Genomic DNA, 144,179 nt, shown 5'->3' with positions numbered 1-144,179 from the left:
CAAACAGGTTGGTTAAACGACATCACTTCAATATTTAATAAACACCGCTGGCCTTAAACATTTTGTTTAATGGCCTCATCAAAGAGACTCATTAGAAAAGATCTAAAACACTGCCTTAAGGGTCCGTACGATTTTTGCTCCCCTGCATAGGACAATTTTATTGCTCAGAGGTTGCTCTTTTGGAGCTCAGGAGACTTGTTCTTAGTTATATTCAACATAAGTATCAACTTCATCTCAGAAGTTTCTCCTACAATTCCTAAGTATAGATAGACACAAATGAGTACATTTTTGGCATCCAGAAAGAGCATAAAGCTCTAGGAGTAATGTGGATAGCATAGCTCAGATCATTTGGTCTTATAAAAAAATTGATGAGAAATGTTTGAGTTCATACTGAGATCTCTGACTTAGATTGCAGACTTTGGTATCTTGGCAAATCCAAGCACGATTCAAGATATTGAAGTGATCTCTTCCGAAACTGTAGAGGAGACACCTGAGACTTCTTTTTTCCAGGATAATCTGAGAAGCAGGAAATCTCTGGAGCAAATGAAAACAAATGAAGCCAAAGTCTTCATTTGATTGGCATTTAATTTCATTGTTGTCTGGAGAAACAATTGAGATAATTTGTAAAGAGATCTCATGTGGCTTTTTCTCTCATACGGGTTTGTGGAAAGCACGCATTGAGGCAAATGGACCAACACATAGAGGATCTCAAACACTCTTTAGTGAGGGCTTTAGCAGTCTGTGTGTGTTCAGATTCAATCATCCATTCATCACCCTCAGGGGCTGTTACCCACAATCTATCAGGCAGTGAATCTGGAGACAACACAGAGGAATTTTACCCCAGAATAAATAAGTCAACACAGACAACATACCTATCGGTGACACATTTTAATGAATGATAGTGAGAGAGAAAAGGCAAGAGGTACGTGATGAGGCGAGACATATTACCGCAGTACCTGAATGCAAACGCTTAGCTATGCAAGCTCGATTTCACATAATGTAGCGTACTCAGCGGCGTAGCGTCTTGGTATGCAGGTGCATATGGGCCCACACCCATGAGGCTGTTACGTAATTTTCGCATCATTGCCAGGACAGCGTACCGGAACAGGCTCAGTTGACAGAGCAGACTCATCATCTCCCCTGCATTGAGATAGACACACAAATAAAAATTCAGTGATTAAAAATATATATTTTCTGTAAATTTCATTGTGCAGTGGTTTATTTCCTTTGTGCTTTAAATTTTTGAGAGCCCTGAGCCACCGTAGATTTTAGGTCATTTGCAGCATCATGTTTTTGTAAGCAACATTTACGAGATTATGCAAATTATAATTTTTTTTATATATCATTGCAAGAGGATGGTAACTAGCTAGTTGAAAAGAACGCCATTAAAATGGATAATAAATGCAAGCGGGGCCTAAAAGAGGAAAGAGAGAGTGGAGAAGTTAGCCGCAACACAAAAACTACCCAAAATTGACAGTTTTTTGTGTCGTCCTCGCCCGAGTGACACTGATGTCGAAGGTGAGAGGAATGTTTTGCCAGCTAATATTAGCAGTTGCAGTGCTTCAGATGAGCTTGGCGGAATTCCAGGTGTCAGGGAACAATTAAGCAGCTGCTGAAGAGACCAGAGATTGATACTCAGTTCAAGATTCAAGATCAGTTTAAGATCTGGCCAGATTTTTGATAGTTGAGAACAACAGTATCGCGTCTATCTTCTGTACTGTTTTATTTCTTTTTCTTACCATCTCTGTCACTGTGGCTTCAGCGGAGCGCTCATTTTCAAAGTTGAAGCTAATAAAAAATGATTTGAGGAGCACCATGGGTCATGGCAGACTCTCGGCACTAGCCATTCTTTCCATTGAGAATATAAGAAGTCGAAAACTATACACATAGGACATTGTGGAAAAGTTTGATGAAAGGAAGGCCCAGAGAGTGCAGTTAAAATCAGTGAGTATGTGGTTTAATTTCACATTTATTATGTCTGTTTGCTATATGTTAAAAACCTACGCTGTGCCAATGTGGTTGTTTCTTTGTTAACGTGTGACAAGGTTCATTAACTCTCTCTGAAAGAGGAAGCAGGAACCGGGTGAACAATCTAACGTGAGTTTTATTTCTACACTTTTCAGCACAACATAAAATGAATGAACACACAGTCAACGTCGTGCATCTCTCTCTCCCCTCCGGCAGTCTGGACACCCTTTTTATCCCTCTCCAGCTCTCACTGAAACAGAACAGCTGTTAAAGATAATTTCCCATAGGTGTCAATCCTTACCATTCTTCCTCTCCCAGCCTCACTCTCCACAGACGTCGCTCAGCCATGCCCACATCATCACAACATGCTTCTAGTAGTTTAAAGAATTGACATTGCTAAGTGCATCATTTATGCTGGGGTGTGCCTAGTAGGCTGTTTAATAGGCTGCTGGTAGTTCGGGAACGGTTCTGGTTGTGGAAAGTCATTGGGTTGCAGTATAATGCCTCTCATGGTTACATATGTGTGTATATGTGTGTGTGTGTGTGTGTGTGTGTGTGTGTATATAGCGTTGTCTAGAGAGTCTACTATACTAATAGCCTACTACTGTTATTATTCTGCGAAATAATAGGCCTATTGCAAAACAGTGTATTTGGTATTGCTTTTTCCTACGATATACATATATGCCTAGGCTATACGTTGCGCTTGTTTGTGTGGTAAATTTTGTAAAATCTAGTACTAGACTTGTACTAGAAAATCACTTGCCATTATATCAAACACAGCTGAAAGCTATTTGGTTCATTAAATGAAGCTTAACATTGTCTGTTTTTGTTTTTGAGTTGCCACAGTATGCAATAGACTGGCATGTCTTAAGGTCAATATTAGGTCAAAAATGGCACAAAAAGAAACAGCTTTCTCTAGAAACTCATCAGTCAATTATTGTTTTGAGGAATGAAGGCTATACAATGCTTGAAATTGCCAAAAAAACTGAAGATTTCATACAAAAAGAAAAGGTTAGAGTGGGTAAAGAAACAGACATTGGACAACAGATAATTGGAAAAGAGAGTTATGGATCTTAAACCCATTGAGCTTTTGTGGGATCAGCTAGACTGTAAGGTGTGTGAGAAGTGCCCGACAAGACAGTCACATCTATGGCAAGTGCTACAGGAAGTGTGGGGTGAAATGTCACCTGAGTATCTGGACAAACTGACAGCTAGAATACCAAGAATCTGCAAAGCTGTCATTGCTGCACATGGAGGATTTTTTGGATGAGAACTCTTTGAAGTAGTTTAATTTTTTCAAATTGTAATAGTAATTTTTCACATTATTAATGTCCTGACTATACACTGTGTTCAGTTGAATGCCACTTTGGTGAATAAAAGTACCAATTTCTTTCCATAAGAGCAAAATATGTACATTATTCCAAACTTTTGGCCGCCAGTGTATGTATTACCATTGTTGTTGTATGTTGTTGAGGAAGGCTAGACCTTTTTACAAATATTTTCCAGTGTTACTGTATTATGTGAGCAAACCAAATAAACTCCAACCGTCTCACTGACCCACACTGTGGACCACACTCAAGAGCAGCTCCTGAAGAGCGCATGAAGATTAACCACTGAAGTGCTGTGATGCGTGCGCACTCTGTGGAGGTTCGTGCCAAACTCCCACAAAAATATAAATGAGGATTTTGATAGTGAATGCTAAGGCTGATCGATTAATCAAAATAAACTCGAAATCACGATATGACAGTGCAATTATTAAACGGCAAGGGCTTCAATCTAATTAAATCAATAAATAGTCTGCACGCACTGCTCGCTGCCCTTACCGTATGTGCACAACCTTGTTCTCCATAGTGTATTACACATACTTTAAGCACGAGCAAAGCTCATGTGCTGACAGCATTATATTTACAGTACTTTAGATTCACTAATTGCACATTTGTGTAATTCCAAATATGCGTTGCTGTTGAAGACTGACAAAGTAAATGGAGAACTCCACTAAGCTGTTCAGCACAGTGATTCAGTGTTCTACCACATATGCCATCCAGACCTGGGGCCTTATTAAGCGGTGTGGCCTTCAACTGTCTCAATATATTAAAAGGATTCAATTTAAAATTATTAGAAGAACTCAGAGTGTCTTTAAATCTACCATCTCATCAACTGTAGCAAATGTATCGAAACTGGCAAAAAATGAATTAAACTCATTAGATAAAATGAAATTAGTGTCATAGTTTTCCATTAGAGTATGCTGGTTCAAATACCAGTGTATTCACTGCAGCCATACTCTTAGTTCCCTTCCAGGCGGCTCTAAGATTACCTTGCATAAACACCCTCAATCTTATTTATATAATTACTTTTTATTGCCTTTTTAACTACCCTATTTATCTGTTTTTTCTCCTTATTAGTCCCAAGAGAAATACTCTCTCGACTCCAGGTGTGGTAGAGAGCATCTTTACTTGCTGAGCAACCCAGGCCCCCTAGTTTGGATCAAGTGTAAACACCCTTTGTTGAACAGTATTTATATGTTAATAATCCTATCACAGTTCAAATTGTAATTTTTATATTTTTCAAAATAATCACAATTACAATTTTTGCCCAAATCATTCAGCCCTAGTAAATGCAAAATGCTCCGGTTTCACTTTAATTTAACGTTGGTGTAATGGCAAATATTTTTGGTCCTTGTTGGTTCATACACGCAGGGGCGCATTAATGCACAGGCTTACATGGGCTGAAGCCGAGGGGCCCACAACTACCAGGGGGGCCCCATTTGCGGTGCCCACCACCCTATTGTCCCCCGCTGACATTCGTGGAAAAAGCACATCTTAATGCATTCAGCGGGAGACGCTGATATATACACAGAGACGTGTGCAACAGTGAAAGCAGTCCGTGTAGTGCATGTCCATAGAATAACTGCTATTTAAAATATTACTTTTCATGTCTCTCTACCGCTATGCAATATTTTAAATGTTTTTAAAGTCTTAAAGGAAATTATATAACCCTATTTTATTATATGATTACAAGTTAAATATTAATAAATCGCTTCTTAAGGTGTATGAAGCACAGAATTTGTATGACAATTAATTGTCACAATCGCTAAAGCCCTAAAACAGACAAAAATAATCATCATAATTGTGAAAGCCCTGAAACAATTAATCATCAGTTATTTGTCGGCAGTTATTTGTTTCACAATTAATCGTCAGCCATATTCGTGACAGCCCTACAAACACCCACAAAAAAAAAAATCATAAATGAGACCTCTTCAACTTGTCATTTGTTTTGTTTTCTGTTAATGAGACTAAATGGGAAGAAAATGGAGACTGGAGTCATGGTGAAATAATAGCAATCACAACCCATTTTATTTAATGTGTCAGTTTCAGAAAAGATCTCAACAATGTCTCAAATAGTGCTTCCATTTGCCACCATACAAAAATATGCAATCAAAAGTTCTTAATATAAAAACTCAAACATTTACAATTCTTCCAAGCTTTGCTATCCACAATAATGTAATAGTTCCTATTAGTTAGTTTATATATATGCCACACTCTCTGGATTGGGAAAGGCAACAGTATTTTGGCAATCACTTTGACAGAGGAACGTATTAGAAAACCAAATATTGGAACACACGGTGCAGCCTGTCATAATATTGTGACTCGCTGAGAGGAAATGTATGCCTCTGTGGGAGCCTGCCTAATTATGCTTTTCTAGTGCACTTCACCACAGTGTGTCACAAAATTCACATACACCACAAACACACACTTGCAGAGTGTTCACATCAGAGTGACAATGCACACCTGCCTTTTTACCTTTGGTCAAGTAAAAGAACTGCACCAGCAGCGCTGAACTACTCAGCCTAGGTTTAGTGCAGCAGTAAATTACAACTTCTACACTACTAAATATTTGAGGTGGGAGGCACCAGGATTTGAAATTAACACCTGCCAACCTGCAAAATCACTCTTACTAGCCACTTTGGCGGGTGACGTTTTCAGGGGTTTTCCTGCATTGAAATTTCTATGAAATTCGGGCGACTTGGAGCTGCGCTGCCAAAGAAAATTTTGTGGGATTCATGCCTTTCATAGCTTACATGCACAACTGTGCGGGGCAAATGAAGCGTGCCTTCGTGTGACTGCTATAGCGCACATCAGCATGCTCCAGAGATCAGATCGCCAGAGCTCTGGGACCGCACAGAGCGAAACTTGAGTGATTCATTTGGACTTTATCCGATATCACAGCGGCCAGCAGAGAGCACAAAACTCATGTGGCCCATTTGAATTCTACTGAGAACGTTCTAGTATAGCCTAAATCTCTATATAGAGAAAGTCAAACCTCTCAAACTGATAGCCAGCCCCTACATTATCAACAGATCTGACGAGGTAAAGAGGAGACAAGTACACCTCATCAGTTTTTAAAATACACATCATCATTCTTACTAAAAGTTTTTGTTTGTTTGTTTTTTTACTGCAGTAACACAGACTGGTAACTTGTACAGATTCATATTAAATCTATTAGGGTGAAACTATTAGACTTTATTTTTATTACAACTGTGAAAGTTGTAGTTAAAGGTTTTTAAATGTGTTTAGGCTATTATGTATTTTTTATTAAAAAAAACTATAGTTTATTTTTTAGAAAAGACTATAAACATTAACCTAACCACAGTAACGTGGAGCCATCCATGGTCTTACCTGTTGTAATTGCTTTATATAATTACAAATGCCACTGTTAAACAATATAGAACAATGGTAAATGTAATGAATTTTTATATGAATTATGGACAAATTATTATATGTTCAATCCCACTCCTGTTCTAACTGTCCATGTTTGCCTTCAGATATTCTAAAGGTGACTTAAATTCATTAGGCCTGTGACCTACTAAACTAATTTCATTCTTCTTCAAATAATATGTCCAAACAAATGCATGCAGTTACAGTCTCCAGTTAACTTCATCACTTTTTGTGGGGTGGGGGATTTTGGATAGTGAAAATGTTGAGTGGCTAGTGACTTTGAAAACTACTACCCACAGTGGCCGGTGAGCCAAAAAGTTAATTTCAAACCCTGTTAGGCACCTAACAATTTATTTTTCTTCTTTTTGTTTCACTATTCGATTTCAATTCGGAGAGTTACAACCTGGTTCCAAGATGATTCTTGATGCATGTCAATTTTTAAGCAACAGCGTAGATGCACAAACATTTCTTATAATGAAAAAAATACAGCAGAGTTAAACAACTGACTGAATACAGTTGTTTTTTTGTTTTTGTTTTTTGGCTGGGTAAATGTCACTGTTATTGTTTATCAGCTGTTGCTGGAAATGCTTTTATGAGTTTGACCATGTAGCAAATGTCCAAATTACTGTATCCCTGTAATTGATTTATAGGGGGCACTTACTAATAGAACAACAAAACAAACATTGTAACTGAGCAAAGAGAACAACTTCAGCTGCCCATAAAGAATATAATGGTGATTTTACATCACATTCCAGATGATTCTGAGCACAGTGTCCCTGTAACCAACACCTGTGAACTGTACTGACTGGAGCCTGTCACTGGTCCAGTGCCATTGACTTTCATGAAATCAAGTGGGTTGAATTTGATAAAAGCCAAGAAATAAAGCAAGCCAAAAAGAAGCCTAAGTAAAAGTTTTTACTTAGAAATAACATCCCATTACATAAGTATAATGGGTTGCAAATGCCGTTTCATAGTGACATGCTAAAATGGCAATAAGCATTTTAACACACATATCTCAGGATAATTTACTGAAAGGTGCATCTGAGCTTAAGCACTAACCAGTATGAATAGAGATAAAAAATGAACCTGTTTAATGATGCCATTTGAAGAAAGACATAGAAAACTGACAGACAGACAGAGAGTACAGTGAGAAGACACAATGACAGATCTGTAAAAAGAGTGCTAGAAAGAGAAGGAGAGACAAAATGGACAGAGATACAGAAGGACAGAATGATAGATTGTGTATACATACACTTTAAAAGTTCAATTTCAGTCAGATTAAAGCAATAATTCGCCATTTTAAAATGTCATGTCAACGCGTTGTTGTGCCTGTTGTATGCATCTAGCTGTTGACAAGCTAGTTAGCTGACATCACATCTTAGACGCTTTACTATGATGCAAAAGGTCAACCGGAAAAAGTCTACATAACATCCTTTCTTCACCTATTTGATTGCACATAGTGTCATGTATGCTTGGACAGAGAAACAAAGGCTGTAGCTCAATCATGCAAAAACCCACGCTATTTCGATTATAACTGCCTATGTAAACGTACTCACTGTGTGTTCGGGTTGTTCTGATCTCTGTTGTGTTGTTTAGCTTCATTTCATGAATTACATGTTATATTTTACATACATTTTTAGACTGTTTGCAGTCATGCATGAATTGACAGACAAACACACAGAGAGAGACAGACCATAAGTAGGCCATCCAGTCTATAGAGACCACTCACTGATGTGGAACAAAAAGAGGAAATACACACACACACAGCAGTAACCCCAGGCACTTGAGCTAGCAGTCAAAATGTTCAGTGGTTTTGCGTGCGTGCGTGTGTGTGTGTGTGTGTGTGTGTGTGTGTGTGTGTGTGTGTGTGTGTGTGTGTGTGTGTGTGTGTGTGTGTTTACAAGCATGGTTCTATGGCATTTGTCTCTGGGGCATCAGTTGTGTGAAACCTAGGTAAAAGACTAATTTCTGTACAGTGACCTGAACACAAGCTCTACATGTACTCTATACTCACCTCTGTTCAACTACAACTGCAGAAATAACCTAGATATGCACTTCATGAAGGATAGCAGTGCTTGCAAGGCAGCAATGGAATAGTGTTAAAGTTAAGGTATTAGGTACAGGTAGGATGATATATCGGTTTACATATTAATCAGTGCCATTTGTTGCTTTAGGAACTATCGGTTATCGGCAAAAAATATATGCTGATAAAAAAATTCAACTATATGGAAACCTTGTCAGCACATACATCATGTCTCCAACTTCATATTTTGTGAATAATAATAAAAAACCTTATTCCTTATTAAACCTCATCTGGTATATATATATATACAGTAAATATACAAAACCCTTAATTTGGTGAATATAGGCTATAAAAAGCTTAATTTGGTAAGAGCATTGTAACAGGGCCAAGTCTCCGTCATTTCAAAATAAGAGTCCCCGTTGAGTTTCAGGCTTGTTTAATGTTAAGTCCCATGTTATGTACCAAATCTTCATTTTTTTCTGGTTATTATTGGTATTTTGGTTGAACAATAAATTGCATTAGGGATTTTGTTAATTTGAACTCTTGTAGCCTCTATGTCTGTGCCCGCCATAGTAAGGAAAGAATAAGAACCTTTGTTAACATTCTATAAATCGATTTTAAAAAACTATCGACAATTAATCAGTTAGTTATCGGCCTTTCCCACTACCTTAGTTATCTGTATCGCAAAATCCACTATTGGTCAACCTTTAGTTTTAGGTTTTGTTTCTGTGAAAATAAAATGCTGCACGAGAGCAGCTTTGCTGTGGTAGCGCCTGTCTTGATTTCTGTCAACTCAGCATGAGAATCAACACATTAAGTCACATTGTCTTTGTAGTGTGAATGATATATGGTCCAATCACAATTAAATATGCAAATAGGTTTAAACAGATGCAAATAAATATAAATCAAACACTATTCAGAATTCAGCAGGTAAATGTCATCACTGACATTAGCATTTAGAATACTGAACATTCTATCAATGCAAATCAATGGGAGATATAAAAAAATCTATGATTTTTATGAAAAACAAAAACCGATAGCACACCTAACTACAAAACACTGTCAAACAGAGTCTTGTTTGTTGAGTGGAATTAAATGAAAAATGTTTAAACTTATTGCTAGAGGTGCAGAACAAATCATAAACAGGAATGTTTGAGGAATTTCAGTACTTGCTGCCTTACAAGACTTTCTAGAAACCTTCAAAAGTAATCTGAGGGTATGACATTTTTCGGTAAGGAAATAGCGCACAACAGTGCCCGCCCACTTTTCAGTCATCTACATTCCGGAAGTATTTTTCCCATTTATGTCTTCCACAGGGACTTCCTGTAAAATCCTTCATAAAAGAGCTCTAAGCCAAATCAACCAGCTCTGAGGTAAATCACACCGTTGCAAACTTTGAATTGAAGAAAAAAGTATTTGATAATCAATTTAAATATGACTGTTGTGCTCTATTAAGGTTTGTTCTTGAACCTTTCACACCTAATGTTCAAGAAGGTGAAAGAAGGTAAAAACAGAAAGTGGACAGAAGCTCGTAATAAACATGGATTGCCTCTTTTCTTAATGGTGCTCCACTGTTTCAGACAAAACACTTGAGACTGCATAAGTGAAACCTAAATAACACAAACCCACATCAACTGTCTCGCACAAGCACAGAGAGGAATCACTCGAACCTCCCTGAGACCCTGGGGATCCCACTCTACTCCACATCAGCATCAAGGTCAACAGTATGCTTCCTTAAGTCCAGACGGAGCAGGCGAAAATAACCCTATTACAGTAACACAGGAATCTGGCCACAAGCAATGTGATCTTCTCCAGAGCTGAAAGATTAGCACAAACCTTTTCCTTTCTCTGCAATGCATAGAAAACCTCCAGCTGTCAAACAACGCAGAGCACTAGGATGAGGGCTGAGTGGAATTTAATGCACAAGCCCAGCACGTCTACAGTTCATTTTGGGTTTGCCAGATGGAGTGAAAAATACAGAAAATGTGAGTGGTTCCTGAATGCACAAAAGTCACCTCCACAATGCTAGGATGTTATGAGTGCTTGCCAGGGCATTGCTACGCAGTTGCTTGGTTGTTTTAGATGGTTGCTAGGGAATTGCTAGGTGGTTGGTATGGGATTTTATCACCCGTTTTATCATCAGCCTAAAGGTGTGGTCACATTTACCTTTGCACGCCAATATTACACAGGCGAATAAGGTGTGGGCAGATGTTGTGTGAGTATGAAATCAGCAAAAAACTAATTGCCAAGTAGCCTCTTTTTAACACTGCACTTTATTCTTTGTGAAATTAACTTTCAAAAGAAACTTGCCGCTGAAAGGATCTCCTTATGTGAATATCCAGTGCAGCTGTGTACGAAGCACCATCCACACAGGTCACTGCCGCACCAAGCATCTGGTTAATGTGGCAAATTGGCCTGTAAAAGTCCACCAATCTTGAACAAAAAAACAGGAGAAGAAATTCTTTGCCACCAGAAATCCATTGCGCATAATTCACGATCACGCAGATTTCCATTGAGATTACTGTATTTCGCCCACGGAATTTCACCAAGTGAAAGTAAATGTGACCATGCCTTAATCACTTAGAATAGTAATAGCATGCCTCTCTTAAACAAGCCGCACAATTTGAGTTCTCTAGCACAAACAGTGCGAGATGAATTGCACAAGTTTAATGCTAAGATCGCCAAATTCTAATAACAACCAGAAAAGAAATGAAGAGCAGTAACTAATCAACAGTAGATCATCAGTGATCGCTAGTCATAAATGTCCTGTATTCCAGTATTGTTAAAACAGACATTTGTTTTTTCCTTTTCTTGAGGTACACCGTCTTTCAAAATCAAAATGAACTTAACAATCAATAATGGTTATTTCAATAAACATTCAGAAATATCCATGCTTCATATGTGTCTTTTCTATAATGTCATCTTATATTAATAGTCATGCATTAGTCCATAAGACATAGCTCCATTATATTCACCAGATTAAAGGTTTTTTATATATTTATATTTTTTTTTACAACAAAATACTGTATGCACTAACATGAGGATAACAATATGGATGAATATTTTAATGATGACTGATTTAGACACAGCAAAACTCTCTGACTGTCTTTTCCACCCTTTTCCGTTACTTTTGTTTTTAAAACAGATTCCAAGCCTTTGGAGGTCAACATGAAAAGAGTGTAGCAGCTGGCCTTGAGTTTCAAAAACATTCTCAAACTCAACGGCAGGTTGAGATATGCAAACGCAACGTGAGTAATTATTAATAACAAAGGAAACACCCTGTGGAAAAGAGATGCATTATGGGATGCAGGTGAAAGGGTTCCGTTCTTTTACATTTGCTTTCTCATGCACACCATGTGATGTGAAATTCACCATTTTCTTTAAAAAAAAAAAAAAAAAAAAAAAGCATTTCACCAAGTAATAAAGTTCATTAGCGTAACTATAGGCTGTTTACGGTTGCCAAGCAATGTAACAATTTCATGCATTAATGTAGAATTTGTGGTCACAACCAGAGACTATTTAGCAGAGACAGGCCACTTGTATTTAATTGAATGGGAGACATTTGAACACCCAATCAGCTCTAGCGCCCAACGGTCAGTGGTTGTAGAAAGGAAGTCCTGCCTTACAGGTAAAACATCTAATCACCTTTTAGATACAGACACTGCCTGTCAATTAATTCGCTAACCCGCATGCTCATTAGCTATACAAGCCGGGAAAATTGTGTGTTTTAGCGTAATATGAGGTAAAGAAGCACAATTTGTGATTCTAATATTATCACATTTTATTGCTGATTTGAAACATGTTCTTTGATCGTAATCTTGACCAACCGCTTTTCCCCATTCAAGTAGATAGGAGCTGCACTGGCATGACTGTAAATAGCCTCCCAAGAGCGTTCCAAAGACTGCCGACAGTGGACTGACTTGCTAGAAAGACTTGGTCACAACTGTGTGTCAGGCAATGTCCACACTAATTACTTTTTTTTGAAAAAGAATAGTTTGAAAACTAATTTTTCAGTGTCCTAACGTTATCGCTTTCCAAAGTATATGGTTAAAGAGAGCGTTTTCAAAAGTCTGTTTTTAGTGGAGAAAAATATCATTCTAGTGAGGATGAGAGGTGTGAATGTGGAAAAATTGTAAACCTATTTTTTTATTTTATTGCTGACATCAAGAGAAGTTCTGAGGATGCAGATTTTTATCATAAATATGAACATTGATTTATTCAAAAGACACAACTGTAATAAAACTACAACCACACACACACACATACAGTAGAATGCTTTGAAGTGGAGTACAATTGGATTTGTAAGTGACAATGCCAGGATAAAACCTTTAAAATTTAGGGGAAAAATATTAATCTGGCATCACATCTGTTTCTGTGACATCTGTTTAGTTTGGTACAACATTTTCCTGTCAATATGCAATGCTGTCCCCTAGAGCTGAATGTTAATTCTCAGGTGATTAGTAATTTAAAGCAACATTAATTCTTCTATTTAAAATTGTGCTATAACACCCTATAATGCTATTAATCCGCTATAAAATTGACAGAAATGTGTCAGTCAAATATACACATTCCAATTATTCACACATTTTGAAAAATGTATAACATTTATTAAAACATTTCTACAAATATCAGATTTAGAGTTATGATCATAAAATATATAACTGGCTATATGAAAATTGTCCTCGTGAAAACCTTAGCTCCCGAAATAATAGCACATAAAGATTATTTATATTAAAGTATTAGCTAGTATGAGTATTATCTTTTTAGAATTTAGGATGTTGTTAATCGTTTTAGGCACTGTAACTCAATACCGTGTTCAGACAGTTGCAAAGCAGCACGTATTTAGGACAACAGCATTTACCACACATTCTGGCTGGCACAGAACTTCAAGTTCACCTGTTTGTGCAAATGCAAGTAGATGTAGTCTTACGTTTTAGTTGTAGATATAGCTGACTGATCTCTCATAGCCTATGCAAGTGAGAGAGGTAATTAACCAGTTAAAACAGAGCAACAACATCGATAAAACAGCTCAACTCTCAAGTGAGAAAATCCCCAACACTATGCCTAGATTATTTTAATACATCCTTTGATTATTCATCTTGAAAACATTGTTAGTGCACTGTTAATGTCTTGCAGTATTATTTTTTCAGCTCACATTTTCGTAAAGAGTAAGTTTGAATTAAAATAATTTAATTACCAAAATAATCTCTCGATGTCTTCGTTATTGTTGATGAAATAAAAATACCCCTTAACATTTTTGTTATTACTTTCATTAACGAGATTAACACAGAATAGGACGGTTTTCAAATAGCAATAGTCATTAATTCTTTAATGCATTCAGGATTTTGTCCACACTTAATAGGGCGTGCTGCAGCACCCCCAGCACCCCTACTTCCCACGGCTATGGTGTCATTTTTATGTTAAAGGTGAGTCTCTTCTCAATAAACTCCCCTCAACAGGAAGCATTTAAAAACTATCAGCATGAAATCCTTCTGCAAACACTCTCAGCAGAACTCTTTCAGCAGTCCCCATGTGTACTAGCTGTGTCTAGAGTCTTGCTTTCCTGTCTGAGTCCTCTTTATTACCAAAGCCGTTTTAAGGTGCAATGAGGAGTCTTTGTCTCCTCCTGTTTTATTCACAGCAGGAGATCTCCTACAGGAGCAAATACGCTAAGCCTCGGATCTAGAGAGAGATCAAAACATGGCTGCGTCAATCTGACCTTCCTCTCGACTCAAATACCTTTTACTTGTGATGACTTCTTAAAGAGCAAGGTTTTGTTCTGTGACAAAAGGAGACGTCTCTCTGCAACAACACTCACTTTTAATAGTCAAGAAGAGTCGTTCCTTCAGTTCAAACTGTCCCTGGAGTCACCGCAAGAAACGTGCCAGATGCGCAAGCAGATATGGAGCAGATGTGAGCTGAATGCAGTCCACTTACAAAGGACTAAATAAGCAGGAAACTGAGTAATTGCGCCTCTTAGAAAAGCTAGTCTTCATCACTCTCTCTCTGAGGAATAGCAACTATTGTGCTCTCCTCACACAGCACTGTTTCAGAACCAGAGGAATTACAGAGAACAGTGATTCCAAAGCTCAAGATTTATTATATGTTGGTCTGAAGTGTTTTTTTGTCTAAGGAGTGACACCATTTATCGGAGTGTGATCTGTGCAATCCACCGTGGGGATGCTGTGGTGTAGAGGTTTAAACAGAGTACTCGTAATCGAAAGGTTGCTGGTTTGAGGGTCATTCAGTGTTAACGCATCCAAAAGAAAAGAAAAATTTCATTTTTTATTTAATTATTTTTTTCTGGTGAAAGAAATGCAGTATATCAATTATATTGAAAGCCACAATATTAATGCCATGGATCAATATTTACTGAGTAATCCATTAGGGGGGGTCAAAATGACAAGGTTTGCCTATGATTTGAAGCAAAACAAGATAAATGGGCACTAAGTCACAATTTACACACTACTAAATATTTGAGCATTGCACCATTAAACTTAGGTAGAATGTAACCCTATGTATAAATTAAATATTTATGGCAGACTCTGACCAAGAGTAACTGATGGAATAAAAAAGCAGACTCATTTAATGACATCAATGAACTTATGATTTGGGTGACAGACTTCAATCCTTTCGACATATATGATGATGTTGGCATTTACACTCATTTACAAGAGAGAGAAAAAAAACCTACTATAGCATGAAACCGATCTAATGGTGCAGTTTTCTCAGCTATTCATAAAATGCTAATTTCAATGTCATAGAACAGCGTAGTAGCATGCTAACAACAATTCCGAATATATAAGCAAATAAATAGCAATGCCCTGGCAGCCACCCACTACTCCCTAGCATCATTGCACTTTCATTTATTTACACATGCATTTTATAACACTTTTATCCTAAGTGACTTACAGTGCATTCAGTATATATGTTTGTGTTCCCTGGGAATCAAACCCATGATCTTGGCATGGTTAGCACAATGCTCTACCAGTTGAGCTACAGGAACCCTTATTGCAATGACTTTTGCATTTCAGAAAATGTAAACACCTGGTTAGTTACTTTCATTATGTGTAACACAATAATATACAATTTTTAAAGTGTCTGAAGTAACATTCACCGACAACTAATATTCGTTAATTTAATTAAAATCCATACTCTCTGTAAATTTCCATTTGTTATGGTTGTAAGGCCAAAACCAGAATTGGAAATGCATGTAAAACAGCAGAGACGAGCCAAAATATCGCTCACATCCCTTTATTTAATGCCTTAGTTTTGCTGACAATATTCAATAAACTGTAATAGTAACAAATGAGCCACCTGCAACTCTTTAGACTGGTCCAAACTTTCTCTACTACTGTAATGATTCTGCCTCAGCAGAGCCCAGCCTTAAATTCTGTTCAGGAGAGATTTATGAGGTGCAAGGGGTCTCCAAGCTCCTCATGACTCTAGCCTGAAGCAGAGATGCATACAGCTCTTCTGTCTTTACAATGATTAATGACCCACAATGGGAACCGCAGATCTAAACCAGGCCAAATCCAAACCGTACTGCAGCCGCATGGACCACACAAACCCGAGAACAGTGAACACATTTCATCTGAGGCTTGTACTGATGCTTACAAATGCTGCAGTTCTAATATGTTTCTACAGGTTAAACTCCAGAACATCTTACTTATTTAGGAACAAATTAATGAATTAAGGTAAATTAATGACTGAATTAGGGAGATTCGTCCACAGGTTAATGAATCTCTATCAGGGGCAGACTGGAAGAGAAATCAGCCTGGGATTTTACATGGAAACTGGCCCAAAAGTTGTTGAGTGGGTTAGGGGTGTCGCTGTCCTTTTATGCATATCGCGGCGCTGTTTTGTGGCGCTCTTCAGCCTGTCGTGGCCCGTTCGGCATAACGTGGCGTCCCGTTTTAGCTTATCGGGCCCATTCGGCCCTGTTTCACGGCCGGCCAACCGGAACCTGATCTCCATTTAATGTAGGGGTAATGGTTCCTGAAATAAAATATGCAGTTCTCCAGGACTGAACTGTAGTGCATCTTATATCTAATAATGCATCTAAAAAATTGTTATAAATATTAAATGTGTGAATTGTAAATTGCCCACATTCAAGAGTAATTACGATAATAATCTTTATTGGCAAATCAATATACTATTAGAAAACACAAACAGATTTAGAAATGAATTTAAATGGCAAAGATGTGCATACAAATTATGTGCTAAAGGGGACTCTTTGACAAAATATCGCCAAGCAGTTCTGTATCAGTCGATCGCAGTTACAATATCGGTTACAGTTTATCAGCTTCAAAATGCTAGGTGGCTACACAATAGTGACGCACCAAGTATTTACCAAACCAGAACCATGACAACAGAGAACAGAGAGAAATTTGAACCGTTACATCCCTAATTAAGAAATAAGACTGCTGTTCTGTGAAAGAAATATTACGCTAAACAGTGACACCACACACACAGAGAGCATACTAAAAAGTATAAGACTGATCTCAGTTCAGGACACTCTGGGCTGTCAGTAAAGGGTTAAACTTTCGACGTACAGAGTCATGTGACAAAACAACATGGCGCCAATAACAGCAAAGATTATGTTTGGGAGAAACGGCAACAAAACTACATCTGGTAAGAAACATAATCAATTTTGACATTGAAACCTGTTTGAGTCAAAAGATTACAGTCTCTAGTTTCATTCATTTTATCACGAAACACCACACTGCTAAACACATTGTACACTCGTGTGTAGTTTAGTGCTTTTTTTCTTTAGAAATCCTATATTTACTGTGCATTATCACATTAAGAATTAATGGGTTCATCCAAAAGCTGAAAAAATTTGCTTTTTATACGAGTTAGAATGAAAATCAGTTGGGAAACACATCAGTATTTAAGAACTTTTTTGCTAGAAATTCTTCTCCCTGCCCAGTAGGGGGCGATATGCATGAAGACTGTGAATAACCAAAAACAGAAGAAGAATGTGAAAGTTAAAGTGGACACTGACTGAGCAGGGAGGAGAATTTATGAATTTATTTTTTATGAAGATACTGATTTAAAGGTGCTATATGTAAGATTGACAACAAGCATTTGAAATGGGTTCTGTCCAAATTCAAAATACTGGAGAGTTGTCTGCCCCGCCCATGACTCGAAGCTCATGTGGGTTGCCACATTCATTTATTCAGTCACAAAATACAATAAACTCTTCTAAAATGGATGTAAGGTTTACGTTAGATTAGATAGATAAAAACTGTAGCAAGTAGCTAGGGATGGGCATGAGCAACGCTACTCGATTTGGACGTCAGTATTCATTAAACATATAGAGTAATCGCATTCGTAAATTGAGTCAATTTTGAGTCAAGCTTGTGGTTTCTGTCGTATTTTTCTGTCATGCTGGTTGTTGCCGTGGTAGTAAACAGCCGTGGCCCATCCGCTCCGCCGCATTAGTCGGGATCACTTCACCAGCTGTGTCTTGCTGCCTTGAAACCAGGCTGCACATGAAACACAGAGTATGAATGAGAGTACTCAAATGTTGAATTTACTCAAAATGTCCATCCCTACTAGTAGCCGAGATAAATCAGATAGCTCATTTTAGGTGACGCTGAATGCTTACCTAATAAAGGAGAAAATTAGCCAATTCAGCATCCATTTTAAAGGATTTGTGGGCTTTAAGCTATCTCCATCTTCCAAAGGCATCTCCAAAATGTATCCTTGTCTTTCTACACCTCTGACCATGGTGGTTTTTAGACGGATGGCGAGGCTTTTTAGGTCGGGTGTAATCTGTTATCTCTGATCCAGTTCGTTTGCTGGCTCCCATGGCTGCAGCACACAGTGTTATTTGCCTGCAAACTTGTTCAAATATGGCAACCCGGCGGTGTCAAAATACTATTGGTGAGTGGGAATTGGGCGGGATCACACAGGCCAAAACATAAACAGAAATTCCGGCCCGGAATGGATACTTCAAAATAGAATATACTAGCTGTGGCTTTGTTATTGGAGAAGCCAATATTTCAACTTAGCATGTTTTCCTCAATTCTCATTTCCCTAATTCTCATCTAATGACATATTATGGTCATTTTATGATTTAGTACAGTAAAATATTACATATAGCACCTTTAACCACTCTTAGTTTTATGGATTACTTTTATGCTGACTTATGTGATTTTTGGAGCTTCAAAATTTTGGCACCCATTCACATGCATTGTATGGACCTACAGAGTTGAGATATTCTTCTAAATATCTTAACTTCAGTTCAGCAGATGAAAGAAAGTCATAAACATTTAGGATGGTATGAGGGTGAGTAAATGATGAGAGAATTTTCATTTTTGGGTGATCTATCCCTTGAAGCAACAATGTCATTTTGTGGAGCTTCTACAACTCTTATGATTTACATACTTATATTTATATTAAGATACTTTGACACAAGTCCAACGCTCTCTCAGGTGTGCTTCTGTGCAATTTGATTGTGCTTGAACAAGCTTTTAAATGTGGTTGGTTATGTAATGAAAACATTACAATATATAGTCTTACAAGTCATGTGCTTTAGTGAAAGTGTTTTGATGTCACAAGACAGTAAAAGTATGTGTTTATGAACTAATAATTTGCTGTTTTACTCGTGATTTGTGTGAAAGGAAATAAAAGTCACTGTTGTTGTAGCGCCTTTAGTGTTTCTCCATTCCCCTGCACGGTCTTAAAAATTATAATAATAATACCCGACTTTGACTTGTATTACCATGTTTGTTCACTTATGTGCTACAGTATCATCATGGTATTCTTTGAAGTATCTTTAAGTACCAGTACAAGTACCATGGAATATGAATAAGGTAATTATTCAGTAGCATTACATTTATCAAAATACTATGGTATTACCATCTGAAACCAATGTACCATATTACCAACACAGTACTTTTTTCAGGGTAGCGAGTTGTGATAGTTCTGGGATCTTCTGTGTAAGCGGATAATTGGATACATCAGTCTTTTTTAGCTGTTAGATCTCAGAGGTTGTGCTTATGTGCCGTAAGCCACTTTAAAAACTCTTTCATAACTTTACCTGCTGAAAAACTTCAGCTGTGTCCCAAACGACACACTATACACTATGCACTTACAAAATGCACTATGCACTCAGTCATGTTGTGTATGAATTTTCAAAGTGTAGTATCATCCCAAATGGAACACTTAATGTTTTTTTACTACATAGAAGCATTTGCCTTTTAACAGCTGATGGAAGTGACGTTTCAATCCCAAGCGTTGTGTTGCCGCTAGCTTTAGCGCGCTATCCACACTCAATTAGTTCAACACTTATATCTCAATAATATACATATTTACAGAGCATGGTATGATAAAGCATTTAACTCACTTTTGTAAGATGCTGTCTTCACAGAAGTTTTGCTAGTTGTCATGTTCTCCATTATTTACAATTGTTTTGTCAGATCACCATCGCTGCAGGTAACTCCGCCCCTTCTGCTATGTACGGAAAGCCACGTGCGCTGAGTGCACAAAGTGTCCAACATTCTACACTCCGTTTTGACGGTTGAAAAACTGCATCATCCAGGTACTCGAAGTACACTTCTTTTTGTTGCATTTTCAGTGTAAACATACTACTCGCACTACTCACACTTCAAAATTACGTAAAATAGTGCAGAAGTGTGTGGTTTGGGACGCACCTACGTCCTCTCACCAGACTTACACCTCGTCCTAACCAGACGTGCTGCGATAAGATTCCAGCAACAAGCTATCTGCCTGTCCGCACCAGACGCAATGCAACACCGTGATATTCGTACACTAAAATGAGGATTATTGACAATAAAATGTAGAAATCAGAGCAATCACAGATGAAACAGTGTGTTAAACGCAACTTATTTTCTCACTGAAGCTCCGTAACGCTTTCTACGGCAAGCCCCGAGAGGATAAATACACAATCACACATATACACAGGGCAAAGTTACTTTATGAATCGCATCCTTCTTCAGTCTCTTACGATTATTTATGTTCACGTAGTACTCCTGCTGTTATTTCGCCGATATCCACGTAACTGGGAAGCGGAGAGAAAGTTGGAATGAGCTGGAATGTCTCCCCACTACAATTCTGAAACGGTGTGTGTGTGTGTGTGTGTGTGTGTGACAGAGCTCAGGCTAAAGAGAACGAGACCTCAAGCACAACATTCGGGGTGTGTGTGAGACATCCTCGGCCAAAATCAAGTTGTTCTGAACTGGCTTATGAGATGCCGGCTTTAATATACAGCAATAAGAATAATTTTAGACCTATTTGTTGACTGCGCTGCTTGTCGCGATGTCACAGAAACAGAAACCATTCCAAAAATGGTTAGGACAAAAACTCTGATTAACATGGAGAAGATACCTTATTCTCTAGGTACTCGTTTTTACTAGTCGACTAGTCGTCCAGAAAAGTAGTTGACAAGATATTCACAAGGCTGAAGTTACATGATCCACAACTAGTAAACAAGAAAGCATCAGCTAATGGTAGAATTAACCAATTACTGGGTAAACAAGGGATGCAGTTCCAATACAGTTATTCGATTTCTTCAAACAACATCTGTGTATACTAATCACTCAAATCACTGAAAATTAATAACACAACTTTACAAAAATGAATTCCATGTATTCCATGTTTTAGAGTAACTGTTTACATGCACACCAATGCTGATAACTCCCAAAATCAGCTTCTTTAAAAAAACCTGACAAAAGCAGAAGAACAGCATTTACATGAGATTTGATATAATAGAGTTATTCTCTGCTTTTGACATCAAACCTTGAACAGGCATGCACACAACACTTGAGTACATTGGATAAGCCAGTAAGAATGCCAGTTGGTGTTTACATGCAGCGCGAAAATGGGGCAATGGCCAAAAATCTAGGTGTGTCAACCGGTTTATGCTTAAGTCGTTTATGACCTTAACCTTAGAATGTGCATGTAAACGAGCTCATTGAAACAAAAAGCACGTTATTAACTCATTAACATTAACTCACACTACCTCCTGTTAGACTCACATTAAACTGGTAAAATTTCTTAATTTTATTAATGTTCTTAACTCACAATAAATTAATTCTGAATGATAAAAGCCCAGTTCAAACCCACTTCATAGTAATTCCACACAAGAGACATTATCTTTCATATACTGTATGAGTTACAGGCCAACTGTCCAATGAGTTTTTCTGCCTCCTTTTTACATGAAATAATCAGCCATGATTATCGGCTGTTTTTAAACAATTGGCCGATGTACAATATTGCAGATAATTGCTTTTATCGACCGATACCGATTATCAGATCATGGTTAATTGCTTTCAAAAACAGTGTTCTGTGTGATACACACATTGAGAGAGAGATAGAAGGCTGATCCACTAATCCATAGCTGTCAATATCTGTGTGCTAGGTGATAGTGGTCTGTACGAGCGCCGGTATACCAGGGCACAGTTGGAGAATGTGCTGCCTTTAATGCCAGTCAGAACACGCTGACATGTCACAGTGCCTCAAAAAGGGCAACAGCACTTAAAACCACATGCAGAGTACACTCACTCTAAAAGTGCTCAGCTTACTCAAGTCTCAACTTCAGACAAAAGAAAATGCCTACTTCCCTACTATTATAGTATGCCAAAAGTAGTACGTCAAATGAGCAGGATGTCTGAATCCTACTCAGGAACAGTAGGCGAAAAATATCCAAATGTCATCTGTATCTGCTGAGATTCTGAAGTGTGCATTAATTGTACTATCCAAAAATCCCACAGGAACTGAGGAAACATCATACTGAAAACACTGAAGACTGAAATGTATTCATACTACTCAGCTACATACCATACTTTATTAACCATCGAGAGGTACGTTCTACACCAAATGCAATACATACTGTGACAGTACGGGAATTCAGACACAGCCATGGTGCACCAGTCCACCTAAAAACAAAGCCTTGTTTACAAGATACCATCCAGCTACAATGAGCATGTGTCACTGAATTTGCCAAAGATTGCCAGGTTGTGGCATAACATTTTTGAAAGACACTCAAGAGGTAGTTTGAGGCACTTAGTAAAAGTATACTACACTACTCGACTACTAACATTAATATTTTTAATTATGGTAGTTTTAATGGGAGACGCAAATTAATCAAATTAATTGAGACGCAACTTCTCGGAGAGCATTTTTGCATTATTATAGCTTGCTGTGCTTAAAAGTTAATAATAGTCAGCACAGTAAAACCACAGTGAAATTGGTAGTTTTCAACTACCAATTTCCAACATCCTGTAATAAATGTTTATTTTTTTAAAAAGCAAAACCACATGAGATATTAAAGGTGCAGTATATAAGATTCAGAAACCCTTGTTATTAATGATACCTGTGGCCATTAAGTGAACTGCAGCCAGCTACCTGTTGCTCACACTCATGCACACACTCCATAGGGACGCAAGCATCAGCCAAAACAATGACGTAACGTAGAAAGAGACAATATGATTCACCGGCATCATGCTGACAGATGAGGTAGCATAATTAAAATTACACAGTTATGATTGTTTTACTACAAACTTTGAGACTGCATATTATATTTGACTCTCCAGTGCTGGAACTGGGCTAAAACAAAGTGTGGATATAGGTCTGACTATGCGAGACTGTAGATTGAAATAATCACTTTTCTTTGCATGATACATTGACTGCATTTATACGATAGCCTATGTCGGCATTAGCTAGCTAGCCAGCTTTATCAATAACTGTTAGCTAAATTTGGTGGATGTTGACAGTAGCTGTTTATAAAATAGACTGTACATTATAAATATGTTGACACAATTCAGTATTGATGTGATTCCATCACAACTGTCATTTTGATATATCGATGCACTTTTGTTGTATGATAATAGATTGTATATATTTTCTGTATAACAAAGTTACGTTACACTAATGAATGGGTCTTTTGCATTATCTTGAACATTGTCTAGCATTCATTGCATGTGTTATTGTAGTTTACCTTGCTGAATAATTACTGTGCAGGCAAGATCAAGTTACCTAAAATTACACAGATCAATCCTTATGGCACTGTATTTCACATGATTTGCAGTTATGTAAGCTTACCTGTCCAATAAGAAGAATGCCAATTCAGGGTCAGTTTTGATCCCCAAAACCGAACGAAGGTCCCACCAGGACATCCTGCCGATGTTCAGTCTAGTTTTTGCACGACCACGATCACGTTCCTGCTTAGCCAGATGGGATTCAGTAGATAAATGTTTTTTTTTTGGTTTTTTTTAGCTTATTCAGAGTTTGTTCAGGAGTCAGTGTTGTGCTGGGAGCCGGCCGTTTGCTGGATTCCATCTCTAAGATAACTTTACCTAGTGTTGCAGTTTGTTGTCGCTGTTGAATAGTGGAAGAGAAGCACTGAGGCAAGGCTCTCGGGAGCGTGCATAAGGTCACATCCTTTTGATTTTCCCAGCAAAAGCGACCCGCTCCCTTCGCATGAAAATCAGTCTACAGGCTTTAATAGGCAACCTAGGAAGTCCGCGAAGGGCTCATTTTTTGCGTTAAAAGCCGTTCACACATTGGCAAAAAAAAGGTGAATATTACATGAAAACTGTTACATATTGCACCTTTATGACTTGCTTTCAATAAATGTATTTTGTACGATTTGTTCTTACCGCACTGGCAAATACAGTAACACAAAATAGTGAGGTTTATGCTTAAAATGAGATCACATAGGAGGACCTCAGAAATCATTACTGTTTGTTTCTCCTATACACAGTATAAAGCACTGTATAATAATATGGGTAACATGAATAGATGCATAATGTAGGCTGGCACTGTTCTACCCATAAGGCAATGCTTTTCTGATGTGATTTGTTCATTAGAAAACAAAACAAAAAAAATCACTAAGGCAAAACACAGTTGTATTCTTCAGTGTAATTAAGCATGTGTAGCATGAGTGAATGTGTGTGTCATAGCTTACACATTTTTAAAAGCACTGAATCATGGGTGAACATTGTTCATGCTTCAGTGATCTTGATAAATATCACTGCTGTCACACTATGACAGAAAATTCAGTTTTATACTGCAGTAGTTACGCTCCAATGTAAAGCTCTGTGTGTGTGGGTGGGGGGCAGGTTTAAGTGGTTTACGAGGACTTTTTTTTAGGTTACAAACTGGTAATTACAAGGGTATTATGCTATAAATGTGGTTTATGAGAACATTTCTAGTGTCCCCATAATTTAAATCGCTTTTAATTTAAAGCGTTTTAATTTAAATGTTTTATTGAAAATGTAAAAATCCAGAAAGTTTTTTGTGAGGGTTAGGTTTAGGGGTAGGGGATAGAATCTATAGTTTGTACAGTATAAAAATCATTATGTCTATGGAGAGTCCTCATAATGATAGCTGCACCAACGTGTGTGTGTGTGTGTGTGTGTGTGTATAAACCAGGAATAGATCACACCTTCAACATGATTGTGTTTCTATTATAAGACGAGGCTTTTGCAATGACAGAATAACTGGAATGGTTACATAATCAGAATCTAATTAAAAAGTTACACTAAAAAGAATGTAATCAAAAAACTGTTTACAATCTTTGAAAATTGGGATTTGGGGGGGCTGGGTAGCTCAGCGAGTATTGACGCTGACTACCACCCCTGGAGATGCGGGTCCGAATCCAGGGTGTGCTGAGTGACTCCAGCCAGGTCTCTTAAGCAACCAAACTGGCCCGGTTGCTAGGGAGGGTAGAGTCACATTGGGTAATCTCCTCGTGGTTGTGATTAGTGGTTCTCACCACTCAATGGGGCACATGGTAAATTGTGCGTGGATCGCGGAGAGTAGCATGAGCCTCCACATGCTGGGAGTCTCCGCGGTGTCATGCACAACGAGCCACGTGATAAGATGTGTGGACTGACGGTCTCAGAAGCGGAGGCAACTGAGACTTGTTCTCTGCCTCCCGGATTGAGGTAAGTAACCGCGCCACTACGAGGACATAATGGGAATTGGGCATTCCAAATTGGGGAGAAAAGAATGAAAAAAAATGAAAATGGGGATTACTTGCAGATTACAGTCTTTAATGTATAACAAAAAAAATAACCCACTGGCAAAAGCATAATCATCAGAAGCAGCCTTTATTTTGTCACACATTATACATATACAGTGAAGTCTTTTTTATTGCATATCCCAGCTAAGCTGGGGTCAGACATGATATGGCACCCCTGGAGCAGATAGGGTCAAGGGTTCAAAGTGGCATCTTGGCAGTGCTGGGGCTTGAACCCCCAACCTTCAAGTCAGTAACTCAGATCCTTAAGTGCTGAGCCACCACTGCCCCAAATCATTAAAATTTGTTAGATTCATTCTTTCATATATTTGTTTTCTACAGTTTATATTGTATTTACATGTCATTTATGGGAAGGTAAGTCTGTAAATCAAATGGTAAATCAAAGATCACAATAATAGGAAAACACCATTCTGGTGTGGATAAGAGGCGTAAACGTAACAAAATAAATGCGAAATCAATGCATTGCCAAACAAAAATGTTTTAGTATGGACGTGTCCCAAGCCAACATTTACACACACAACAATCAAGACATTTCAATTTTGCTTTCTGTCAATCCAAAGAAATAAGTAGAATAATAGTAATTAGTGGAGTGTGCAATTTTACTCGTGGATATCTAAACTCAGCAAAAAAAGAAACATCCCTTTTTCAGGACACTGTATTTTAAAGATAATTTTGTAAAAATCAAAATAACTTTATTGGAGTGCTAAGCACTTTAAGTGCTAAGTAAGGTAAGACTTGATGCCACAAACCTGACAAACTTTGGTGCATCTTGTGATTAGTTCTTGCTCAAAAATGCTCATTGTACCAACCTAGTACCTTGAAAACACAACTTTGTTTCCAGGCGGACTGAAAAAATGCTGTGCACCCTGATGTTCAATCAAAATGATCACACAGAAAGTCTGCATGTTGTTCCCAAGAGTTCCAGTACCCTAGGATCGGCCACATTATGCCGACACACCAACAAGCGACATCTATCAGACATTTTTGCATCTTCTCCAGCAGTTTTACCTTCCCCTGTGGCTTGACAGTAAGTGCATCGAGTCTGCAGCATAGGAGACCCAGGTTCAGATCCCTCGTTGAAACCAGGAAGAAATCACATTCGTATCATAAGTAAAGAGCGCGATTCGGAGGTTGCATTTTTCCCTCTAACATTACATTTTTACTCCATGATGGTTAGGTTTAGGATTTGGATTGGGGCTAGAGTTTATAAAATATCTATTCTTCTTCACTGTATTACAGCACGTACAGCTGAAAACAACTCGCTTTTGGTGCCCCTCAGACATTTCTCCCGAAAAAGGGAGCACACATGTGCCCATACACCCAACAACACTTACTGCTTTGAACACTGGGGCAGTGTTTTGCATTTCAGTAAGCACAGACCAAAGAAAAGTCCACCTACTGTTTCTGATTTCACCGTGCACCATAAGATCAGTCTGGTTGCATAAAGCCAGCCAATTAGAGCTTGCCAGACTGTCATTTTTCTGTGCAATATGCCTCAAATGGTCCGTGAATGGACTGCGAGCAAGGTCGAGACACTCATCAAAACACAAACTGGACACAAAATATGATGGAGCACATTTTTGTGTGTGCTTTTCAAACATTTGTGTGTGCTTTTCTTTTTTCTTTTTTAAAGGTCACTAACATGTTTTGATTGCTAAAAGTGAAATAGAAGATAAAAACTGTTGATGCATCTTCCTGTTCTGCTTTGTACATGTGCATTCTCTCTAAGAGCAGCTCTAAGCTGTATTTCCTGTATAAGATCAGGACACAAGAGGTGTATAAGACACCTGTGATGCTCTGTGTTTTCATCCTGTCATTTGGAAAGCACTGATCCTCTAATCCCCTCACTTCTCACCGCCACCCCCTGCACAACTCTGGGAAACTTGAATGAAGTCTTCATTCCTCCTCCAGTCTGAGCCAAGAAGTAAAGACTAAAGACTTTATTTGCACCCAACTATAAACACACAGGCAGACATACATGCGTACACACACACAAGCACACAGGAGATCGAGAATCAGTGAACTGTGGTCTAGGCACGAGCAGCACAATTTGGAGAACAAGACAATGCCAAAATTCCCTACAGAATTGTCTTTAAACGTTTTTTTAAATGGTTGGTGCTTCTCAGGAAATGCAGTGAAACTTGACCAGTCAAAAGCATACAGTGAAAAAAAGCACCATAAAATACTAAAAAGTAGTCCAGATGACTCTTGCATCATATTTATACTTTTCTGAATGCATACAACCACTTATCGTAATTTAAGTCTTTATTCACAATCAAATCAGATCATTTATGCAGTTCATAATCACCTCTGAATTCAAATATAGTAGCTACTTCGATAACATTCGAAGAAATGAGAAAATTTGCCACTTGCTTTAATATTTTGTTCTCAATGTGATGACATTCAGACATCTTTAAGTGTGACTCAAGTGTCCAAATCCTTTTTAGGGGCCTCTGTACACAAGCCAAATATGGCATCACTTCTTATATGGTTTGAAGTTTACAGGCTCAGTTTGTGATGTGATATAAAGAAACCTGTTGTCTGTTGGTTTTACAGTAAAATAAAATGACCATTTTTCATCTAACAAGCTTCCTCAGTTCGATCTCACTCTTTCGCCTTAGAAGGACGATTGATCTACACAGTCAGTCCTGATGTCGTCTAGGGAGATACATTTCTTCTTCAAAAGAAAAACACCTTTGAGCATTTCAATCACTAATAAATGATGCCATTTACTCAAAGCTCATTTTAGTACAAATTCCATGACCCATATTAGCCTCAGGCAGGGGACATTTCCATCTGAAAGAGTTTGACATGGCTTTCATTCCATTTATCAGGGGCTTGTTAAGCGGTCTACAGAAATGCTGACTTGACTGTTTGATTCAGCATAAGCCCTGATGGACAGCAATTACCGTACAGAACCAAACCCACACTACAAACAGGATCTATACAGTGCTCTCGGTTGGGAATTTATTAGCTCACAGAAGCCGGCAGATGTCTGGAAATTTCTGAATCTAGGCTTATCTGAATTCTAAGCTTCCCCTTTGCAGTGGAGGTGGATCTTTGCTCTACATTGCAAAAATTAGGGATGCACCAATGTATCAGCCACCAATTTTTATTGGCCATTTATTGACCAAATTAAAACCATCCGCGAATTGATCATAAGCATGAAAACGCCGATGTGAAAAACAATTATTATTTATAATCTCGTTATTTCATTGTTCAGTTTATAGTCATTTTTTTCTGTGTAATATAAAGATACACTTTAAAAAATAATAATAATTTATTGTTGCTGCTCTCTTTAAAATTTGGCCTGTGTTAAAGAGATCCAACAAAATAGCTTTTGTACTTCTGTGTATTTTTTAAAACATTTTTCCTTAGAAAAAGTGATCTGATGACAAAATAAGGTGACTAAATGACAAAGTATTGATTTCAGGCTATAGTTTTTTTTTTTGTTTTTTGTTTTTTTGTTCGTATTTATATTTATTAAGATCGGTTTCAGCCAAATATTTTTATATTGGTGCATTCATAAAAATAATAAAAAAGCATTTTCTTAACCAGTAATTTTATCTTGTTTTCCAGTAAAAAATATTTAAACACCCTTTAGATATTTAAACAAGATACATTTACTTGAGAAGCAAACTAACACAAGATATAAAGTTTTCAGAGAATTTATCTTGAAAACAAATCTTTTGGCTCTGGTAGATTTTAACACTAACAAAATGGTGAAGATAATTTTCCTTCTGTCACTGAATTTATATCTTACTTCAATTCTCCAAGAGGGCCTCAAGAACCTGAACTAATCGCCCACCAGCTTCTTAAATCAGATGACAGATCATTTATTTGACGGCTTCACGGACTCAGCCTTCAAGAGAATCAATCAAATATAGTTTCACTGTCACAGGAAGCCGAGCTGCGGTAACTTTCATCCAACTGAGTTTAAAAAAAAAAAATCTATGCCTAATAAGTATAAAGTCCTGGTCACACTTTGTGCTCAGTTCACTCCCATTCAAATTGCGGGAAACCGGAAACGCAAGCTGCGGATTAAAGTTAAATTTTGGTGAATTCTGACCTGTGAGAAAAAGCGTGACCAATGTATTTACCTCTTGGCTCAATACAATGAATACATATTTCAAAGCTGCAGGTTTTTGTTACAGGAAAGTAATCAGACAGTATATTTTAACATTTTTAATATAATATTGTTTGTTATATGTGATGTATTATTTACTTAAAGCTTGCACTACAGAAGACTCTTTGGTTAAAAATTAAAAATTACTATTAATGAGTACATACAAAAATCAGTTTTCAAAACAATGTCCTTATCACTACGGTAAGTCAACAAAAGTGATTTGTATTTTGAACATTCAGTTCGGATTTGTCACGGTAAATACAGAAAAGTAGAACCGGCTGTCACATGTTCCGGCTGGGGAAACTACACTGTTCAGTTCAGTCAGTCATGGTCACACAGGTCAAGACAGCATCGCTGTAGTCGGTATGGATGTTTATCAGTAACAGTTTTTCCCAATTGTTTACACACTAAAATTGGAACTTGAAACGCAAATCACCAAAATCTGAAACTCATGTACCAAATCCCTAAATCAAGTCTGCAAAACTGCAAGCACAATTCCTGCTTTACACTCAGTTTTCAATTCTATATCACACTTTTTGAAAACACTACACACAGTTCTCTACATTAGGCACAACATTCAAAATTAAAATCTCTTTAGTCCCTTTGGAAAGCGACGCAAATCACAATGCCAAGCTCTATACACCAATTAGCAACACCCGCTCCTCACAGGTGTAAACACAAGTTGCTAATTTGTTCACTTAGAAATCAGAGCTTTAGCACTATAAAAGGCCACAGAGGAGCTCTCCTGTTTTAGAGGAAAATGAAAGTCAATGGTGAAGCAAGAGCTACTGTAGAGGTGCAGGAGTGAGAGTAAGAGGAGGAAGACGAGGACGAAGACAAAGAAGGACCGTTGTCTCAGATAAGATCAGGGCCACATTGGTTGACCATGTGCTCAACCATAGATTGAGTATTAGGTAGGCTGGGCAGAGAGTTCAGCCCAACCTGAGCCACTACACAGTTGCATCTATCATCTGTACATTCAGAAATGGGAACTGGTAAGTTACCTACCATCTACACTATTCTCTTTATGTATGTATACTGTAGTATACTGCAGTCTGACATATCAGTAGGCCCATTTTACTAAGTGATTGTTGGCCAATGTTACAGTAATGTCATTTCATAATGAAAGAAAAGAGAGGGTTAAAGAACAGTTCTATCAATATGTGCATGTAAGTACTATACTGTGAATTTACTATCATATCAGCACTGTATAGACACATTACAGTACTGTAATCCAGTGTATTGTGCCTCACCATATTGACTGCTCTAGGTCTATTTCACATATTGTCTTTTTGTCTGTTTCAAAGAGTCTTGGAGCTGGATGCTGCTGCAATTCAGCATGTTTATATTTACATTGATGAGGCTGGCTTCAACCTAGCCAAAAGAAGGGGATGGTGACAGAACATTATTGGCCACCGTGCCATTGTGAATGTCCCTGGACAGCGTGGAGTGAATATCACTATGTGCGCAGCCGTTAGCCAGCAAGGCGTCCACCATCACCATGCCAGCCTTAGTCCCTACAACACTGCCCCTTCTCATCACATTCCTGGACACACTGCATGGCATCCTCATTCCAGCAGAGCAGAGGGGTGGACCAGAGCAGCCCTGGTATATTGTCATCTGGGACAACGTGAGTTTCCACCAGGCTTTTCTGGTCCGCAACTGGTTCATCGACCACCCACAATTTATTGTTCTATACCTCCCACATATTCCCCATTCCTAAACCCAATTGAAGAGTTTGCCATCGGCGTGGCGATGGAAGGTGTATGACCACCATCCCCTCGCATGCATGCCTCTTCTCCAGGCAATGGAGGATGAATGTGGTGAAGTTGATGTGGGAGCTTTCGGCGGCTGGATCCGTCACTCCAGAAGATTCTTTCCCCACTGTTTAGCCAGGGAGAACATCACTTGTGATGTAGATGAGGTGCTGTGGCCATACCAAAATAGGGGGCAGGATGCAGCCTAATTTCTTTTTACTTACATTTTGCATGTGTTTTTGTCTTTTTGTGTTTAGAATTTTGGGACAATGGGCCAAAGATTCAGCAAACATGTATAAACAATTGGGAAAAGCTGTAAACAGGTTTGATAACAGACAATCTGCTAAAAGGGCAATAAGTGATAGCTTGTGCATTTCTGCGACTGGGGCAAAAGAAATGAGAAAACAGCAGCACGCACACACTCTTAGGGAACCTGGAAACTACAGCAGTTATAAATTAGTCGTGAATATTAGTAAACATGTTACAATAACTTCACCAGATAAAGTAGATACATTGCGATCAGTTAACAACACACAAGTATTGTTCGATTCATATGAGCATGACAAGCAATATAAGCTTCAACAACCCTACCAGACAACATATCCATGCATTACAGCAAGTAAAAAACTTCGCCAAACAGTTACAATTTTTAACAATTGCTTACACACGATTTCCGAAACTATGGCTCCTTTTCTCTAAACTCAACACACAAAACCCCAAAACACACACACATATGCAAAATGTCACACCTCTTACAAAGCAAACACTTAATTCAAAACTGTTTTAACTCTTCTCAAAATGGTGTTTTTGCATCAAAACTCTACACACAAACCATCAAATGATTAGCTCTTATACATGCCAACTAATGTAAAACACTACTATCTTGTGTCTTCACAAGATCATGTACTCACATGTACATGTATGTGCACAAATATATTCAGTATTAATGCATATTCAATGTATTAATGCATATTCACTATATATTTACACTATAAACAGAAATGCAATGGGGAGGTGAAATACTAATATTTCTCTCAAAACATTGTATTTTCATCCAGACTTCGGGATGCACAGATTTCACAAATTAGCTATAAGTGTTGTCACATGTGAGTACTGGGTGTAGGTAATCGGTAAATATGTGTGGCATTTTGAATGGCAGTGTTTTCCAAGTGAAACACAAGTGCTGTTAGTTTTGAATGACGTGTCTAATGTAGAGAACTGTGCTTAGTGTTTTACAAAAAGTGTGTTTTACAATTGCAAGCTGAGTGTAAAGCAGATAATGTGCTTGCAGTTTTGCAGACTTGGTCTGAAGATTGGGTACACGAGTTAATGGTTTCACTGAGTGTGCCTCAAGTACCACTTTTAGTGTGTTATCGATTGTTAAAAAATAAAAATTAAAAATTAAAAAAAAACGTTACTTTTAAAGATATGGATTTAGCATGGATGAGTCGTATGGATTACTTTTATGATGCCTTTGTGCTTTTTTTTTTTTTTAGCATAAAAATTTTGGCACCCATTCACTTGCATTGTATGGACCTACAGAGCTGAAATATTCTTCTAAAAGTCATAATTTGTGTTCTGCAGAGGGAAGTAAGTCATACACATCTGAGATGGCATTAGGGTGAGTAAATGATGAGAATTTTCATTTTTGGGTGAAGGGTGCTTAAGTCAAAGCTGACTGAACCAATCATGCTTAGCCACATTGAACTAAGAGCCAATGGGATGCAGCCTGTGGTTTTGCAAAATGTTTACACAACATTTTTGTATTCAATGAAAGTGAATCCAGGTGAGAAAAGTGAAAGTTCAGATCCATAAATTATGAAACCCCCTACATACTATTATTAAGCTCATTAAGTTTGGGTGTGCAAACTTTCATTTTGGCAGGCATTTGAGGGGCACCTCAGCAAAAGGGCAGAGGCTCACTCTGCACATGCATGTCTTTGTGTTCCACGGAGGTAGAAAGTAGAAAGTCACACAAGTTTGGAACAACATAAGATATAGAAATGAATGATATTTCCATTTTTGTCTGAACTATTCTTTTAACACTGAGAAAACATCTCTGGTAAAAGTGTCGAGACCCAGATTGCCATAGACACAGATGGAACAACCCCTCTATCTCAAGGTCCACAGTGCGGATATTTATCAGGAGAGACCTAAAGACCACAAACAGAAGCACAGGTACTGGATGAGGAACACCAGCTTGAAAAGGGATTCACTGTGCTGTGAGTAATCATAACCCAAAAGCACTGAAGATACTGTGAGGGAAATCCAAAGTTTGTGTGTGTCCAGCATCTGATTGCTATTCAGTGCAAGTTGTGTCTGAGACTATAAGAGCATCCCTAACAAAAAGTACTTTGGTGGTATCATGGTACAGTTATAGTAACAGATGGTTATCTACTATGAGACTTTCATGATAATGAATAATTTCGATATTTATATATGGCATTTACATGCTACTTCAAGGTACGTCAAAGAATACATATTATCATGGTACCATGTCCAAAAGTCACGATCAAGAGATACCGGACAGTTTAAATAATATTTAAATTAGGCAAATATTGCTTAAATATGAACTTCTGCCTCAGTCATTGTATCTCTCAGTGTGAAACTAGCAGCATACACTGCGGTTTATCCCCTTCATTAAAGACACATTTACACTGCTGTACTCTGGAGACAAATAAAAGAGAAAATACTGAAATATATAAATTAAATATTACATATATAAATAAATATATGTAATTAATATATGTAAAATAAATTAGTCATTCAATGCAAAAAGCTATAAATTCAGAAAAGATTCAGATATGTATTTTTTTTTATTATTATTATTTTATTATTATTGCATGTTTGGTCCTGTGTATTAACCTGTTAACTGTCACTATCCTTTTTGAGCATCGGCCAAAAAATGATATACTTAAATTTAAATGGTTGTAATTCATTGACCCTGCATGTCAGTGTATTTTTATTTCGCCTTGGAGACCTATATGTAAAGGACACACATTAGGTTATAATGAAATTAAATGGGAAATGTATATCTGAATTCCTTCTGAAAGATTATAGTGTGTGATTGCATTAAACATTTGATTCGAGAAGTGGCAGTAGTTTAATGATTATGAATTACTAATGATCACTAATGAAGCTGAAAATGACACAAGAGAGATCCAGGTCAAACTACTGCTTTTTCAGACCGAGCTTTACTCAAAACACTACAGGTTAATCAAGGAAAAATATCCCTGGAATGAGTGCACTGCAAACTGCACTGGATGACAAACACATGCTAAATAACAAGTCTCTGGATGAAGGGAGTGGCTCTTTTTCTCCATAGGTCAAATACATTAATCTCTGAAGATGCTCGAGATCAAAATGGAGAGAATGGAAATGAACACCTGATCTATAATAAAGTATAAAGATAAGTGATATGAACAGATGAGGTGTCACTGTCTAAAAAATCATTTGACACAATCACCGTAACACTGGCACAAGTAATAAACACTAATGGTTGTTGATGTTCAGCTTTAGCATAGGTCAATTACAAAAAAGTAGATAAAAAAAAAAAACATCCAACACTACACCACTGCCTACCCTTGGTTGCTATTGCTAGGATAAATTTGGCCAGCATGTTGTTGTTCAATAATGAAGCAGTTCAATTACAAAACAAAATAAATAAATACAAAATTATAAAAGAAAGCAATAAAGTCCCCGCTATCTTCCCCTGCTTGCTATGCAGTGTTTGATAAGCTAATTTTGGCCAGCTTGTTCATGACTACTCATTAAAACAGATTTAAAAAAAAAATAAAAACAACTCTCCCACTTCCCACCACAACTTGCTGAATGTTTCATAAGTTCATTTAGAAATAGCTAAATGATTAGTAGTTAAATACTAATAGTTAAATTAGTTCAATTTATATATGACGGTTCTTCAACACTACACCTTTAAGGAATGCCGCAGCTCCAATTTACTCCCAATTCCTTTACCTATGTAAATTTGACGTCTTACGTAATAAATTACATCACGTGATTTAGCTACTTTTAGCAACATTTCAGCAAGCTTCTGGTGACTTCCCATGAGAAATAGTTGGCAACACTGTCCTCACTATGGTAGACATTAGCATCTGGCCACCTACACGACAACACATCAACACCTACTGTACATTATTACTTCCGTAGCTCCGCCCAGTAGCGGTGAGCAGTGAGATGGTGAGGAGAGAGCAGGTCAGTCAAGAGCAGAGAGCCAATCATAACAGTGGGCATTTACTGTCAAATCTTAATGGAGAGGCAACACCAAAACAGATAATTTCTGACAAAGGGTCAGAATGAGGGTGGAACAGTCATATAAACTCAGCAAAAAAGAAACATTCCTTTTTCAGGACACTGTATTTTAAAAGATAATTTTGTAAAAATCCAAATAACTTTACAGATCTTTATTGTAAAGGGTTTAAATAATGTTTTCCATGCTTGTTCAATGAACCACAAACAATTAATGAACATGCGCCTGTGGAACAGTCGTTAAGAAACTAACAGCTAACAGAGGTAGGCAATTAAGGTCACAGTTATAAAAACTTAGGACACTAAAGGGACCTTTCTACTGACTCTGAAAAACACCAAAAGAAAGATGCCCAGGAAACCTGCTCATCTGCGTGAACGTGCCTTAGGCATGCTGCATGGAGGCATGAGGACTGCAGATGTGGCCAGGGCAATAAACTGCAATGTCCGTACTGCGAGACGCCCAAGACAGTGCTACAGGGAGACAGGAAGGACAGCTGATTGTCCTCGCAGACCACGTGTAACAACACCTGCACAGGATTGGTACATCCGAATATCACACCTTCCGGACAGGTACAGGATGGCAACAACAACAACTACCCGAGTTACACCAGGAATGCACAATCCCTCCATCAGTGCTCAGACTGTCTGCAATAGGCTGAGAGAGGCTGGACTGAGGGCTTGTAGGCCTGTTGTATGGCAGATCCTTACCAGACATCACCAGCATCAATGTCGCCTATGGGCACAAACCCACCTTCGCTGGACCAGACAGGACTGGCAAAAAGTGCTCTTCACTGACGAGTTGCGGGTTTGTCTCACCAGGGGTGATGGTCGGACTCACGTTTATCATTGAAGGAATGAGCGTTACACTGAGGTCTGTACTCTGGAGCAGGATCGATTTGGAAGTGAAGGGTCCGCCATGGTCTGGGGCGGTGTGTCACAGCATCATCGGATTGAGCTTGTTGTCATTGCAGGCAATCTCAACGCTGTGCATTACAGGGAAGACATCCTCCTCCCTCATGTGTTACCCTTCCTGCAGGCTCATCCTGATATGACCCTCCAGCATGACAATGCCACCAGCCATACTGCTCGTTCTGTGCATGATTTCCTGCAAGACAGGAATGTCAGTGTTCTGCCATGGCCAGCGAAGAGCCCGGATCTCAATCCCATTGAGCACGTCTGGGACCTGTTGGATCAGAGGGTGAGGGCTAGGGCCATTCCCCCCAGAAATGTCCAGGAAATTGCAAGTGCCTTGGTGGAAGAGTGGGGTAACATCTCACAGCAAGAACTGGCAAATCTGGTGCAGTCCATGAGGAGGAGATGCACTGCAGTACTTAATGCAGCTGGTGGCCACACCAGATACTGACTGTTACTTTTAATTTTGACCCAAAACCCCTCCACCCCTTGGTTTTTTTTTTTACTCCATTTCTGTTAGTCACACGTCTGTGAAACTTGTTCAGTTTATGTCTTTGAATCTTTTTATGTTCATACAAATATTTACACATGTTAAGTTTGCTGAAAATAAAAGCAGTTGAAAGTGACAGGACGTTTCTTTTATTGCTGTTTATGTTTTACAAATATATGACTTTTTTTATGCAAAAACTTTACTGATATTATAAGTGAACCTCAAGGAACATATTAAAGTAAATAAAAAAAAAAAAAGGCATGTCATGACTCCTTTTAATGGGTAAACCCACTGTTGTGGCACATTCTGTTCCAGTCTCTCATGTTTTAGGGTCTTCCTTAGAAGATTTGACTCTTCTTGAGCACCTCAACAGTAGCAGAAAAAGTTCACAGCCTCACTAACAAAAAAAAAAAAAACTCACTTTTCAAATCTTTGTTTTGTGTTATAGATGATGTATCTCCTTTAGTTGAGGGACTGTGATTGAACTATTTTAACTGCTCCAGGGTAACTTTTGAGTATAGACAACATAATGTTTCTGTTTTCTCAGAAAACATCGTCTCACTGGCATTTATAAAAATGGCTTTAGGTAACAAGTGTGGCTGTTTGGTTCTGATCTGCTTCTATGTGTGCTTTAGAAGTAAACATTTCTTGGAGAAACAAATGTAAGACCTAAAACAAAGCTTTAAATATATTAGAGAACCAGCTGGAAACACAAAAGGTTCAGATGTGTTCCAGCAGTAATTTTTATTGAAAATTATGTTTGGAATTTCAGCTTGGTTATCATGATTTTTCTCCCTTCGAAGTGCCCTCCAAAGGGATCACAGGGTTAGGCTGTGGGAGGCATTTAGAGGACCATTTAAATATGAGGACATACAAGACTACATGTATAACAGTAACTAATGTGACATTAAAATGTGTCAATGACTTCATGCTTCATTCTAGGAGTAGACTTCACATAAGATCATTAAAAACAGCTTTTACTCAATGATGAATTCTGCATTCATGGTGCCAATGCGCTAAAACATTATTGTTATTGTATTTTATGATAACACTGATACTACTGCAAATATGGGTGTATAGAAGAGTGTTTATGGTCAGAATACAGAAAACAATGATGAGAGGCATGTCTCATTTTGGGCAGATGTGTTAAAGGCTTTCAGCCACGGACAGCACGAGTGAAACAGCATATCAAACAGAGTGAATATACACTTTTATAGCGTATTTGAGTGGATTTGATTCCTTAAGTAGACTAATTAAACAAAATTTTGACATGACATGTTCTTGGAAAATGTCTCTACACGAACGATCGTACAGATGTATGTTGCACAAGCTTGCTAATAACTCTTTGCTCATGTTGTTGACTGATCATAACTGACTGAACGGGAATTAGCTGTTGGACTCAAAGTAGGTAGAGCTCCAGGTCATGCCTACCAATGATGTAGACCAATGGCAGTACGAAGGTATTTAGCACCCAGTACGAAGTTTTCCTGAAAGTTCCTGCTAGCGAGTTATGAGCCACCGAAACAAACTCAAAAACACTTTTGTTCGGGGCCTGGGTAGCTCAGCGAGTATTGACGCTGACTACCACCCCTGGAGTCGTGAGTTTGAATCCAGGGCATGCTGAGTGACTCCAGCCAGGTCTCCTAAGCAACCAAATTGGCCCGGTTGCTAGGGAGGGTAGAGTCACATGGGGTAACCTCCTCGCGGTTGGTATAATGTGTGGTTCTCGCACTCTCTGTGGGGCACATGGCGAGTTGTGTGTGGGTGCCGTGGAGAATAGCGTGGGCCTCCACACGTGCTACGTCTCCGCGGTAACACGCTCAAGCCACGTGATAAGATGCGCGGATTGATGGTCTCAGACACGGAGGCAACTGAGATTCGTCCTCCGCCACCATGAGGACTTAGAGCACATTGGGAATTGGGCATTCCTAAAAAACAAAAAACACTTTTGTTCAGATGACGTCACACTCGTTCTTTGATTTCGTATAAAGAATGTCGGGGCCTTTAATGTAGATGGCAGGTCTGTGCTGTGAAATAATGTATGAGTTTGGAATGGCATACCACCACATTACTCTGACTATTTCAGTCATAGACAGATATGGCAACCACAGGCTTTGTTCGCAATGGAAAACTACCATACTGCTTCTGTGCATTACGTACTGTATACTGCATACTATTTTCTTAAATTGTATGTATGTATTATGCAATAATAAAGGTTTCAAACAGTAGTGTGCAAGTGTTTTCACATGGCCTCTTCATGTTGCATGTTTAATTACATAAGTGGTGTCCAGTTACGTTATCAAACTGTTATTATGCATTTTTTATTCAATGTTATCTAAAAAGGCTTTTTTTTTCCCTCTCCCCTTTTTTCCCCAATTTGGAATGCCCAATTCCCAATGCGCTCCAGGTCCTCGTCGTGGCGTAGTAACTCGTCTCAATCCGGGTAGTGGAGGACGAATCTCAGTTGCCTCCGCATCTGAGACAGTCAATCCGCGCATCTTATCGCGTGGCTTGAGCGTGTTACCGCGGAGACGTAGCACGTGTGGAGGCCCACGCTATTCTCCACGGCATCCACACACAACTCGCCACGTACCCCACAGAGAGCGCGAGAACCACACATTATACCAACCACGAGGAGGTTACCCCATGTGACTCTACCCTCCCTAGCAACCGGGCCAATTTGGTTGCTTAGGAGACCTGGCTGGAGTCACTCAGCATGCCCTGGATTTGAACTCGCAACTCCAGGGGTGGTAGTCAGCATCAATACTCGCTGAGCTACCCAGGCCCCCCTAAAAAAGGCTTTTTAATTGTGGCAGTCCAATCAAATAGCGAGTCAAAATTGAAATGTTAAATTGCAGCTGATTTTAATTCCAGTTCATTCTTCACACTGGAAATGGGAGGTCAATTCAAGCACATTACATTGAGATTTACAGTGCATCCGGAAAGTATTCACAGCGCTTCACTTTTTCCACATTTTGTTATGTTATAGCCTTATTACAAAATGGATTAAATTCATTATTTTCCTCAAAATTCAACAAACAATACCTCATAATGACAATGTGAAAGAAGTTTGTTTGAAATCTTTGCAAATTTATTTAAAAAAATAACAATAAAAAAAATTAAAAAAAATCACATGTACATAAGTATTCACAGCCTTTGCTCAATACTTTGTTGAAGCACCTTTGGCACCAATTACAGCCTCAAGTCTTTTTGAGTATGATGCTACAAGCTTGGCACACCTATTTTTGGGCAGTTTCTCCCATTCTTCTTTGCAGGACCTCTCAAGCTGCATCAGGTTGGATGGGAGGCGTTGGTGCACAGCCATTTTCAGATCTCTCAAGAGATTTTCAATCAGGTTCAAGTCTGGGCTCTGGCTGGACCACTCAAGGACATTCACAGAGTTGTCCCGTAGCCACTCCTTTGTTATCTTGGCTGTGTGCTTAGGGTCGTTGTCCTGTTGGAAGATGAACCTTCGCCCCAGTCTGAGGTCCAGAGCGCTCTGGAGCAGGTTTTCATCAAGGATGTCTCTGTACATTGCTGTATTCATCTTTCCCTCGATCCTGACTAGTCTCCAGTTCCTGCCGCTGAAAAACATCCCCACAGCATGATGCTGCCACCATCATGCTTCACTGTAGGGATGGTATTGGCCAGGTGATGAGCGGTGCCTGGTTTCCTCCAGACATGACACTTGCCATTCAGGCCAAAGAGTTCAATCTTTGTTTCTCATGGTCTGAGTGTCCTTCAGGTGCCTTTTAGCAAACTCCAGGCGGGCTGTCATGTGCCTTTTACTGAGGAGTGGCTTCCATCTGGCTACTCTACCATACAGGCCTGATTGGTGGAGTGCTGCAGAGATGGTTGTTCTTCTGGAAGGTTCTTCTCTCTCCACAGAGAAATGCTGGAGCTCTGTCAGAGTGACCATCAGGTTCTTGGTCACCTCCCTGACTAAGGCCCTTCTCCCCCGATCGCTCAGTTTGGCCAGGCGGCCAGCTCTAGGAAGAGTCCTGGTGGTTCCAAACTTCTTCCATTTACAGATGGAGGCCACTGTGCTCATTGGGACCTTCAATGCTGCAGAAATTTTTCTGTACCCTTCCCCAGATCTGTGCCTCGATACAATCCTGTCTCGGAGGTCTACAGACAATTCCTTGGACTTCATGGCTTGGTTTGTGCTCTGACATGCACTGTTAACTGTGGGACCTTAAATAGACAGGTGTGCGCCTTTCCAAATCATGTCAGATCAACTGAATTTACCACAGGTGGACTCCAATCAAGTTGTAGAAACATCTCAAGGATGATCAGTGGAAACAGGATGCACCTGAGCTCAATTTTGAGTGTCATGGCAAAGGCTGTGAATACTTATGTACATGTGATTTTTTTAATTTTTAATTTTTAATAAATTTGCAAAGATTTCAAACAAACTTCTTTCACGTTGTCATTATGGGGTATTGTTTGTAGAATTGAGGAAAATAATGAATTTAATCCATTTTGGAATAAGGCTGTAACATAAAATGTGGAAAAAAGTGAAGCGCTGTGAATACTTTCCATATGCACTGTACATTATCGGATTCCACACAGACTGCACACGTTGCATAAGGAATAGATCATCTGGGTATTCCATGCATATTGCACATGCACACTGCAGGAATAGTAAGAGCAGCATGTCACAATGCTATTCCAAACGTCTTCTTTCTAAAAGGATGTTAAGCCAAATAAAGAGAGAGAATATTAATGAACAATTGACTCTCCAAAAAAAACAAGTTACTTTATCTCCCACATATACACAGCAAGCACATCAGATTTTTCACCATATTTACAAAGAATCTTTTCTCTTCCAGGTCTCAATTCAAGTGTGTGTGTTAAGGCTAGGGTTTATGGCTTTTGTATTTCAGGGCATTTAGAGAGTGTACATTGCTGCAGGCCAGACTATCCAGTTCTCTGGGGACGTGATGTCTTCTTGACTTTAAGGGCAACAGAGAACGAACAGTCAACTGACAACAGCAGTATCACCATTTGCCCTCTCTTTACTTCCATTACTCTCTATCCATACTACTGCTTTAATGACCACTTGTGTCAGGACTGCTATAACGTATCTAATGTCTGCCACATGACATTTTTACCCAAGAGTCCCCTTAAAGCTCCTTACAACAGCTTCAGGCCTCAATGGCACAAATGAAACCCATCCTGAGAGGTTTGACCTCTTATTGTTCCATACATTGGATTGTGTGCTCATGCTCAGCCATTTTAAATGAGATTCCAAATCTTGGAGTGTATGGCATGCAAGTGTATATCAATAACATTTATTTTCATATTAAACATTGCATCTCAGTCAATTATCACTAAATGTAGGGTTTTAAAGTATGGTTAATTGAATTATAAATGTTTTTATTTTGTTTTTTCTTGCTCTCCACTGTAGCTCTACAGGGGTTCTCAGCCTTTTGGAACTTGCCCCCCCACCCCGATTGATCGATCAATCTACTTAAAGTAGTTTGTAATAGCGTGTACTATGCTATTTTATATATAAGACAAGTCGATTGAAAGAGGGAAAAGGCAGAGAAGAGTTTCTTTAAGAACCTGGTCTTACTAGCATGACACTGTGAAATTAATCAGTGGGACACCAGAGCTTGCTTTTTTACAAAGAAGCACAATACGCGTATAAATGTTGGATAGCGCAAGCCTGAAGTCACCCTCCACCTGGAGGTGATTTCGGAACTTTGTTTTGAAGGCTGTACATTTTTCATCTCTGAAGATGATCTCATTTATGCAGAGGTTAACGTCATGGAGGCAATTGTGAATGACCTTTATTCATATTTTCTAAAGGAGATGAAGCATATTGATGTTACTTGTTCCAATTATTTTTACAGTTCACATTAGGCTCATGTGTATTTGCTCGGTATTTCAGTACCGAAGCCTATTTGAAGTCAATCAAAAATTCAACCTTGAAAAAAAAATGCGCACCCCACTTCTGACTTCTCAACGCCCCCCTGTTGAGAACCACAGCTCTACAGCATGCGTCTACATCCATTTATATATAGAACTGTTCGATGTGCCACATCAGATTTGATGTAATTTTAGGGTGAGCCATTCCATGAAAAACAAGAGGGGCTATGTTCTGAAATACTGATCAATTAAGAGAGCTATAATTATATGAAGAAATATAATGCACCAGGAATAAAAATAAAAATTGTCCAGCTAATATTAGTAAAATTTTCAGCAAATAAAGTTAACGCTGCTGGGGTTAATTTAATAACCAAGATATTTTTCCAGCTGTTGGACACAGAGAGCTGGAAGACGAAAACATGTAGGTGTTGTGATGTGTTTGTTCAGCTCACTTCAAAACAAACATATCAGATGTGATTGTATGATATAAAGTTCATTAGATTAAAGGTGCACTCAGTATTTTTATCCCTTTAAAAAAGTTTTACTCCTTAAGAAATTAATTGTAATTTCGAAACGCATGTATACAAATCATGACCACTCATATGAGATGAGGACTGTAGTCATATCAGTAACCTTATAAAAGCGGTTTTATTCTACATGGAGAGGGTCCCCTCATGGGGGCTGCCATTTTATAATTACATGACCAGTTGAATACTACTCGCTTAATCTCAGCTTAATCTTGTTATTGGACACTTTCACTCTTGTATTAATCATGACTGATTGCGAATTGTAAATTTTTACAATGGCATCTGTAACTGAAAACTACTGAATTTGAATGATGCTGCATCCACACCACTAGGTGTCACTGTAAGTCAAAGATGACAAGAACAAAAAGTTACAGAGTGCACCATCCTTTAAATGTCTCTCGCAGTATAACTGAAGCACAGCTGCCTTATAAATTGCATTCACACTCACTGTAGCTCTGAAATATTTATCCAGGACCAGTTTAGTGGTTTCAGTCTGTCTGTCTGTCTCAATTTATGCACATACAGGTGTGAGATGGGCATTCGTCTCTGTCCAGAGAGTGAGGCTGATCTATGCTTTTTACATCAACAGCTTGCATTCAATTCCTTCATCCAATCAGAACCTCTATGCTCAGAGTATCAAGAGGACAAAATTTCCTCTTTTAAAATGTCAGTTCCACTATCCTCAGATGCGTCTGGCCCCAGCGTGCCGATTTACTCTGTTTTGACCTTCAGGGGTGCTGCTGGTCTTCAAGATTTTAAAGATCTGTGTTAACATTTTCTTCAGCACTTCATCCCTCCTGGCATTGAAGTGGTTTACTGAACTCTCTCAAAGAGTTCACAGACACCCAATGGACAGCTGTTGCCATAATTAGTAGTGTTTGCTAAGTCAAGCCTCACTAGTATTGATCATGCTTTGGGTTAGTGGTTTGTTCACTTTGGCATGTAACTTGTCCTGCACTGTTTGTGCTACAGACATGAATGATACTTCAAATTGTGTGGCTTGTTTTGGAAAAGTGTGTAGTCACTTTTCTAAGATTTTCACATGGTGGACATTCAAATAGTTGGGGGGGTAAAAATCCCATAAATTTACACTGAAGGAGGGACCTGCGAAATATCTAGAAACCTTGACTTGGGCAACCACCAACTACCTCACTGAGCAACCATTCAAAACACCCTTGCAACCACCTAGCAACACACACACACACACAAAACAAAAAAAACACTCAAAAAACCTTCACAACTGCATAGCAACACCCTGGCAACCAGCCACAATTTCTTAGCATTGTGACAGCGGGATTTAAACTGGCATACACAATTCCCTAAAATAGAGTTTGTTTACAGATCTTATATGTTTAAGAATATCACATTCAAGAGGCAAGACACATTCAAATAAAGAAGTGTTTTACTGTAGTTTTAGGAAACCGTAAAACTGCCATTACAAGTATTGGCAGTTTGAACTATACAATATCACACCAGTATGACTCAAGAGATCAACATGGTCAAGGTGGACTGGAAAGAGTACAGAATATAAGGTGCTCAGCAGCACTCTCTTATCTCTCGAGTAACTGATGGACGCAAAGTCTGAAATTGTGGTCTGGGATTCCGGTTTTCTGTCTCAGAGGTTGAGAAACATGAAGGTGAGTGCTGATCTGATCTTAAATTCAGCAGGTTTACACTGCTATCTTCTGTCTGACTGACACACAAGAGAGAGGAGATAAAACACAAACTCAGTTCCACACTAACTCCAAAAGTCCTTATTGAAACACCTTTTATAGATCATGTTTTGTGTTTGTTTTATTTTGTGTCTTTTAACATTCAACGTTAAAATATTATCTTGGAAAAAATGTTATTTTTCCATTTTAATCTATACTTTTGTGCAGAAATTTCAAATTTCACAGTCCGATCAAATAATGAGTGGGGAAAAAAAGAGATGTTAAAATCACTGCTGATATTCCTGTGTTTCTTTGCCATATATTATTTAACTGTAGATACAGCACAGGTGCATAAAATGTATTTCAAGGAGAAAGGCGAATGGGGCCAATATTTGGAGGGTTTAAAGGCAGAACTGTGAAGCTTATAATTTTGTAAAAAGCACCTACATTAATTCTTCTGTTAAAACGTGTGTATTATTGGACCTGTATATTTGCTTAAATCATTTGTACTATCGTTTTAGCACTTTAGGGTTTACAGTGTTGTGTCGTCATGGCAACAAAGTTGTAAAATGTTATGTAACTTTACACAGAAAAGGTTAGCAAGCATTTTTTTCACACTAAAATCATGTTAACAAGCATATTGTTTCCGTCTTGTATACAATTGCGTTATAATTTAGAAACAGTGAGTATTTTAACATTTACAGATTGGCCCCATTCACTTCCATTGTACAGGGCTCCAGACTGTGATTAAAATATAACTGATTGCGACAATAATTTAAAATCTAGTTGCCATTGGCGACAGTCGGGTTTGTGTGCATTCATATGTGGTTTCGTCAGATAACATCTTTTGAGTTATTGAACACATTTTTAGAGCACGCACCACTAGTGTGTCTCATGCCGTTTTTTACCCATTCTGTTGTGATGAGCTCACTGCACCACACGCAACAACAAACCCAGCGTGAGAGAGTCATGAACAAATGACACGTTTGACCCAGGTCTTTTTCATAAATTACCCGAAAATAACTGAGGGTTTCAACTCAGGAGCTCAGGTATAATATATATCAAGTTTTTGACACTTGAGGGATTCATACATAACTATTACACAAGGTGCAAACATTCATTGATGCTCAAGAAGACAACACACTACTATATGCATACTATACTTTGGGAATATCTGTAACGTAAATTCTGAAGAGCCGTACTAAATAAAAATATTTTCTGTTATATTTGTAGAAATTATGAAAGGGCTGTGAACATTTGAGACAAAAGGGAATGCAAACTTAAATTCTCAACTATATATACTGTTATTAAACCTCAGATTAATAGGTTATCGTCTGTCTTTTTTTTTTTTTTCAGCTTTCTATCTAAATCAAGCAATTCTGTGATTTGGTGACTAAAAACAGCCATTTGACTCCTTAATGTTTCAGTTTAGGAGCCATTGTCTCCTAAATCATATTTTTAGTCCAGAGCCCTGATTGTAAATGCTACACTGTATCCAAGATTTTTGCCTTTTTGAAGTTGCTGTGAATTTCTGGCCTTGTGAATGCAGACATTGCTAATACCTTAAACCCTCTTTGCATCTGTGTCTGTGAGTAAAGCAGCGTGTGATTGTGTTTGTAACCTGTATCCAGAGTTCCGGATTAAACAACCCAGCTGAGACGGATAGAGATAACATGGTGAACTGTCTGCTCACAACTCGGATTCTACTTGCCAAATCAACGACAACTGCATAGCTGCATCCTCAACTTATAAAACCTCAGGATATCACCTAAGAGCTCCACAGTCACTGTTTCCCATGCACTGATAAAAATAAAATAAAAAAACAGCAATTTCCTACAAGTTACAAGTTAAACAGGATCAAATAAACTATATTTGTACATTTTTGTGGTGCTTGCACATGCAAAACTCACTGCCATGATGCTAAATCCAGGATATTGCTCTGCAGCTGCTAAAGTGGTTTTGAGTGATTTTAAGCCTGTTGAAAGGTGGTTCTTAGGTGGTTGCTTACTGGCCCAGCAGGTAAAAAGGGACCATCCTGAAGTCTATTTTATCATCCACCATGTAAAAATCATTTTTTGCTTAGAAAAGTAACAGCACACTTCATCTCAACAAGCCTCACAATTTGAGGTATCATTTATGCCTGTAGTACAAATAGTTTGGGACAAGTTACAAGCCGAAGTTTTATAAACTAAAGGGTTTATTTCAATCTCAAACTCCAAGTATCCAAGTAATAGTGAGCCTTAGCAAGCAATACTATTGAGCCTCAACACGGACCAACAGTCCTCAGTTTGGAGTCACATTTTATGTCTTTCTAATGAGGACAACAAGTAATTGATCGTAAGCAGCCAACAATATTAACAGTGCCTTAATGCCAAATTTTATTAGGAGACCAGAATAGTACAAAACTAGAGCAGAATTAATTATTAATTCAATGCTACATTAAATCTTTGAAGTCCAAATATATTACACTCCTGTTGAAATAAATAAATGTAGTTCGCAAGGTCTTTATTTACTGTTATTAATTTCCTTTTGTGATGACTTTATGCATCATCTTTCCTAATTTGGCATTTCTGCCTTTGAAATAAGATATAAGTGGCTCCCCAAAGAAAACTAGCACATAGAAAGATGCCATCAATGTTCACCATTCACTGCCACACCCAAACAACAGACTGTTCTAATGTCGCCATCTGCAGGCTACACCGAACACTGAATTGTGTTCTTGTCAAGGTTGTGCACCATTCCGCATTGAATTGAGGTCGAATATAAGTATATAGGAGTAAAATTAAATTTAGCTGAAATTCGAGGAAATTCATATATTGCTTGGCAAGGGTATTTTTAATGATAATCTGCTCATTTTCAATATGAATTCTATTCAATTGCACACTTTTTCCTGATACGTAGGCATTCTAGAAATACAGATATTATAAATATTATTTTTTCTATATTAGCTGCAAAGTTTCAGGGGAGATCGCAAAAAACGAGATGTTATGCATGTGTTCCAAGGAAGAATATAAACAGGTTTGGAATGACATGATGGTGGGTATTGGGTAACTGATTTCGGAATATTCATATTTGGGTGAACTATCCCTATTAAACAGATTTGGCTGGTGGAAGCTGAATTAAGTTGGTGTAGACACCACAGTGCAGCCATGATCAGGGACTGACAGTTTGCTGGAAAATATCATCCCACAGATGATGTCATTTCCAGGCCCTCCATTTAGCCATAAATGAGAACAGTTGGGCTGTTCTCATTTATCCAGCACACATCATTACACACACATGATTGAGTGTTTGTTGAACGGGTTCAACTTCTATGAGCAGGAGAATCCCGTCCAGACAGTTTTCCCGTTACGACTCTTGATGCCTTAAACAGACGATGAAAAATTATATGTGTGGCACAGTAGCATGAACAAACTTCCACAGAATGTCATTATATGTTCATCTTGAACAGACTCTGTCTGCATAGAGGAAAATCAGCAGCGTCATTGATCATTCATGAGCAAAAGGTTTTAGAAACTCAAACGTGAGACCATAATTCAACCGTCCAGATGTGTCAAACTTGTTTTCTCTCTTCCTTAGAAAAGGCGAGAGCATAGTGGAACAGATAGACCTATACATGCATGTACATTCTTATATTGTTTGGTAAAATTGTCCCAAGATTAAGCTAAATCTTTGTAAGATCATTCACATTTTCTTGTTTTGATGCAGGAATTTTGTCTGTGTATGTGTTTGCCGGGATTCAAGGAAATATGCTTTGCCAATATACTTGCGAGTGCTCTAAAATTCATTTAAGGGTGCCTAGCATCCTAAATGCCCCAGCACAATTAGCCATCATTAATTGAATCCCTAAGTGAAAGTGTCCAATAACAGGGCAATTACTGAGATCAAGCGAGTAGTATTCGGCTGCTAATGCGATCCTAACATGGCAGCCCCCATGAGGGGACCCTCTCCATGCGGAATAAAACATCTTTTATAGCTTCTGGGAACGTGACGTCAGCAACCCAATGAATAATGGGACTTTAGGACATGGAAGCTGTGGTGGATACTGTGTTGTATTGGAAATAGACGGTATAGTTTGTATTATACAGATATAAATACGTAACAATGGTGAATGCTTGTTGTGTAATTAACTGCAATAATCGCACTCACGACCGGCGTGGAAACCGTATTTCAAATGAAGTGCGATTGGTCTTCGCTTGGTCCATTATTGTTTTTTTCTGTTTATTATCGCTGCGTACTAATATCTGATAACTGATGAGCATGTGCTAAAACATGGCGGCAACTACCCAGAATGCAATGCGTAGGGGCGTAGTTTCCCCAAGCTCTATAAAGTTAATAATTTGACTGGAGTCATCATCTCATGTTACATATGTTTCAAAATTACAATTTATTTCCTTATAAGTAAAACTTTTTAAATAAGGAAATAAATTACTGAGTGCACCTTTAAATATGAAACTAAATTGTGAAATATATCCTCCATCAGAGAGTAATTTCATATTTTATATCTTAATATTAATCTCATAACATTATTTATGATATTGTAATTGCTCTGTTAATGCATGTATGCCTGCTTTGAGCAGCATTAAAAAAATAAATAAAAAAAAACAGTCTTGAGTCAATACTACTAAATGCCACTTCAGATGCAGCTTCTGCGCCACCTGTGTGTAAATAAAAACACACTGTGTGATAATGAGGAAGGATAACATCAAGATGTAGTTTAGCATGCAAGTGCGAGTGACTTCAAATAAATAATATACATACTAACTCCTGTCTCTCTCGCTGTTGCTGGCATGCCATCAGGCTTGTTTGTGATGACATTGCTAAACGCACCGTCTTGAAATTAGCCGAGGGAGATCGGGTGCTGTCGTGCTAGACAGCATTTCTCCGGCATGCACCTGACGGTGATCACCGATGATCAGTTCTGTGCAGAAGTTTCTCATCTCAAACGAGCCTAGTGATTGGTTCCTGACCTCTGATTGGAGTATGAGAGAAAAGAGGTGTATGGCTACTTCTGTAAAATAACGAGACAATACCACAATAATATGAGCATAATGAAAAGAGTGTTCTGTTACCTACGTTTATTTATTTTACAAAACGGCATGAAATGGTTTACTGCGCATTTTTCCCCCATGCATTCACACGTTTTTACCTAATGGGCAATAACTGAAAAATATATATATTTTTTTAATAAGTGTTTTAATCTATTATAATTTAAATAGATTTATAATAATATACTGCTCGCGCTGCATGCTCCTCGCGTCTCTTTCACGTTCAAACAAAAATAACAAACTAACGTTTTCTTGGGTGAGTTCAAGTATTCCGTCGCGATGGGTGAAAGCTGGGTGATACATCCATTTAGTTCCGCCAGGTAATAGACAATCAGTATAATCTCCGTTATGTAAACTAATAAGATGTCTTTGTTCTTGTAGTGACTGATAACAGAACAGTTATCTGTTAGAAGGTTTGAACAGATTAGTAGGGCAAGTTAACACTAAATTTCTTCACACGTCTCTAAAGTTCTCTCTCTCGCTCTCTGTGTCAGAAAAATAAGTTTAAAAAAAAAGGATTTTGGGATGGATATATATATATATATATATATATATATATATATATATACAGTGCCTTGCAAAAGTATTCAGACCCCTGACCAATTATCTCATATTACTGAATTACAAATGGTGCAATGAAATTTAATTCTGTTTGATATTTTATTTTAAAACACTGGAACTCAAAATCAATTATTGTTAGGTGATATTGGTTTTATGTTGGGAAATATAAAAAAAATAAAATAAATAAACTGAAATATCTTGCTTGCATAAGTATTCAACCCCTGTGCTGTGGAAACTGCCAGGTTACACCGATGAAAGAAAATGCCCTAACGAGGACACAATTACTTTACCATTGGCATCCACCTATGAATCATTAAAGTTACAATCACATTTTCTGGATAAAAAAAAAAACCCCATTGTTGAAGGATCACTGGTCAGGCTGTGAATCTGAAGGAAAATGAAGACCAAAGAGCATTCCACAGAAGTTAGAGATAAAGTAATAAAAATGCATAGATTAGGGAAAGGGTACACAATAATATCTAAAGGTTTGGATATCCCAGTGAGCACAGTTGGATCAATAATCAGGAAGTGGAAGCTGCACCACACCACCCAGGCACTGCCAAGAAAAGGCCGCCCCTCAAAACTCGGCGTTCTAACGAAAAGGATACTTGTCAGAGAAGCCACAGAGAGGCCACCAATCACTTTGAAGAGTTCAGTGGCTGGGAGTGGAGTAATAGTGCACCAGTCAAACATATCAAGAGCACTGCATAACGCTGGCCTGTATGAGAGGGTGGCAAGAAAGAAGCCGTTACTCAAAAAGTACCATCTGAAAGCACATCTGGAGTTTGCCAGAAAGCATGTGAAGGACCCAGCTGCGATGTGGGAGAAGGTTTTGTGGTCAGATGAGACCAAGATAGAGCTTTTTGGCCAAAACTCAAAGTGCTATGTGTGGCGCAAACCTAACACTTCCTATGCCTCAAGACACACCATCCCTACAGTGAAGTATGATGGTGGCAGCGTCATGCTGTGGGGATGCTTCTCATCAGCAGGGACTGGGCATCTTGTTAGAAATGAAGGAAGAATGTATGCACAAAAAATATGGAAATACTGCAAGAGAACCTGCTTCAGTCCACTAAAAAACTGAAGCTTGGGAGGAAATTCACCTTTCAGCATGACAATGATCCCAAGCACAAGGCCAAAGCAACAATGGAGTGGCTCAAGAACAAAAAGCTAAATGTCCTACAGTGGCCCAGTCAATGTCCTGATCTCAATCCTATTGAGAATCCGTGGCACTATTTGAAAATTGCAGTCCACAAGCGTAACCCAACCAACCTGAACAACCTGGAGCAAATTTGCCAAGAAGAATGGGCCAAAATCACTTTGTCACAGTGTACAAAGCTGGTACATATGTACCCCAAAAGACTTAAAGCAGTTATAGCAGCAAAAGCTGGCTCGACCAAATATGAAGGTGTGGGGGTTGAATACATATGCAAGCAAGATATTTCAGTTTTTTATTTTTCATAAAAATATTTCCCAACATAAAAACAATGTCACCTTACAATAATTGATTTTGAGTTTCAGTGTTTTAAAATAAAATCTCAATCAGAATGAAATTTCAGCGTACCATTTGTAATTCGGTAGGTAATATAGGAGAATTGGTCAGGGGTCTGAATACTTTTGCAAGGCACTGTATATATATATGTTTTATTTATTTTTCAGGATTTCTCCTCTGCTGTCTAAATTTGTGAGGCCTTGCCTTTGAATTTAGTTGTAGTAAAGGCCTAGTTATTGTGAATTGTATCTAAATAAATGAACATGATTAAACCACACTGGGCTCTTTCAGTATTTCAAATGCTAAATATTTTATTATGATAAAGTTTTATATATATATATATATGATAGATGTCAGGTAGATTTCAGTCTTTGAGATATCAAGAAAAATGTAAATGTTTCAATGGCCCGGTCTCCCTATAAGCGTATGTAACTTTAAAATAATTTAGCATTTTGTGTTTTACAAAGGGACTACAATATTTTTTGCCTTATATCCTTTGGCTTTCTGTGGTTGTACATGGGACAGATGGTACTTTTATATACTTTTAAATACAGTATTTTATGGTACAGAATGATTACCATATTAATGTATCATGATATTTAAATGGCTCTCAGAGGTGTTCTGACAAAAATGCTTTTGCTTTTGTTTCTCCTCCAGGCATTATTATCTTATGTTTATGGTGGTCTTGACATTCGTGAACCTCATAACAATTCCTCTAGATTTGGCATTTTCTGACGACATGCATGGTGTTGCCCATAAATGCTGGGTGGCATTTAATGTGTTTTCAGACATTATTTTTGCTTTTGATGTTGGCCTCAATTTTCGGATTGGTATTCTGGATGGTCAGGTATGAATGTGTCTTTGTTTTCTTGTAGTGTAATATTTAAATATCATATTTCACTGCAAGAAATGTCTGTTTTTAAAATGTTATCCTATTTGGTTCTTTCTTTATTCATTTATTTATTTATTGACATGAGCACTGGATTAGTTTCTATGGAAATACATGGCTTTTCCTTTTAAAAATACAGTGCATTCCTGATTCTTGTCTAGGTTCCCATCCTTGATCTAAAACATATCCGAAAGGATTACTTGAGCACTTGGTTCTTTCCAGATTTGGTTGCTGCATTCCCTATGGACATTATCATCATTATTTTGGTAATTTTGTTTAACCTGTTAAAGGGATAGTTCACACAAATGAAAATTCTCTAATAATTTACTCATCCCAGATGTGCATGACTTTCTTTCTTCTGCAGAACACGTGAACATTTTTAGAAAAATATCTCAGCTCTGTAGGTCCATACAATGCAAGTGAATGGTGTCCAAAACTTATTACATCTATATCTTCAGAAGCAATATTATAGGTGTAGGTGAGAAACAGATCAATATTTAAATCCTTTTTTACTATCAATCTCCCCTTTCACTTCCACATTCTTCTTCTTTTGTTTTAAACTTTTCGCATTATTCCTGCATTACGCCACCTAATGGGTTGGGAGGAGAATTTATAGTAAAAAAAACAAAAAAGTACCTAAATATTGATCTGTTTCTCACCTACACCTATAATATTGCTTCTGAAGATATAGATTTAACCACTGTAGTCATTTTGATTACTGTTATGCTGCCTTTATTTGCTTTTTGGATCTTCATAGTTCTGGTCACCATTCACTTGCACTGAATGCACCAACAGTCATACACATCTAGCATGGCATGAGGGTGAGTAAATGATGAGAGAATTTTCATTTTGGTGTGAACTATCCCTTAATATCACTTGCATCATTCATATTGCATTGCATATTACGTATACATTAATTAACCTTTTTAAAAAAGCATGTTTAATTTTCCTCAGGAGCAGCATTATCATGCGGATACAAGTTCACTGATGGCTTCGAAGATGTTGCGGGCGCTTATGTTTGTGAGGGTTCTGGGTATGATTCGTCTGCTCCGTGTGCCAAGACTCCTGAGATTCTGCTCTCAGTTGGAAAGTGTAAGTTAATTTTCAGGACAGCTGTTTTCCCAAATTTCTCATGTTTTTGCAGAATAACACTGCATAGAAAACCCATTAGACACAATACGACCAGTTATTTTGTCTAGTTTTGCCTCGCCATCGAAAATACATCCAATCAGCCAGAGCAATGCACTGGAAAACCACAACAGACAAGCAGAGGAATAAAAACAGTGAAGCGTCTCAATGCTCTTGGAATGTCACTTTTCCAGTCAGATTAGAGAAGTGGAAAAAAATTTTGTATATTTTCTGACATTGTACATATTATCCATCGTTATAGGTCTCGGCTTTACAACTTGGGAGATCATTCAGATATGTATTTGTTATTCTGATGATGTTTCTCATTTGGCACTGGAATGGATGTATCCAGTACTTCATATCTGCACTGGCAGAGTTTCCCCCAGACAGCTGGGTCATGAAAGAGAATCTCCTGGTATATCTCAACTCAATTTGCTATTTATTATGAAGGTATTTATAATTTAAAATAATTCACAAGAAATTGAGCTTGCATGCCCTGCTTTATTTGTCTTTTTCTAATACAGAATACTTCAGTTGGGGTAAAATACTCGTTTGGTTTGTGCAGAGCTCTCTCTCAAATGACCTTGATGTCGACTGACCCACCAACCCCTATCTGTACATCACACCACTTTCTTTCATTATTCATTCATTTTGAGAAATTATAATCAGTTTGGTTTAGTACATAAAAAATGACACCTCAAAAAAAAAAAAAAAAAAAAAAAAAAAAAAAAACATTGCATTACATTGATGTGAAATTATTTTCAGATTTTCTTTTCTTTTTCTTTTTTTTAGGTATGGAGGAATGGTGGACTATAATTATTACTAGGTTGATTGGATTTTTTATTTTGATTGCAATACTTGCCTTCATGAACGTAACAGTTGGTAACGCCTACAAGAAAAAGGTGCTCTTAAGTGACTCTTCAAATGTTTTCTGATTTTTGTTGAATAAATACATTAATTGAACAGTCTGTAAAATAATATTACGCCATGACCAATATATGACAGAAAAAACCGCTGAAATCCTCCAAAATCTTCAGTATGCTGCCCAGGGCCTTGCGGCGACGCATCACTCAGCATTACCAGTGGCAATTTGAAAACAATATCCTTGACACAGTCTCTAAACCACTGAAAAAGGTTTGTAACTAGTCAAAATGAACTTGAAAGACAGATGTCAACAGATGAACGAATATGCCAAGCTTTGAAGGTACTGGTTCTTTTCTTGGCTGTGTTTCCTATCTATAAGTAGCCAATGTATCATTTTTGTAATTCCGTTTAGTGAAGCTAGTATCACAGAAATTACAAACTTCAGCATCAAAAGATCTTATTTTTAGCTTAATAATATGTTTCCTTTTTTCAAAGGATATTATGGCAACCATTTGTTATAACTTGCTGACAAAAGGATTGATGCTCAAAAACCGTGATACAGATTTCATCGAAGCCATCTTGATGAAGTTGAAATGCGAGTTCTTCCAGCCAGGTGACATCATCATTCGTAAGAATGCTAAGGCTGACCGCATGTATTTCATAGAGTATGGACGGGTGCTGCTGAAGACCCAATGTCTCCAGAGGGAGCTGTGTGATGGAGACCACTTTGGAGGTGATGTATGGCACACTTTTTGTAGTATGATTCAGCTCCTTGTTATCAATCACTTAAACCACTACTCAACTGTCAATCATCTGTAATGCTAAAACAAGGGTTTTAAGTTTTAAAGGAATGGTTCACCCAAAAATGAAAATTCTCTCATCATTTACTCACCCTCATGTCATCCCAGATGTGCATCACTTTCTTTCTTCTGCAGAACACAAACAATGATTTTAAAAATATCTCAGCTCTGTAGGTCCATACAATGCAAGTGAATGGTGACCAGAACATTTAAGCTCCAAAAAGCACATAAAGGCAGCATAAAAGTAATCAATGCGACTCCAGTGGTTAAACCCGTATCTTCAAAAGCGATATAAAAGGTGTGGATGAGAAACAGATCAATATTAAACTCTTTTTTACCATAAATCTCCACTTTCACTTCCAAATTCTTCTTTTGTTTTTGGAGATTCGCATTCGCCGTGCATATTGCCACCCGCTGGTCAGAGCTGGTCAAAGGTGGAGATTTATAGCAAAAAGGGACTTAAATATTGTACTGTTTCTCACCCACACCTATTATATCACTTCTGAAGACATGGATTTAATCACTGGAGTATTATGGATTACTTTAATGCTGCTTTTCGGAGCTTCAAAGTTCTGGCCAACATTCACTTGCATTGAATGGACCAACAGAGCAGATATATTCTTCTAAATATCTTAATTTGTGTTCTGCAGAGGAAAGTCATACAAATCTGGGATGGCATCAGGGTGAGTAAATGATGATGAGTGCATTATATGCATATATGATATTATTGATACCAGGTGTAAGGGAAACCTATATCTTACATAAGTTAAAAACAAAACAAAACAAAAAAAAGTCAGCAGCCTCCTATCCATCATTTGAAAAAGTTTTCATTTATGTTTCAGCAGACACCGTTTTGCTTCTCGGAGGAGATCAGTTAGCAACGGTTCATGCTGTGACCGGCTGCAGGCTTTTCTCATTGTCTGTAGCCAAACTTAAGGAGGTTGAAGAGGAGTTCCCTGAAGTCTTCAATGATCTAAGAGCAGCAGCTCAACAGCGTAAGAACAATCTACAATATAATGGGCTGTTCACATAATGTTCTTGCTACAGGACAGCCAGCTGGAGCACAGTGGAAGGAAAAAGAACACATGGCCTAGAGACATGTTTTTCAAAGCTGAACTTATTTCAACTTGATGCAGCGTTTTAAAAATGTGCCGCTCACTGTGTAAGATGCATTGTAATGGTCAAAGACGTCTGTCTAATGGATGTTTACATAGACCACCAATTAAAAATAGCACAGTAGAACGCAAGAATGCATCCTGTTTGGATGGCCCCTAAGTCTTTTATTATAAGTATATTTGATGTTCTAGAATATTGATTTGACTCTCTGGTTAAGAGTTGTGTTTGTGTGCTTTACTAAAGGAGCTGACATGGAACTCCTGACTCCATCCACATCCAGCGCTGTGTGAGACAACAGTCCTGGACCTGGTTTTACTTAACATCAATTCAATTTGACATCTTTGTCTTATAGTTTTAAAATATAAGTTTTTTATTATTAGTTCTTGTACTAATTGTTCATTGTAATTTTTATATAATTGATTTTTTATATGAAAGGTTTTAATGTGATATAATTGAATTCATAATATAATCTATAATATAAACAATTTAAACTAAAATGAATGTAGAATAGATTTTCACAAATTAAACTTTTTTGTCATTGCTTAATTGAACATTTTAATGAATAAATTATTGACAAAACCAGTCAAGTCGTTTTTCAGTGACCCTCCTGATGAATGCAGTGTGATATGCATAGTATAATGAATGCAAGCATAGTTTAGATGTTTGTTGCCTTCTGGGAATCTAAGATCTGTTAAGTGTTACATTACTTGAATCATACATGGAAATTCAACACTGAATTCAGTTTGCTAGAGATCGAGTGAGCTGCATGTACACATACAGTCATTATGACACAATTAGAGAGCCCCGGAGAGATAAGGAATAGTTCACACCAGAATTAAAACATTTTCATGTTGTTCCAAACCTGTACGACTTTCTTCTATGCAACACAAAGGACATGTTTTGAATTATTTGAATTATCAAAGCGATTTACTGTAGAATCAACTCAGGATTAAAGAAAACAGTAACACTTTACAATATTGTTTGGAATAATGTTTGGAATAATGTACAGATTTTGCTCTTATGGAAAAAAATTGGTACTTTTATTCACCAAAGTGGCATTCAACTGATCACAATGTATAGTCAGGACATTAATAATGTGAAAAATTACTATTCCAATTTGAAAAAAAATGTTCAGAACTTCTTAAACGCCTTCAAAGAGTTCTCATCAAAAAATCCTCCACGTGCAGCAATGACAGCTTTGCAGATCCTTGGCATTCTAGCTGTCAGTTTGTCCAGATACTCAGGTGACATTTCACCCCACACTTCCTGTAACACTTGCCATAGATGTGGCTGTCTTGTCGGGCACTTCTCACGCACCTTGCAGTCTAGCTGATCCCACAAAAGCTCAATGGGGTTAAGATCCATAACACTCTTTTCCAATTATCTGTTGTCCAATGTCTGTGTTTCTTTGCCCACTCTAACCTTTTCTTTTTGTTTTTCTGTTTCAAAAGTGGCTTTTTCTTTGCAATTCTTCCCATAAGGCCTGCACCCCTGAGTCTTCTCTTTCCTGTTGTACATGAAACTGGTGTTGAGTGGGTAGAATTCAATAAAGCTGTCAGCTGAGGACATGTGAGGCGTCTATTTCTCAAACTAGAGACTCTGATGTATTTATCTTCTTGTTTAGTTGTACATCTGGCCTTCCACATCTCTTTCTGTCCTTGTTAGAGCCAGTTGTCCTTTGTCTTTGAAGACTGTAGTGTACACCTTTGTATGAAATCTTCAGTTTTTTGGCAATTTCAAGCATTGTATAGCCTTCATTCCTCAAAACAATGATTGACTGATGAGTTTATAGAGAAAGCTGTTTCTTTTTTTCCATTTTTGACCTAATATTGACCTTAAGACATGCCAGTCTATTGCATACTGTGGCAACTCAAAAACAAACACAATGTTAAGCTTCATTTAACAAAACAAATAGCTTTCAGCTGTGTTTGATATAATGGCAAGTGATTTTCTAGAACCAAATTAGCAATTTAGCATGATTACTCGAGGATAAGGTGTTGGAGTGATGGCTGCTGGAAATGGGGCCTGTCTAGATGTGATCAAAAATGACTTTTTTCAAATAGTGATGGTGCTGTTTTTTACATCAGTAATGTCCTGACTATACTTTGTGATCAGCTGAATGTCACTTTGGTGAATTAAAGCACCAATTTCCTTCCGAAATAGCTAAATCTGTACATTATTCCAAACTTTTTGCCGCCATTGTATGTAGTTAACTAATGTTAACAAATACAACCTTATTGTAAAGTGTTTCCAAGAAAATATGTTGAACTTGTTTACAAATCAAGAATGAAGCAGTCTCAATCAGAATCTTAAACAGTATCACCGACATAAAATACTATCAATTTTTCCTAAGTTTTTCGATTTCTTTTTCTGTAACGGTTATGATAATATTTGTGTATACATCTAGCAATCCTAACCCCAGCCCGTGTGTGGCCAAGTTGAAGTCTTCACTCTGTGCTTTCACTGCAGTAACTGTGCTCTGCAGCATCTCCCTGTTAAATAAAGAGAAGAGAAATTGTTCAGGAACTCCAACACAGTACATGAAAACCACAATGTTTAGAGTGCATTTATTCTTTTAAGGTAAAGAGGAAAGATTGCCCACGTGACTGGTCAAATATCAGCTTGAGTACAGACGTTATACTCAAATATTTGAATGCTGTGATTGTCCAATCAGAATCAAGTATTCCAGAGAGCCATTTAAAAATGTACCTAAATTCATAGAGTTTCTCAATTGAAGTGTCTGCATGCTGACGGTCCATTACTGTAATGTCATCAAAGGGAATTGTGGTTGCTGCCAGTTTCCCAATACTGCGACCAAGGTCTGCTGCCTCACCTTTCCAGAGATAAAAGATAACACGTTATTCCTAAAAAGAGCATAAAACAGTCAATTTCACCTTATATTCTAAGTTACAGTATATTAGCACACTTAAGCATGTCTTTTAGAGACTAACACTGTACTTTGGTGATGTGATGACACCCAGACTGTTGGGTAGTTGGATGGCAAAAGGATGCATCATGCATTGCATGCATTTGAACCACAAAATGGCAAATGGGACACCACCAATGCAGTCTCGCAGATTTAACGGATGCACAAGCAAAGGTCATGAGATCACAAGTCCACATCAAAGGCCATATGGGAACTTTCTAGTAAGTATCTGTCTAGATCTAGCTAAAATAACACTACACTGAGCTGAAATGTACTATGTACTACACCTTCTGTGACTCTGGAACACAAAGATGACACGGTTGTCGTCGGCCAGGGGTGTATGCCAGCTCTCTGGAGATCCTGTCTCACGGTTTCCTTTTTGTTCTTATCCTCCCTTAAATAGGCCACAAGAGAAGTGATGGACATATTCTCTGGAGGCCCCACCCTCCTCTTCACCTCTTCAATAGTAACAGGATATCTGCATTAAAAGATGTAAGATAGCACATTTATCAAACATAAGGATGTCAATTGTGAACAAAGGATTAAAATGAAAAGGAACATATTGATCAAAAAAAGAATATTAAACATATAAACTACACTTTTGTAACCTACTCACGTTTCAGTTACTATAATGAAACAGAATGGGATTACTCTGTAAAGCCAGAATGAATTGAGAGAAAACTTCCTGTCTCTTTTGGTTACAATAGAGGCTACGTTAGGCAACATTAAAAACAGATTCCGTTTTCTACTATGTTGGGTCGCCACTTGATGTCCAATAGAAAATCTGGGTCCAGAAGCAAAACCAGTCGAGAACCACTGCCTTCAAGGACAGGGAGGGAATTTACAAAAAGTTGTGCATTCCCTCGCAATACCTTTATCAATCCCCTATGAAAATTAACCATGTTTTTACAGCATTAAACAGTTGAACTATTGTATTTATGTAGAATGGTATTTACATAGAAACCACAAAATTCACCATGGTTTTACTACTAAAGTTTTACTATAATAACACCAAGTTTAATTTGTAGTACATGTACCAAGGTTTTTAAAACCATGGTTCTGACCACAAAAATGATTACATGATTACAGCAGGTTTACTATAGTGAAACCATGGTTTGCTTTCATAAGGGCATTTTAAGTTTTTAGTTTTCTATGGTTTTAAAAAAATTATTTGTACCACAAATTAACCTTAGAGTTACTACAGTAAAACTTTAGTAACCATGTTTTTTGACAAAATGATTATGATTATTTTTAACATAGTTTCGGTTTTACTATGGTTTTACTAAGATGGTAAAAATATGGTTACTGTAGTAAAACCATGATAAATTTTGTGGCTACTATGGTTTTACTACAAATACCATAGTTCAACTGTGGTTACTGAAATAAAAGGATGTATAAAGTCATTGAAAGGGAACGTAAAAATATTTCAGAAAATAAATTCCCTCCCTGTTCCAAATGACTTTCTTTTTTCTGTGGAGCACAAAAGCATATATTAAACAGAATATTAAACAAACTAAAATATTACTCCTTTTTCACTATTTAAATCTTGACATCAGCAGTCTCCTTGATGATCATGATTTCAAGCTCGTTTACACTTCCTAGTGCCATCTGGCGCTCTGTGCATGCGTCAAGCACTGGAAGTGCAATCGAGCTTGAAATCATAATCGTGTCTGGAAAGGGAGTTACATTTTGGTCTGTTCTCACCAAAAACCGATTAGATCGCTTCAGAAGACATGGATTAAACCACTGGAGTTGTATGGATTACTTTTATGCTGCCTTTATGTGCTTTCTGGAGCTTCAATGTTTTGGTCACCATTCACTTGGTATATAGTCCTAAAAATCTTTGTTTGTCTTCAGTAGAAAAAGTCACACATCTTGGATGGCATGATGAGTAAATGATGAGAGAATTTTCATTTTTGGGTGATCTATTGCTTTAAGGACCGATGGCCTCAGTCAACTTTCACTTTCATGGCATGTTTTTTTCCCGTGCCATGAAAGTAAATGGTGACTGAGACCGAACATTCTACCTAACATCCCCCTTTGTGGTCCACAGGAGAAATAAAGTCATATGGGTTTGAAACCACATGAAAGTGGGTAAGTAAGTACACATAATTTTCATTGTTGGGTGAATAATTCTTTTAACACATTTGACCATGTCTATATCCATCCTGCAGATATCCCCCCCAAAATCAGCGCAGGAAATGCGAAAAATATGCAGATTCTATGTCTAAGTAATGTACACATTTCTCATGGAGGAAGCACTGAAATCTGTTCCGATGCTTTCAATACCTTCGTTTCCGGAGTCCACATGACAAGGGTAGGATGCTCTCCACTTCTTTGAAGACAGCGCTTGTGTCTATAGCAGTATCTGTGTTGGTGTGGTCGTCAGGTACTGTAAGAGCATCTTTTGTCTCTGCGTTTTGTGCATCTATATCTGATTGTCTGTTGGTCGGTGAGTTAGTCTGTATAGCAATGCTTGCGTTCACATGTGACTCTTCGACTGCAACAGCATCTTCGGTGATGTGTTCGTCCATGTCCACAATGACCACTTTCTCAATGACCACATTCTCTTTAACAATGTCAACATTGTGACCCGAGTGCTCTGGCTGGAGCCGTACAACACAGCAATCAATGCTTTTATCACTCTTAAATTTAAATGATATGTACGCCCCACAATGATTTGCCTTGGTCTTAGTTGGGCAACCCGATGACTGACCCCTTGGGATCCTGGATCTTTCACACCTCCACTGGAAAAAGTTTTCTCCTCTTTTCTTCAATGTGACAAATCTTCCCAGAGGTTCAACCGAAGCCAAATACTGTTCCATGAACTCAGCTCTTGATGATTTCACAATATGGACACTTCTTTGAATTCTTATGTCATGATCTTTGCGCGCGGTCTTCTCAATGTGTTCCACCCAGAATTTATCCATTTTACGTAATTCTATCAAAAAGAGAAGTTCATTTAGGATGGATACCGTATTGACTTGAATTATAAATTTTCATTACAGAAGACGCTATAAAAGTCAAACATGGAAACTTACATTTCTTCAAAATGGCAAACTCTACCAGGCCGATATTAGGAGGACTTCAAAAGATACCTAAAATGAGAGGTATGTTTAGCAAATTTTGTGATTTTTGGAGTTCGACTGATGTGGTCACCATGAAATGCAATTGTATGGCAAAGATCTGTGCAAAGATTCTTCAAAATATCATCTTTTGTGTTCAACAGAAGAAAGTCATAGGGTTTTGGGATGACATAAGGGTGAGTAAATGATGGCACAATTTTTTTTTAATGTTTTTTTTTCTCCCCTTTTCTCCCCAATTTGGTATGCCCAATTCCCAATGTGCTCCAAGTCCTCGTGGTGGCGTAGTGACTCTCATCAATCCGGGTGGCGGAGGACGAATCTCAGTTGCCTCCGCATCTGAGACCGTCAATCGCATCTTATCACATGGCTTATTGAGCGCATTACCGCGGAGACCTAGCGCGCGTGGAGGCTTCACACTATTCTCCAAGGCATCCACGCACAACTCACCACGCACCCCACTGAGAGCAAACCACATTATAGTGACCACGAGGAGGTTACCCCATGAGACTCTACCCTCCCTAGCAACCGGGCCAATTTGGTTGCTTAGGAGACCTGGCTGGAGTAAAAAAACAAAAACACAGGTAACCTCAGGAGAAATACAGGCTGCGCTGGAAAAAGACGGTGTGGTTGTTTCAAGGAGCACAATACTTGTTGACCCCTCTCCAAACATAGCGTTTATGGTTGTAACCATAAAGCTCTATTTTCGTCTCGTCACTCCAAATGACAGTGTGCCAGAAGCTGTGAGGCGTGTCAAGGTGTTGTCGGGCATATTGTAACCGGGCTTTTTTGTGGCATTGGCTTCTTTCTGGCAACTCAACCATGCAGCTCATTTTTGTTCAAGTATCGTCGTATTGTGCTCTTTGAAACAAGCACACTGTCTTTTTCCAGATCAGCCTGTATTTCTCCTGAGGTTACCTGTGGGTTTTTCTTTGTATCCCGAACAATTCTTCTGGCAGTTGTGGCTGAAATCTTTCTTGGTCTACCTGACCTTGGCTTGGTATCAAGAGATCCCTGAATTTTCCACTTCTTAAGTGATTGAACAGTACTGACTGGCATTTTCAAGGCTTTGGATATCTTTTTATATCCTTTTCCATCTTTATAAAGTTCCATTACCTTGTTACGCAGGTCTTTTGACAGTTCTTTTCTGCTCCCCATGGCTCAGTATCTAGCCTGCTCAGTGCATCCACATGAGAGCTAACAAACTCATTGACTATTTATACACAGACACTAATTGCAATTTAAAAAGCCACAAGTGTGGGAAATTAACCTTTAATTGCCATTTAAACCTGTGTGTGTCACCTTGTGTGTCTGTAACAAGGCCAAACATTCAAGGGTATGTAAACTTTTGATCAGGGCAATTTGGGTGATTTCTGTTACCATTATGATTTTAAAAAGGACCCAAACAACTATGTGATAATAAATGGCTTCATATGATCACTATCCTTAAATAAAAGACAGTTTTTGTTTTTGCATGATCAGTCATATTTTCAAAATCAATCCCAAAATTTCACAATTTCTGTCAGGGTATGCAAACTTTTGAGCACAACTGTACATGCATAAATCTGTCATTGTTTATTCACCCTCATGTTGTTCTAGTCTTTCATCCATGAAACACCAATGGAGTGTTTAGGCATAATGTTAGGGACTGAAAGCCTCAGTCACTATTCACTTTCATTGTAAGGAAAAATAATGCAATGAAAGTGAACGGTGACTGAGGCTAACATTCTACCAAACATCTCCTTTTGTGTTCTATGGATGAAACAAAGTTTTACGGGTTTGGACTATAAGGGTGAGTAAATAATAACAGAACTATCCCTTTAAATGTCCCTCTTGAAAGCATTCAATTGAGCTAGCCAGTTGTTAGGAGGCGTTTTACGTGCAGCCTGTAAACCACACACTTTGATTGGGCAGATATGCTGAAATTAAGCGTCTTCTAATGATTATCTAAACTGGAAAGATATCTCAGCAGGTCAGAATTTTCTGTTACTTTTTTAAAACAGGCATTTGTGTTCAAGAAACGCTTTTGCACTTACCCCTCTGCTTTCAGTCGCTCACTCAATTTCCAACGGAAAGAAACCCTTGTGATTGGTTGTTTTCTGGACAGTACGCAGCTTCATTGGCTGAGCCGTCTGTCAGTCAATGTACGGGCTTCCTCTCGAAGGGAGGTTCTGGATTGAAGCCAAATCTCCCTTAACCCGAATCAGAGATTATTTAGCCCGAGACGGAAGTCCCACCTTACAGGCAAAAGAGCCAATCACCATTTTGATACAGACATCGTCTGTCAGTCAACTCAAGAACGCGCATGTGCTTTAGCTGAACCAGCCTGAAATTAGCGTATTTAAGCGCGATCTGAGCTAAAGAGGCACAGTTAATGATACAGTTGTTGTAAAATTTTACTGCGGATCGTAGTCTTGACCAACCGTTTTGGATATTTCTGTCTTTCACCAAACAAGTAGATGGGGGCTGTACGTTTATGCTGTTTGTTTCCATAGAAAATAGCTGCCTAGCTTGCCCGGGAGCGTTCCAAAAATGGCCGCTGAGTGGACTGACTTCCAATGAAAGTCACTTTGGCCGCATTCAAACCTCAGGACGTTTTATTATTATTATTATTATTATTATTATTATTATTATTATTATTATTATTTTAATTATTAGTATTAGTTTGTACAATAAATAGTATAATATTTTAAATCAATGAACTCCAAGTATTGATAGTTCACGTATAAATGGAATCTAGCACAATCATTTCTTTAAAATAAATAAATAAATGAAATAAGGCTTTTCCAGTCACCACAAACGACTGTGATTGGTCCATCCTGACCAGCGCTGCGAAAATAAATAGTAATATGTACCACATGACAACGCCGTGCTATTTCAGCAGCTGGGAATAATTACACACTTGAATAGTGTGATATTGTTATATCTATTGAATAATAATAAAAAAGAAAATAGTGAAAAAGTGAAATAGGAGACTTCATTAATGAATTCTCCTATGGCAACTGACCAATCAGAGACCAATGTTGGCTGCAAAGTTCCGCACATTTTGTAATCGTTTCATTTTCTGACGTCTTTATTTACAATTAATTAAAAAGTATTTTTAATTCACTTAATATTTAAATTTTAAAAAGTCAAAACAGAAAGTAAACAAAGTTTAACGCAAAAGGCAAGAGGAATGAAATCTTCCTGTGACGCAGGCAGCGACTGGCATGTTTCGCTTTTGTCGCCCTCTACAGGATGAGTGTTGTAACAGCTTCCTTAAACGATGAACAGGAATTCTTGTGGGGCAATGTGTTATGTAAGCATTGAGTAACCCTTGAGTAACTTCTGGATCTGGGCTGCAATTTCAAATTTCATCAGACATGCATGAAGATAATATTTCAACATAGGCACTGGCTCAAAAGGTAATACAGTTTAAAACAAGGCTGCATGACACCACTGGAATAAATAAAATATATTTATTTTTCTTCAAATAGAGTTTCAGTATTTGGCAAAAGAGACAGTGTTTGGCAGTGATACAGTGTTACAGGCACTCAAGTAAGTAAAGCACTTTGGAATCATTTCTGTAAACTAAACCAAAAAGGTCCACAGAATATTTCAAGGAAAAATGAAATGTACATTATTTTGTTTTGCTCTTATGAAATTGAGGGACTGTTAAGACATAAGATGAGTTGGAAAAAAACCCTATTGGCACGTTGCAACCCCTTTTTTGAGAAATAAAGTATGAACTTGGTGAACATTCGTACAATAATAATTTACAATATGGATTCAGGTATGTGGTTTTTCTTTCAAGATTTCAGCAAAACCATATTCCAAATCAAAATTCCATGATTAGTTGCTATAGTAGTAAAGGGAAGATAATCAAAAAAGAGGTACCACAACCATCAACCGGTGAATGTCTAAACACATATACAATATAATCAACTAATCAAAATACATATATGATAATATCTTAATAGTCATTTTATTTATCTGAGACATTACATGAATAAAGATAACATAGTAACGCATTTAAAAGTGTTTAATAGATTCATTAAAAGTGGCAGTGAAGTAGCTGCTATTCATCATCCGGCCACAAGAGGTGGACAATCCGCCCTAACTAAACGGCATTTTATAGCTGGCAGGGTTTACATGTTTATTCTTCAAGAATAGTTCACCCAAAAATAACAGAATTTTAATATTGGGTGAACTGTTCCTTTAACAAAAAAAAACAAAAACAAATATTTAATTGGTACAGGTGACATTAAAGGAATAGTTCACCCAAAAATGAAAGTTAATGACTCCAACTATCATTTACTCACCCTCAAGCCATCCCAGATGTGTATGACTTTCTTTCTTCTGCAGAACACATATGAAGAATATTTCAGCTCTGTGGGTCCATACAGTGCAAGTTAACAGGGTCCAAAACTTTGAAGCTCCAAAAACCACATAATCCATACAACTCCAGTGGTTTAATCCATGTCTTCAGAAGCAATATGATAGGTGTGGGTGAGAAGCAGATCAATATTTTTTTACTATAAATCTCCACTTTCTTATTCTCCTTTCATATTTTGACCTACTGAGCAGAGAGAAGTTATAGTAAAAAAGGATTTAAATATTGATCGGTTTTCTCACCCACATCTATCATATCACTTCTGAAGACATGGATTTAACCACTGGAGTCTTATGGATTACTTTTTTGCTGCCTTTAAATGATTTTTGGAGCTTCAAAGTTTTGGTCACCCCTCACTTGCATTGAATGGACCTACAGAGCTGAAATATTCTTCTAAAAATCTTTGTTTGTGCTCTGCAGAATAAAGTAGGTCATACACATCTTGGATGGCATGAGGGTGAGTAAATGATGAGAGAATTGTAATTTTTGGGTGAACTATTCCTTTAAGAGATGAGCACCTACTACCCTCTCACAAGTGATAAAAACCAAGCGTTTCATATTTCAGAAGTCATTTGATCTTGTTTTTTCATTCAAATCAACTCAAATCTCACTTTCCAACAAATGATATACAAACAGTGTCAGACCCAGAGAAATATACACTCATATATACTGCATGCATTTAGTCCAGGACTAGTATTAAACACTACATTGGTGTGTGCTTGGTGAAACACAGGGAGAGGGCCCTCGATACACATCTAGTCTGATCCGTTACGGGTTCTAGAATAAGGATTTGGTGTAAAAAGCACTCAAGGCCCTAAAATGTGGTGACAATCTTGGCGGCTTTTGTCCACTTGTTCTGAGAGAAAAACAATTGTGACTATCCTGCTTTAATGTGTCGTAGATTCTCTGATCTGAAACTTATTTATAGAAAATGATAAAGATCGGAGAGACTTCGCTGTTCTTATAGCCGAATCGCTGAGTCAAAACACGGAAGGTTGTTACTGTTAACAGGAAGTGACATCACTGACACGCTATTAGCAGGCACACTTGCTCTGGTCCTGGTCCCGAGACTCTGCGAGGTCGCAGGCGCTGTGGCCGTTGGTGCGAACGGTTCCGTCAGGGATCCAGGATTTGTCTACACATCTCTCCATGCGCTTCATGATGAGATCAAGCAGAACCTCGACGGCATGACTCACGTTCTCACCATTCGCAGCGCTCGTCTCAAAGTACGGGATACTGCAAGAGTCAAAAACAGGGTCAGGGGCCTGTTTGCTGAGGATTCATGTCACATGTTGTGACCAAAAAATGGGAAACAAATCACAACTATGTTCTTATTTAGTTTCTTCTAAATAGCCTTTGTTTGCTTGAATTTTTAGGCCACACCCACACTAATACATTCTTTGAAAACACATTGATTTCACTACATTTATGCCTCTCATCCACACTAGAATGCAGACAAAGTGATAAACAACATTTAGGGCTTTACTTTAAGAAAAATTCAGGGCTTTGGCCCCAGAAGCCCACCTCAAGTGCCACCCATGCCAAAAATGAGTCATTCGCAGTAATATATTTACATTTCTCTCGTGTATGTACAAAGACACGCCTGGGAGGGAGTTTGGATGCAAGTGTCAGTACACAGCATCTATGAAGTCTGCAATAATATTTAACAGGTAAGTCACTGCAAACCTTCACATTAAACTTACAGCACAGTGCTGCGTGAACAAGCCAAAAACTGACGAAAACATGATCGCTTCTTCTCCAGCATGTACTCAGTTTGAAAACACACTGGTTTGGGTTCCATAGAGCACTGAAAACATTTCAATGCCTCCAATTATCCCAGAGTAGTCTTCGTCAAGAGAGAGATCTAATCAAAATGTAAATTTAACAAGCAATTCGGCCCCCTTAGGACAAGAATGAAACCTCATATGCACCATGCTTGTTTTAGCCTGAGGCCTGAATGCTTAAATGGATATTTCCAAAAATGAAAATTCTCTCATCATTTACTCACCATCATGCCATCCCAGATGTGCATGACTTTTTTTCTTCTGCAAAACACAAACTAAGATTTTTAGAAAAAGATCTCAGTTCTATAGGTCCATACAATGCAAGATAATGGTGATCAGACCTTTGTAGCTCCAAAAATCACATAAAAAAAAAACATAAAAGTAATCCATATTGACTCCAGTGTTTAAATCCATATCTTCAGAAGCAATATATTAGGTGTGGGTGAGTAACAGAACAATATTTAAGTCCTTTTTTACTCTAAATCTCCACTTTAACTTTCACTTTCAGATGTGAAAGTGAAACTATATGGGCACCACATGTGACTTTCAGATGTAAAAGTGAAAGTAGAGATTTAGAGTAAAAAGGACTTAAATTTTGATGTGTTTCTCAACCACACCTATCATATCACTTCTGAAGATATGGATTTAACCACTGGAGTCTTATGGATTACTTCTATGTTTCTTTTATGTGATTTTTGGGGCTACAAAGGTCTGAACGCCATTCTCTTGCATTGTATGGACCTACAGATCTGAGATCTTTTTCTAAAAATCTTCATTTGTGTTTTGCAGAAGAAAAAAAGTCATGCACATCTGGGATGGCATGAGGGTGAGTAAATTATAAGAGAATTTTCATTTTTGGGTGAACTATCCCTTTAAATTAAATATCATGCACAACTGTACTGAAAATAATTGAGAGAAAATCAAATTTTCCTGACACCTGTAAAATGTGTTCATGAGACTAAAGTTTGGAAAATGCTACAACTGAAGCAATATAGATTGCTCATCTAAACTGAGCAAATATTAGCTTTTGGTGTACCACCATCGTAACATGCAACATTTAATGAGTGCTACCCTCATCTTAGACAAACAGAGTTCAGGCACGGCCCTTAAAACACATATGCCCAGAATCGCACACACCTTATGAACACGTATGAAGACCTGCATGCACACCAGAAAATAATCTCACATGGGACGTTACTGCACAGCTAGATATTTACCCAACACTGTCTGACAAACCAGTAAAACTTCCCTGATGCTGGATTTATCATAAATTATTCAAATATTTCACAGTATTACTAAGGACATGACATAGGTTTCAGGTAAAGGCACTGACTGGGAGCTAAAATTAATTATTTTCTGGTAAGAGATAATTTCATCACTTTCCCTGGTGCTCCGATACCTAAATGATCTCAAATGATAGTACATTCTACAAGTAAGTAATTGTAATCAATATATCAGCAGAGCAATATAATGTGGTATACACAATATCAGCATGTGCTGATATTCAGCATAACAGCATGATTGTGGATGTGATATTGCCTTTTTGCAACAACTGTTCAATGAACAAGCAATCAGTATCGAGTAATGTATGTTTTAGACACAATATGGCCTGTTATTTTGTCTATTTAATATCTTTGAATAAACAATTATTTACTTTAGAAGCAGATGAGGTCGTGACTGCACATTCAGACACACACTAACAAAAACACACACTTCAGGTGAGTCTCTTAAAGGAGTAGTTCACCCCCAAAATGAAAATTCTCTCATTATTTACCCACCCTCATGCCATCCCAGATGTGTATGACTTTAAAAAAACGAAGATGTTTAGCTCTGCAGGTCCTCACAATGGGTACCAACATTTTGAATATGCAATATGATAGGTGTGGGTGAGAAACAGATCAATATTTAAGTCCTTTTTAACTATAAATTCTCCTCCCTGCCCAGTAGGTGGCGATGAAGTGGAGATTGATATTAAAAAAGGACTCAGATATGGATCTGTTTCTCACCCACACCCATCACATCACTTCTGAAGACATGGATTTGATCACTGGAGTCTTTTGAATTACTTTTATGCAGCCTTTATATGCTTTTTGGAGTTTCAAAGTTCTGGGCACAATTCACTTGCATTGTATGGAGCTACAAAGCAGAGATATTCTTCTAAAAATCTTTATGTTCTGCAGAATAAAGAAAGTCACATCTGGGATGGCATGAGGTTGAGTAAATGATGAAAGAATTTTCATTTTTGGGTGATCTATTTCTTTAAAGCCTGCTGGAATAAATTAATGTCATTTCTTACCCGTATTTCTCTGCGAGCTCTCGTACATTCTCAGATTTCACAGCACGCTGGTCCTCCAGGTCCGATTTATTTCCGCATAAAACGATGTCAGGATTCTCGCAGTACGCATGCGTCTGCAGCTGACCTGCACAGAAATTACAAGAATGTAAATAATATTATTTATCTAGTTATTAGTAATCAAATTCAATTCTAATCTATGAAGGACTTACTCATCCAGTTCCGAACATTGAGAAAGCTCTGCTCGTTAGTGAGGTCAAAGAGCAGCAGGAAGCCCATGGCATCCCTGAAGAACGCTGTGGTCAAACTCCGAAATCTGCAGAAATGTGTTTAGAAGATTCTAAACAGTGAAAAACTAACCAAACAACAAACAAAACCCATTCGTTGACATAGCATTGATGGCCCAACTAAAGGACCAAAAACTGTGAACATGGCATGAAAAATCTGATTAAATCTTCTCTTTCACAGAAATGAGAAACTGAGTTTAGGGGCAGATCTATCTGTTTAACCAACCAATGGCAGATGGGGGGGGGGGGGGGGGTAGTTCAATATGTTGCAATTACACACTTAACCTTTACAGCTGATGTGTGTAATTTCCTATGTTAGAATTCTCAGTTGTATTTTAATATTAATTAATATGTTTTGTGATTTTGAGGATTTCAAATTTTGTAACTAGACTAATGAGCATGTCCAGAGATGAGAGTCAATGAAAGAGCTCTTTTCTTATTTGAACGAGTACAAGTTATTAAGTGAAATGTACTGAAGTGGGCATACTGATGGTCTGAATCTCACCTCTCCTGTCCAGCCGTGTCCCACAGCTGAATGTGAATTCTCTGCCCTCTGCCAGCTGTGCCATCAGGACCACTGGATTTGTACACCTGTAGAGAGATGAGTAGAGGCCCGGTGAGACATTTCAGAGACCATACTTGCTTCACAGGCTATGCTTGACAATGATGAAAAATATTCTTGCTGACTCAGAGGTGGACGTGTCTCTCTTTACAGTGTCATTACTTTTGATTCTGTGGCTCTAAATGATCAGCGTTTGTTTGGTTTTGTAAGCACACAAGTGTTTGTTCTTATCTCTGTACACAGCTGGGAGTTTCTGAATTCATCCTTCCTCTCAAACAACTTTAAAACACACACACTCTATCTTTTCCACTCACATTTCCGTAACAATACCTCAAGGTTAAGTTTCTTCAAAGCAAAGGTTTGAGTTTTTATGGTGCTGCCATTTACACACTGCACTAACAAAATCCATTTATTTGTTTACTACCCATTTATCCATCCATCCATGAGTCTATCCATCCATCCATTTACCCATTTATCCATCCATCCATCCATCAGCCAACCCATTTATCCATCCATCAATCCATCCATCCATCCATCCATCCATCCATCCATCTACAGTATCTATCATTCATCCATCATCTATACATCTATCTGTCGATCTATCTATTTATCTATCTGTCTGTCTATCAATCTATATTCATCCATCCATTCATTCATCATCCATCCATCTATCTATCTATCTATATTCATCCATCCATCCATCCATCCATCTTCATCCATCCATCCATCCATCCATCCATTTATCTATCCTGTACCAGTCCAGTACAAAAAAGTAATTGTCAGAGGGAGAAACTTTAAAGAAATGCACAATTGTGATGCCTGTCTGATTGCTGAAAAGTCGAATAGTGAGAATGTTTCTCTGTCGCACGGGGCTGTTCGGTCTGTGCGTGTATTACGGGGCTGGTGATGTTTTGTAATAATGCACTGAAATGTTATGTTCTTGTTTCCAGTATTGTTATTGATGATATTTGGATTTTGGCAATAATATTTGGATTTTAACTAATACCTACAGCAGTGGCGAATTCTCAGGGCCAGCAAAGCCTTCTCTGCTGGCCTAACATGCCAAATAAATAAATATTTTTCATCATTTCATTCTCAATCACCTTTTTGCCTATGTATTTTTAATCGCTTTCCACTCTCAATTAATCTACAAACGAATAGAGAAAAACTAAAAGTTTATCCAGTCAGAATTTATTCCTTGATGCTTACAAGCGAAGTGTGACAACTGTTTCACAAATTGCATGCCCCAAGCAGCACATGAGTCTGAGCTCCACCCCGTCAGGCCTTCAGAATTTTCTACAGAATCCCTCAACAGTGCAAATGAATGAGCAACTAAAGTCAGATTGTCAGATTCATCAGCCAATCAGATTGATTTATTTGTTCTTGGTGGGTGTGATCTTTAGGATATGTCCCAGTCGAGGCCTTCTAGCTGGCCTTGAGTGACACAATCACGCTTTAACTGCTGTAATTTGAAAGCGAAGAGCGCGAGATCTTGCTAACAGTTGGCTGTCATCACTGCCACTATCACCATTGAGAAAGAGATCCTTATGGATTTAAAAACATGAGATGTTCTGCATGACCGTGTGATTGCTTAATTTATTAATCATGAAAGGAGGACTGATTTTCACTTCAAGCAAATTGGTAAGAGCTTTTTGCATTGTTGTAGCAACATCAGGAGTTTTCTAAGTGTAAATTAGGCTGCTTGAGCATTCAGTGTCAGATCAAGTTTTGAAAAGTAGTGCTGCGTTCCATTCAACTTGGAAAGTCGGATTTTACAACTTCCTACTAGGAAAAGTGCAATGGAATGCATCCTGAAGTCAGAATTACAACTTGTAGGCTCGTGCAGAAATTCTCAACTCCGATTTTGCCGAGATGCAGGGGCATGATGTCACACAAACATGTCGACACTCAGGGAGATATACAAAGTAAGTGATAAACATTCACTTTATTAATATCGATAAATTAGTTCGTTTCCACATTACATGATATTAAAGCTTGTTTAACAAACGCTTGCAGAAACAGGTGTATAAAACATTATAATCTCTTTTGATAATCGTACACCTGAAGAACAAATGCTAGCGCTGCAGCATTGTTTATCAGTTGGGTTGCAAGGAGACATCTCTAATGAGAGTCAAACCCTGCTAAGCTAACAGAAGCGTTGCAGTTCCGAATATCGGGGAACGGAATGCATTCATGGTTGCAGATTTCAAGTAGAAATATCCCACATCCAACTTGAATGGAACGCAGCATAACCGTGTACCCTGACGAAACGAAATTTATTGCAAGCAACATTTAAATTGCAAATATTATTAGATAGATTTTTCCAGGTATTATAGACCTCCTTGGTAGATTCATAAGAAAAATTATGATTTTTGAATGTCTATTTGGGAGATGTTCATTTTTCAAAACAGTCATGCTACAGTTAAAATTAGGCTTGCTTGAGCATTAAGTGTCGTTTCAAGTTCTGGCTTTCATGTGTGTACGTGTTTTTAAAATGTCAGTTGGTATTACTAGTTAGCTGCAATATAATGTATGATGCCCAAAGGCATAGGGTGTCTTATTCATTGTGAAACTGTGTTTTCTTAATGGCATGAATCACACTGAAGGCCTACACTTTAAATGCACGGCCCGCCACTGACCTACAGTATAAGCTGTTTTACAAGGTGGGGGTTGAAAATGTTGAAAATACGATCCTTGTCTGTTCATGTGTGTTTGTGTGTGTTGCAAATGTACAGACAATGCAAATTAGATTAAATTTCTTGAAGTTTATCTATCTATTCATCCATCCATCTACCCATTTATCCATCCATCCATCCATCCATCTTAAGGTGTCTACCATGTATTACAAAGACTGCGGCAGTTTGTATGACATAGCGTGTTCCCATCAAATTAAGCAGCCTCGGGGGGATCGTATTCCATTCAGGAAACACATAATTACTCAGAGCATATGAGCATGTCTGTTTACATTTGCAGGGTTGCAGCTTTCTGCAAATGTTTTTTCTGCATGTAGTATTCATGACTGTGTTTAGACAAATATGTGTATATCCATGTGTCATCTTTATATATCCCTGCATCCGAGTCTGCGATTTACACATGATGAATGGCTGTACTTATCCTCTGGGTATGTTTCCATGCTTATGTAAAAAATGATCTGAACAGGATAAGGTGATTTTCACAGTCCAGTAGACTCAGCCTAAACAACCATTACAGGTACAGGTACAGCAGGAAACATTTTTTACCAATAAGACTGGGAGAAAGGTGCCTCTTTTGCATAGCAGTGAAAATACACCCCCATTCTTGGATAATCATTAATAAATAACAATATGTCAACAAACTGTAACCAGCATAGGTGGTTGCTACAGTGTTCTGGGTGCTTGCAAAATAGCCCACCCCCAAGTCTCTATGATACTGTTGTCTGCAGATACAACCCTAATTCCGAAAATGTTAGGACAGTATGAAAAATGATAATAAAAACAAAAAGGAGTGATTTGTAAATTATATTCACCCTTTGCTATATTGAAAACTCTACAACTAAACATTATATGATGTTTTAGCTTTTCACTGAATTTCATTGTTGTTGTTTTTTAATGTACAGTCATTTCAAATCAGATGATTGCAGCACACTCCAAAAATGCTGGGACAGTCAAGTGTTTACCACTGTGGAACGTCACCATTTCTTCTAATAACATTTATTAAGCATTTAGGCACTGAAGATAAAAGTTTGTTAAGTTTAAAAAATGGAAGTTTCCCCCATTCATCCATTACGCAGGTCTTCAGCTGCACAATTGTACGGGGTCTTCGTTGCCATATTTTACGCTACATAATGCACCACACATTCCCAATTGGAGATGGACAGGACTGCAGGCAGGCCAATCTGGCACCAGCACTCTCTGCTTATTCGGCCAGTATGTGGTTTGAAGTTGTCCTGCTGAAAATTCTGGGACGTCCCTGGAAAAGACGGTGCTAGATGGCAGTACAGTATATATGCTGCTCCAAAATTTGTACATATCTGTCTGTATTAATGGTGCCCTCACAGATGTGCGAGTTACCCATGCCGTGGGCACTGACACACCCCTGGCCCATACAGACCCTGGCTTTTGAACCTGACGCTGATAACAGCTTGGATGGTCCTTTTCCTCTTTGGCCCGGAGAACACAAATGCAGTGTTTTTCAAAAACTATTTGAAATGTGGACTCATCAGACCAAAAACATGGTTCCACTGTTCTACTTTCCATCTAAGATGAGACCGAGCCCAGAGAAGTCGGCAGCGCTTCTGGACAGTGTTGATGTATGGCTTCTGCTTTGCATATTAAAGTCGTAACTTGCATCTGTGGATGCAGCAGCAAATGGTGTTGACTAACAAAGGTTTACTAAAGTTATTCCAAGCCCATGTTCATGATATCCATTACAGATGAATGATGTTTTTTAAGACTGTGATGTCAGAGGGATCAGAGATCACGCAGCATTCAGAAGTGGTTTTCGTCTTGCCCTTTATGCATCGAGAGTTGACCAGATTCCTTGAATCTTTTAACTATATTATGCACTGTAGAGGGTGAAATGCCCCAAATCCTTCCAATTTGTCTTTGGGGAACACTGTTCTCAAAGTGCTGCATTATTTGCTGAAGCATCAGTTGGCAAATTGACAAATCTCGATTGATCCTTGCTCTTGAAGCTGTTTTTGGAAGCTCCTTATATACTATGACACAACTGCCCCACCTGTTTAATGTCTCCTGTTTCACATCGCCTTCTTTTAACTAGTCAAATTATTATTAGTCTTAAATTGCCCATCTCAACTTTTGTGGAATGTGTTGCAGTCACCTGATTTGAAATTACTGTACATAATAAGGTTAAACATCATATAATGTTTAGTTGTAGTGGTTTCAATATAGCAAAGGGTGAATATAATTTACAAATTATAGAGTTACTGTCCCAACTTTTTCAGAATTGGGGTTATATGTTCGGGACCCTGCTTTAATGCAAGTCTGTTGGATTTTTTTGCCTGTTATATCATCCGAGAGTCAAAAATCACAAGTCTTATAAGGTAGGAAGTGATAGCACACCCTTCCTCAACAAACCACATGATTTAAAAGTGTCATTCATGTCTGTAGTTCAAATGGGCAAGACGAGCTACAAGTCAAAGTGTAATATTTAGGGTTAGGGGTTCATTTAAATCACTTACCTGAAGTATGAACAACAGTAATAGCAATGCTCGCCTTAGCAAACATTGCATATAATACTCTCAAAACTAACACACAGGCCAAATGAATAAAAAATATCTAATTACCTACAAAAATGTCAAGATGAAAATCAAAGTAAAAATACTCACCACTCGTTTTTCCCGAAAGTCTATTCCCACTGTGGTGATGAATTTGGAGTTGAATTTGCCATCTGTGTACTGATACAGGAAGCTCGTCTTTCCCACCCCAGAGTCCCCCAGTGCGAGAAACTTAATGAGGTAATCATAGTCCCCATCGGACATACTGAGAGCTGAACGAGGACCTGAGATGGACGAACACACACGAACACTCCTAAAACATTACAGAACTTCTACAAACAAAACACTATACTGGGTCTAACAATTACTCAAAATGTTGAAGTCAACATGAAATACAACCAATTTTAATATGGCGTTTTTCAGAGTGAAACAATTATTCAAAGGGAAAACAAACAGATTTTATCCATCCGAAATTGATTGATTGGATGGTGAAAAGTGGTCTTTACACATACAGTGATGAATCATTGAAAATAAGACCAGGAATATGTATTGGAGTAAATAGGATACTTTTTTCACATTGTCTAAAGTCTTGATCTTGCGCAAAGGAAGGAGGCGGATGTTTTTGTTGATGCTAGAGTGCTGATTTGGTAACAGGAAACAAAGATATTGACTAAAGTGCTGCATTTCTATTCTAGTAAATGAGATTCGTAAACCTCTTTTTCATGAAATACTCTGATTATTAACTATAAATGTCATAAATGCTGAAACCCTGGAGGAGCAAATGACAAAACAGACTTAAAAAAACAAAAAAAACAAAAACACCTTCTCATACTTGAATGCATCCACACATTTCAAAGGGGCTTCTATTTCCACTTGCATTTGCCAACTCAAGTTTCTTCTCACTGTTAACCAAGTGGCTTATGACTACAATAGTATTTAACCAACCTCTTAACCTTCACACATATTACAGAACACACAAAAAGACAACTGCATTTGTTTTAAATACAGCAAATGTTAATTCATGCACACAATTCATTGTTTTGTCTGCTCCTATCTCCATTTGTGAGTTAAACTTTTGTATGTTAAAGGAGTCGTATTATACTTTTTTCATGAAATTTTTCCCAGAGGTTCACTTAAAGTTTATTTGCACCAAAAACAGTCATAATTTAGATTTTCATTACCACTTTTAACTAGAGGTAGACCAATAGTTGTTTTTGGGACTATCGGTAATGGACAAATATCTATGCCAATAGTTGTCGACAGATTTTAATTACTATTATTCCTCCGTGTTCCTCTGTGGCCGGCGTTAGAGGATTCTACAGTTAGAACAGCTTGGTTCAACAGTATAACAGTGGCCTCTGGAGTGAAATAAAAAAAAAAAAAAATACATGTGCATTTGCTAAATATTTATCTAAATATTTCATATTCTCCATATCTATATCCTCACTTTAATGCATATTTTGAGTTCTAAATTAAATTAAATTCTAAATTAAATATATATATATATATATATATATATATATAAAACCAACAATCATTCCATGGTCAAAATCATTGAGATCACATTTTTTCCCCATTCTGATGATTGATGTGAACATTAATTGAAGCTCCTGACCCGTATTTGCATGATTTTATGCACTGCACTAGATAATCGCATGGATGATTTTTGGTGCCAGATGGGCTGGTTTGAACTGATAAAGTCTACAGTAACTCAGATAACCGCTCTGTACAATTGTGGTGAGAAGAATATAATCTCAAAATGCTATTCTGAGATGTGGGTTGGTGCTGTTTTGGCGGCACGAGGGGGGCCTACACAATATTAGGCAGGTGGACAAATTGACAAATGGATTATGTAGATCATATCTTTGGACACACATTACAAGGCAAACCAAACGTTTACTCTCAACAAGCAATGAAAGGATGCTAAACTCGGCGCTGAACTGGTGAGTGAAATCTGAAATATTACCAGGCAGTCACTAATTACAGACATTTTAAGTCATGTATGCGAGTGATATACACTCATTGTAAATATATATTGTATAATCAAATGCAGATCGCGGTTAGGCGAAAATCTATATTTTTGTGTTAAATGCGTGAGATAGGACCAGCATGTCCCCGAGAGAAACAGGCTCAGTTTCAGTCTCTCTCGCGCCTCATAGAAGCATCTGTGACTGCACTAACAAACGCCGCTATCAGTTTGCACTAATTTAGATGACCTGCTTCGTCTTTATTGAATTGTTGGACATGAATACAGAAATAGTTCAATATAAATATCATTATACAGGGATCTAAAGGTTCGATACAATATTGTGAGGAAAAGTATCGCGATATATAGATATTTGATAGTATTGGCACAGCCCTACACGTCAGGATTCATAAACCAACCTGGCCAGAAAAGTGATGATTTCACAGCAGAGCTCGTCTGCCCATCTCTTAAAGCTGACCAAATTTAGCCTATGTCCACATTACCAATTAAGGTACAGTAATTATATGGATAAGCCTTTATTCACAAAAAGTTTAAATGCTCCATCGAGGTTTAAATACTTTAAAGAATGTAAAAATATTCAGAATATTCCTGCACGCGGAGAATTGCGTAGAAACTATTTCAAGCGTTGGGCATCTCCAAAACAAAAGCTCAGCTGAATCAGGTAAACTATGTGTTTGTGATGTTTGTGGTCAGGTAAACGTGCCCTGTTGTTTTATTAGAGAAACCCAAGAGAAAGGAGATAACAGTGTAATAAAGATGCTATCAATCTATTATTACAAAGGTGACAATGATTAGCTGTATCGGAGGAAGGGGGGTGGGGACCCCCCAAGAGCTCTGACACAATATTAACTGTACACTGTACTGTACTTCTCACCGTCATTTTCTCTCTCTCTCTCTTACAGAATGAGCACTGACACGTGAAATACATAATACCATATCATAAGTAGATGTGTGGTAGTTTGGAATCACAATGATGGGAAACAATTATCATGCACTCGAATACCAAATTCTCCTGCTTTTAATGGGAAAATTACAGAAGATGTGCGCTGATTGTCATTGATCTTAATTCTTTCCCCCAGCCACTTTTGTCAACTGTACCGTCCACGTAAAACAACAGCTGATCTCACACAACTCACGCAAAATATGTCTGTGCTTCAGGTCTATTTCTCTCGATGTGTGAAATGTTTCAATCTGTTTAAGTGTGAGACGCCAAACTACGGGACAAACGGCATCACATATGGATTCAATACTGAATGCAATTTTGTTCGCTTAAAAACAAGTAATATAAGCCTATATTCTATTATATTATTCTATTGTATTATATGGTACGGTTGGCAACCCTATTTCTAATGTCAGTAATCCAAGAATTTCAGAATGCACCATTTTTGCATCTTATGCCGGCGCCACACTAGCAGACTCCAAACAACTCGAATCTGGCCAAGGGTGTCACACATGCAGACTGAGATCTCGCACTCTTCAGTTCTCTGATTCACTGTCACATGGTGCTCGCCGAAATAACAACATGAGTGCTGCGTGAGGATAAACAATTGCAATAGAGTGATTTAGATATACTTGTAAAACTGTCAACGGGTACAAATATTTGAGTATTATTTATGTCATGGTTATGCATGGTACAGAATGCTCATTCCAGGATCATATATGCCTATACAAATCAAACCAAGGGAGAAAACACACCAGGTTCTGAAACAAATGCTCCAAACGAGACAGGTGTGAAAACGGTCTTATGATGTGAATCATCGAGTGACTTTAACTTGTGAAAGTGTGTGATTGTGAATTTATCCCCTCAAGGCTTGCCGAAGAACGTGTATGTCCATATGCATTTTTCTGTGAATAAGGAAATTATGTTCAATAAACACACTTTTTAGTGGCTCTGCTTTCTGATGTCATTTTAGTGTAGGAAAAAAGGCAGGAAAAATGCTCTGTGACAGAATCACTATGAATTACAATCAGTGTTTGTGATGAAAACATTCAGATCAGCTTGATGTCTTGTCAGCTCTTCAGTAAAAGAAGCTCATTGGTCATTTGACGAGAACACAAGAGACTGCCTCGATGACAGAACGATTTTTTCTACAGTTCTGATGTGCTTTTCTGTTGCTGGAACCATTATCTCAGCAGGGAGTCCCGATGGTCAAGTGATTAACGACCTCCAGCTGACAGACGCCAATACGCGCTTCATCTCCCTCCACCTGGCCGGCGATTATGTTAATGAAACTCACACCTGAAAATCCCTGGAAAAATCAACTAGTGTGGCGCCGACCAGAGGCGCAAAAACCATATATGCAAGGTATGCAATGCACAGGGGCACCATGTAAAGGTGGGCACCAGCGGCTCACTAAAGGTGGTGTAATCGGCCTCCTCAACCCCTCAAAGTTCCTCACGTTATGTTCACAGTTTTTACAGCACTGTGTTTCATAATGTGATCTGTCTCTTGTCTTGACACGTCCACAAGCAGAATGTGGTAGAGAAATCTGTCCAGTGATGCCTCAGTTTAAGCTCTGAAAGCATTTAGTGAGTTCTTCAGAGTTCTTCAAACACATTAAAGCCGATCATGTGATCGTAGCAAGAATATAAACTCAAACAAACAGCCACATTCTTTCACTCAGCAGTGCTAAAGACCATCCTGACCGTAATCTTCTTAACGTCTGGGTTCAACTCCCGGATAGAGCATGAGAAACTGCAGGGTTTCTTTCACTTTTATGGGGAGGTTCATCTTTTCAGCATTTGTGTTTTTTTCAAGTATTACAGTTGGGCTTTGTGAGGGGCAGAAGGCCCTGCAAGTTCAGTGGTAGAACAGAAAACCTGATGCTACTCACAATCAATCCGGCAGTAAAAAACAGACACAATAAAGGAATAGTTCACCCAAAGAATGAAATTCTCTCATCATTTTCTCACCCTCAGGCCATCTCAGATGTCTATGACTTTCTTCTGCTGAACACAAATGAAGATTTTTTAAAAGAATATCTCAGCTCTCTAGGCCCATTCAATGAAAGTGAATGGTGGCCAGAACTTTGAATCTCCAAAAAAGCACATAAGGGCTGCATAAAAGTAATCCATATGACTCCAGTGATTAAATCCATATCTTCAGAAGTGATATGAAGGGTGTGGGTGAGAAACAGGTCAATATTTAAGAACTTTTTTACAATCAATCTTCGCTTTCACAATCTTCTTGAGTTTTTGGCGATTCACATTCTTCATGCATATAGCCACCTACTGGTGGTCTGCTGGTCAAAGGTGGAGATTTATAGTAAAAAAGGACTTATTGAACCGTTTCTCACCCACACCAATCATATCGCTTCTGAAGACATGGATTTACCCACTAGAGTCTTATGGATTACTTTTATGCTTCCTTTATATGCTTTTTGGATCTTCAAAGTTTAGGTCACTATTCACTTGCATTGTATGGACCTACAGGGCTGAGATATTCTCCTAAAAATATTTTTTGTGTTCTGCAGAATAAAAAAGGCATACACATCTGGGATGGCATGAGGCTGAGTAAATGATGAGAGAATTTTCATTTTTGGGTGAACTATTCCGTTAAAGCTTGTGCTTATGTGCTTCTTAAATAAAGACAACCCAGGATTTAATGCTTTCTCCTGCAGATTTCAATCCAGTTCCAAGCAAAAGTTTCAGGTTCAAAACAGGTTAAAGTGATATTCTCTTATTATTTACTCACCCTCATATTGTTACAAACCCATGTGACATCATTTTTTTCCTCAGTCTCCTTTCACTGTCAATGTATGGAAAAAAAGATGCAATGTAAATGAATGGTGACTGAGGTGAATATTCTGCCTAATATATCCTTTTGTGTTACACAGAAAAAGAAAGTTAGGTTGGGAACACCACGAAAGTGAGTAAATAATTTTAACGATTTAATTTTTGGGTGAACTATCCCTTTAAGCTATATGGATGGACCGCACCTGTGGCATGCTGTTGTTTGCCACAGACAGTAATTTTGACTCATCCCTCAGTTTTTATAAAAACAAGAAAATAGCATTTCCTGTAATCTAATGCAGAAAGAAACCACAACCCTAAATGTAAGTGGAGTAAAAACAAAATTTTAGTGGTGCTTGTCAGTGATTCTGCAGACTGAGGTCATCTTAAGAGTAGGCTACAATGGATATTCAGAAGCAACATGTCAATTTCCTGTGCAATCATGTTGTTAAAAACTAGTTAGCTTGTAGACTAAAATCTGCAGAGATTTACATTTATGCAATTCTAACAGTAAACATTTTTTATGCACATTTTCTAGCATGAAATTATTATTTATTTTATAAATAATCTACAGTTAATTAGCTGTAGCATTCAGCTGACAACAGATGATATTATGTTAGCAATACACACAATCTCGCAGATAAAAGAGTTTCACTGAACGTTTCCTCCTCCATGATGAAGTGACTGATCTCATCTGTGATAAATAAACAGTGCAATGCATTCTGGGCAACCTCGATCCAGACGCAAGTTCATTAGAGTCAGTAGTTAGATTTACAGTACTTTCACCTCTGTGCAATGTTATTTAGTTCAGCCTGACATTGAAAAACTTGTGTAAAATATTAGCTGTCTATGGTGCAAAGCATTTCAAAGTGTTGAAAAGCATAAATGTACAGCTATGTTTTGCAAAAAGCACTTGAAAAAAGAACACTGTGAGATAACCATACATCAGCCGTACTCTCACTGTTCTCATACTAGAAGCATCACCCCAAGCCTGACAGCTATTTTTTTTTACACCAGTTTTTCAATGTCAGGCTCACCTAAACAACATTGCACAGAGGTGAAAGTATAACTGTAAATCTAACCACTGAGTCTTGTGTATTTGCGTCTTGATCGAGGTTGCCCAGAATGCCTTACACGGTTTATCACAGATGAGATCAGTCACTTCATCATGGAGGAATCGTTCACTGAAACTCTTTATCTGCGAGACTGTGTGTATTTCTAATATAATATCATCTGTTTTCAGATGAACGCTACAGCTAATCTAACACACAGTTTAAAAAAATGTGCATAAAAATGTTTACTGTTAGAATTGCATAAATGTTCATCTCAGCGGATTTTTGTCTAGAGCTGCTAATTAGTTTTTATCAACATGATCACACAGGAAATTGGTATGTTGCTTCTGAATATCCATTTTAGCCTACTCTTAAGACGACCCCAATCTGCAGAATCACTGACAAGCACCATCCCCCACACTTTTTTGTATTACTTCAAATGTCATCACCTTTTCCTGTGGTGCTACTGATAGAATGTAGCGCAAGTAACCTCCGAGACTCGGGTTCTGGTCCCATGGAAACCAGGAAGTAATCGTGTTCACATTAACGATGGTGAGCACGATTAACAAGTTGCATTTTTGCTCTAAAATTTCATTTTTACTCCGCATACGGTTAGGGTTGGGGTTTGTGTTGGGGGTACATTTAATACAATATGCATTCCTATTGTCTGTATTTTACAATTTACAACTAAAAATCAACAACTCTCTTTTAGCGCCACTCTGTGGACATTTCACCCAGAAGCTGGAGCTTACGTGTGCCCATGCATTTAACAACACTTCCAATTTAGGCCACTGTAGGTAGTGGTTAGAATTTTGGTAAGTACAGACTGATTTCAGCAGCAGAACTTTCAACCTTCTATTATTTTTAAGCTGTGGTCCCCCAGTATGGGTTTTTAATGGCCAATGGCGATACTAAAATCTAGAAAGCAGGGTGTCCGATATAGCGACGATTTACATATATTACCATTAAAATGTTTGGTAGTTCACTCATTCTTTGTTATTATTATTTTCCACATATTAGAATAACAGTAAACTCATCAATACAATGAAATAACAGAAAATGGAAGTATGGGATTTATACAGTGAATATATTATTTTAGATCTAGATTACAGCTCTGCACACTCTGGGCATTCCCTCAACCGACTTCATAAAATACATCCTGGAATCCTTTTTAAAACGTATTGAAGAGATTATGCAATTATTTCAGGAAATCAGGTTTTCACAACAAGAAGAAATGTGCAGTATTTGTATGTAGCCTATATTTTATATGTTTGATACATGCTTAAATTAAAGGGGTCATGACATGAAGAAACAAATTTAACTTGATATTTTGACATATAATACGTCACTGTACTATAAAACCATACTGTAAGTTTTAGAACTCAAAAGTTTCCTCTCCAGTCCAAAAAGAGAATTTATTGTTTTCACCCTGCAAAAATAACTTGTTTTGAAATCGGCTACATTGTGATGTCACAGTGCAGTGTCATTTGCATAGTCTCCGCCTCCACAACATACATAATCGTTGCGGTGAGTTGACAGAGAGAGAAAGAGGCTGGGATACTGCAACACTAAAAGTGGTGCTATTGTTATTGTAGTTTGCTTTTAATCAGCAATAAGAGTGACGTTAGGTCGCCACGGGGGCCTGGGTAGCTCAGCGAGTTGTGGCGGAATGATCCACCCCTCCCTCTCGTCATCGTCGCCCCGCCTCTTAAGGCCACCCTTCAGCCAGGCTCATGATGGGAGTTGGGCGGGAGAGCGAGAAGAGGTGCATAATTAATAAGCCTTGCTCTGACAGCGGTGGATGAAGCACACCTGATGTGTATAATGCTTCATCACCGCTGTCTTTAAAACACAGAGCGCACCTCTTCTCTGGGAGCCGGCTTCAAATCTCCATGTGTGCACATACTGGCATCCTCGCATGCCCAGGACCAGAGCTGGGAGAGTTCAGAGGGTGCCGGACCCGCTCCTCGGACCCCCGGACGGATTAAATGAGTCGCCGGGGAAGAACAGCACACGTTGCGGCCGACGGGCTAGAGGCCCTTTCACCTGCCGCGGGCCTGGGAAGTCAGGCCACCAAGGAAACCGCCGCCCCTTGCGCCGTGGATCCTGGAGGGGAGCGTGTGCGGCCAACGGACCCATCTCATGCCTGGGCCATTCCATAGACACTACCCCGCCCTTCACTGAGCCCCGTCTCCCCCCTTTATTACAAACACTATAACCCCTGGACACTTTATTTTCTCCTTTTATGGACATTTTACGTTTATTATGATTTCCAATAAATGCCTCTCTGAGGCTTGAAGTCACACCCACTGTGTTTGTCTCTTGCTCACCCCGCCACAGAGTATTGATGCTGACTACCACCCCTGGAGTCACGAGTTCGAATCCAGGATGTGCTGGGTGACTCCAGCCAGGTCTCCTAAGCAAACAAATTGGCCTGGTTGCTAGAAAGGGTGGAGTCACATGGGATAACCTCCTTGTGGTCGTAATTAGTGGTTCTCGCTCTCAATGGGGCGCATGGTAATTTGTGCGTGGATCGCGGAGAATAACATGAGCCTCCACATGCTGTGAGTCTCTGTGGTGTCGTGCACAGCGAGCCACGTGATAAGATGCGTGGATAAGAGATAAGAGACTTGTCCTCCGCCACCTGGAGGTGAGTAACCGCACCACCATGAGGACCTAGTAAGTAGAGGGAATTGGGAATGCCAAATTGGGTAGAAAAGGGGGATAAAAAATTAAATTAAATCAAAAACAAGTTAGGTCCCCTGATGTTGCAGGGCCGGCCCGAGGCATAGGCTTTCCTTTGGTGCAAAACATGCTTCATAATGACTGTGCACTCCTCTACCATAGTTGCCAATTCCACTTTTTATTAGCGACTTTGGGCTTGTTTTTTCAGAAAGTTGCTTGTAAATATGGGCAGTTTTTAGGGCTTATTTCCAGTATTCAGTCAGTGTTTTTGTTAATGCTCGCTTCGGTGACCCATCCACCTCTAGAATGGTGCCAAAAACCAAAAACATCCAGTGAGCGGCAGTTCTGTGGATGGAAATGCTTGTTAATGAGAGAGGTCAACAGAGAATGGCCAGACTGGTTTGAACTGACAAAGTCTACGGTAACTCAGATAACCGCTCTGTACAATTGTGCTGAGAGGAATAGCATCTCAGAATGCTATTCTGAGATGCCGCTGTTTTGGCGGCACGAGGGGGACCTACACAATATTATGCAGGTGGTTTTAATGTTGTGGCTGATCGGAGTAGGCATGAATACACAAACCCTTTAAGATCCGTTCTGGATACAGACATCTGAGTGTTCAGCTGTATCATCTGACACGTCTTTGATGATCATTTGACTGTTTCAAATAGACAACTTCATATGATGTTCTGAATCACAAGAACCTTTGAGCTTCTGAGGCCTATACGGATTTACACATCCAGTGAAATAAACAGTCAGTGAGCACCATGGCAGAAATGCGTTTTACCAATCACTGGCCTTGTGCAATACCATGCAACAGCTCGCCAAAACGCCTGAGCTTTGAGTTCTGCTTCCTTTCTAACTAAAACAGCACTGTATACCGTTGATAAGGGCCTGGATAAAGACCAGGGAGAAACATTTCCAGGGGAGCACCACCCTGGGAGGCCAGCCAACACTAACGGAGAGAGCTGCAGATATGCAGATCCAGAGAGCCACAAGAAACACATCAGCAAGCACTTTGACACCAGAGCTTTTCAACAACAGTCAAGCACTGACAAGTTGATTTTTCCTTTTTAATGAGCACTTCCCTTTTCTCAGACTGTATTGGTGAAAGACAAACCACCATATAGGCCAATGAAAGCTCCTAACCTTTGACCTGATGCAAAAACATAAATAAAAAGATATTTTCTTTGGCCAGTTAGATATTCCATTGAAATACAATCTCATAAATTTCACCCAATGGCTACTTTTGATGTGAATTTAAAAACATCTGAGTTTAAGGTTTTTTCTCCCATTTTGCAGTCCACCAGATGAAAATCATAAACCCAATCCCTTAGAACAGTTACAGCACACCTAGCCTCAACAAGCAGCATGATTTGAAGTATTATTCATGTTTGTAGAACAAACAAGTTACTTGCCAAGTTCAACGGTTAGGATTATGGGTATGTTTAAATCCATAATCCGAAATTGAATAAAAATAGTGATGCTTACCATAGCAAACACAACTAATGAGATGTCATCCCAGGGGCAGACTGGGAAGAGAAATCAGCCCTGGATTTGAAATAAAAACCGGCCCAAAAGTTGTTGAGCGGGTGGGGGTTCGGCCGGTCGGCCCCGTTTCACGGCCGGCCCACCGTGAAAAGTCCTGGTTCTCCCCACAGCCAGTCCGCCCCTATGTCATTCTGTCCACTGGAGCGGTTTGAAATTAAATCACATACTTAAAAAAATTTGTCTATTTTGCTAAAAACTTTAAAGAAATATTCAGTTCAATCGACAGCACTTGTGGCAATAAATTCAACACGTCCCGACTTTTCTTAAAAACTAAATCAATAAAAAAAAATCAAGGTTACAATGAGGTACTTACAATAGAAGTGAATGGGGCCCATTTTTGGAGGGTTTAAAGGCATACATTTTAAGCTTCTGATTTTATAAAAGCACTTACATTAATTCTCCTGTTAAAACTCATGTATTACTTGAGCTGTAAAGTTAGTTAAAACATCATTTTTGCAGGGAACTACTGTTCTAGGTGGATAAACTTCTAATTATTATCGCCGATGTTACGTCATCATGGAAACAAAGTAGTAAAAGTGTACATAACTTTACAGAGATAAGGTTGGCAAGTGATTTTTCACGTTTACAAGCATATTGTCTTGTGGCTGTACTTTTGAGACAGTGAGTATTTTAATGTTTACAGATTGGCCCACATTCAGTTCCATTGTAAGTGCCTCACTGTAACCCAGATTCTTTTTTTTTTTTTTGTAAGAAAATGTAGTTTTGTGGTCATCAACATTATGCCACAAATGCTGTTAATTGAGCTTAACTTGTATTGAACCCGAAATATTCCTTTAATGAACTTAATATAATGAACTAATATCCTTCTTGCTATTGGATGGAAAACAGTTTACTGTGTGTTGCTGTGATTTTGCCATGGCAAGTGTAAACACACACTTAGTCCCAATTACAATTTATAAAGTCTCTTTCGGGGTGTCAGATTAGTGAATAGTGTTTTGGAGAATATTGACCATAATATTTAACATCAGACTCATCTAATAATAATCAGCTGGTGCTCATGTGCTCCTGGAATCCTGTCATGTGACCCTCGAATATCAACCCTGCCAAGAGCTCTGATTAAAACACACACACACATACACAGTCTCATATGTTCCCTCAATCTGCATTCTTTAGAACAGGCAGGAAAAACATATAAACCAGTTTAAATTATTTGAGCTTTAGGGAAAGTTCTCAGGCTAGGCTCCTGAGATGGGTTCAAAGGATTTTTTTCCCTAAAGATGGATATTCATATAACTTTCTTTCTTCTGTGGAGCACAAAAAGATTTGTTTTGAAGAATGTTATCGCAGCTCTTTTCCATTAAATGAAAGTTAATGGGGACTGGGTCTGTCGAGCACCAAAAATGGCAAAAAGCGCTATAAAAGTATAATAAAATTAGTCAATACGACTTGTGCGCTATATCCCAAGTCCTCTGAGGTCATTCGACAGCTTTGTGCGATTCAAATAAAGCCTTTTTCCTCGCTATAGCTCTCAAAGAAAGGTGCCTGGTGTTGTTCCTAGCTGGCTACTTAGCCATACAGGCTCCATTTGGTAAGGATTAGGAAAGGGGGGAGGAGTTAGGGTATCTGCTGCCTGCCAGCAACAAACCCTGTACCTTTGTACAATGGGCTCAAATCTCATTAGCATTTGTGAAAATTCAAATACGGTGCCTAGGTCTGACACCAATGAGATTGAAACAGTTCTTGAGTCTTATGATCAATCATCATTGACATTTTGACATGCCACATTTGAACGTATGCGAACGTGAACAAGATTTGATAGCTTGCCATTTTTGGAGCTCGACAGCTCCAGTCCCCATTCCCTTACATTGTTGGAAAAGAGCAGCTTGGACAATCTTCAAAATAGCTAATTTTGTGTTCCGCAGAATAAAAAAAATTTTATAAAAAAATCATACAGGTTTGGAACAACATAAGGGTGAGTAAATAATGACTGAATGTATTATTTTTGGGAAGTTCCAAACTGTAGCTAGAATCTAGTTTAAGCTTTTGATCACATTTTACAGCACTGTGAGGGTCAAATTTAGAATGTCATGATAAATCCATTCGAAGAATACATCAATTCACAGCAACAAATTGATATACGTGCTATTTACTGTATTTCATCGCTTAATCAAGAAAGAAAGGACATTTGATGATTGAGAAAGGGGAAAAACCTCTTAGCAAGGAGTTCCTTGAAGGAAGTAACCTGATATGGGAGTGATGCAGCTTTTTTTCCCAGGTGAGACAACATTCCCAGATAAATTCTTCCTCTGAACAGACACCATGATCAAGAATCAACACGACACACATGAATAATTATTTAAGATAATAATGGAACCATATGCACATGATTTGGATAAAGATGAATAGACCTAATCCAGTGAACAGCCTGGTGTGTGTGTGTGTGTGTGTGTGTGTGTGTGTACAGGTTTTGCTATACTTGTGAGGACCAAGTATTGAGAATCAACCTGTTCTGTGAGGACTAAAAGGTCCTCACAAGGGAAATGGCATATTAAATGATGTTTTTTTGAAAATGTAAAAATGCAAAAAGGTTTCTGTGAGGGTTAGGTTTAGGGGTAGGAGATAGAATCTGTAGTTTGTACAGTATAAAAAAAAAATCATTATGTCTATGAAGGGTCCTCACAAGTATAGCAAAACCAACATTGTGTGTGTGTGAGAGAGTGAGTGTGAGAGAGAGAGAGAGAGAGAGAGAGAGAGAGAATAACACTTAAACTATCAAGAAACGCACTCTATCATAACATAATATTTTACAGTACACAACATATAGTTAGTGACATACAGTATGTGAGATCTTCTGTAATCTGTAAGGAACCATAATTACATATTTTATGTTTGTCGAGTGAAGAATACATAAATACATGAAATATATATATGAAAAAGACATAAAGTAACATTTAATTTAATAAACAGGTTATCAGAAGACATTATCAAACTGTAATCAGCATCCTCCGATGTGTTTAACACCATAAAAACTGTAAAACAATAAATGTACATACCAGTACAGTTTCCGGAGCGTTTCTTGATATCTTTAGATGTTTAAAGCTTTCTCCAAAATATTAAACCAAGCGACAACAGGTACACGAGTGTGTGATACTTTGTGGATACTTTGTTTCCTAAAGTTGCTCCAACACCCACATGAAGCCCCTGTGCGTGTAAAAGCTGCTGTGCAATGACGCAACATTTCCCTACTACGGTCAAGACCTAGCTCGAGAATATTAACTAGGACGTGCCGACGTTGTTTGAAGCCTTCGCGAGCGAACGCCAAAGTCTTTCTAGCAAGTCAGTCCACTGTCGGCAGTCTTTGGAACGTTCTCGTGAGGCTATTTCCAGTCATGCCAGTGCAGCTCCTATCTACTTGAATGGGGAAAGACCAAAATCTAAAAAACGGTTGGTCAAGATTACGATCAAAGAACATATTTCAAATCAGCAATAAAATCTGACAATACTGTAATCAAAAATGGTGATTCTTTACCTCAAATTATGCTTAAAAAAAAATAAAAAAATAAAAAATATTCCCGGCTTGTATAGCTAATGCGCATGCGCGTACTACAGTTGATTGACGGGTGATGTATATAAAAGGTGATTGGCTCTTTTAACTAAAGGCAGGACTTCCTTTCTACATCCGTTGACCGTTGGCGCTCAGAGCTGCTTGCGCGTTCCAATTTATCACATTCATTTTAATAGAAGTGGCCCATCTCTGCTAAACTTTCTCTGGTGAACGCTCAAGTTACGTAATTAATATTATTATAAGCCCAGCAAAGCGTCTCGCTTTCGTCCTATCAGTCACGAGTAACGGTCGAACGTCGTGTCACCGTCATTAATATTCATGAGGCTATCTTTCCTATGGTGGGATGAGCTGATTCGCGCCCCTCCCTCCGCATGTACACGGCACCTTCGCTCTGAGCTCAACATATTACGATTTAAATTGTGCTACGATTTAGTCTGTACATGAGCAAGACACTTTGCTCGACCAATTTAAGATTGTGTTCACAATATGTACAAATTAGACAAGCAAGAGCTTGCGAACTTTGCAATCTTTAAGTGTGCTTGTTGTGCCATCTGGTGGCTCAAACTGGCATTGCAAAGGTAAATTTTATGCTGTGCTGTCTATTGAAACGATTTAATATATAATGTATATTCTTTACAAATTACATTAGCAGCAACAGTTTAAGTGTAAAGTTTAAGTACATGAATTTCAGAAATTCTTTGGTATGTCCCTCTTGCTATTAAGACAGCAACTGATGTTATGAAAAGCCAAATGTGATTAAAATTAACATGAAAGGGTGCATGCTTTTCTTAAGTAGTTATTTTGAATAAGCATTATCTTATATTGTTACACAAAAAAGCGTCTTGCTGTCTCAAAATTATTTGCATTAGTTGATAAATTTTGCACTATAACTATTGCCCCTATATCTACACGATATCACTATAAACCCCCGGTGGCCTTTTAACCCAAGTGTGGGGTAAAAGGCCCTACAAGTGTAGGGTAAATATGCATTTTAATCTAAACAACCTTGTGTTATTTTTTCTTTTCACACAAATTATGATACATTTTGTGACCAGAAAAAAGCAAAGATTATATAAGGTGTGCCTTTATCCCCGTTGTGCCCTACTCAAGCTGGCATGGACTACACAAGTTTGTGCAAAACCTGATGATCCACGTCATCCTATTTTATTTTCTTGTTCATTTGAGTTCATGTGTGCTTCAATTTAAGAAAGGAAATTTAAATCATCTGTACAAATGAGCTATTGTGGTCAGTGTCGCATTTGCTTACATTTGATTTGTGACCTAGAAATAGCGCAGCATGTTTAATATTTCTTAATCTTTTGTCAGCTTTTCTATTTAAAATTGACCAAAATCCTAAAACTATATTTATTTCTAGGTTTAAATAAAATAACATTTGGACATCAGACAGCTGGACCCCACTTTCAATATGGCAAGTTGTCCTCCCTCACATACAAACACACAGCATAGTACAGGTTTCGCCAAAGTGAATAGAATAAAATCTTATTTACTTGTTCTCTCAATAAGGTCATTTATTCAGAAGCCTCGTATAATGTGTAACTAACATTTGGCCACATGTATATTCAAACTCTCTCACACACAATCTGCTCTCAGCTGTACAGTCAGTCTCTGGTTTGAGGTCAGTGTTTGGTTGCTGATGCATCTTCGGTTGCAGCATGATCTTGTTGGGTTATTTCCGCTCCTCTATGTTTCTCTGGGTCGGGCTTGAGGTCTTCATTTGGTGCAGATGGAGGTTTTCTGGGTGCCTCAAAAAAGGGTCTGTACACGCCTCCAACTACTCCAACCAGGGTTGCAAATGTGATTTGATGAAAAGGAATCCGTCTTCTAAACATGATTTTATCTTATAAAGGAAGCGTACCCATTTGAGAAACAAATTTATTATTAACTTAAACTCCTAAAAAAGGGACAGGGGGGAAGTTTCTGAAATATCACCCACATTCTGTAGTCAATTACAGCTGAAGTCAGAAGTTTCCATACACCTTAGCCAAATACATTTAAACTCAGTTTCACAATTCCTGACATTTAATCATAGAAAACATTATCACATAGAGCACTACTTTATTTTAAGAATGTGAAATGTCACAATAATAGTAGAGAGAATTATTTATTTCAGATTTTATTACTTTCATCGCATTCCCAGTGGGTCAGAAGTTTACATGCACTTTGTTAATATTTGGTAGCATTGCCTTTAAATTGTTTAACTTGGGTCAAACGTTTTGAGTAGCCTTCCACAAGCTTCTCACAATAAGTTGCTGGAATTTTGGCCCATTCCTCCACAGAACTGGTGTAACTGAGTCAGGTTTGTAGGCCTCCTTGCTCAGATTGAGGTCAGGGCTTTGTGATGGTCACTCCAATACCTTGACTCTGTTGTCCTTAAGCCATTTTGCCACAACTTTGGAGGTATGCTTGGGGTCATTGTCCATTTGGAAGACCCATTTGTGACCGAGCTTTAACTTCCTGGCTGATGTCTTGAGATGTTGCTTCAATATATCCACATTATTTTCCTTACTCATGATGCCATCTATTTTGTGAAGTGCACCAGTCCCTCCTGCAGCAAAGCACCCCCACAACATGATGCTGCCACCCCCATGCTTCACGGTTGGGATGGTGTTCTTCGGCTTCCAAGCCTCACCCTTTTTTCCTCCAAACATAACGATGGTCATTATGCCCAATTTTTTGTTTCATTAGGACATTTCACCAAAAAGTAAGATCTTTGTCCCCATGTACACTTGCAAACTGTAGTCTGGCTTTTTTATGGCAGTTTTGGAGCAGTGGCTTCTTCCTTGCTTACAGTCTTTCAGGTTATGTCGATATAGGACTTGTTTTACTGTGGATATAGATACTTGTCTACCTGTTTCCTCCAGCATCTTCACAAGGTCCTTTGCTGTTGTTTTGGGATTGATTTGCACTTTTCACACCAAACTACGAGACAGAATGCATCTTCTTCCTGAGCGGTATGATGGCTGCATGGTCCCATGGTGTTTATACTTGCGTACTATTGTTTGTACAGATGACCGTAGTACCTTCAGGCATTTGGAAATTGCTCCCAAGGATGAACCAGACTTGTGGAGGTCCACAATTAGAGGTCTTTGCTGATTTATTTTGGTTTTCCCCTGATGTCAAGAAAAGAAGCACTGAGTTTGAAGGTAGGCCTTAAAATACATCCACAGGTACACCTCCAATTGACTCCAGTTATCCAGAAGCTAATTATCTAATTGTCTAAAGGATTGACATCATTTTCTGGAATTTTCCAAGCTGCTTAAAGGCACAGTTAACTTAGTGTATGTAAAATTCTGACCCACTGGAACTGTGATATAGTCAATTAAATGTGAAACAATCTGTCTGTAAACAATTGTTGGAAAAATTACTCATGTAAAGTAGATGTCCTAAACGACTTGCCAAAACTATAGTTTGCTAATATGAAATCTGTGGAGTGGTTAAAAAATGAGTTTTAATGACTTCAATCTAAGTGTATGTAAACTTCTGACTTCAATTGTACATTGAGTCTAATGCATTGTGTATTTTATATCAGAGCTTACGTTATATACTTGCCGTGTATGTTAAGTTGTTTTTGATGTTCAAACAGGCTTCAATAAAGTAAATTATACATAATACTACATTCCAAATATAGAATGTCAGTGTATATTGTGGACGACAACACTGACTGATCTATAAAACTTATTTCAAGAACATATACAAACACAATAATTTAGAACTATGAACATTTTAATTCATTTATTTATATTTATAAATTTTGCAAACTTACCCTGATGGTTTCACTCTGTTTATAAAAATAAATGTGAGAAGCGTTTGTCTTAAGTTAAAAAGCATGAAAACAAGGACGATCGACTACGGCAATCCACGCAGCCCAAATCAGACGTTTACATTCTCGCGTTTCGAATTTTGTCAACATCAAACAGTATACAGTATTTACAAGATGCATCAGATTCAGTACCTATTTTTATAAATACCACAGAACCACTTAATATGAACTACAAAACGTCTGAATTGCATCCCAGCCGTTAGAAATATTTTATCCTGTTTTTGTTTTTTTATTATTATTATTAATTTCTCGTTATGATTAATACAGGGAAAATACAAATGTCACATATCTCGTGATAAAATATGAGATCAAGTTACGACCAAAGTGGTGTTAAAAGAAAAAATAAACGTTTAAATAAAAATAAATATAATAAAGAAATGTAATGTATATAAGAAAAATAAATAAATGTAAATGCTAATATGTCATTTAAAATATATAACAAATATAAATAATAAAATAAATATATATTTATTTATTTATTGTATTAAAAAAATATAAATCAATTCAAGGTTATTATAGTTTGGAGTTTTTAGTTTAGTTTTAATTTGTATTTAGTTTTAAGTTTCAAAGTATTATTTAGTTAAATTTCAGTTATTTTACCAACTGTGTTTTTTAGTTTTAGTTTTTCAATTAATTTTCGTTTTTATTTTAGTCTGTCAATATATTTTATTGTATTTTATTGTTATAAAATGAAAATTCTCTCATCATTTACTCACACTCATGCCATCCTATATGTTTATAAGTTTATTTTTTCTGCAGAACACAACTGAAGATTTTTAGAAGAATTTCTCAGCTCTTTTGGTCCATACAATGCAAGTGAATGGGTGCCAAAATGTTGAAGCTCCCAAAATCACTTAAGTCAGCATAAAAGTAATCTGTAAGTCTCCAGTGGTTAAATCCATGTCTTCAGAAGCGATATGATAGGTGTGTGTGAGAAACAGATCAATTTTAAGTCCAATTTTACTGTAAATTCTCCTCCCTGCTCAGTCAGCCTTTACTTTCACTTTCACTTTCTTCTTTTTGGTGATCTACATTCTTCATGCATATCGCCCCCTACTGGGCAGGAAGAAGAATTTCTATCAAAAATGGACTTAAATATTGATCTGTTTCTCACCCACACCTTTCATATTGCTTCAGAAAGTATGGATTTAACCACTGGAGTCGTATGGATTACTTTTATACTGCTTTTAATTGATTATTGGAATTTAATAAAATTTTTGGCACCCATTCACTTGCATTGTATGGACCTACAGAGCTAAAATATTCTTCTTAAAATCTTAATTTGTGTTCTGCAGAAGAAAGAAAGTAATACACATCTGGGATGGCATGAGGGTGAGAAAATAAGACAGAATTTTCTTTTTTGGGTGAACTATTCCTTTAACAGAAACAAAAACGATTTTGTAACAAGTCTAAGTATTAAAAACGAAAACTGCAAATATTTTATGATCATTTCTATTTCGTTTTAGCAAGTTTTGAAGCAAAGCATGATTGTTTCTGTTTAGTTTTGGGGGGTTTTAGTTTTAATTTCGTTTTTCTATTTTTTTTTTAATTTTATTTTATTTTATTTCGTTTCAGTTAACTATAATAAGTTGAATCAATTAAAGTTATATATATATATATATATAAAATACAAATAAAGAACAGAAATCCTTATTAAATATTCACGATTGTCTGTGACGTCACGACACAAACACGGAAGTAAATGTCTCCACGTTGAAGAACATGTATTTTGTATTAAGATGGAAAGCATCGAAACTGCTTTGAGCTTCGTGTGGAGATGGAAAAGATTCGTGCGCGCTTCAAACAGGACAGATCTTCCCCGTCTGACACTGTGAGACTGAGAAAGAGGAATTCTGTCCTGTACAGCACAGATGACAGCAGAGCTCAAAAACACGGTGAACAGAAGCTTATCATTTATCAGATACTGTTGACATATGAGAAGAAAAATGCGGTTTTTCTGAAGTTGCCATTGTATAACGATCACAAAAAGTAGATGAATGTTTTAGGACATGTACCATGGTAATACAATGGTATTCCTGGAGTAAAAAATAAAATAAAAATGGTGATCAAGGGCCAATTTTCATATAGGAAATAGGCTATACTATTACAGTAATTAGTACTTAAAGTAAATGTGGGTTGCATGACAATATTCTGACATATGAACATGCTAACACCAGAAATGCACTTTATTAAATCACTGAATTCTGATCACTGTCATTTCTGCAGAATTCCTTGGAGTCACAGTTTTCACTGTTGTATTCCGTCTGGTCAACTGTCTCCTGGTCCAGAGCAGCTTTGTCCCAGATGAATACTGGCAGTCGCTTGAGGTTTCTCATCGAATGGTCTTCAAATATCCTCACTTGTGCACTGACCCACAGTCTGCTGTTGTTTCTCACTCATTTTAGTTGGTTCAGTTATGTGTATCTAATATGTATATTTTAAAAGCACATTCACCTAATTCCTTAACATTTTTGTCCTACCTATGGCTATGAGACCTGGGAATGGAAGGAAGGCATCCGGGGATATACGTATCCTCTCGTGTTCGCTGTGATGTATAAAGTCTTGCATTTGATGAATTATGACACCGTTCAACTATTGGTAAGACATCGCTATATCAATGCAGTGGTTCTGAACTGGTTTTGCTACAGGACCCAGATTTTACATTGTGCATAGGACATCAAATGGTGACCCAACACAGTGCCAAAATTATTGTATAGTTGGATGCATTCTTTTCCCGCAGATTTTAGTACCTCGCATTTTCCAAGCTCTGCTAGCTGCGTATGCTGATGTGAAGCTGTACCGTCTCATCCTGCAGTGGGAAACTCCAGATGTGGCAAAATGGACAGTAAGATATTGATGTAGCATCCGTCTGTCGGCATGTGTCTGTTTGATACCCAGTTATTATTAAAATGAAATACCTTTGGGTAGTTCAAATGTCCTGCTGTGTGACATAATATACTCCATCTGTGACTGTTTTAAAAAGCATTTTGCTTGTTCTATTGTCCTTGTAATTTGTCAAACTGCATCAGACCATTTAAAAAGAACAAGGCAAAAAGGTGAAAAAAAAAAAAAGGGTGACCAGATATTGTTATAAATTTTAATCTGATATATATATATATACATATACACATATACATATACATACACACACTACCGGTCAAAAGTTCTGAAACACTTGACTGAAATGTTTCTCATGATTAAAAATCTTTTGATTTTTTGATTAAAAAAAAAGTTTTTGAAATTGATGACTTGGACCAAATAATAAAGAAAAGCAGCCAATAAGTGCCCAACATAGATGGGAACTCCTTCAATACTGTTTATAAAGCATCCCAGGGTGATACCTCAAGAAGTTGGTTGAGAAAATGTCAAGAGTACATGTCTGCAAATTCTCGGCAAAGGGTGACTACTTTGAAGATGCTAAAATATAACACAGTTTTGATTTATTTTGGATTTTGTTTAATCACAACATAATTCCCATAGTTCCATTTATGTTATTCCATAGTTTTGATGACTTTACTATTATTCTAAAATGTGAAAAAAAAAATAATAATAATTATAATAAAGTATGAGTAAGTGTTTCAAAACATTTGACCAGTAGTGTATATACATACATACATGCATATATATACACTGGCGGAAAAGTTTGGAATAATGTACAGATTTTGCTCTTATGGACAGAAATTGGTACTTTTATTCACCAAAGTGGCATTCAACTGACCACAATGTATAGTCAGGACATTAATAACGTGAAAAATTACTATTACAATTTGAAAAAAATGTTCAGAACTTCTTAAACTCCTTCAAAGAGTTCTCATCAAAAAATCCTCCATGTGCAGCAATGACAGCTTTGCAGATCCTTGGCATTCTAGCTGTCAGTTTGTTCAGATACTCAGGTGACATTTCACCCCACACTTCCTGTAGCACTTGCCATAGATGTGGCTGTCTTGTCGGGCACTTCTCACACACCTTACAGTCTAGCTGATCCCACAGAAGCTCAATGGGGTTAAGATCCATAACACTCTTTTCCAATTATCTGTTGTCCAATGTCCGTTTCTTTGCCCACTCTAACCTTTTCTTTTTGTTTTTCTGTTTCAAAAGTGGCTTTTTCTTTGCAATTCTTCCCATAAGACCTGCACCCCTGAGTCTTCTCTTTACTGTTGTACATGAAACTGGTGTTGAGCGGGTAGAATTCAATGAAGCTGTCAGCTGAGGACATGTGAGGCGTCTATTTCTCAATGTACTTATCCTCTTGTTTAGTTATATCTGGGCCTTCCACATCTCTTTCTGTCCTTGTTAGAGCCAGTTGTCCTTTGTCTTTGAAGACTGTAGTGTACACCTTTGAATGAAATCTTCAGTTTTTTGGCAATTTCAAGCATTGTGTAGCCTTCATTCCTCAAAACAATTATTGACTGATGAGTTTCTAGAGAAAGCTGTTTCTTTTTTGCCATTTTTGACCTAATATTGACCTTAAGACATGCCAGTCTATTGCATACTGTGGCAACTCAAAAACAAACACAAAGAAAATGTTAAGCTTAATTTAACAATCCAAATAACTTTCAACTGTTTGATATAATGGCAAGTGATTTTCTAGGACCAAATTAGCAATTTAGCATGATTACTCACGGATAAGGTGTTGGAGTGATGGCTGCTGAAAATGGGGCCTGTCTAGATTTTTTCAAATAGTGATGGTGCTGTTTTTTTAACATCAGTAATGTCCTGACTATACTTTATGATCAGTTGAATGCCACTTTGGTGAATTAAAGTACCAATTTCCTTCAGAAACAGCAAAATCTGTACATTATTCCAAACGTTTGGCCGCCAGTGTATATATATATATATATATAAATTGTGGTTTCATTTAATTCTGCTGCGATTTGTTAGCATTTCTGTCAGCTGTGCTCCTGGTTCAACTGGTACTGCTGTAGCCGGACTCTGACCAACACCATGGAAACGGTTTTGACCACCCTGGCGCTTTGCTTTTACCCTTTACCGGGCTCCAAAATGCACAACAGGTCCATAATTTTGTGCCATGACAACACATCGAGTGCTGTAACCTTTAATATCCTCTTGACGGATGATTGTTTTTTGTATTCTCTGTGTTTCAGCTGGTTATATTTGTCTCTGGTGTCTTTGGCTGTCATTGTCCGTCCCACAGCTCTGATCGTTTGGCTTCCTCTGCTGTTCTGTCACTTCTGCCTGGAAGAGAACAAACTGAAACTCATCATACAGCAAGGAATTCCTATTGCGTAAATGCTGTTATTTTCTTGTTGTTACTTTCCCACTGTGTTTAACCTTTTATCATGTTTGTTAACTTTCAGTATTATTTGAACAGGGCTCTTACACTGGGAGTCTCGATATTGATCGACTCTGTATTCTATGGAAAGGTATTTCTACCTCTGACACAACACCCATTTACTGATTGTGAAAAGAATAATATGAATGTGCATTACTCAAGTAAATAATAAGTAATTTATTGTTTTTATTTCTAAAAAATGCCCATTTTGCCTGTCAAGAACATGTCCAAGATTACCCCCCCCACCCACCCAAAAAAATAAATCATAATAAATATAATATAAAATATATGTTAAAGTTATTATTTCATGAATTAAGCAAAATTTTTCCAGGCAGTTCTTATTACTGTAATGCAGAAAAAAATATTTATATATTAATTGACTTAAAAGCATTTATTGGCATGTGGCATGGTAGTATTTGTTATTTTTGTAATATTTGTTACAAAATATGTTTAAGCAATTTTTTGTTTTACTGTAATACAGCAAATACATTTTGTATTACAATAATAAGAATCTAATGAAATAATGTTATTTAAATAGCTCTTAAAACATTTGTACATCATGGTAGTAATTGTTATTTTTGTTATTTGTTATTAAATATAATGGGGTTTTTTATTATTTAAAAAATCATTGCATTAGAGCAATATTTTTTACTGCTATATAGTAAAGAAATATTGTATTTCAGTAATGAGAATCTAATGAGAATCACAATATAAAAGAATACAAACATAAAAGAAAAACTTCCGGATCCAATATTTAATGCAAATTAAAGAGGAAACTGTGCTTAATAGTCATGAAAAACATTTGTGTGTGTCTTTCTCCAGTGGATTCTGGTCCAGTGGAACTTCCTGAAGTTTAATGTGCTGCACAGTGTGGCAGATTTCTATGGAACTCACCCATGGCACTGGTACTTTACTCAGGGTTTGGTGGTTGTGATTGGACCTCACCTCCCTCTCTTCTTGTACGGATGCAAACTGGCCACCAAAAAACACAGAATCCTGCTTATAACCATTTTATGGACTACAGCTATTTACAGGTGAAAATCAAACAAACCTGGAAATGTTCTGTGGATGTGAAATACCACTTTGGCGCATAAGTCGTAACTTTTGCACGGGCGAGCATCACTCACATTTTCTTCAGAAAGCTAGTTTAAAATAAATATTTAACTAATATCAGCCTTTGTTTAAGAATAGCTCATGGAATGTCTTTTACAGTTTACTCCCACACAAGGAGTTCCGGTTTATTTATCCAGTGTTGCCATTCTGTATGATATTTTGCGGTGAGTACTTTGCCCTCTGAATACTTTAGCTTTATGTGTCGATTTGAAACTGCACTGTTCTGAAAGTCCCTACATTCTTTTATTGACAGGTTTGTCTTTAGCGAAGCTGCAAACTTGGAGGAAACCTGTTGCTTGTGCCCTGCTGCTGTTGAATATAATTCCAGCATTATATACAGGTTTAATTCACCAGTGTGGAGCTCTGGACGTCATGAGTCACCTGCATCAACTGTGTGACATCAGTGAGTCTCAGAATGCACCGGAGCCTGACGTTCTGTTCCTCATGCCCTGCCACTCCACACCGCTGTACAGGTAACATTCATCATTTAACAAGCATTCATGATATTCAAAATGTAAGGCGAATAGCTTAGGAAAGTGAACCAAATGAAAACGTATCCGGGTCACATTTAACCCCAAATTAAAAAGGATATTATATTTAGCAATATTTTTTTTTAAGTCTATTTTTAAGACCATTTGGATTTTTTTGCATTGTGACATTATTTTCATTACATTTTTATTAGTGTAATGCATCAACATTTTTCGTTTTTGTTTTTTGTTTGTAATTCTCATTATTTTCAATGGTGATTCTCATTTGATTCTTACTACAGTATAACTATGTTGTATTACAATAAGAAAATTACTGTAGTACAAAGATTTAAGCACTGTAGAATTTAAATAAAATGGCATGTTTTCGCATTACAGTAATGAAAATTGATTAATGAAATGAGATTTTTTGTAAAAACAATTATGGTAATAGAGTGGAGAGGGTGCTTAGTTTTCATGAAGACAATGTCAAGGCTCATTTATACAGGTGCATCTCAATAAATTAGAATGTCGTGGAAAAGTTCATTTATTTCAGTAACTCAGCTCAAATTGTGAAATTCGTGTATTAAATCAATTCAGTGCACACAGACTGAAGTAGTTTAAGTCTTTGGTTCTTTTAATTGTGATGATTTTGGCTCACATTTAACAAAAACCCACCAATTCACTATCTCAAAAAATTAGAATATTTTGACATGCCAATCAGCTAACTCATCTCAAAACACCTGCAAAGGTTTCCTGAGCCTTCAAAATGGTCTCTCAGTTTGGTTCACTAGGCTACACAATCATGGGGAAGACTGCTGATCTGACAGTTGTCCAGAAGACAATCATTGACACCCTTCACAAGGAGGGTAAGCCACAAACATTCATTGCCAAAGAAGCTGGCTGTTCACAGAGTGCTGTATCCAAGCATGTTAACAGAAAGTTGAGTGGAAGGAAAAAGTGTGGAAGAAAAAGGTGCACAACCAACCGAGAGAACCGCAGCCTTATGATTGTCAAGCAAAATCGATTCAAGAATTTGGGTGAACTTCACAAGAAATGGACTGAGGCTGGGGTCAAGGCATCAAGAGCCACCACACACAGACATGTCAAGGAATTTGGCTACAGTATTCCTCTTGTTAAGCCACTCCTGAACCACAGACAACGTCAGAGGCGTCTTACCTGGGCTAAGGAGAAGAAGAACTGGACTGTTGCCCAGTGTTCCAAAGTCCTCTTTTCAGATGAGAGCAAGTTTTGTATTTCATTTGGAAACCAAGGTCCTAGAGTCTGGAGGAAGGGTGGAGAAGCTCATAGTCCAAGTTGCTTGAAGTCCAGTGTTAAGTTTCCACAGTCTGTGATGATTTGGGGTGCAATGTCATCTGCTGGTGTTGGTCCATTGTGTTTTTTGAAAAGCAAAGTCACTGCACCTGTTTACCAAGAAATTTTGGAGCACTTCATGCTTCCTTCTGCTGACCAGCTTTTTAAAGATGCTGATTTCATTTTCCAGCAGGATTTGGCACCTGCCCACACTGCCAAAAGCACCAAAAGTTGGTTAAATGACCATGGTGTTGGTGTGCTTGACTGGCCAGCAAACTCACCAGACCTGAACCCCATAGAGAATCTATGGGGTATTGTCAAGAGGAAAATGAGAAACAAGAGACCAAAAAATGCAGATGAGCTGAAGGCCACTGTCAAAGAAACCTGGGCTTCCATACCACCACAGCAGTGCCACAAACTGATCACCTCCATGCCACGCTGAATTGAGGCAGTAATTAAAGCAAAAGGAGCCCCTACCAAGTATTGAGTACATATACAGTAAATGAACATACTTTCTAGAAGGCCAACAATTCACTAAAATTGTTTTTTTTATTGGTCTTATGATGTATTCTAATTTTTTGAGATAGTGAATTGGTGGGTTTTTGTTAAATGTGAGCCAAAATCATCACAATTAAAAGAACCAAAGACTTAAACTACTTCAGTCTGTGTGCATTGAATTTATTTAATACACGAGTTTCACAATTTGAGTTGAATTACTGAAATAAATGAACTTTTCCACGACATTCTAATTTATTGAGATGCACCTGTACATATTGGGCGAACAGGTTCCTTTTAGTTCTCCTAACAATTATGACTAAATGCATTGACGCATATTTCTCCTGTTTGCGCACATCCCTGAAATTCTTGACCTAGAAGAACTCGGCTTGTCAGAGAGCGTTGATGATTGGTTGAAACGTGTGAACATTTAAATGATTGGTTAAACCCATCAAACATTTATTCATTTTAAAATTACGTTGCATGTAGTTCGTTCAGGAGAAAAAAGGTTTGGCTTCTTCCATTGCATAAATTAGGCTGTATAATGCAAAAACAATAAAATGGTCCTAAAATGTAAGTTTATACTTTCTTTTGATTTTGGATTGAAAGAATAAGATTGATGATCTCTCATCAAGCAAAGCCAAAAGTAAAACACATTTTTAAGATGGAAAATGAAAAATTGTTGGATATACTGCATGTTAAGACATTTCTTTCCCATCATCAAGGAATCTCTTTGTTTTTGCAGTCACCTGCACTGTCCCATCAAACTGCGTTTCCTGGAGTGCCCACCAGATCTAACAGGAAATGAGCAGTACGTGGATGAAGCTGACAAGTTCTTCTCAGATCCTCTTCACTGGCTCAGAACATCCTTCCCCACTCAGTCCACACTACCATCACATGTGCTGCTGTTCGACTCCCTAGAGAAGGTAAAAGATGCAAACATTTATCTCCAGCAAAACAATGAGTTAAATTGCATTCCTTATAATAAGTATGTTTTAGGCATATTTGTAAAAACAATATACAGTAATTTTAGCGAAGTAATAACTAAAATGGTGTAAAAAAAAAAAAAAAAAAAGTATTTCAATATGCTGAAACATTTTTACATTCACTGAAGAAAATGTGAGTCATGCTTGCCTGTGCAAAACTTGCTGCCATGATGCCAGGGAGTTGTGAGTGTTTGCCGGGGCATTGGTATGGGGTTGCTAAGGTGTTCTGGTTTTGTTCATATCCCAAACCTTATGAACAATAATAACAGTGATGCTTGCCTTTGCAAATATACCACTTAAAATGTGACAACAGATGATGTTGCATTAGCAAGCACCACTAATTATGTATATCACATTCAATACTAAAAGCAATATATTTAAAAGTTAAATAGTATATACTGTATATATTGATTGCACTATTAAGAATGATGTGCTTTTTCTGAAGAATAACGTAGCATGTTTCTTTATCTTTTAGGATATTGCTGAATTCCTGGTGGAAAACAGATTTGTCAAACAATCCGAAATATTCCACACTCACTTTCCAGAAGGTCGTTTGGGAAAGAACATATTAATATACATCAGAGGATCTGGGCTGAGCACTAATTAGTTTTTTCCCCCATTATTTTTTGATTATGTACAACTGATCGCCAGCTCACATAAAGACTTTTATTTGTTTAAATTCATTGTTTCCTTTATTTCAGGTCAAATTCTTCTCCAGTGTAGGATCCAATATTTCAGCTCAATTTATCAAAAGATAAATGTTATGAAGCAATGAAATACTTTTATTCTAGTGCAAGAATTTAAGTGCATTCATGTTAAATTACATTCAAGCAGATAAAAATGGTTTTGTAGTTGTCTACAAACAAGCTCTTACAGGAATGTTACTTTGGCTAGGAGCACACAGGAAAGAGATAAAAATGTAAAAAAATTATTGCACTAACAATTGCCAGCTGAACCCAAAAGAATAAATATTCCCCACTGATCTGCATTTGCAAATCAAACAGAGGTGACATAAAGCAGCCAATTTATGACCACTCAAACCAAACCACTCCAAAAGTAACCTTACAACCAAAAGCAATGTTTTCATTATCATCCTAAATCTACTGAACTTCTAACACACTTCTGACAAGGTCAGCAATTTATTTTCAATGGTTAATTGGTCCTAACAGAACTGCAACGTATTATCATTTAATCTTTTATGACCTTGTTGACTGATATTTGTTGTTTTTTGGAGAATACACTTTTCAGTATGCTTAGGGAAGAAAATAAGTCTTCCTCAAAAAATTATCTGTAATTTAATATAAACTGCTATAAAAAAAATTGCAGTTTTGAGGCTAAGATTTTGCTTTCACCATTGTGCAGAAAGAGAGCAAATAGATGAGGAATAATTCAACCAGCATTAGAACATTTACACTGTGCAAATTTAACTGAAATGGTGAACTCAAAGCTTTCTTCAACCATCTTTAAAAATTAGAAGCAACTTTAAGAACAAATGAAATGTTTCTTCTAATATTTTGTATCAAAGGGCATTGGGCCCAGCTCTATTTTGACATCAGCAAACTGTCGGTTGGGATCGCGTCCTGATTGGCTCCATTTTTTTACTTTCTCAGGCCAAGAGCATGGCTGCTGGTGTTTCCTCTGTTGCCGCTGACAATAACGCCATGGCTTGCACTTTGACATGGGCCCTTCAAAGGGTCGACTGCAAATTTACAAACAGGAAATTTTTTAGCCATAAAGCCTCATGCGTGGTTCTCTTATGCATGTAAACATGCACTCTACTGATTCTCAGACCTACAGACAGGGAAGTAACAGACACGAATGTGGTTACAAACATGCAACTTCAAGTCAACATGAAAACAAAATTGACCGTATTTACTTGCTATATTTATTTATTCCATAGAAATAAAAATGTTTGTCTTCATAAAAGGGAATAAATTGCTCAGCCTCTAAAAAAATGGTCCTTTTTGGTGACATGAATCCATATTTTTCAAGCCCTCTCCTCCAACCAATTGGCTCCGTTTTTTTCACTATCCAATCCATTCATTATGAATAAAATCAGCTTAGGCCCTACATTGTTTTCCCATAGAATGTCCTGTTTCGCTTGTAAATATGTGACATTACAGAAGTATAACGGGTTTGTGATTACCATTTCATGTTGAGTTTTATTACAATTTTGCCAGCTGGATTTCCAGATTTTACCACCAAATATGTCATGAAAACACCACCAAATGGCTTACCTTGTCCCAAAGTGTTTTAAGTACGTATCTCCAAATATGTGCCTGTAGATGTAGTCGTCCAGATCTTCGAATATGTCATCATCGAGACTGTGATACTCGTCCATTTCCTCAAGATAATCCTCAACTCCACTAACAAAGTCTGTAAACAGCATCTTGTCATGGATGAAGATGCCGTTTTGGAAGAAATTATTGATGAAGCTCTCTAGCTCCCTCCAGTGGCGGAAATGGCCAACTTCTTTCTGCAGATAGCTTCGCAAGAGTTCGTTAAACTCATCTGCGCGGATGGGGTCCATCGCCTTATTGAACAGACTCATAGACTCCTGATAAGCACAATCAAAAACATCAGAACACCCTTTGGGTGGCATTTTCTGACTTTGCTCTTTCTGAGTGCCGGTTTTGCGTGTGTTAGGATCATCGTGAATAGAAGAGTCGAAGGCTGATTTGTGAGGGTGTCGATGTAAAGTTTTTTTAGGCTGCCAGTGGATATCTTCTGCACGTTTGTTGCCCTGTTCCTTAAAACCATCTTTCTGAAACGTCTGACGTTCAGGTTTTGCATCCTTCCTCTTTTGGAACCTATTGTCGTCGGCCCTATTGAAAACATTGGAGGCGGAGTCTTTAAAGTGCCTGAACGTAGATTTAACAGAGTCCGAAAACTTCCTGAGATTTTCCTTAACCGCTTCTTTGGCCTTCTTGATCTGCTCCTTGTGATGGTGCACAAACTCTTTAGTGGAATTCTTGACAGCATCAAAGGTTTCCTTCACCTTTCCCATCATCCCATCCTTCGGAACCTTGGTCTTTACCTCCTGGTCGCCTTTTTCTCTCCCCTTTTTTGACTCTACGTAAAGTCTCTCCCAAAGATCTGAGCGTTGCTGCTCAAATCTAAGCTTGTTCTCTAGCTCCAGTAGTCGAGCCTGGAGTTCTTTGCCCTCGGGATCCGTCATGCCTTTCACATCTTCCTCTTTCTTACTCATTTTCTCAAGTTCCTCTTTCAGCTTATCCGTAACCTTCTGTTCTTTATCGAGCTCTTTCCGAAGGACCTGAGCCTCGGCCATGAGTGCCGCCCTCTGGCTGATGAAGCTACGGACTTTCTGCTTCTCCTCTTGCAAGTGGCCCTTCAAACATTGGTTTTCGGACAAGATCGAGTCTGTTCCAGCTCCTCTCTCCACTAACTCTCGGATCTGTCCACGTAAGGACCTCAATTCCTCCTGCAAGGCCGAGAGGGACTCCTCCTGTAGCTCAAGAGTGATTTTAAGATGCTGGTTTTCCGTGGTCAAGTCCTTCTGCTGAGACTCCATCTCGTTCTTAGCTTGCGACAGTTGGTCAAACAAATCTTGTTTTTGTGCCTGTGTTTTCAAACAGAAAATCAAACTTTTACCACTGCCCACCTCACAAATAAGTAGGAGACACATTTTGAACTACTCCTTGAACTACTAATGGTGACAATACAGAAATAATTGGTGAATTTTGTTGCAGCAATCCTACAATATCAGTACTCACTGGATGTTGCACCAATTAGTTGATTAGAGTTACCTGTAGCTCTTCCTGTTTAAATCGGAGATGCTGGTTTTCTTTAGTTATTTTATCCATGATGCTTGTGAGGGACAGGACCATGTCCTCTTTTTCCTCTAGATCATCCCTCAAACTCTCAACCACTTCCTAAAGGTATGGAGATAGGGGCGTAAGAATGGATGCCTATGAAAAGCTACAAAGAAAACTAACCAGCTTCATAATGCTTTTCTAAAGCAACACAGACCCCATTTACACCTGGTTTTAAGATGTGTTTCCAATCACAAGTGTTCAGCATTAAATACATATGTAAACGGGGTGCAAAAAGTTTTGTTATCAGATCACAAAAACCACATACAGAGGTAGACAAAATCTGACCACATTGCATTTGAGGTGTAAATGTTAATCTGCCCTGAATGCATCCCGGACAACAGTGAAGCACCACCTCCCACCTGTCAATCAATCGCTGCACTAAAACAAGAGTTTACCTCCACAATTGGGTACATTGCAAAAAAGTTCAAAGATGAAGGAATTGTGAATGAGCACAGGCAGACCAAGAAAGACAACAAGCAGATTGGACAGGATAATTGTGAGTAAAAAAAAAAAAAAAAAGAAAACAGGAAAGAAACAGCTGCAAGGATTGACTCACAAATCATGAGAATTACCAGATACAACCAAGTTCGCAGACCATTCGAAACAGGATCAATGAGTACATGGGGAGAGTAATGCTGTGAAAACCATTCATTAGCTTAAAGAATAAAAAATCCAGGATAAAACTGGCAAAAGGACATGCACAGAAAGACAGCAGCTTTTGGAGAACTGTCTTATTATCAGATGAGTCCAAATTGAACCTGCATGGATTTGATGGCATAGTATTTGTGTGGAAAAAGGCAGGGGAAGTATTCCAGCCACACTGCACTAAGGATACTGTAAAGCACAGAGGTAGACATGTCAGTGTCTGGGGCTGTTTCTCTTACTATGGTGTCAGTGAGTTTGTGCTCATTGATAGAATGATGAACTCTGAAGTGTACAGAGAAATTCTGGATGCAAACTTGCAGAAATTTTTAAGACACAGAAGTGGCTCTTTCAACAGGATAACGATCCAAAGTATTTGTGACGAGGAGGAGGGCGTGGCCGGTTCGAGAGACGGCCGTGGACAGCTGGCACTGAATCAGCGGGAGAGTGAGATAAGGGGCAGCCGGAGATGCCGGTTCAAGAGAGAGAGAGACACATGCAGCCGCGTTGCATATGTGTCTGTTTGTCTTATGTTTTATTTTGTATAAAACTCCTCCTTGCCCATCCTTTAAGGAGGAGGGATGCACTGTCGCGGAGTCCTCGCCGCTGCCATCCACCAGGAGAGAGAGCCGGAGGAACCATGGCCGTCTGCCAAGAGGGGGAGGAGTGGTTCCGTCCGCCAGGGGTCGGAGGGCTCGCTGCCGTCCGCTGGGGGAGGCGCGAGCTGGCATCCGCCAGAGGGCGGAGGAGCAGTTGAGGACCGGGCGACAACCCGTCCGGGAGCCAGCGTGCAATTTCTTTTCTCTCTCCTCTCTCTCTCTCTTTGTGTCTCCGCTCACCATTCCCGCTCCCCACGCCTCCCCTCGTCTCTCCCCCCAGGTTCATAGGAGGCGTGGTGGGCCAACGGCTGACAGAACAGCTGGAAGGGCAGCGTCTCCCCCCCAGAGATTTACAATTTAAAACATAAGCTTCATTTTTGTTAAAATGTTCTGCTTGAAAAGTATGCTTAGGTTATCTTGCTTTACAATAAATATAAATTGGTTTGATGTTTTGTTCTCAAATGCAAAGGTATTCATGCATTTTTAAGTTCAGCTTAACCACCCAAATACTTAACGGGACCACTGTACATGACACACAATATACACACTTAAATATCAACATGCAGTGATACAGATGACAAGCACGCACATCTGAAGCTCAGTTAATACAGGTATTCCATTAAAGTAATGGAGAATTCTGCTTGAAATGTTGCATTTGTGCTTAAAATTTCAACTGCTTTCTTTGTCATGCAGTAGCACACTGACATAGTAACTGATGTACAGTATGTTGTCATGAAACACAGACTCCTTGAAATACAAACACAAATGGTCACAGGAGACGCACTTAAGCGACCAGGTGTAAACAGCGCTTGACCACATGTGATCTGATCACCCAAGACGCATCTTCATACCAGGTGTAAACAGGGTCAAAAAGCCAGGTGTGCTTTCGAAAACATTCATGACTGAGAAAAAGGGGGAATTTACTAATTGAAAATAGAAAAAACATTTAGCACTACAAATTGAAATCATAAGGAGTTTGGTTAATGTTTGTAAATATCACTCTTAAGAGAAAAAGCTTCTTTATTCTACACATGGTGCTGGTTCATCATGAGTGCTACAATGTTGAGAGCATATGGCAAGGCGAATATTACTCAAGTTATCTCGATAATCCTCTGTAATTATACACTTTTACTGATAAAAAAATGTAGTAATTTCTGACTGCAAATAGTACATTTCTACAATCGTATCTGTAACTGAGAACGTGTTTTTGTGTGATGGTAGAAAATAAGACATACTGAACGTCATGACAATGGTAAAGTTAAAGGCAGCTCTGATGTGTATGTTTCATATTTTATTGCATTGTTTCGTCATTGTATTATGTTTGTGCATCACCAGGCAAATTAAGATGTTCCAGATCCCTTAGTGAAATGAAACATCATGAAAATAATTTGGTTCCTGTATTTATTTATTTTTTTATTTATAGTTTTATGGTTCGATTCCCAACCCAATTAAAGGAACTGTTCACCCCAAATTGAAAATTATTTCATCATTTACTCACCCTCATGGCATCACATGACTTTCTTTCCTCTGCTGAAGATTTTTAAAGAATATTTCAGCTTTGTTGGTCCTCACAATGCAAGTAATGGGATAATTTTGAAGCTCCAAAAGCACATAAAGGCAGCATAAAAGTAATCCATATGACTCCAGTGGTTTAATCCATGTCTTCAGAAGTGATATGATAGGTGTGGGTGAAAAACAGATCAATATTTAAGTCCTTTTTTACTATAAATCTCCACTTTCACTTTCACTTTAACATTCTTCTTTTGTTTTTGGTGATTCACATTCTTTGTAGATATCACCACATACTGGGCAAGGAGGAGAATTTATAGTAAAAAAGGACTTAAATATTGATCTGTTTTTCACCCACCCCAATCATATCTCTTCTGAAGATATGGATTTGACCACTGTAGTAGTACAGATTACTTTTATGCTGCCTTTGTGTTTTTTAGACCTTCAGAATTTTGGTACCCGTTCACTTGCATTGTGAAGACCTACAGAGCTGAAATAATCTTCTAAAAAGAGAATTTTCATTTTTTTGCATGAACTTTTCCTTTAGAACATAGTCAAGAAATGTAAAGAGTGAGACTTTGGGACTTCACATGCCAAAAATGATCCTTTTTTTATTGAGCGGAACCCATAAAAGTAAGACATTTTGACCAATCATGTACCAAATGTACCAAAAAGAGACAAATTATTTAAAATAGGTTAGGGTTAGGTGGAAAGATGAACTAAGAGGGTGAAAGTAAAAGATCACCAAATCTTCAAATCATCTTAATGTGAATCAGAGAGGAAATTAAATCAGCAGAAAATATAAAAGACAATGAAAGCTGAAACAAAGTTCACCAATGACAGCATGAAATACAGAGGAAAACCAGGAAATGTAGATGTTTAGCAGTCTCATGTCTGTTAAGAGTTAGTGAGTGCATTGTGACAGACCTTACTAGCAATCCTCTGCCTCTCTTGTATCTGTACTGTGCCTGAAAAATACACAAACATAGTTGGTAACATAGTTTGGGAACAAACATTGCTAACAAAAACATTTTCTAGCTAATGGGATGAGCATAACTAGAAGCATTTATAGAAAATTTCCATGACTACTTAAGATTGTATTGATTTCAACAACTTTTCCAGGATTGGACATCACCATTTTAAAATTCCCAAATATTTCCAGGTTTTCCATGACTGTGGGAGCTCTGCATGGTATTACCATCGAATACACTGTACAATTGTACTGCCACAGTGCTTTTTCTATAAGGTACTGATCCTAGCAGTTCTGTTTGAATTCTTTAACCACTTAAGAGATAGTTCACCAAAATATGCAAATTATCTTATCATTTACTCATGCCATCCCAGATGTGTTTCTTTCTTCAGCAGAACACAGAGTTTTTAGAAAAATATCTCAGCTCGGTAGGTCCATTCAGTGCAAGTGAATGGCGTTCAGACCTTTGTAGTTTCAAAAAGCACATAAAAGAAACATAAAAGTAATCCAAAAGACTCCAGTGTTTAAATCCATATCTTCAGAAGCGATATGATAGGTGTGGGTGAGAATCTCCACTTTAACTTTCACTTTCAGATGTGAAAATAAAACTAAACAGGCACCACATGTTCAGATGTAAAAGTAAAAGTGGAGATTTAGAGTAAAAAAAGGACTTACATTTTGATCTGTTTCTCACCCACACCTATTATATCGCTTCTGACTCATGGATTTAACTACTGGAGTCATGTAGATTACTTTTATATTTCCTTTATGTGATTTTTGGAGCTACAAAGGTCTGATCACCATTCACTTGCATTGTATGAACATACAGAGCTGAAATATTCTTATAAAAATCTTTGTTTGTGTTCTGCAGAAGAAAGAAAGTCATTCACATCTGGGATGGCATGAGGGTGAGAGAATTTTCATTTTTGGGTGAACTATCCTTTTAATAGGAAGAGCACATGAAAAAATAAGAGAACATGGCACTGTTTACCGTAAAAGTGTCCGAAGCCCATGCTGATGGCAATGAGCAGTGCCAGAAGGATGCATTTGTTCAGGGTGCCACTGATCTGGCCCTGATACTGCGGAGCAATGTGGGGGTCCAGATGAGCCTGAATCTCTTCAAGGACCTAATGAATTCAAACGTGCAATAAAATCAAATTAGGGATGCACCGATATGGAATTTTACTGTGTCCGAAACCAATAACCAATAATTGTACTTTATGAGTTTTAACTCTTTAAACTGGAGCTACCAGGTAATTTTAGGAATCTGGAATTCACAATCTGACCAACTCTTAACTGTTGCTATTTATGGTTTGGCGGATGTAACCTGAACAAGAAGTGTGTCTGTACTGAATGAGAAATAAATCACACAATATTTGCATAAACCGTATCGTGCCCATTTAAGTATTTATCATAATGCTTGTATCGTGCCCATTTATGGTAATCCTAATGAATCACTAAATTAAACAGAGAGAAAATTACAAACTTCAAACAGATGTAATAATGAACTAAACCACGAGACAGTGAATTAACAGCATGTAATGAACATAAAATAACAAAACACACAATAAAAACACAAATCTTTTTAAACATCTTTGTAATATTTATGCCAGCAGCTACAGTAGAATGTGTGCAGCTGTGGTTTGTGTGTCTGCATGCCATGCACTGCACTTACTAGTCTCATTCACAGACACTCATCTGTGACAGTTCCATTTGAAAATAATTTATTAAATGTGATCACAATAATCATAATGGGAATAGGTAAAAACGTCATACAGAGCTATAATGTAGGGAAAGTCTCAACGTGTAAAATACAACAAAGAACATTAGTTGCACTCGCAGGCTAGTGTTTTTATCTAGCGTTTACCATCTAACGTCGCTCTGACTATTTCAAGATCTATGCACAATGTAATGTTGTGTTTGGGCTCGTTTGAATCAGGATCATCTATAAGTAACGACATGTCATTTTCCATATTCTGTTTATGTTTAATGAAGTAACAAGCGAAAATATGGCAGTGGGTGCCCCGAGAAGCATACATGTATATGTTGTTTTGTCACATATTTGGTTTCTACTTTATTTATTCCTTTATTACTCCTGTAGATTTATAGTATTAACTAATAAAAACACACAGTTGCAATCCTAAAGCATTAGGGACAAACATGGCATGTGTTATTGTAAAGGATTATTGCTGTTCATAGCATGATTTTGCATAATGGACTATATTCATTTCTAGCATTTAATGTATTATAAAGCATTTTGCACACACTCATGGAGTGGTGAGTTGTTTGTCGCTATGATACGGCACCTCCCCCTGTCTCCTCTGTGGCTCATGAGGGTCTCTGGGCTCCGAGACAGTCCTGTTCCTCCTCACACTGCGTCTCCTCACCACAGGACTGCTCTTCATCTCATCCTCCTCTTCCTCGCTGCTGCTGTTACTGGAGCCTCTCTGCACAGGCTGATCCACTGGGAAAACTGTGAGGATAAATAAAACAAATATACTTATGTTAAAACCCACACAAATTATTAATGAACATACTGTAAATGTTTGATATCATGGTGGCGACTTCCCATTGTTCTTAAAATTCTAATCACTATTAGGTGGTGTGGCATAGTGTCTAAAGCTCAAAGTTAATGAAAAGTTGCTGGTTCGAGACCCATTAAGAGCAAGACCTGAGCTAAAACCTGAAAGTTCCCTATAAGTCAATTTGGATAAAAGCATCTGTGACTAAATGACTTTTTAGCCAGATCTTTGACTATCGGCATAAAGTCTGGTCCACCCTGCAGCTTATTCTTGCCAAGAACCGTGCACTATGACAGGAAGAGACCATCTGACCATCATGTTAAGCAGTTTGGTTTGTTTTTAAATTTTATTTAAGGTTGGATTTATATGAAATAGCTGATACCATAAAAATACACTGGTGTGGAAAACAAACACTCATAAGTTTTGAAAAGCCAGCTAGTTGTCTGAGGCTGAGACTAACCACTTCCAGACAACTTTTGATATTTCAGGGCTCCAGACTAAAAAAATGACTTAAGAAGCCAATGGCTCCTTAATTGAAACATTAAGGAGCCAAATGGCTGTTTTTAGTCGCCAAATCACAGAATTGCTCGATGTAGATTGCTGTTCGGTAACAAGATAGAAAGCAGAAGAAAAGGAAGACAGCTGATAACCCATTAATCAGAGATTTAATAAACAGTATATATAGTGGAGAAGATAACTTTGCATTCCCTTTTGTCTCATAAATGTTCACACCCCTTTCATAATTTATACAAATATAAGAGATAAACAATTTTTTTATTTAATACTGCTCTTCACAATCTACATTACAGATAATTACATAAAGTATAGTATGCATATAGTAGTTTGTTGTCTTTTTGAGCATCAATTAATGTTTGCACCTTGTTTTTGTGTATACAGTATATCACACTAAATTGTTTAAAAAATTCAAACAAAATCTAACATAAAACATAGGCAATCTGAGTAAACACAAAATACAGTTTATAAATGATAATGTTACTTATTGAAGCAAAAAAGTTATCCAATACCAACTGGGCCTGTGTGAAAAAGTATTTGCCCTCTTAGTTCCTAAATCCCCAAATCTATGAAACTGCATCCATAATGGACTAGACACAGCCCTGTTCAATCAAATCAACACCTAACTAGAACTTTTTCAGCATTATGAAGTTGGCTAAAAGGTCTCACCCGGTAGCACACCATGCCAAGGTCAAATTAATGAGGAAAAAGGTGATTGAAATAGCTTTATAACCCTTCTCAGACTGATGTATTTCAAAGGCTCTGGGACTCCTAAGAACCACAGTGAGAGCCATTATCTCCAAATGGAGAAAACTTGGCACAGTAGTGAACCTTCCCAGAAGTGGCCGAATTTTGAAAACCACTGCTAACAAAGAAGAACATTAAGGCTCATCTGAATTTTGTCAAAACACACCTTGATGATCCTCAAACCTTTTGGGAGAATATTCTGTGGACTGATGATTCAAAAGTGGAACTGTTTGGAAGACAGGGGTCCTGTTACATCTGCCGTAAATCAAACACAGAATTCCACAAAAAGAACATCATACCTACGGTCAAGCATGGTGGTGGTCATGTGATGGTGTGGGGATGCTTTGCTGCTTCAGGGCCAGGATGACTTGCAATAATTAAGGGAAACATGAATCCTGTTCTCTATCAGAAAATCCTAAAGGAGAACGTCCGGTCATCAGTCTGTGAGTTGAAGCTCAAGCACAACTGGATTATGCAGCAAGACAACGATCCAAAGCATAGGAGTAAGTCCACCTCTGAATGACTCAAAAGAAGCAAAATTAAAGTTCTGGAGTGGCCTAGTCAAAGTCCTGACTTGACCCCGAATTGAAATGCTGTGGCAGGACCTTAAACGGGCAGTTCATGCTTAAAAACCCTCCAGTGTGACTGAACTAAAGCAGTTCTGCAAAGAAGAGTGGGCCAAAATTCCACCACAGTGTTGTAAAAGACTGATCTTCAGTTATCTGAAGCGTTTGGTTGCAGTTGTTGCTGCTAAAGGTGGCACAACCATCTATTAAGTTTAAGGGGGCAGTTAGTTTTTCACATGGTTGATATAGGTGTTGGATAACTTTTTGGCTTTAATAAAATATATATATATATATATATATATATATATATATATATATATATATATTTGAAAACTGTATTTTGTGTTTGGGTTGCATTTGTTTTATGTAATATCTCGTTTGAAGATCTAAAACAATTTAGTATGAAAAATACACAAAAATAGAAGAAATCAGGAAGGGGGCAAATACTTTTTTCACAGCACTGTAGTCCATTTATAAAGCATTTATAAAGTTTTCATCATGGGGACCCAACAAAGTATCTACAATGTAGGTTATTTCGGGTTTTACTAGCTTTGTGGGAACCAAATCGCAAAACCTGATGATTTGTAGGGTACTGACAAATGTCAATGCAGTGTGCTATTGCAAAACACTGATTCCTGTAGCTCTGCATTTGATTGTACAAGCATTTCTGTAAACACACAGCAAAAACACATGCTTATAGAAAACATCTCTCGTGCCAAGATGCCGGAAAACAGGCCCTGAGGTAACCAGCTAATCAACTAAACCATCACATGACTTGTCCTCCAAAAACACACTTAGATAAGAGCTCATGTTTATAAAGCTGCAGAACTGTGCACGTCTTATGCTTTTGTGAATACCTCCTTTGTATTTGGTGTTATGCTCAAACAGGTACCGTGTCAACATTATAAGGTGTCCTGCAACAAGAAACACTTCATACAAGGGGGCCTGGGTAGCTCAGTGGTAAAAGACGCTAGTTCAAAACCCAGGGCGTGCTGAGTGATTCCAGCCAGGTCTCCTAAGCAACCAAATTGGCCCGGTTGCTAGGGAGGGTAGAGTCACATGGAGTAACCTCCTAGTGGTCGCTATAATGTGGTTCGTTCTCGGTGGGGTGCATGGTGAGTTGAGCGCGGATGCCGCGGTGGATGGCGTGAAGCCTCCACATGCGCTATGTCTCTGTGGCAACGCATTCAACAAGCCACGTGATAAGATGCGTGGGTTGATGATCTCTGATGCGGAGGCAACTGGGATTCATCCTCGGCCACCCGGATTGAGGCGAATCACTACGCAATCACGAGGACTTAAAAGCGCACTGGGAATTGGGCATTCCAAATTGGGTGAAAAAGGGAAATAATCCCCCAAAAAAAGAAACTTCATACAGAGGAAATGAATCAAGCATTCAATAAATATTTCAAATCCAAAATCCTATAAACGCTGGTGAACATCAAATGAAAATGAGTCTAGAATTTCAAGAAACTGCAATTGCAACTAGATTTTTACATTTCAGAAGAAAATGTAAGTGGTGCTTTCCCACACAAAACTCACTGCCATAGTGCAAGGGTGTTGTGGGTGGTTGCCAAGGCATTGCTATGCAATTGCTGAGGTGTTCTAAGTGATTGTTAGCCCGTTGCTTTGTAGTTGCTGAGGTGTTCCAAGTGGTTGTAAGCGTGTTGCAAATCGTTTGCTATAGTTTGGTGTTCTGAGTGGATGTTGCTGCATTTGCAGTTGCTAGGGTGTTCTGTGTGGTTGCCGGGGCACTGCTATGCAGTTGCAATGATGTTCTGTGTGGTTCTTTGTATGTTGCTATGCAGTAGCTATGATGTTCTGGGTGGTTTATTACTGGCTCAAGTCAAAAGAGCTCACCATGATATTCTGGTCTCTAGATATTGTTTGGGTCTGACCAACAACTTAAGTCTATGAGATTTTTTCAAAAATCATAAGTCTAGAAATGTAATAGCACACCTCTTCTCAACAGGTATCATTCATGCCTGTTGTACAAACAAATTAGTTAATTTATCACTTAAGCCCAAAGTATACTTCCATCAGACAAGATGCATGATGCAAATCTTGTTATCAGCAGAGTGCTCGAGCACTGAACACTGTCCGATTTTTCTAGCCATGTGTCCTTGAACGTGCAGAATACGAATGCACCTGGAATTATTTGCACTAATTAATGGGTCCACAAGGTGGCAGCACTCACCATTGAGCTGTTGATGTCGCGAAGAAGCGCTAGCAGAAGATGTAATCGCTGGTAAACAACAGAAGACGAAGTTAAAACAACAACAGTGGATGTGCACGTCAAGAGCGCATTTGTGAGGAGGTCAGGAGATCCCTGCATTTGTATAACTCGAGTCTGAAGGACAATAAAGACATCTTTATTGATCTAAACTACTAAATGACTGCCTCTGTAAACACTACTAATTACCTCACAATCTAGTCAAGACATGGAATTACAACACATTTGACGAACACATTGCAGTGGCTTTTTCTCACACTGTGCACGTGTAATCAGCTCATGCAGCTACTGGCTGGATGTTTCATCAGCCAGATTAATGGGGCACAACCTATTTTTGCCACATCAGTTAACACACTCAGTCACAAACAAACACACACACCGTTCTTAGAGCTTTATCAGCATGCCGCATGTTAAAAACGCTCACACCATCATTTCAGAGCACCTGAGAAGCTCTGCAGCTGGCTTCCATATTCCCACAGTGTTCTGGAAAATCCCCATACACGTTTCCACCAATCCAGTGCCACGCCAGGAGAAAGAGGAACATTACTTTGTGTCTTTCAACATTATAGGAACAACAGGCACACAGTAGGGTTGGGATACACACTGGGAATTCCAACCATGTTTCTAGGAAACTCAGTAAATTTCCAAATACTCTTTCCAACCTAATGGGAATTTAACCTGTTTGTAGACACCCACTTATGGGGTGCAGCCTGGGTGACATGTGAGAGGTTACATTTCAGGGTCAAAAAATAACTACATTTTATTTTTTTTTATTTGTTTTTATAAGGGCAATATTTTGTTTTTTTCTAACCCTACAAGCCAACACGTTGTGACTCCCATTTCATTGCAAATCCTTGAACTGAATCGAGTAATTGAAAAAAATTCTAAACCTCAACAATTAGGGCTGTAAATTATAAAATCAAATTGAACACAAAAGCCCATATAAGGCAAGTAATTTTAAATATCTTGGACATTTTTGCAAATGTCAGTAGCACTTCTGTTTCAAGCCCTGGTTAATTCCTGATCCAGTTACATATGCAAGTTTTCCACTCACTTGTCTCAGCCTCTCTAAAGGTATACTGGCTGCTCGACGAGGTTCCAAGATAGAGCTCTTTGCTTCCTATTTCCTCCATCTCCTTAGCAACAGGCTCCTCCCGTGTGTCAATCTCCGCTTCCCGAGAGTCCGCCAGGGTGATGATGTCAGAGTTCTCACTGAAGGAGCAAAAAATGGTATGCTCTTCCGCACAAACATCCTCTCTTGTCTGCAAGAAAAAAAAAGAGTGTATGATTACTGGAGAATTCCTCAGGTGTTGTCTCTCTGAGAAACAATAACAGATTAAAAAAAAACATATTCTATGTAGTATTCCAAGTATTTCATACCTCTCTGGCGGGTTCCACCTCTGAAGTCGCCTCCTCTCTCAAGGTGAGATCCAGAGAAGTCTCAACCAGACTTTCCTCATCGCGTTCGGCTGTAAAACAGGTTCAAATATTTCAAACTTGTCCAACCGGTTCTGATTTTACATACATGAAATTCCGTAAACTACATTCATTCATGAACTATAGCTTTTGTATGTTGATGCAAATAGTTTATCACCAACAATACTGCATTCTAAAGTTTGCTGTAACCAAATTAGTGCAACATTAAATGCAAGCCATTCCACCCGCCCGCTGAAACAAAAGACATAGTTGTGAGTTTGCAAATCTTGGTTTTAAATGACAGATCTTTGTGACATCCTCACCAGCTGGTATGTCCACACGGCTAACCTCTCCTTCCTCACAGTCTCCCACGTTATCAAGGCCCAGCGTCTCAATATCTGAACCCTAAAAAGAAATTGAAGCATATTTTTATGACCATATTTAGCACTGAGACATTTTTTTCATGACACTTAAGCAAGCACATTTACCCCTAAATTTTCATTATTATTATGTCAATAAATCTCATTACTATAATATACATAGTAATGAAATTCATGCTTTCCAGACACAATAATTAAAAAAAAAAAAAAAAAAAAAAAACATTAAAAACATGAATTACATTCAGAAAAACACAAATTTTTATGGCATTATTTTCAGCACACTTACGAAAATTTTACCCCCCAATTGTTTTGTAAAAGTTTTACTTTTACTATTCCCATGATGATGATTGCATTAAAGTAAAAATTATGCTTTTGTACAATCTTTTTGTTAAATAAAATTAGCGAAAATGAAAGGCAGTACTACCAATAGAGAGCTCTGCTCTGATTTTTACATGTATAAATTAAATAATATACAATTTTTCTAAACTTTTATTTAAGCTCTAAATACCACCTTCATTTTCTATATGCAAAATTTACATTTGCAAAAAAGGACCAGGAAATTTTTTGACAGGTTTCGTAAAAATCACCAAAATGTCACAATGCAACAAATAGTAATGGTCCTAAAGCTAGACTTCATATTCTTTATGTAAAATGTAATTTCTCAATATTTTTCTTTTTCTTGACAGTCTTCGTAAGACTCACCCAATAAAACAGTAAAAGCTGTACTTTATTGGCTTCTGAAACTAAATTCAGGTGCAAAACAGCAACAATTAACATAAAATGAACAAATACATAGCTGCACTAACTAACATACAGTTTGAAATGTTGCAAAGACAATTACAGCATAAGACTGTGAATGCATAATGCCCAAATGAAAAGCCTTTGGGTAATCTGGATATCATTACAGGTAATAAATAATAATCACCTCATTACTAATGACCGTCCATCCACAGGAAGATTCGGTATCGCTGGAGCTTTCAGACATCTTTCAACCAGCTAGACTATAAAAATAAACACAATATCTGGTATACCAACACAACAGAGGCATGGACTGTTTTATTCAAAAGGAAATAAGAAAACACATTTGGCTGTGCAAACAGCACACTACACTATTTCAGGCTCCAGTTCACATTCGTGTTGATTCTCTGTATCAACCTCCACCTGAATGCTTATTATGGGATGGAAATGTCAGGTCGACCCTGTCATTGGTAAATGATTATTCTGCACATGTAGAACATATGAACAAAGATTCCCATCTTTATAAACAAGCTTACAGATGAACATTGCAGGCAAAAATAAAGAAGCTTTTCATTATAGATCTGACAGAAACACTGAAATCTGATACATTCTGGTTTATCTTCTCTAATTTCTTACTCATTTTCATTTCGTTCCAAACCTGTATGTTGTTATTTTCTCCAAGGAGCATACAGAATAAGGAGCAATTTCAAAGAATGTACACTTGCCTTTTTCATTCAATCGCAGTTCATAATGACCACATCAGTCAATCTTCTAAAAGCCCAAAAAACACCATAAAAGTAGTCCATACAACTTGTTCATTAAATAATAATTATTTTTAGTCTGTTCCTCGCACAAAGCTATCAGGCTTCAGAAGACTTGCAATGTAGTGCACATGTAATATGGACTACTTTTATGATACGTTTATGGTGTTTTTTGACCTTTTGGGTTTTACTTGTTGGTTGTTGTATGGAAAAGAACTGCATGAAGAATCTTAAAAATGTCTTATTCTGTGTTCCATAAAATTGGAGTGAAATGAGAAAATGCCAATAACATTTTCGGTGAACTATTATCGCTTTAAAAAACAAAAAAACAAAAAAAAAAAAAAAAAAGTTTCACATAGTTCTTAGTCAGGAAGCATTTCTTAACCCCCTAAAAGGAGAAGCACAGAGAAACCATTACACACTTTTAACATCATCCACCCAAAATCACTAAACCTTGTACAGCCTAACCATATTCATCCATTGCAAAAAGCATGTACATTATGATATATGGGTTCATGTATATGTTGACTGGTGCATGATGCAGAAAACTTTTCTTTAGTTAGACTTAATCTTATTTTAGAAGAATTCAGGCAATCAAAACCCAGCAAGACGGTTTATATTACGAAGGCTCTCGTCTAATATTATTATATAATGCATTCAAACATCCAGAACTCAACATTTGATTCACTAAATGAACTGAACTGCTGTAGTTTACAGATAAGCTGAGAAAACGGCATGTCATTGCACTGAATCTCACGCGCACACCAAAATATGAATGAGTCACTGCAATATTTCACTCTTCCTATAGATAAATTACTTTATACTGTTTTAGGTGCATGATCAGTTGTTCTTACCAGGTAAACTGCAGCTAGAGAAAGCAAACAGAGAAATGTTCCCTGTACAAATCCACAGTCACGCCTCACCAACTGAATCAAAACATCAACATCACACTATGAACGACAACAAGACGGCGGCAGCGGAGAGGCAGGTGTGTGGGAGTTGTAGTTTTTCACACAAGCAATCTCCTATTGATTTGATTAGGTACGGCAACTTAATAAACTACAATACCCATGATTCCAATAGCGGCCAAGCCACTAGATTTACGAGTGCTGTAAGTGACGTAGAGATTCTGAAGGCGTTACTTTGTTTCCCACCCGTATTCTGGCAGGTCCCGCCTCCTACGTTCGGATTGGCTGTTAAGAGCTACTTACAAGCGGTCTGTGATTGGCCAGTTGAGAAGTCGTTCATATAGCCTTAGTAACCATAGTAAACAGAGGGACATCATATCGTATAAGTTGCAGAAAAACAAACAGCCACTAAGTTGGAAGTTCAGTGCGAATTTTAAATGGTTAATATTAGACAAGACAAAACTATCACATGCATTTAAATAAGTTGTTTAAAGCTTTGTCGATTGATATTATAATGGGGGCGATGTAACATCGCTCTTCTGTCATATACAACTGATAGACCTATTTACTATACAGTATATTCATACAGCTCAATATACGATATGTAACATTCTTATGATTAATTAATTCTACAATTAGTTTTTAATAATTTAGAATGTTTAACTATAGGTAGAGTGTTTAAACTCAAATTAAATTATCAAGATGTGTAGCAAATTATCAAGATGTGTGTTTGTGCAGCAAACTTAATATCAAGACATTAAAAGTCATGTAAATTACATGTTTATTAAAAAGAATAATATTTCAAATGAACAATTAGAACAAAGGAATAGTTCACCCAAAAATGAAAATTCTCTCATCATTTATTCACCCTCATGCCATCCCAGATGTGTATGATTTCTTACTTCAGTAGAACACAAATTAAGATTTTTAGAAGAATATCTCAGATCTGTAGGTCTATACAATGCAAGTGAATGGTGACTGAAACTCAGAAGGTCCAAAAAGCACATAAAGGCAGCATAAAAATAATCCACAAGACTCATGTGGTTTAATCCATGTCTTCAGAAGTGATATGAAAGATGTGGGTGAGAAACAGATCAATATTTAAGTCCATGTTTGTTTTTTTACTAAAGTGAAAGTGAACGTGTAGATTTACGGCAGAAAAAGGACTAAAATATTTCTCTGTTTCTAGGAATATGGTAAAAAAATAACTGAAGTTTTTATATTTCTTAGCTTACAGAAAAGTGAGAAATACACTGTCAACTGTGAATTAAAAATGTTGTTTTCCAACCTTGCTGGCTTATAATTATAATAATGTATCTGACGCCATATATTATTCAATCAATTCAAGTTCTGCTTTAAATTGAATCAAATTACCTTGAAATATTTTCAGTTCCAAGGGTGGCTATGTGCTTACCATCAATTCACTGTACTTAGCAATATTACAGTCAGGACTTTGACAAAAAGTCTGGCTGCGTTTTGATTGCCTGAATTCTTCTAAAATAAGATTAAGTCTAACTAAAGAATAGTTTTCTGCATCATGCACCAGTCAACATATTCATGAACCCATATATCATAATATAACGCATCCTGAAGCCTCTCTGTTTATAATGCTTATTAGTTTATCATTTTTAACTATGAGTCTGATGGCTTTATTTGATTTTTTACGTGAAGTTAGTAAAAGGTGGCCGAAAATAGGAATTGTATCCCTTTTACTTATGCGCATGAGTTGATGACGCGTGCACTCGCTTCCATAGAGACACGACAACAAAAGCGTCTGATCGTCCTCTCGGTAAGATGAACATGTTATGCTAAAAAAAATGGTTATGGTTTTAGACACTTTAGAAGGATTAGAAAACAGTCATTTTCATAATTCAATAATAATCGAATTGCACGAGATTAGAAGAAACAACTGAACAATAATAACATAAAGAATAATAACTAAATGAATGTAATGCTGATTTTGAAAATAAGAAATATCAAATAAAAATTATAAAATAAAAAATAAAATACGAGTATAAAAGTTTAAAGTATTAACTGACTTTTGTTAACTTGTGTGTCATATGTCCGTACCATTAATGTGATTTCCTCTTTTATTTATTTACTTTCAGCTCTCTGTTATAATGTCATATTTTGAGCATCAGCTTCCAACAACTCCATGTGCAAATCCTGGAAACCCAGTTTTTTCCTGCATGCTAAAACCAGGATTTTACAGATCAGCTGAAGATCCAGCTCTGGCCACATCTCAGAATCTCATGTATAAAACCACATCCAGCGACTATGGTGCCCGACCACCCACATTTGAATCCTCACCCTGTTCCTATCACCCCATATCCCAGACTTTCTCACAGCATCTTGGAATTTGTGGGATGTACCGGGACAATTCCTTCAACACAAGCTTGGACCGTAGCCGGGTGTACATCCCAAATTACAAGAAACAATTTTAAGGCACAGAAATGATAAATCACTCTCTTGCTTCTACTTGTTCCCAAACACATTTGCCTCTGTCATTTATGCCCACTTCTATTGATTATTATCTAAAGACAGGACACGTTTTGTGGTTATCAATAATGCAGTACACCATACTCATTCATTAACCCTTTAAACCTTGATGTATTTCCAGTAACTTGCATGTTAGCCTGATATACAATAAACAAAAACTCAAAAAATGTTAATGCAGTTTAATCGAGAAGACAAATACTGTCAGAGCAAAATAAACTTGGGTTTCATGTGTATATTTTTTATTTATTTTTTGTCTCCGTTTGAACCACTACATTATTTGTGGTGTCATATGAAAGTTGTCAAGTCGGCACTAATAAAATAAACATTTTATGTAGCACGTGCTTATTTACATGATGTGGTGCCTTGTACAATCTGGCGAATTCTGTCTGTATCAGCTTTTAAAGCAGCATTGTGTGGGTCGATCTCTAGAGCAGCCTGAAAATCCTGAAGACCTGAAAAAGGAAAACCATCAGATTTAACAGTGAAATGCTTTCGAGGGGTTTTACTGCACTCGCTGGGGTTGTGCGCCATTTAAAATTAAATTGAGAATTGCTTTAAACTTCCAATTCAATTCCTGAATTTATAATGAATTTTAATTTAGGCAACAAACAGGATGCAAACATTTTAATCAAATTTAAAGGACTACTCCCTGTTCAATACAGGTTAAGCTCAATCGACAGCATTTTTGGCATAATGTTTACACCCAAAAATCATTTCGATTAATCCCTGGAAGTGAATGGGGCCAATTTTTTGAGGGCAGTGAAGCTTATAATTTTATAAAAGCACTTAAAGAAATGTTTCTGTTAAAACTCATGTATTATTTGAGCTGTGAAGTTGTGTAAAACGGAATTGTTATGGTAGTTAAAGGGGTTATAACGTTACGTTATCATGGCAAAAAAGTTTTAAAATTGTATAACATTTTACACAGAAAAGATTTATCACACTAAAATCATATTAACACGCATATTGTTTACATCTTGTGCCTATACTTTTAAAACAGTGAGTATTTTAACATTTATGGGCTGGCCCCATTCACTTCAATTCCAAGAGCATTACTGAGAGCCAGATTTTTCCTTTTTTAAAGAAGGGAAAAGTTCAAATACATTTTTGTGGTAATCAACATTATGCCACAAATGCTGTCGATCAAGCTCAACTTGTATTGAACCCGGAATATTCTTTTAAATTTAAGGTATGATAAAAATGGAATTAAATAAAAACAATCGTAAAATCAAATCAAATATCACAATGGTGGGCGCTCCCAAAATGCTCTGTTCACCCAAATGTTGCTGTCAATATTGTTTTATAAAATGATTAAATGATCATGGCTTTTCATGGCTGGTTCATTCACAGAATTCATTTTTGTATTAGTAGAGAAATGTTTGTAATCAGCTGAGAAAAAATATATTCAATATATCATGGAATAAATAGGCAGTAGTCATTATTATATTATAGAGTATATTACAAAGTGACTACTATTATAAAATAGTTACTATTCAAAATGTATACAGGTGCATCTCAATAAATTAGAATGTCGTGGAAAAGTTCATTTATTTCAGTAATTCAACTCAAATTGTGAAACTCGTGTATTAAATAAATTCAATGCACACAGACTGAAGTAGTTTAAGTCTTTGGTTCTTTTAATTGTGATGATTTTGGCTCACATTTAACAAAAACCCACCAATTCACTATCTCAAAAAATTAGAATACATCATAAGACCAATAAAAAAAAAACATTTTTAGTGAATTGTTGGCCTTCTGGAAAGTATGTTTATTTACTGTATATGTACTCAATACTTGGTAGGGGCTCCTTTTGCTTTAATTACTGCCTCAGTTTGGCGTGGCATGGAGGTGATCAGTTTGTGGCACTGCTGAGGTGGTATGGAAGCCCAGGTTTCTTTGACAGTGGCCTTCAGCTCATCTGCATTTTTTGGTCTCTTGTTTCTCATTTTCCTCTTGACAATACCCCATAGATTATCTATGGGGTTCAGGTCTGGTGAGTTTGCTGGCCAGTCAAGCACACCAACACCATGGTCATTTAGCCAACTTTTGGTGCTTTTGGCAGTGTGGGCAGGTGCCAAATCCTGCTGGAAAATGAAATCAGCATCTTTAAAAAGCTGGTCAGCAGAAGGAAGCATGAAGTGCTCCAAAATTTCTTGGTAAACGGGTGCAGTGACTTTGGTTTTCAAAAAACACAATGGACCAACACCAGCAGATGACATTGCACCCCAAATCATCACAGACTGTGGAAACTTAACACTGGACTTCAAGCAACTTGGGCTATGAGCTTCTCCACCCTTCCTCCAGACTCTAGGTTTCCAAATGAAATACAAAACTTGCTCTCATCTGAAAAGAGGACTTTGGACCACTGGGCAACAGTCCAGTTCTTCTTCTCCTTAGCCCAGGTAAGACGCCTCTGACGTTGTCTGTGGTTCAGGAGTGGCTTAACAAGAGGAATACGACAACTGTAGCCAAATTCCTTGACATGTCTGTGTCTTGATGCCTTGACCCCAGCCTCAGTCCATTCCTTGTGAAGTTCACCCAAATTCTTGAATTGATTTTGCTTGACAATCATAAGGCTGCGGTTCTCTCGGTTGGTGTGCATCTTTTTCTTCCACACTTTTTCCTTCCACTCAACTTTCTGTTAACATGCTTGGATACAGCACTCTGTGAACAGCCAGCTTCTTTGGCAATGAATGTTTGTGGCTTACCCTCCTTGTGAAGGGTGTCAATGATTGTCTTCTGGACAACTGTCAGATCAGCAGTCTTCCCCATGATTGTGTAGCCTAGTGAACCAAACTGAGAGACCATTTTGAAGGCTCAGGAAACCTTTGCAGGTGTTTTGAGTTGATTAGCTGATTGGCATGTCACCATATTCTAATTTTTTGAGATAGTGAATTGGTGGGTTTTTGTTAAATGTGAGCCAAAATCATCACAATTAAAAGAACCAAAGACTTAAACTACTTCAGTCTGTGTGCACTGAATTTATTTAATACACGAGTTTCACAATTTGAGTTGAATTACTGAAATAAATGAACTTTTCCACGACATTCTTATTTATTGAGATGCACCTGTATATTTATTAGCTACAAAACTAATTAAATTCCTATGTTCTGTAACTAAATTGCAATTTATTAAATTCCTCTTCCTGTCATTCTGACTAAAATTCAATTTCAACATCCTGTGGGGCACGCCCAATCCAATGCAAATTCCAACTCATGAACTCATAACTTACTAACATTATGAATTGTACAAATTCTGAAGAAAGTATAATTTATTGTTTTAACTGGTGATCAAAAGAGATTTGCATGCATTTTCCCACACATTTACATTGCTGTTTCAAAAACAGTTATCAGAGTTTCACGTGTTTTACATGGTAGCACAATATCGACTGAAAACAGTCAGTCATAACTATGTCTTATATCATTCCAGTACCTTCCACATAGAGCTCAAGCTCACAGAATGCTGTTCCACGTCTCACGTGAGCTTTCAGACGAGCTGTGGCATTTGCAGTGACCGCAGGCATGAGCAACTCCAGCGCCTGTAAAAATAAGACAAGATTAAAAAATCCACTTAGTATTTAAAGAAGTATATAAACATAATAAAACTGACCTGAGAGCTGTCCTCAATGGCTTTGTGACAATTTCTCAGTTTGAGATGACAGGCCGCTCGATTAGAAAATAAAGCTGCGATCTTCCTGTTGAGTTTGATGGCCAGATTATACGCATTGATAGCAGCCTGATAGTTTTCTGCCATGAAGAATTTACTGCAGAAAGAAAGTGAGTGATAGAGGCGTAAATGCTGTGGATAGTATCATAATAACAGAGCTCAATTCACCTTTCTGAGCAACTTTTAAACAACTGTTGTCAAGGTTATTTGTAGTGGATGTATGAAGTCAGTTCCCCAAAAGTTCACACAGGTGTCCTAGCAGAGTAACCACAGCTGTCGTTCAAAACATGAACTATGGTAATGTTCCACTAACGTTTGACAACTACAAACCATCCAAATGCTTTTTGCCTGCATTTTGAAGACTATGATTATTGTTTAGTCATTGCAAATCTAACAAACTTCTTGTCATTTTGAGAAACAGTTTGCTTGTAAAGTGTCCTTGTGCTAACTTTTCACAATACAATGCCATTTGGTTTGATATTTTGTTACCTAATGCAATGACATCCATATATTTTTAAGTATGGTACATTTCAAAATACTAGAGTCAATAATTCTCTGTGAGTGTGACAAGAAAACTCACTCTCCCTTCTCTTTGAGCCAGTCTGGGTTTCTCTCTTCCTCGCTCAGGTCCTTCAGTTCGGCCAGGTCAGCGTTCGCTGCTCTCCTGGCCTCTGCCTGTTTCCTCAACCACTGCTTTCACACACAAACACACACAGACATGGTATTGTATGTGACCTCTGACATCAAAAGCCATTTTAACCTCGGGTTAAAGGAATAGCTCTCCCAAAAATGATTTACTCACCCTCATGCCATCCCAGATGTGTAAGACTTTCTTTCTTCTGCAAAACACAAAGGAAGATTTTTAGAAGAATATCTCAGCTCTGTAGGTCTAAACAATGTGTGTAAAAAAGTGAATGGTGACTAAAACTTTGAAGCTCCAAAAATCACATAAAGGCAGCATACAAGTAATCCATAAGACTCCACTGGTTTAATTAAAGTCTTCTGAAGTGATCCAGTTGGTTTTGGGTGAGAACAGAGCAAAATATAACTAATTTTTTCACTGTATATCTTGCCAGTGCCATATCTAGGCACGATCATAATTTCAAGCTTGATTACACTTCCCAGTGCTTGACGCATGCGCAGAGGGCCAGATGGCACTAGGAAGTGTAATTGAGCTTGAAATCATGATCACCAAGGAGACTGTACATGTCAAGATTTATAGTGAGAAAGGAGTAATATTTGAGATCTAATAGATCGCTTTTGAATATATGGATTAAACCACTGGAGTCGTATGGATTACTTTTATGCTGCCTTTATATCCTTTTTGGAGCTTTAAAATTTTGGTCACCATTTACTTGTATTGTATGGACCTACAGAGCTGTGATATTCTTTTAAAAATCTTTGTTCATGCTCTGCAGAAGAAAGAAAATCATACACATCTGGGATGGCATAAGGGTACTTCCGGAACCCAAGTGGCTGAAAAAGTGGGCAGGCACTGTTGCGCTCTATAGTGATAGATGCTATTTACATTAAGTGTGAATAGCAAGAAAAAGCATCTTCTTTGCGATACTATGAGGTGTAGTTTTTCTGCTTTTTCTGTGTTTCCACCAGACTATTGGAGTGCAAATAGCCAAGCTGTGTGGCAGGCGTGGCAGTAATCTGTAATTACTGTTTCAGGAATATAATATGATAAAAACTAAAATTCATTATTAGAATTATTTTGAGACATCTTCTAGCAGACACTTTAATACAAAGCGCCCTACAGTATGTATATAACAGGAAGGGAAAGTCCACTTGAAATAAGTAAGAGATTAACAATGAAGTGTGTAATGTGACTATTAATTGATGATAAAATATTTTCTCCTATTCCATCTTAATATGCAGAGAAGCACAGATATGACCTCTTCCTCTTCCGGGACTCGAGACTCTCTTAGGGCAGTGGGAAACATGCGTGGGGTGAAACTGATCTTAATGCAACCAGCTGATCTGGGAGCAGGTAGAACTTTAGGCTTCTGTTTGCTGCTTTTTTGACCTAGGAAGAAAACAAAGGCAACTGACAGATTATTTGAAACTGTGCGTTACATATTCTGGAATCAGGTTATCCTTTTAGGTTTAAATGGGGGAAAAGAATCAAAAGAGGCTGTTGTGATGACAGGGCTCCCTGAGAGAAGCGAACTTGCAATCTATTTTTGTTTACCAAATGTAGTATTACCAGTATTGTGCAATTGTCTCGCTGCAGGTGTTGCATTTGCACGCTCTGTGTTCTGAAAAATGGGTTTGTTGTTTTGTTTGCCGGATTCCTGCTGTTTCAGCTGGTTGTCCTTTTCTTCTGCTGGTTTCCTCTGTGTTTCTCTCCAAACCTCCAGCTCTGCAGTGGCTCTCGCACATTCATCATCCTTCACCTTCTGAATCATGTCTTGCTCCTCTTTCTCAAGCTATAAAAAGGCAGAAAATACAAGAGTAAGTTAAAGTTCAAGATTAGACATGCTAAAAAGTATGTCTAAATCTTAAAACCTGTCAAGAACAGAACCTCTGAAGCCAACTTATTCTGACTGTTTTTATCTGTTATTGAATTATTATTAAAGGAATAGTTCACCCAAAAAGGAAAATTCTCTCATCATTTACTCACCCTCATTCCATTCCAGATGTGTATGACTTTCTTTCTTCTGCAGAACACAAACAAGCATTTTTAGAAAACTATTTCAGTTCTGTAGGTCCATACAAGTGAATGGTGACCAAAACTTTGAAGCTCCAAAAAGCACATAAAGGCAGCATAAAAGTAATCCATAAGACTCCAGTGGTTAAATCCATATTTTCAGAAGCAATATGATAGGGATGGGTGAGTAACAGATCAATATTTAAAGCTGAAGTATGTAACTTTTTCCCAGCTTAATATGCAGACAACTATAAGTAAGCCATTCATAGGTTAATTTTCTTGAAATCGGAAAGCATTCTTTCTCAGTGGCCCTTTGAAAATTCCTTTCATTTGTTTAGAACAACCCGCTTAGACTCCACCCAACAATGCTCAGCCAATGGCGTGAGTTAGGGGGCGGGACTATCTCTTTATTTGACCAATGGCAGGCAGGGGGCGTGTTCAGAAAGCTGTTTTGAAAACAACGTTTATTTTTTGCCATTCCATTTGGTTGTGCTAGTGGCTTAGAAATTACTTCAGTTTTGTCCTTTTTTCCTATAAATTCTCCTCCCTGCCCAGTAGGTGGTGATATGCACGAAGTATATGAATCACCAAAAACAAAAGAAGAAGAATGTGAAAGTGGAGATTGATAGTAAAAAAGGACTTAAATATTGATCTGTTTCTCGCCTGCACCTATTATATCACTTCTGAAGACGTGGATTTAATCACTAGAGTCATATGCATTACTTTTATGTGCTTTTTGGAGCTTAAAAGTTCTGGCCACCATTGACTTGCATTGAATGGACCAACAGAGCTGAGATATTCTTCTAAAAATCTTCATTTGTGTTCTGCAAAAGAAAGAAAGTCATAAACATCTGGGATGGCAGGAGGGTGAGTAAATGATGAGAGAATTTTCATTTTAGGGTGAACTATCCCTTTAATAAATCAAGATAAACAGAAGTGAAACGGAAGTGTCACCAGTGAAATTGAGACCAAGAATACAACAGTTCAGACCTTCATCATGGTCTCCAGCGCATATTTCCTCTCCTGCTGAATCCTGCTGGCTTTGGCTTTGGCCTTTTCTACTGCTTTCTCCTGAACTTTGAGAATTGCTTGTTCTCGAGTCAGCCTCTGTTTGTCTTTATCTTTGGAATAGGAGATAGATAGAGGTAGCTTTAAAATGAATGGACGAATACAACATACAACATCCTAAATAGCTATATTCCCATGCTGGGAAAGAAAGGTCTCCTACCAATATTTGTAATGAGCTTCTCCCACAGTTCTTCTCTTTTCTTCTGCAATGTGAAAACTGCAACACCATTTCCAATTTTGGCTCCACTTTTTTCCTCATCTATTGGTTGAAATAAGAAGGCTTCGAATAAAAATGGGGGGAAACTGACCTGCAAAATAATTCAAAACGTGTCGGGTGCAAGATGACCTCACGTGATCTCTATAAACACACATGATTGCACATTTAAGATTGCATATTTGTTTAACGTCTTAAATCTCACCTTCAGATACTCATCCGTGCAAAGGACATCGACTTTAGCGGTCTTTACTCCTTTTAAAGGTACACTGATGTAAACTGTGCTCTGGCTTTGAGTCCATGTGTAATCGCTCACAATCAGCGGCATCTTTGACTGTCTGAGCGCGATGTAAACACTGGTTGCTATGACGCGGCGGTGGTTGCTAAGGGGCGGAGCGAATGAATGTTCCGCGGAAGAAGAAAAAAACAGCCAATAAGTAAATCGTACATAATAATTAGGGGTTAACAACAATAATACTGACAAGTAAAATAAAATAAAATAAATGTACATCCATTTGAAAAGTAAGCTTTATGGCTTTGACAAGTTTGGGTTCAGTTTTTGAATTTATGAAAGTTTCAATATAAATATAATGAATAATAAAAAATAAATAAATAAAATAAATACAAATCTCATTTTGTGGACGTAAAACTTAAAACAAAACAATTAATAGATTTAGAATATACTTTTTATTTTCTGATATGGACTTTCGAAATATAAACAAATATAATGTATTTTTATATAATGTATTGTTTTATGAAAATGCATGAATCGGCATGAAAATGTATTGTTTTATTTTATTGTAAATAAAATATATTTTTATGGTAGAGTCCAAATGCATTGCAATTTTTTAATAAAGAGGTTTAAATCAGTGTTGGAATTCCTGTCAAAAGGGTTTCTTAAAACTTTTTTAAAAAAAAATTATTTTTTATTATTATTATTATTTTATTTATTGAGATGTCACTGGAAGTTCAGATTTTATGAAGTGTTATATTATTTGTTTACAAGTGAAGTTCTAAGTGAAGGTTAATTTACCAATCAATTGCACTGAAGCACCTTAAAGATCCTTTTCACTTATCAGCAAAACTATATAAAAGTATATTCGTGTTAATAAGTTTGTTTCTATTTTATATATTATGTTTGGTCTTCATGTATAATGAATTGTTACTGTGAGTGATGTTCCCATTCTAAAGAGAGCTGAGCAACTCTAATTGACAATGTACAGCAGGAAATCTTTTTAAAACCAATTTTATTAAACGTACAGTGTGAAGTGACACCAAAACAAGACATTTGAACATTGGCTTTGCCCAGGTCTCTCTATTAAAGAGGCTGTTATTCACAGAGAAATATAAGAGTTATCATAACACACATAAGACAACTATAATTTACATTCAGAAACTGTCTGCATGAACTGTACCAGCTTGAATTCGAGAATGTCACAAGTATTCTTGTTAAACACTTCTTATTCTTCGTTATTTACAGTTTATTGGCTCCGTACATTCATTGATCTGTTATCAAATTTGTTGCACAGATCACAAACATCCCCACAAATTGATAAGTGGGCATAAAATTAACTGCACATTGCCATCTGTTCAGAATATAACCATCTAATAAAAAATAAAATAAAAACAATGTAAGATGAAACGATGTCGAAGGCACCAGGGGTCAGTCAACAGTCAAATGTGGCCAATTACACAGTAATTGTCCCTACATTATTTTGAAAGACATATTATATCCCTCAGATATATTATTACTGCACAATCCACACACAGTGGTAGTTTCAGATTATCATCATAAATTCAGCTCCACAAAATGTTAAAGTGCCTTTTTAATACACAGTGGGGAATTTACAGGCTTATCTTATATAACAATTGGGGGATAGAAATCAAATCTTCAGCATAAAGTTTTCTTTTGTGATTGGCACTGTTACAATAGAATTAATCTGTCAAAGTGTGTAAACACGTAATACTCAATGCAACAACATCTTCAGGGCAAAACGTGTGGACACATTTGGACAATCAAATGGAAGAGAGCAGGACTGCATTGCACTATGCCACGTTTCCCAGTCTCTGAGGAGGTAAAACACACAAAAAACAATGTAACACATTATTGTAACATGTTAGCATACCAAATCCAAACTACAGTCATCACGAATGTAGCTGGATCCTGTTTCTAAAGAGTCTAAAAAGTCAAAGGTTAATACGTTTGAGATGATACATGCCTGAATCTCAGGAAAACATGGTCGAGTCAAATTTCACCTCAAAATTAAGCATATTTTTAGGACGTTTTGTGGGACACTGGACAGGAGTTTTTGCGTTTTGACCCCTCCCCTATAGACCTTACTCACACTAGTGCCGTCTTTGATTTTGAATGACAACAAGGCTGTGAGGGATAGACTTACAGTCTCTACAATGGGCTGTACTGCAGTTTAAAGTGTCTTTGGATCGTTCCGCAGACAAAACATTGATAAAATATCTGTCCAAGAACATTCAGTATACAAAGAACTCCAGACTACATGAGTTGTGGAAAATCAGATGTGATTTAAGAGCTTTATACAGCTTTATACCGCTGGTGCCATTGAAGGGACTGTAAGTCGTCCCTCACAGCCTCATTGTCATTCCCATTAAAAATCAAAGATGGCACTAGCTTGAATAAGGTCTATTCTCTTTACTGTTATGCAAAAAACTCTCCCTCATTCTGTACTGTGAAATAAGTATATTATTATTATTTCAACACAATGGTGTCAATGAATTGTCAACGTTTCAATTAATTAACTCTGATTAATTTTCAGAGACAAACGGTCAAAAGGGCTGATCCACACAGTATTTTTGGTCGCATAAATATATTTGCGTGCTATTTGATGCATCATGCCCAGAAATAAGGCCTTCAAGTAACAAGCCTACCCTGTCTTGCCCTAAAATAAAACGATTTTAGTTTTATATCGTTTTATATATTTTAGTTTCTACCCCCTCCAAACATGTTCAAAATTGTAGCTCTGCTGCTAATTCAAGATTTCCACTTCATTTGACCAGTATGCAAAGATTCCACAGCAAAGAAATGTGCAATACAGCACACCCTAAAACTAAATGCTGCTACAGATATCGACAGTTATATGTGACATAAGTTAGTTCTCTGGACACTGGTCCGATAATATGCTACAGTTTAAAACAACAGCAACATTAAATGGGAAAGACCCAACCATGTTAAAAAGCTTGTAGAGTATTGCCAGTTGCAGAGTTTCAGATTCACCTGCTTAAAAGTAGAGCACTTTTCTGGATAAAGAGAATGAAAAGATGCTTGTTATGTTTAGAGTTGTTGGAGATGTATGAAACTTGGATACACACTGTAAGATTTACAGTTAATATGGGCAAATTCTTAAGACAATGTTAGAAAAATAGTAATACTAATAATAAAAAATAAAAAAAAACACCATCATCATTCAAATCAAAGTGTTTGTAGCTTTACAGATATTAAATGTTTCATATGATTTATAGTTTGATCAGGGTGAGTCAAAGAAAAACATCTGACCTCGACCAACGATTTCTCAATTTGGTGAAAAATGTAAAAATGAAAAGCACAGTCTGATCTCCATATCTAATCCCAACAAGCATGTAGAGCACTCCATTTATAGGAATAATTCACCCAGAAAAAATTAAATCTGTCATCATTTACTCATCCTCACATTGTTGCAAACCTGGGGTGCATTTCCTGTACAACAATGTAACTTATGTGGGGTGGGATAATAACTTCCACAAATATTAAAATTTAATAGCTCATTTACCCGTTCATCAGAAAGCTGTTTAATGTGAGAAAATTGCGGAAGACACGAAAGCTGCATGCACTTTGTAATGTGACAGGTACATTGCGCTGCAATATTGGGGTTTCCCTATATATTACACTTCAGTGTTCATATGACGCACTTGAGCATATACACACATGCGCACTTTTCAAAAACATATTAACGCCACTTATGTGTTAACATAAACACATAAAAGCTGTGTTCCCACCAGAAACTGTGTATGATAAAGCAATTTCTCTCAACAGCCTTTCCAGCTGCATCCCTTAAACGGCTGCACTCACGTTTACATACGTATCAGAACAACTGTTTCTGCAAAACCCTGGAATAAATTGTTTTCTTAAATGCATGTAAATGTGGTCAAAGTCTTGACAGATCGAAAGATATATATGGAATAAAAGATTCAGAAGCCTCAGTGAAGTGAAATGATGTCCACACAGCAAACTAACAAGGAACTCTTCTAACCACAGGCGAAAAGCTGTAGTTCCAACCACGCAACTTTGTGATGCTGTTTGCGAATTTTCATTGGAACTACGATTCCAGGAACATCAAATTGAACTATGTTGGTAACGATGAAACTTGCGCCCATAGTTCGCTAACGAAGCTTTTGGGAAACACAATACTGTACGACTTTCTGTTTAAGAGATATTTTTCAGAATGATCACGCTGCAATTTTTCAACAAAAGCATTCAGTGACCACGTCTTTCAAGCCCCCAAAAAGACTAAAAAGCATAAAAGTAGTCCATCCAACTCGTGCACAATATTCCACATTTCTACAGATATAGCTTTGTGTGAGCAACAAATGAAATTTTAGATGTTATTCACTGTACACAGTGAATAACATCTGTACACTTGCTGTGTCATGTTGGTTACGAGACTCATGACATTTGGCGTCACTGACATGCAATGCGTCTTGATGCATTCATTTATTTATTTTTTCACCTTTTTCTCCCAATTCCCAATGCGCTTTTAAGTCCTCGTGGTCGCGTAGTGATTCGCCTCAGTCCAGGTGGCAGAGGACGAATCCCAGCTGCCTCCGCGTCTGAGACCGTCAACCCGCGCATCTTATCACGTGGGTTGTTGAGCACGTTGCCACGGAGACATAGCTCGTGTGGAGGCTTCACGCCATCCACGCTCAACTCACCACGCGCCCCACCGAGAACGAAACACATTATAGCGACCACGAGGAGATCACCCCATGTGACTCTACCCTCCCTAGCAACCAGGCCAATTTGGTTGCTTAGAAGATCTGGCTGGAGTCACTCAGAACGCCCTGGGATTCGAACTAGCGAACTCCAGGGGTGGTAGCCAGCGTCTTTTACCTACCCAGGCCCCATTCTTGATGCTTTCATTGAATGGACAAGAGCAGCATCTCCTGCTGTGCTCCATAGAAGAAAGAAAGTCATATAGGTCTGGAACAACATAAAGGTGATTAAATGATGATAGAACTTTCATTTTGGGATGAAACATTTAATCAAACCTTAGGGGCTTTTCACATCGTAAGCATTTCTGCATCCATCTTCTTTCTTTTTCTACATAAACATGCACTAGATGGGCATATTTGTTTGTTGTTGTGCCGCATCTCCTGCTGGAGCATCATGTTTTTCGATGCTGTTTCAAGTTAAAAAGATCTTCAACTTTTAAAAATACTTTTTAAGACAGCTGCGTTCTGTTGTATTCACTGTGCTGCATCAACCTTTTGTAACGCAAGAACACGTTTGGACTGAACAGCCCCTAATTCAGATCTTTTAGAGATCTAGCTTGAAAATAGAGACCAGAGGAGCCGCAAAAACTTTGGAACTTGGTTCAAATAGAAGAGAAACAACTGATTTGGACTGGAAGTCATCTCATGATTGTGCCTCGCTGGTAACCGAAGGTGGCACGAGTACCTCTCGGGTTTTGAGCAGTTGTGCTCCCTTGTCCTCCATGCAAGCGTCGCAACCCCAAACCGCAGACGTCTCTGCCGTTAGCAGATTGTACGCCATCTCGGTCATCCCTGTGCAATCTCTGTGGAACCATTTCTGACACGAAGCCTCGCACAAAATGGCTTCTTGATCATCGTTCACTTCGCTCAGGCAGATGCCACACGGGTACATGGGCTCGGACGAAGACAATGTGCTCCGTCTGTTAGGGTGGTTCAGGACTTTATTATTTGTCAAAGCACTAGTGCTGTTGCAGCTGCCCCTACGAACTCTCTCCACTTGTGCATCAACAGAAGGTCGTGGCGACTTCTTCAAGGCTTCGTTATTGGGGTGAAAGACACCGTTGAGTTTTTCGACACCTCTGTCCACAGCGGCAGGTGTGTTCCCTCGGCCCTTTTCCTTCAGCTCCTGAGCTGCGCTCTCTTCACAGTCCTGGTTTTGTTTCCTTGGCGATGGGTTCTGCGTGGCGTTTTTGTTCACGGTTTCACTCACACCCAGTTTGGGTGTTGGCATGTTGGACTGAGCAAAATTATTTTGTTGCTGAGAGAGGTTAGGACTCATTCCGTTGCCCTCTTGACCGAAACCTGGTCCACAATCAGGAATGCAGTTCAGGTTCTGAAGTGGAATTTGATTGGCATTCTCTCCTGAACCCGGTCTAAAATGCTGCCCTGGAGGAAGCGGCATGTTATTGATGCTACCACTAAACCGGTGCCTATAATTGGAGTTCTCGGGATGCCTGTAGTTAAATCCCAGTGCCTGGTTGAAACCCATGATCATGGGGTTCCGGGAGAAATGATGGGGCTGGTTTCGCACCTGGTAAGGGGTGCTGTATGGAAAGGGCATTCTGTTGGACATATGGGGGGGCATCCTGGGCGGCCCATAGCCACTGAGCCCTGGGTAATGGGAATGGGCAAAACAGGGGTTAGCAGGGGGGAGTGGCTTCAGGGATGGCGAGTTGTAGTTGTCATCGAAAGGGTTGGCAGCTATCAAATGATCCGAGTTGGGATTTAACGGAGGGGCAAATTCAGAGAGAGGAGAGAATGGGGGCGCCTACAAAGAAAGAGAGAATCTTTTCATTTTACTCCTCAAATGCAATTATTCCAAGAACATACACTGATGCCCACAGCAAATGGCCAGTATGTGTTCATGGGAAAATTTCATATTCTACCTGTGTGCTAGACTTGCGTCTCTTTTTATCAGGGCTTCCAAGAAGCAGACCAGGACCCCCTAAATTATCCAGCCCACCTTCACCTCCTGTAAAATGAAACTGTGAGGTTAATGCTCCGAAAACAGAAAAATACTAAAACATAATTTAAGTGAAATTTAAAAATGTGTCAATACCAAGCAATTCAAACCATTTAGAAATTAATCTTGATGGTTGCAGTCAATTGATATGGGTCATTACTGCTGGTAAATAAAGCAGAGGGGGGCCAATGGCTGATATGTTGCCAATGCCAACAACAACAAAAACAGCTAAAACAAACAAACAAAATGTTTAAAGGAACATTCCGGCATCGATACAAGTTAAGCTCAATTAACAGCATTTGTGGCATAATGTTGATTTACACAAAAAAATTATTTCAACTCATCCATCCTTTATGTTAAAAAAGCAAATATTGGTAACAGTGATGCACTTTCAATGGAAGTGAATGGGGCCAGTTCATAAACATTAAAATACACATTGTTTCAAAACTATAGCCACAAAATGTAAAGAATATACATGTTAACATTATTTTAGTGTGATAACATTTCTTATTAACCATATATGTTTTAAGTTATATCCATTATTACAACTTTGTTGTCATGACAACGAAACTCTATAATCCCGGTATTTGATATAACTTTACATGTAACTTTACAAAAGGTCAGTAAGTGATTTTATCACAATAAACTCATGTTAACATGTATGTTTAAGTCTCGTGGCTATACTTCTTAAACTCTGTGTATGTAAGCGGTTTATGGACTGGCCTCATTCACTTCCATTGAAAATGTCTTACTGTAACCGTGATGTTTGTTACTAAATGATTTTTTTTTTTTTATGGTAATCAACATTATGTCACAAATGTTACTGACTGAGCTTAAATTGTATTAAATCCATAACATTCTTTTAATATCTGTTGACAAGGCCGTCTGTGTATTTGGAACTGATATTAAGGGAAATCAATTAAATCTGAGGGTGCTCAGTATCACATCAGACAAAATTATCACAAAATACAATTTTAGCAGTGTTCAGCATCTGTCATTAAAGTTTAATATGATTATAAATACTAAATGGCCTTAATATGAAGTATACTGAGTGACAGTAGCCTTTGACACTTGAATGTTTCAGTGTTTTCCACTACAAACTGCATTCTTTATAGCATTTTTACATTTCTATATTCATTCAGATTTATTTTTGTCTCTTAATTGCCCTTTTCAAACTTAATTTTGTAACTTAACTGTAACTCTCATCTTTGAGATTATCTACTTTTTTTAGGTTGCCTGAATAACACGTTCACATGATGTTAATAACACCAATGCATTATACTGTATTCATGTGTATTTGATAAATAAACTTTTATTTGATTTGCTCGAACTCCAGAGTTAAGTGCACTTCACCAAAACTTCATTTTCCAAAAGTGCTCGTGTCCGTATTCGCTTTTTGAGGTCTGTCATGCATTTCCTTTCATTTGAAAATGTCGCTTCTCTACTTTTCTGTTCCTCACTGAAGGCCTGAAGGCCGCCAGACTGCTGCTGTCGCTCCGGTCATTACGACCGAGACCTAATCAAGCCACTAATAACACGGAAAAAACACTTTACCTCGGTTTCGTTTTAGAGAGAATGAATCTTTATCCTGCTCTGTGGACATTACAGGTCCCCTCACATGACTCAAACAAACGAAAGGAACGGGAAAATGCTGTAACTTTGATGTCAGAAAGAGTGACTGTCGTCAACTCGTCTGGTTTCTTCCTGCGTTTCGCTGCAGTCACTGCAATAACAGTGGCGGACCGGGAAGCGAATTTACGATTCCTACTATGGTGAGGTATTGTCTATTAATATTCATGAGTCATTCGCCATTGGTAGTAAACCAATGACGTCATCACAACTTGATTAATATTAAAACACCAAAACCCTTCTTCATTGGAAGGAGCGTCAACATGAATCATTAATATTAATGAGAACGTCCTCAGCCATTGGAAGGCCACATGCAACGTAATTAATATACATTAGTTTAGCCCCTTCGCTGTAGTAGGATAGATCAGGGCTGCGTTTCCCGAAAACGATTGAGCTTTGCGGTTAAGATCGTTTAATACGAGCGATTTTACGAACGTTCGTTATTTTTTACGTGCGTTTCCCAAAACTGCACTCAGGGGCGTAGATTCCGAGGGGGAGGCGCGCGCCTCCAGTCAGGGGTTGGGTTTACGATTTTTGAGGCCCCAAGCAACCGACCAACCCGGGGCCCCTTTTCAAAACATTTTGCTAAAAAAAATGACAAAATGTATTTGAAATCATAATTTTAAATTCTTCCTATCAGCCATTGTAGCCAAGTACATTCAAAATGTTTAATGAAATAAAAATCTAGTAAAAAGATAATTAATGCATGTTTTCCAGTTTTCCCACAATACAGTGATTAAAAAAAAGAAGCAATATTTACCTACATATATGTTTACAAAACACTTTGCTTGGTGCAGAATAATCTGGAATAATGTGAACGGCCCCTCATCCGTTTGCACGTATCTGTGTGAGCGCGCGTGGGCAAAACAAGTTTGGAAGGTCTGTATATTTTTTTTTTCATAAATTACAAACCCGAACCCAAAGTCCTACTGACCCAAATCCGGCGGCTTCATGAACCGCTCTGAGACCGCAGACAACAGCGTATTCACGTGTGTACCCAGAACAACATGTCACCTCAAGGTTTTTGCAGTGCTTTCCTACTCGGGCCAGGGGCCCCCGGCGTCTGGGGCCCCACGCAATTACGTGGTGGTTAAAACCGCTAATGCCCCCAGTATTTATCTACGCCCTTCACTGCACTTAACAAGAATGTGCGCTGACTCGCTTTAAGTGCTACTTAAGAGAGAGACGCTATCAATAAATGTGAAGTGCTGAAATGTGACCGTATAGTGCTGCTTGTCATTGCAACTTCATTATATTTGTTGCGTAACTTTAAAAACGTTTGTATTTGTCCTCGCTGGAAATATTTAAAAATATTTTCTTAAATGTACAACTTAATTCACCACATAATTGCATTTTGTTTTGC

General features: G+C 37.9%; 6 protein-coding genes and 1 long non-coding RNA gene across 11 annotated transcripts in view; 2 read left to right on the top strand and 5 right to left on the bottom strand.

Annotated features, from left to right (window-relative positions):
- The window catches only part of LOC127416638 (uncharacterized), a 23,066-nt gene extending 8,429 nt beyond the window's left edge, over positions 1-14,637 (bottom strand). The window contains exon 1 of the long non-coding RNA XR_007893155.1: positions 14,525-14,637. This is a non-coding gene — a long non-coding RNA (uncharacterized LOC127416638). The remainder of the gene's footprint in view (positions 1-14,524) is intronic.
- A 16,710-nt stretch (positions 14,638-31,347) lies between these two features.
- Positions 31,348-57,265, top strand: LOC127417115 (potassium/sodium hyperpolarization-activated cyclic nucleotide-gated channel 3-like). The gene is made up of 14 exons (XM_051656823.1): positions 31,348-31,476; positions 31,651-31,770; positions 33,726-33,781; positions 53,083-53,272; positions 53,476-53,580; positions 54,269-54,410; positions 54,637-54,664; positions 54,728-54,857; positions 54,967-55,057; positions 55,235-55,344; positions 55,448-55,580; positions 55,719-56,121; positions 56,491-56,540; positions 56,949-57,265. Exons 1-14 carry the CDS (start codon positions 31,348-31,350, stop codon positions 57,137-57,139), a joined length of 1,878 nt encoding a protein of 625 aa, XP_051512783.1. The 3' UTR covers positions 57,140-57,265.
- Positions 57,266-57,725: 460 nt separating this feature from the next.
- On the bottom strand, positions 57,726-65,433 carry LOC127416615 (uncharacterized). Its single transcript, XM_051656051.1, has 6 exons — positions 65,268-65,433; positions 63,190-63,246; positions 62,438-63,089; positions 60,436-60,626; positions 59,932-60,055; positions 57,726-59,714 (listed from the first exon to the last, which is right to left on the bottom strand). Exons 3-6 carry the CDS (start codon positions 63,076-63,078, stop codon positions 59,561-59,563), a joined length of 1,110 nt encoding a protein of 369 aa, XP_051512011.1. The 5' UTR covers positions 63,079-63,089; positions 63,190-63,246; positions 65,268-65,433; the 3' UTR covers positions 57,726-59,560.
- A 1,237-nt stretch (positions 65,434-66,670) lies between these two features.
- Positions 66,671-91,990, bottom strand: LOC127416626 (ras-related protein Rab-27A). Of its 2 annotated transcripts, XM_051656070.1 has the most exons (7): positions 91,766-91,990; positions 91,549-91,570; positions 77,856-78,028; positions 72,473-72,558; positions 71,893-71,996; positions 71,684-71,807; positions 66,671-68,839 (listed from the first exon to the last, which is right to left on the bottom strand). In XM_051656070.1, the coding sequence occupies exons 3-7, from the start codon at positions 78,006-78,008 to the stop codon at positions 68,638-68,640; spliced, it is 669 nt and encodes a 222-aa protein (XP_051512030.1). In that variant the 5' UTR covers positions 78,009-78,028; positions 91,549-91,570; positions 91,766-91,990; the 3' UTR covers positions 66,671-68,637. The 2 variants fall into 2 exon arrangements, with proteins under 2 accessions (XP_051512030.1, XP_051512029.1); XM_051656069.1 differs by lacking the exon at positions 91,549-91,570 and having other exon boundaries at positions 91,766-91,985.
- Positions 91,991-97,793: 5,803 nt separating this feature from the next.
- LOC127416601 (GPI mannosyltransferase 3-like) lies at positions 97,794-106,466 on the top strand. The gene is made up of 12 exons (XM_051656029.1): positions 97,794-98,013; positions 98,345-98,468; positions 98,599-98,716; positions 98,859-98,963; positions 101,000-101,130; positions 101,224-101,364; positions 101,451-101,502; positions 102,234-102,445; positions 102,624-102,688; positions 102,778-102,997; positions 105,543-105,723; positions 106,259-106,466. The coding sequence occupies exons 1-12, from the start codon at positions 97,896-97,898 to the stop codon at positions 106,388-106,390; spliced, it is 1,599 nt and encodes a 532-aa protein (XP_051511989.1). The 5' UTR covers positions 97,794-97,895; the 3' UTR covers positions 106,391-106,466.
- A 19-nt stretch (positions 106,467-106,485) lies between these two features.
- Positions 106,486-124,180, bottom strand: LOC127416589 (cell cycle progression protein 1-like). Of its 3 annotated transcripts, XM_051656011.1 has the most exons (12): positions 124,070-124,180; positions 122,642-122,717; positions 121,660-121,741; positions 121,301-121,389; positions 120,975-121,182; positions 119,885-119,932; positions 115,646-115,812; positions 114,331-114,466; positions 113,297-113,337; positions 109,551-109,676; positions 108,021-109,363; positions 106,488-107,574 (listed from the first exon to the last, which is right to left on the bottom strand). In XM_051656011.1, the coding sequence occupies exons 2-12, from the start codon at positions 122,699-122,701 to the stop codon at positions 107,559-107,561; spliced, it is 2,316 nt and encodes a 771-aa protein (XP_051511971.1). In that variant the 5' UTR covers positions 122,702-122,717; positions 124,070-124,180; the 3' UTR covers positions 106,488-107,558. The 3 variants fall into 3 exon arrangements, with proteins under 3 accessions (XP_051511973.1, XP_051511971.1, XP_051511972.1); XM_051656013.1 differs by lacking the exon at positions 109,551-109,676 and having other exon boundaries at positions 106,486-107,574; XM_051656012.1 differs by lacking the exon at positions 119,885-119,932 and having other exon boundaries at positions 106,489-107,574.
- Positions 124,181-126,813: 2,633 nt separating this feature from the next.
- Positions 126,814-142,895, bottom strand: LOC127416610 (dynein axonemal assembly factor 4-like). Of its 2 annotated transcripts, XM_051656043.1 has the most exons (10): positions 142,742-142,890; positions 134,432-134,609; positions 134,173-134,320; positions 133,935-134,065; positions 132,501-132,723; positions 132,190-132,320; positions 130,869-130,978; positions 130,232-130,385; positions 130,055-130,160; positions 126,814-127,074 (listed from the first exon to the last, which is right to left on the bottom strand). In XM_051656043.1, exons 2-10 carry the CDS (start codon positions 134,552-134,554, stop codon positions 126,965-126,967), a joined length of 1,236 nt encoding a protein of 411 aa, XP_051512003.1. In that variant the 5' UTR covers positions 134,555-134,609; positions 142,742-142,890; the 3' UTR covers positions 126,814-126,964. The 2 variants fall into 2 exon arrangements, with proteins under 2 accessions (XP_051512003.1, XP_051512002.1); XM_051656042.1 differs by lacking the exons at positions 126,814-127,074; positions 130,055-130,160; positions 130,232-130,385; ... (4 more) ...; positions 134,173-134,320; positions 134,432-134,609 and adding exons at positions 135,457-140,992; positions 141,111-141,196 and having other exon boundaries at positions 142,742-142,895.
- Between the last annotated feature and the right edge of the window lie 1,284 nt (positions 142,896-144,179).

The sequence above is a fragment of the Myxocyprinus asiaticus genome, chromosome 26 (assembly GCF_019703515.2).
Source record: "Myxocyprinus asiaticus isolate MX2 ecotype Aquarium Trade chromosome 26, UBuf_Myxa_2, whole genome shotgun sequence".
NCBI lineage: Eukaryota > Metazoa > Chordata > Actinopteri > Cypriniformes > Catostomidae > Myxocyprinus > Myxocyprinus asiaticus.
Note: the sequence above shows the minus strand (reverse complement) of the source record. Positions and strands in the feature narration are given on the sequence as shown.

Bases quoted from the DNA above. Each gene is read 5' to 3' on its own strand.
- LOC127417115 (XM_051656823.1), top strand. From the start codon at position 31,348: ATGCCAGCCTTAGTCCCTACAACACTGCCCCTTCTCATCACATTCCTG. The intron at 31,477-31,650 runs GTGAGTTTCCAC...CCTCTTCTCCAG, and splicing joins ATATTGTCATCTGGGACAAC to GCAATGGAGGATGAATGTGG. The intron at 55,058-55,234 runs GTACATCACACC...TCTTTTTTTTAG, and splicing joins TGACCCACCAACCCCTATCT to GTATGGAGGAATGGTGGACT.
- LOC127416615 (XM_051656051.1), bottom strand. From the start codon at position 63,078: ATGGATAAATTCTGGGTGGAACACATTGAGAAGACCGCGCGCAAAGAT. The intron at 60,627-62,437 runs GTATTGAAAGCA...CTTTTAATGCAG, and splicing joins TGTGGACTCCGGAAACGAAG to ATATCCTGTTACTATTGAAG. The intron at 60,056-60,435 runs GTGTAGTACATA...ATCTCTGGAAAG, and splicing joins GTGTTCCAGAGTCACAGAAG to GTGAGGCAGCAGACCTTGGT.
- LOC127416626 (XM_051656070.1), bottom strand. From the start codon at position 78,008: ATGTCCGATGGGGACTATGATTACCTCATTAAGTTTCTCGCACTGGGG. The intron at 71,808-71,892 runs GTAAGTCCTTCA...ATTTCTGTGCAG, and splicing joins CAATGTTCGGAACTGGATGA to GTCAGCTGCAGACGCATGCG. The intron at 68,840-71,683 runs GTAAGAAATGAC...TGACTCTTGCAG, and splicing joins GAGCTCGCAGAGAAATACGG to TATCCCGTACTTTGAGACGA.
- LOC127416601 (XM_051656029.1), top strand. From the start codon at position 97,896: ATGGAAAAGATTCGTGCGCGCTTCAAACAGGACAGATCTTCCCCGTCT. The intron at 98,469-98,598 runs ATATCCTCACTT...TTTTTGTCCTAC, and splicing joins TCTCATCGAATGGTCTTCAA to CTATGGCTATGAGACCTGGG. The intron at 101,131-101,223 runs GTCCATAATTTT...TCTGTGTTTCAG, and splicing joins GGCTCCAAAATGCACAACAG to CTGGTTATATTTGTCTCTGG.
- LOC127416589 (XM_051656011.1), bottom strand. From the start codon at position 122,701: ATGTCTGAAAGCTCCAGCGATACCGAATCTTCCTGTGGATGGACGGTC. The intron at 121,742-122,641 runs GTGATTATTATT...ATTTCTTTTTAG, and splicing joins GGACGGTCATTAGTAATGAG to GGTTCAGATATTGAGACGCT. The intron at 121,390-121,659 runs GTGAGGATGTCA...CCTGTTTTACAG, and splicing joins CCGTGTGGACATACCAGCTG to CCGAACGCGATGAGGAAAGT.
- LOC127416610 (XM_051656042.1), bottom strand. From the start codon at position 142,790: ATGTCCACAGAGCAGGATAAAGATTCATTCTCTCTAAAACGAAACCGA. The intron at 141,197-142,741 runs GTAAAGTGTTTT...TTCATTTTACAG, and splicing joins CTCTCTAAAACGAAACCGAG to GAGGTGAAGGTGGGCTGGAT. The intron at 140,993-141,110 runs GTAGAATATGAA...CTTTCTTTGTAG, and splicing joins GACGCAAGTCTAGCACACAG to GCGCCCCCATTCTCTCCTCT.